General features: G+C 39.8%; 2 protein-coding genes and 1 pseudogene across 3 annotated transcripts; 2 read left to right on the top strand and 1 right to left on the bottom strand.

Annotated features, from left to right (window-relative positions):
• Positions 1-11,874: 11,874 nt before the first annotated feature.
• On the top strand, positions 11,875-12,443 carry LOC138079126 (programmed cell death protein 6 pseudogene; annotated as a pseudogene).
• An 18,381-nt stretch (positions 12,444-30,824) lies between these two features.
• On the top strand, positions 30,825-41,190 carry ETFBKMT (electron transfer flavoprotein subunit beta lysine methyltransferase). Its single transcript, XM_068971796.1, has 4 exons — positions 30,825-30,952; positions 33,047-33,481; positions 35,580-35,710; positions 40,456-41,190. The coding sequence occupies exons 2-4, from the start codon at positions 33,156-33,158 to the stop codon at positions 40,797-40,799; spliced, it is 801 nt and encodes a 266-aa protein (XP_068827897.1). The 5' UTR covers positions 30,825-30,952; positions 33,047-33,155; the 3' UTR covers positions 40,800-41,190.
• An 8,180-nt stretch (positions 41,191-49,370) lies between these two features.
• On the bottom strand, positions 49,371-126,365 carry AMN1 (antagonist of mitotic exit network 1 homolog). 2 transcript variants are annotated; one of them, XM_068971221.1, is made up of 7 exons: positions 126,244-126,365; positions 89,663-89,795; positions 88,042-88,186; positions 85,345-85,562; positions 84,977-85,033; positions 73,578-73,689; positions 49,371-50,880 (listed from the first exon to the last, which is right to left on the bottom strand). In XM_068971221.1, the coding sequence occupies exons 1-7, from the start codon at positions 126,279-126,281 to the stop codon at positions 50,807-50,809; spliced, it is 777 nt and encodes a 258-aa protein (XP_068827322.1). In that variant the 5' UTR covers positions 126,282-126,365; the 3' UTR covers positions 49,371-50,806. The 2 variants fall into 2 exon arrangements, with proteins under 2 accessions (XP_068827322.1, XP_068827323.1); XM_068971222.1 differs by having other exon boundaries at positions 126,264-126,335.
• Positions 126,366-144,179: the final 17,814 nt, after the last annotated feature.

Raw genomic sequence — 144,179 nt, 5'->3', positions numbered from 1 at the left:
GACCAAAAGAAAGCAGGAGTAGCAATACTCATATCAGATAAAATAGACTTTGAAATAAAGACCACGCTAAGAGACAAAGAAGGACATTACATAATGATCAAAGGACCAATCAGAGAAGATATAACAATTGTAAATATACATGCACCCAACACAGGAGCACTTCAATACATAAGGCAAATGCTAGCAAGTATGAAAGGGGAAATTAACAGTAACACAATAGTAGTGGGGGACTTTAATACCCCATTCACACCAATGGTTAGAGCAACCAAACAGAAAATTAGCAAGGAAACACAAGCTTTAAATGATGCAATAGACCAGTTAGACCTAATTGATATCTATAGGCATTTCACTCCAAAACAATGGATTTCACCTTTTTCTCAAGTGCACATGGAACACTCTCCAGGATAGATTACATCCTGGGCCATAAATCTAGCCTTGGGAAGTTAAAAAAAATTGAATCATTTCAAGCATCTTTTCTGATCACAGTGAAGTAAGATTAGATGTCAACTACAGGGAAAAAAACTATTAAAAATTAAAACATATGGAGGCTAAGCCACACGCTTCTGAATAACCAACAGATCACAGAAGAAATAAAAAAGGAAACCAAAGGAAACCATAGAAGCAAATGAAAATGAAAACATGAAAACCCAAAAACTATGGGATTCAGTAAAAGCAGTGCTAAGAGGGAAGTTCATAGCAAAACAAGCCTACTTCAAGAATCAAGAGAAACAACAAATAAACAACCTAACTTTACACCTAAAACAACTAGAAACAGAAAAAAAGAAGAACCCCAAAGTTAGTAAAAGGAAATAAATCATAAAAATCAGAGCAGAAATAAATAAAAAAGAAATGAAGGAGACTATAGCAAAAATCAACACAACTAAGAGCTGGTTCTTTGAGAAGATAAATAAAATAGGCCAACCATTAGCCAGACTTATCAAGAAAAAAAGAGAGAAGAATCAATGAAATTAGAAATGAAAATGGAGAAATCACAACAGACAACACAGAAATAAAAAAGATCACAAGAGATTGCTATGAGCAATTATATGCCAATAAAGTGAACAACTTGGAAGAAATGGACAAATTCTTAGAAAAGAATAGCCTTCCAAAACTGAACCAGGAAGAAATATAAAATATAAAATCTTAACAGAGACATCACAAGCACAGAAATCGAAACCGTAATAAAAAAAAAATCTTCCAACAAACAAATGCTCAGCACCAGATGGCTTCACAGGTGAATTCTACCAAAAATTCAGAGAAGAGCTAACACCTTTCCTACTCAGACTCTTGAAAATTGCAGAAAATTGCAGAAGGTAAACTCCTTCCTCTTATACACCCAACTCATTCTGTGAGGCCACCAGCACCCTAATACCAAAACCAGAAAAAGATGCCACAAAAAGTGCAAAATATAGGACAACATCACTGATGAACATAAATGCAAAAATCCTCAACAAAATTCTAGCAAACAGACTCCAACAACATATTAAAAAGATCATACATCATGACCAAGTGTGCTTTATCCCAGGGATGCAAGGATCCTTCAATATTTGCAAATCAATCAATGTGATGCACAATGTTAACAAACTGAAAGATAAAAACCATATGATTATCTCAATAGATGCAGAGAAAGTGTTTGAGAAAATTCAACACCCAGTTATAATCAAAACTCTCCAGAAAGCAGGCATAGAAGGAACATACCTCAACATAATTAAAGTCATATATGAGAAACTCACAGCAAACAATCCTTAATGGTGAAAAATTGAAAGCATTTCCTCTAAAATCAGGAACAAGACAAGGGTGCCCACTCTCACCACTACTATCCAACATAGTTTTCGAATTCCTAGCCAAAGCAATCAGAGAAGAAAAAGATATAAAAGGAATCCAGACTGGAAAAGAAGTAAAACCCTCACTGTTTGCAGATGACATGATCCTCTACATAGAAAACCCTAAAAACACCACCAGAAAATTACTAGAGCTAATCAACGAATATAGTAAAGTTGTGGGATATAAAATTAATGCACAGAAATCTCTTGCATTCCTATTCACTAACAATGAGAAAACAGAAAGAGAAATTAAGGAAACAATCACATTCACCTTTGCAACGAAAAGAATAAAATGCCTAGGAATAAATTTACCTAAAGAAACAAAAGAGCTCTATATAGAAAAGAATAAATCACTGATGAAAGAAATCAAAGATGACACAATTAGATGAAGAAATATACCATGTTCATGGGTTGGAAGAATCAATATAGTGAAAATGAGTAGCAATCTATAGATTCAATGAAATCCCTATCAAGCTACCAACAGTATTTTTCACAGAAATAGAGCAAATAATTTCACAATTTGTTTGGAAATACAAAAAACCTCGAATAGCCAAAGCAATTTTGAGAAAGAAGAATGGAACTGGAGGAATCAACCTGCCTGACTTCAGACAATACTACAACGGTACAGTCATCAATACAGCATGGCCCTGGCACAAAGACAGAAATATAGATCAATGGAACAAAATACAAAGCCCAGAGATAAATTCATGCACCTATGGGCACATTATCTTTGACAAAGAAGGAAAAAAATATACAATGGAGAAAAGACAATCTCTTTATCAAGTGATGCTGGGAAAACTGGTCAACCACTTGTAAAAGAATGAAACTAGAACACTTTCTAACACCATACACAAAAGTAAACTCAAAATGGATTAAAGATCTAAATGTAAGAGCAGAAACTATAAAACTCTTAGAGGAAAACATAGGCAGAACACACTCTGACATAAATCATAGCAAGATCCTCTATGATCCACCTCCCAGAGTAATGGAAATAAAAACAAAAATAAACAAATGGGACCTAATTAAACTTAAAAGCTTTTACACAGTGAAGGAAACTATAAGTAAGGTGAAAAGAATGGCAGCCTACAGAACAGGAGAAAATAATAACAGATGAAACAATTGACAAAGAATTAATCTCCAAAATATACAAGGAGTTCATGCAGCTCCATACCAGAAAAATAAATGACCCAATCAAAAAGTGGGTTAAAGAACTAAACAGGCATTTCCCCAAAGAAGACAAACAGATGGCTAACAAACACATGAAAAGATGCTCAACATCACTAATTATCAGAGAAATGCAAATCAAAACCACAATGAGGTACTATCTCGCGTAGTTCAGAATGGCTGCCATCAAAATGTCTGTAAACAATATATGCTGGAAAGGGTGTGGAGAAAAGGGAACACTCTTACACTGTTGGTGGGAATGCAAACTAGTACAGACACTTTTGAGAACAGTGTGGAGATTCCTTAAAAACCTGGAACTAGAACTGCCATATGACCCAGCAACCCCAATGCTGAGCATACACGCTGAGAAAACCAGAATTGAAAGAGACACATGTATCCCAGTGTTTATTGCAGCTCTGTTTACAACAGCTAGGACATGGAAGCGACCTAGATGTCCATTGGCAGATGAATGGATAAGAAAGTTTGGTACATAAACCCAATGGAATATTACTCAGCTATAAAAAGGAACACTTTTGAGTAAGTTTTAATGAGGTGGATGAAACTGGTGCCTATTACACAGAGTGAAGTAAGTCAGAAATAGAAACACCAATACAGTATGTTAATGCATATATTGGCTTCCCTGGTGGCTCAGAGGTTAAATGTCTGCCTCCAGTGTGGGAGACCCGGGTTCAATCCCTGGGTTGGGAAGATCCCCTGGAGAAGGAAATGGTAACCCACTCCAGTATTCTTGCCTGGAGAATCCCATGGATGGAGAAGCCTGGTAGGCTACAGTCTATGGGGTTGCAAAGAGCCGGACACGACTGAGAGACTTCACACACTCCTACTCACACAATGCATATATATGGAATTTAGAAAGACAGTAACAATGACCCTATATGCATGACAGCAAAAGAGACTCTGACATAAAGAACAGACTTTTGGACTCTGTGGGAGAAGGCAAGGGTGGGATGATTTGAGAGAATAGCATTGAAACATGTATTTTGCCATATGTAAAACAGATGACCAGTGCAAATCTGATGCATGAAGCACGGCACTCAAAGCCAGTGCTCTGGGACAACCAGAAGGATGGGGTGGGGAGGGAGGATGGAGGGGGGTTCACGATGAGGGGACATATGTACACCCATGGCTGATTCATGTTGATGTATGGTGAAAACCACTACAATATTGTAAAGTAATTAGCCTCCAATTAAAAAAAAGAAAAAGTTGCTCTTTGGAAGAAAAGCTATGACAGATTAGACAATGTATCCAAAAGCAGAGATGTCACTTTGCCAATAAAGGTCCGTATAGTTAAAGCTATGGTTTTTCCAGTAGTCATATATAGATGTGAGAGTTGGAGCATAAAGAAGGCTGAGCACCAAGGAATTGATGCTTTCGAACTGTGGTGGTGGAGAAGACTCTTGAAAGTTCCTTGGACAGCAAGGAGATCAATCAAGTCAATCCTAAAGGAAATTAAACCCTGAATATTCATTGGAAGGACTGGTGCTGAAGCTGAAGCACCAATATTTTGGTCACCTGATGCAAAGAACTGACTCTCTGGAAAACACCCTGATGCTGGGAAAGACTGAGGGCAAAAGGAGAAGAGGCTGGCAGAGGATGAGATGGTGGGATGGCATCACAAACTCAATGGACATGAGCTTGAGCAAACTCTGGGAGACAGTGAAGGACAGGGAGGCCCAGTGTGCTGCAGTTCATGGGGTCACAAAGAGTTGGATAGACTTAGCTACTTAACAGCAATAGACACTACAGACAATAACAGTAGAATATATATCCTTCTCAAGTACACATGGAAAGTTCTCCAGGATGGACGATATGCTGGGTGAAAAATGATATCAGTGAGTCTCAATGATATCAAAAGTATTGAAATCGTACAAAGTGTGCTCTCTAATTCCAATGGAATGAAATAAGAATCAGTGACAGATGAATCTTGGGATATTCTGACACCATCCATTTGTAGTTAGCATCAAATTCCACAGGTCCAAGGGCTCATTCCCACAAGACTGCCCTCACTGCAAACACCAGTCACCAGGATCAAGTCCTCAGGTTACCAACACTTCTGTCCAACTTGACTACAAAGTCAGAGCTTCCCACAATCCCTTTTTCAGTTTCAGTAAATCACTACAACCCACAGAACTCAAGAAAGTGATTTACCTTGTCGGGATTCCCAGGTGGCTCAGTGGTAAAGAATTTGCCTGCAAGTGCAGGAGATGTGCAATCTATCCCTGGATTGGAAAGTTTCCCTGGAGGAGGAAATGACACCCCACTTCAGTATTCTTGCCTGAAAAATCCCATGGACAGAGAAGCCTGATGGGCTACAGTCCATGGGGTCGCAAAGGGTCATACACAACTGAGCACAGCACAACACTAGTTACAACTGAGGAACAGTCAAATGGAAAAATATATAGTAGAAGGTACTGAAGAGGGAAGGAGGGCAGAGCTTTCGTGCCCTCTCCAGGAGTACAATCCTTCCACAATCTAGATGTGTCTCCCAACCCAGAAGTTCTCTGAAACCCCTTCATTTATGGGCTTTTATGGAGGTTCCATTAGGTAGACAAGATCAATTAAATTATTGGCTATTGGTAATTAGCTCCATCTCCAGTCTGTCTCTGCTCCCCTGAGTTCTGGGATTGGGGTTGAATGTTCCAGCCCTCCAGTCATAAGACTTGTTCCTCTGATGAACAGCCCTCATCCTGAAGCTGTCTAAAGGTTTACCAAGAGTCAGTTCATCAACTTAAACTCAGGGTTGGTTGAAAGGGGCTTGTTATGAGTAATAAAAGATGTTCCTATAACAGGAAATTCCAAGGGTTTTAGAAGCTTTGTGCCAGGAACTGGGGACAAAGATCAAATACATATTTTTAAATATGCCACAGGTCTGAGGATCCTAACAGTTAAGAGATGTGGCACACGACTAGAACCGACTCAGTCGTTAATAATTATTCTGGACTGGAATCCTTACTGTACAAAAATGTCTCCAAGGAAATATTTCTCCAGGGAAAGTAACTCAGGTTTGCAAACTTCCATTTCATCTTGTCAGGTTCTAAAAGCAGGAGTACTGCCAGCAGTACCTGGCTTCATCCTTTCAGGCATCTGATAAATTGAGCTAAGAGACAATGTCATCTTTTGCTCTGAATCTCTTTTGAGTATTAATGTAATATTGGGATTCCCTTATTTAACAACTCATTTATTCATTCCTATACTGCTATTCCTCCTCTCTACTTATACCCAAACTTTTCCACCTTTGGAAGGACATTGGGTTTGGCTACACTGGTGGTTTAGTCTGCAGGCAGCAAAACCAGTCTAGCAGGAATCTCCCTTCAGTTCACCCTGATTCATATAGGAAAGGGTTATAAGATTAGTGAGCTGTTTCTATCACTAGGTAATATAGCTGTCTCACTGTTAACCCAAATTTTGTCAGATAGGGTGAAGGTACAACCTGTACCAGGAACAACGACCAAATATATATATCTTATGATATCACAGTCTTTTATAAGCTTTTAGGAAATCTTCCATAAGATTTCAGAGGATATCTCTGGAATACGATCCATCCATCCAAACCATATTCCTAGGAAACCTTTTAAAGAAGGAACATTTAAGTGAGCCAAAACCCTTTATGTCCTTTAAACTTCTACAGATGGATTTAACTCAGCTTCGTTCTCATGGAATTCTATATGTGTTCTTACTACTCTGTCTCTGTTTTCTGGTTGGGTAGAAGCCTTCTCTTGTAAAGCAACTGCCCTGATGGTAGTACAAATTTTTTAGTTCTTATGTTCCCACTTGGAGAAAATCCACCTAATTTGTCTAGTGATGGAGGAACACAATTCACTGAAATAGTTAAGGAACTCTCTAGGGCTCCGTTACACATAAGCTTTGCTGCCTTATCACCATTAGTTCTCAGAAAAAATTGAATAAATGGTAATTTATTAAACTACCAAAGGAACTCCAGTTACTGCAGTCAAAGGCTCTCCTGGCCTTTAGGGTCACTCCAAAAAGAATTCATAGACAATCCCCATGTAAGCTACTCACTGAACTCTTCAGTATCTGTGGATCTCACCCTTACCCTTGAGGCTGCTCTTGTACAGTCCAATATTGCAAAAGGTGAGGGTGAATGCAGAATTTCCCAGTTTATAAAATGGGTTCAGCAACTTTTCTAAAAGGTAAACCTCTGCATGACCTTCATCCAAGAGAGTTTGGCTTATTGAAAATCATAACAGTGTAAGACTGTCTTGAGCATCACTGGGAGGAAATTTATCAGAAACAGAAGCATCATGAAGGAAACCATTTTCCCAAGAGCCTCAGACTATACAGCAGGTGGATAGCTGTGGATATCTTCTACCCAAGACCTGGGAATCAGGATCCAGGTGTACCTGAAGTCAGTGACTGCCACACTCTTCTTTGTCTCTTTCTTTTCTTTTGCTTGGCTGTCTCTTCTCTCTGTGTTAATTTAAAGCTCTTATTGCTAAAATGAAATTTTTAAAGTTTCTTCCCTTGATGTTTGTTACTTTGGGAAAATGAGAAGGATGAGCAAAGAGAGTGTTACAGAAACACATTAATATAGAATCTTATTTCTCTATAGATTCAGGGGCCAGCAGGTTGGGCTCTTGATGAGGACCCTTTTCCCATTTCCACACAGCCACCTTCTAGCTACATCTCCACATAGTGCTGAGCAGAAAGAACAAGCTCTCTCCTGTCTCTTCTTATAAGGGCACTAATTCCATCATGATTGCCCTACCCATATGACATAATCACTTCCCAAAGGTCCCATCTCTAAATTCCATCACACTGGGGATTATGGTTTCAAATCTGAATTTGGGTGGTGGTGGTGGGGAGACGTAAATGGGCAGTCCATGACAGCTGACAGTCATTTACTATTTTCTCCTTTAGGCAACCACTCATTCGTCAGGTGACTGGAGTTACAAAGGCAAAAGTCATGGGAATCCTGAATGTCTGTGTTTCACCAAGTCTTCAGGGGCAACATAGATCTAGTGAATTGAACAAGCCAAGATGTAGTAAGACCTAGATATGAGACTCAGTATCCCCATCAACCAAAACGAGGGACTGCAAGACTAGAAACTTTCCACTGAGAACCTGGCAGGTGTTTGTCCCAACAGTTCTTCTGCCCAAACTTCGGGCACAGGACTTATATCTGTTCTTTCCCAGCACTGCATGCAAACTGCAGATTACTAAAGATATGGCTGCTCAAGAATGATTTTTCTCTATTTTCAGAACAATCTGAACTTTGATACACTCTGCTTGCTAAAGTCCTATAAAACATTCTACTCTTTCCCCTAAATTGACTGCTCCTCTTGAGATTTATCATGCCAGATATTCTAAAAAAAAAATGTTTAGATTCTGCAGTTCACTTTTTCCTCCATAGATAATAATTAAAATTTTTCAAATGCCTGGGAGATGCCTACAGTCCTTTCAAAATCATTATCCGAAAGTCTGATTATAGTGAAGATGAAGAAATAGAGTTTATCAAACCCTGGAAAAGCTAATTCAGAAGTTAACATGAAACTATCACCAGGAAGAGACACACACCTATACAAAACTAACCTACTTTCTCTTTTCCCACCACAATCCATTGATCTATGCCCACATCTGTGCTCACTTAACAGAAACTGAGGCAGATGCTGCTGCTGCTAAATTGTTTCAGTCGTGTCCGACTCTGTGTGACCCCATAGACAGCAGCCCACCAGGCTCCTCAGTCCCTGGGATTCTCCAGGCAAGAACACCGGAGTGAGTTGCCATTTCCTTCTCCAATGCATGAAAGTGAAAAGTGAAAGTGAAGTCGCTCAGTCATGTCCAACTCCTAGCGACCCCATGGACTGCAGCCTACCAGGCTCCTCTGTCCATGGGATTTTCCAGGCAAGAGTACTGGAGTGGGGTGCCATTGCCTTCTCCAAAAGCAAATGCTAATGCCTATTAAAGGGGAAATTGACAATAACACAACGATAGTGGGAGACTTTAATACCCCACTCACAGCAATGGACAGATCATCCACACTGAAAATTAACAGGAAAACATAGGCTTTGAATGATACATAGGACCAGTTGGACCTGATTGAGATCTACATGGCATTTCATCCAAAAACAATAGATTTCACGTTTTTTTCTCAAGTGCACATGGAACCAGAATAGATCACATCTTGGGCCACAAATTAAGACTTGGTAAGTTTTAAAAAATTGAAATCATTTCAAGCATCTTCTCTGACCACAATACTGCAAGATTAGACATCAACTACAGAAAAAAAAAAAAAACTATAAAAAACACAAAAACATGGAAGCTTTGTTTCTTACCAACCAACAGATCACTGAATAAATCAAACAGGAAATCAAATTATGCCTAGAAACAAATGATGATAAAAACACAATTCAAAACCTATAGGTTGCAGTAAAAGCAATGCTAAGAGGGAATTTTATAGCAATGCAAACCTACCTTGAAACAACAGACATCAAATAAACAACGTAAGCTTACGACTAAAGCAGCTAGAAAAAAAGAACAAAAAACCCCACCAAAATAGGTAGAATGGATGAAATTGTAAGGATCAGATTAGAAATAAATGAAAAAAAAAAAAGGAAGGAGGCAATAACAAAGATGAACAAAACTAAAAGTTGATTCTTTGAGAAAATAAACAAAGTTGACAAATTCATCAAAAAATAAAAGAAGACTCAGATCAATAAAATTAGAAATGAAAAAGGAGACACAGCAAACAACACAGAAATACGAAGGATCATAAGAGGGTACTATGAGCAACTCTATGCCAATAAAATGGGCAATCTGGAAGAAATGGACAGATTCTTAAAAAAGTAAAACCTTCCCAAACTGAACCAGGAAGAAATAGAAAACATGAACAGAACAACCACAAACATGGAAATCAAAACTGTAATAAAAAATCTTCCAACAAACAAAAGCCCAAGGCCAGGTGGCTTCACAGGCTATTTCTACCAAAAGTTTAGAGACTAGCTAAAACCTTTTGTGCTTAAACTCTTTCAGAAAATTGCAGAGGAAGGAAAACTCCCAAACTCATTCTACAAGATCACCATTACCCTGATACCAAACCAGACAAAGATACCACCCACACACAAAAGTATAGGCCAATATCACTGATGAACACAGATGCAGAAATCCTCAACAAAATTCTAGCAAACAGAATCCAGTAACACATTACAAAGGTCATACATCATGATCAAATGGGCTTTATCCTAGGGATGCAAGGATTCTTCAATATACACAAGTCAATCAATGTGACATACCATATCAACAAATTGAAAGATAAATACCATATGATCATCTCAATAGATTCAGAAAAGCTTTTGATAAAATTCAATACCCATTTATTATAAAAACTCTCCAGAGAGTAGGTATAGAAAGAACATACCTCAACATAATAAAGGCCATATACAACAAACCCAGGCTTCCCAGGTGGCACTAGTGGTAAAGAATCCACGTGCCAATACAGGAGATATAAGAGATGTGGTTTCGATCCCTGGGTCGGGAAGATGCCCTGGAGGAGGAAATGGCAACCCACTCCAATATTCTTGCCTGGAGAATCCCATGAACAGAGGAGCCTGGCAGGCTACAGTCCTTAGGATCAGAGTCAGCAAAGAGTCAGACACAACTGAAGCAACTTAGCATGCACAGCACAACAAACCCACATCTAACATTATTCTCAATGGTAAGAAAATTGAAAGCATTTCATTTAAGAGCAGGAACAAGGCAAGGGTGCCCACTCTTGCCACTATCATTCAACATAATTTTTGAAGTCTTAGCCACAGTAATCAGGGAAGAAAAAGAAATAAAAGTAATCCAGATTGGAAAAGAAGTAAAACTCACACTGTTTGCACATGATATGCTTCTCTATATAGAAACCCTAAAGATTCCACCAGAAAATTACTAGTGCTAACCAATGAAAATAGTAAAGTCACAGGATCTAAAATCAATACACAGAACTCCTTTGTATTCCTATACACTAACAATGAAAAATTAGAAAGAGAAATTAAGGAAACAATCCCATTCACCATTGCAGCAAAATGAATAAAATACTTAGGAGTAACTTATCTAAAGAGACAAAAGACCTGTTTGCAGAAAACTGTAAGATGCTTATGAAAGAAATTAATTAACAGATGGAGAGATATAAATTGTTCTTGGATTGGAAGAATCAATATTGTGAAAATGATTATACTACTCAAAGCAATCTATAGATTCAGTGCAATCCCTATCAAACTACCAATGGTATTTTTCGAAGAAGTAGAACAAATAATTCCACAATTTGTATGGAAACACAAAAGACCCTGAATAGCCAAAGCAATCTTGAGAAGGAAGAATGGAGCTGGAAGAATCAACCTCCCTGACTTCAGGCTTTACTGTAAAGCTATAGTCATCAAGACAGTATGGTACTGGCACAAAAATGCTGTTGCTGCTGCTAAGTTGCTTCAGTCGTGTCCAACTCTGTGCAACCCCATAGACGGCAGCCCACCAGGGTCCCCCATCCCTGGGATTCTCCAGGCAAGAACACTGGAGTGAGTTGCCATTTCCTTCTCCAATGTGTGAAAGTGAAAAGTGAAAGTGAAGTCACTCAGTCGTGTCCGACTCTTCGTGACCCCATGGACTGCAGCCTACCAGGCTCCTCAGTCCATGGGATTTTCCAGGCAAGAGTACTGGAGTGGGGTGTCATTGCCTTCTCCAGGCACAAAAATAGAAACATAGAAAAACGGAACAAAATAGAAAGCCTGGAGACAAATCCACCCACATATGGGCAATTTATCTTTGACAAAGTAGGCAAAAATGTACAATGGAAAAAAGACAGTCTCTTCAAGAAGTGGTGCTGGGGGCCCCTCAGCTGCACCTCAACCCCGCTGCGCCTCGGCCCATGGCCGCCTACCCGTACCGCCCGGGCCTGGCAACTGCCCTGCCGCGGGTGCCATGCTGCCGGACCAGAGCTTCCTGTGGAACATCTACCAGAGGGTTGATAAGGACAGGAGCAGTGTGATATCTGACAACAAGCTTCAGCAAGCACTGTCCAATGGCACCTGGACTCCGTTTAACCCAGTGACTGTCCGATCGATCATATTCATATTTGACAGAGAGAACAAGGCCGGCGTGAACTTCAGTGAGTTCACTGGCGTCTGGAAATACATCATGGACTGGCAGAACGTCTTACGCACATACGCCAAGGACAACTCAGGCATGATCGACAAGAACGAGCTCAAGCAAGCCCTCTCAGGTTTCGGGTACCGGCTCTCTGATCAGTTTCACGACATCCTCATTCGGAAGTTCAACCGACAAGGCCGGGGGCAGATCGCCTTCCACGACTTCATCCAGGGCAGCATCTTGCTGCAGAGGTTGACAGATGTATTCAGACGCTACGATACAGACCAGGACGGCTGGATCCAAGTGTCATATGAACAGTATCTGTCCATGGTCGTCAGCATCGTATGACCCTGCCTTTCTGCAAATACCAGCATGACTTAACGGAAAAAAAAGACTGAAAATGCCAAATCTCTTACCTTTAATGAAACAAGCACCAGTGCAGTTAGACACTGCTCTTTCTTTAGATTTTGTATAACTACTATTTGGGGACCCAACTGTATATACATGGATAAGCTGGTTAACGTTTCCCAGTTGTAACAATAGTTATATCTTTCCTTAGATAAAGACATTTGATACGAGGCTGTTTAATTGTGCCATGAGGTAACATATACTAATGTTTCAGGTATTCTGCTTGCAAAAAACTTACGTGCTTTTTCAGATAGCTCTAGTTCTGGAGTGGAAATACTTCATTAGCCAATAGGAACTTTAAATAATATGGAACTTGCACAGAAGGCCACTCACGTGCCTTACTTTTTAAAGGGGGTTTACTGTATTCACTTGAACGTGCAGCGTAAGCAATAAAGCACACATATCCTTGTGCCAACAACAGCAAAAAAAAGAAGTGGTGCTGGGAAAACTGGGCAGATCCAGTTCTAGTTCAGTAGCTCAGTTGTGTCCGACTCTTTGTGACCCCATGAATTGCAGCACACCAGGCCACCCTGTCCATCACCAACTCTCGGAGTTTAAGCAAACTCATCTACATCGAGTCGGTGATGCCATCCAGCCATTTCATCCTCTGTCGTCCCCTTCTCCTCCTACCCCCAATCCCCACCAGCATCACAGTCTTTTCCAATGAGCCAGCTCTTCGCATGAGGTGGCCAAAGTATTGGAGTTTCAGCTTTAGCATCAGTCCTTCCAAAGAACACCCAGGGCTGATCTCCTTTAGAATGGACTGGTTGGATCTCCTTGCAGTCCAAAGGACTCTCAAGAGTCTTCTCCAACACCACAGTTCAAAAGCATCAATTCTTCGGTGCTCAGCCTTCTTCACAGTCCAACTCTCACATCCATACATGACCACTGGAAAAACCATAGCCTTGACTAGACTGATCTTAGTTGGCAAAGTAATGTCTCTGCTTTTGAATATGCTATCTAGGTTGGTCATAACTTTCCTTTCAAGGAGTAAGCATCTTTTAATTTCATGGCAGCAAACACCATCTGCAGTGATTTGGAAGCCCAGAAATAAAGTCTGACCCTGTTTCCACTGTTTCCCCATCTATTTGCCATGAAGTGATGGGATCAGATGCCATGATCTTCGTTTTCTGAACGGTAAGCTTTAAGCCAACTTTTTCACTCTCCTCTTTCACTTTCATCAAGAGGCTTTTTAGTTCCTCTTCACTTTCTGCCATAAGGTGGTGTCATCTACATATCTGAGGTGATTGATATTTCTCCTGGCAATCTTGATTCCAGCTTGTGATTCATCCAGCCCAGAATTTCGAATGATGTACTCTGCATATAAGTTAAGTAAGCAAGGTGACGATATACAGCCTTGATGTACTCCTTTCCCAATTTGGAACCAGTCTGTTGTTCCATGTCCAGTTCTAACGGTTGCTTCTTGACCTGCATACAGGTTTCTCAGAAGGCAGGTCAGGTGGTCTGGTATTCCGATCTCTTTAAGAATTTTCCACAGTTTGTTTTGATCCACACAGTCACAGGCTTTGGTGTAGTCAATAAGGAAGAAGTAGATGTTTTTCTGGAATTCTCTTGCTTTTCTGATGGTCCAGTGGATGTTGGCAGTTTGATCTCTGGTTCCTCTGACTTTTCTAAATCCAGCTTGAACATCTGGAAGTTCATGGTTCAAGTACTGTTGAAGCCTGGCTTGGAAAATTTTGAGCATTACTTTGCTAGTGTGTGAGATGAGTACAATTGTGCAGTAGTTTGAACATTCTTTGGTATTACCTTTCTTTGGGATTACAATGAAAACTGATTTATTCCAGTCCTTTGGCCACTGCTGAGTTTTCCAAATTTGCTGGCATCTTGAGTGCAGCACTTTCACAGCATCATCTTTAAGGATTTGAAATAGCTCAACTGGAATTTCATCACCTCCACTAGCTTTGTTCGTAGAATTGCTTCCAAGGCCCACTTGACTTCATACTCCAGGATGTCTGGCTCTAGGTGAGTGATCACACCATTGTGGTTTCTTGGGTCATTAAGATTTTTTCATATAGTTCTTCTGTGTATTCTTGCCACCTCTTCTTAACATCTTCTTTTCTGTTAGGTCCATACCATTCTGTCCTTTATTGAGCCCATCTTTGCATGAAATATTACCTTGGTATCTCTAATTTTCTCTTAGAGATCTCTAGCCTTTCCCATTCTATTGTTTTCCTCTATTTCTTTGCACTGATCACTGAGAATGGCTTTCTCATCTCTCCTTGCTATTCTTTGGAACTCTGCATTCAAATGGATATATCTTCATTTTCTCCTTTGCCTTTTGCTTCTCTTGTTTTCTCAGTTATTTGTAAGTCCTCCTCAAACAACCATTTTCCTTTTTGCATTTATTTTTCTTGGGAATGGTTTTGATCACGGCCTCTAGTCCAGTGTTACAAACCTCTGCCCATAGTTCTTCAGGCACTCTATCAGATCGAATCCCTTTAATCTATTTGCCACTTCCACTGTATAATCATAAGGGATTTGATTTAGGTCATACCTGAATGATCTAGTGGTTTTCCCTACTTCAATTTAAGTCTGAATTTTGCAATAAGGAATTAATGATCAGAGCCACAGTCGGCTCCCAGTCTTGTTTTTGCTGATTGTATAGAGCTTCTCCATCTTCAGCTTCAAAGAATATGATCAATCTGATTTTGGTGTTTACTATCACTAGGACCACAGCCTTGTCTAACTCAATGAAACCAAGTCATGCCCAGGTGGCAACCCAAGATGGGCGGCTCATGGTGGAGAGGTCTGACAGAATGTGGTCCACTGGAGAAGGGAATGGCAAACCACTTCAGTATTCTTGCCTTGAGAACCCCATGAACAGTATGAAAAGGCAAAATGATAGGATACTGAAAGAGGAACTCCTCAGGTCAGTAGGTGCCCAATATGCTACTGGAGGTCAGTGGAGAAATAACTCCAGAAAGAATGAAGGGATGAAGCCAAAGCAAAAACAATACCCAGCTGTGGATGTGACTGGTGATAGAAGCAAGGTCTGATGCTGTAAAGAGCAATATTGCCTAGGAACCTGGAATGTCAGGTCCATGAATCAAGGCAAATTGGAAGTGGTCAAACAAGAGATGGCAAGGATGAACGTTGACATCCTAGGAATCAGTGAACTAAAATGGACTGGAATGGGTGAATTTAACTCAGATGACCATTATATCTACTACTGTGGGCAGGAATCCCTCAGAAGAAATGGAGTAGCCATCATGGTCAACAAAAGAGTCTGAAATGCAGTACTTGGATGCAATCTCAAAAATGACAGAATGATCTCTGTTCGTCTCCAAGGCAAACCATTCAATATCACAGTTATCCAAGTCTATGCCCCAACAAGTAATGCTGAAGAAGTTGAAGTTGAATGGTTCTATGAAGACCTACAAGACCTTTTAGAACTAACACTCAAAAAAGGTGTCCTTTTCATTATAGGGGACTGGAATGCAAAAGTAGGAAGTCAAGAAACAGGCAAATTACTCCTGGAGTAACAGGCAAATTTGGCCTTGGAATGTGGAATGAAGCAGGGCAAAGAAAATAGAGTTTTGCCAAGAAAATGCACTGGTTATAGCAAACACCCTCTTCCAACAACACAAGAGAAGACTCTACACATGGACATCACCAGATGGTCAACACCAAAATCATATTGATTATATTCTTTGCAGTCAATGATGGAGAAGCTCTATACAGTCAACAAAAACAAGACCAGGAGCTGCCTGTGGCTCAGTTCATTAACTTCTTATTACCAAATTCAGACTCAAATTGAAGAAAGTATGGAAAAACGCTAGACCAATCAGGTATGACCTAAATCAAATCCCTTATGATTATACAGTGGAAGAGAGAAATAGATTTAAGGGCCTAAATCTGATAGATAGAGTGCCTGATGAACTATGGAATGAGGTTCGTGACATTGTACAGGAGATAGGGATCAAGACCATCCCCATGGAAAAGAAATGCAAAAAAGCAAAATGGCTGTCTGGGGAGGCCTTACAAATAGCTGTGAAAAGAAGAGAAGCTAAAAGCAAAAGAGAAAAGGAAAGATATAAGCTTCTGAATGCAGAGTTCCAGAGAATAGCAAGAAGAGAAAGAAAGCCTTCTTCAGCAATCAATTAAAGAAATAGAGGAAAAGAACAGAATGGGAAAGACTAGAGATCTCTAAGAGAAAATTAGAGATACCAAGGGAACATTTCATGCAAAGATGGGCTCGATAAAGGACAGAAATGGTCTGGACCTAACAGAAGCAGAAGATATTAAGAAGAGGTGGCAAGAATACACAGAAGAACTGTACAAAAAAAAATCTTCATGGCCCAGATAATCATGATGGTGTGATCACTCACCTAGAGTCAGACATCCTGGAATGTGAAGTCAAGTGGGCCTTGGAAAGCATTGCTACCAACAAAGCTAGTGGAGGTGATGGAATTCCAGTTGAGCTGTTTCAAATCCTGAAAGATGATGCTGTGAAAGTGCTGCACTCAAGATGCCAGCAAATTTGGAAAACTCACCAGTGGCCACAAGACTGGAAAAGGTCAGTTTTCACTGCAATCCCAAAGAAAGGCAATGCCAAAAAATGCTTAAACTACCGGACAATTGCACTCATCTCACATGCTAGTAAAGTAATGCTCAAAATTCTCCAAGCCAGGCTTCAGCAATATGTGAACCGTGAACTTCCTGATGTTCAAGCTGGTTTTAGAAAAGGCAGAGGAACCAGAGATCAAATTGCCAACATCCACTGGATCATGGAAAAAGCAAGAGAGTTCCAGAAAAACATCTATTTCTGCTTTATTGACTATGCCAAAGCCTTTGACTGTGTAGATCACAATAAACTGTGGAAAATTCTGAAAGCAATGGGAATACCAGACCACCTGACCTGTCTCTCGAGAAATCTGTATGCAGGTCAGGAGGCAACTGTTAGAACTGGACATGGAACAACAGACTGGTGCCAAATAGGAAAAGGAGTACATCAAGGCTGTATATTGTCACCCTGCTTATTTAACTTATATGCGTAGTGCATCATGAGAATTGCTGGACTGGAAGAAGCACAATCTGGAATCAAGATTGCCGGCAGAAATATCAATCACCTCAGATATGCAGATGACACTACCCTCATGGCAGAAAGTGAAGAGGAACTAAAAAGCCTCTTGATGAAAGTGAAAGAGGAGTGAAAAAGTTGGCTTAAAGCTCAACATTCAGAAAACGAAGATTATGGCATCTGGTCCCATCACTTCATGGGAGATAGATGGGGAAACAGTGGAAACAATGTCACACTTTATTTTTGGAGGCTCCAAAATCACTGCAGATGGTGAGTGCAGCCATGAAATTAAAAGACGCTTACTCCTTGGAAGAAAAGTTATGACCAACCTAGATAGTATATTCAAAAGCAGAGACATTTCTTTGCCAGCTAAGGTCCGTCTAGTCAAGGCTGTGGTTTTTCCTGTGGTCATGTATGGATGTGAGAGTTGGACTGTGAAGAAGGCTGAGCACCGAAGAATTGATGCTTTTGAACTATGGTGTTGGAGAAGACTCTTGAGAGTCCCTTGGACTGCAAGGAGATCCAACCAGTCCATTCTGAAGGAGATCAGCCCTGGGATTTCTTTGGAAGGACTGATGCTAAAGCTGAAACACCAGTACTTAGGCCACCTCATGCAAAGAGTTGACTCATTGGGAAAGACTTTGATGCTGGGAGGGATTGGGGACAGGAGGAGAAGGGGACGACAGAGGATGAGATGGCTGGATGGCATCACTGACTCGATGGACGTGAGTCTGAGTGAACTCCGGGAGATGGTGATGGACAGGGAGGCCTGATGTGCTGCGATTCATGGGGTCGTAAAGAGTAGGACACAACTGAGCGACTGAACTGAACTGAACTCTTGTCCCTGTGTAGAGTTGTCTCTTGGGTTGTTGGAAGAGGATGTTTGCTATGACCAGCATGTTCTCTTGGCAAAACTCTGTTAGCCTTTGCCCTGCTTCATTTTTCACTGCAATTTTGCATTTCAGTCCCCTAGGATGAAAAGGACATACTAATACCATACACAGAAAAATCTCAAAATGAACTAAAGATGTACATGTAAGACCAAGAACTATAAAACTCTTAGAGGGAAACATAGAACACTCTTTGGCATAAACTATTGCTTGATCCTCTCTGACCCACCTCCTCAAGTAATGGAAATAAAAACAAAAATAAACAAATGGATCTAATTAAACTTAAAAGTTTATGCACAGCAAAGGAAACAATAAATAAGAATAAAAGACAACCTTCAGGGAGAGGACATATGTATACCTATTGCTGATTCATGTTGATGTTTGGCAGAAACCCACAAATACTGTAAAGCAATTATTCTTCAATTAAAAATAAATAAATAAAAAAGAGACAGCCCTCAGAATTGGAGGAAATAATAGCATAAGAAACATCCCTATAATATACAACCAGTTTGTTCAGGTCAATACCAGAAAAACAAACATCCCTATCAAAAAGTGGGGAGAAGATTTAAGCAGACATTTCTCCAAGGATGAGACATTTCTCCATACAGATGGTTAATAAACATACGAAAAGATACTCAACATCAATCATTATTAGAGAAATGCAAGTCAAAATTACAATGAGGTATCATCTCACACTGGTCAGAATGGCCATCATCAAAAAGTCTACAAATAATAAATGCTGACAAGGATGTGGAGAAAAGGGAAACCTCTTCCACTGTTGGTGGGAATGCAAATTGATACACCCACTACGGAGAACAGTATGGAGAGTCCTTATAAAAAAACTAGGAATAAACCTACTATATGAGCCAGAAATCCCACTACTGGGCAAACACTCTGAGGAAATCATAACTGAAAAAGACACATGTACCCAAGTGTTCATTGCAGAACTATTTACAATAGCCAGGACATGGAAGAAACTTAGATGTCCATCGACAGATGAATGGATAAGAAGTTGTGGTACATACACACAATGGAATATTACTCAGCTATTAAAAGGATTCAAAAAGGTTCTAATGAAGTGGACAAATATAAAGTCTATTATACAAAATGAATTAAGTCAGAAAGAGAAAGACAAATATCATATATTAATGCATATACATGGAATCTAGAAAGATGGTACTAATGAATCTATCTATAGGGCAGCAATAGAGATGCAGACATAGAGAACAGATTTTTGGACACAGTGGGGGAGAGAGAAGGTGGGATTATTTGAAAGAGTAGCAATGAAATAAATATATTATCATATGTAAATTAGATAGCCAATAGGAATTTGGTGTATGACACAGGGAACCCAAAACTGGTGCTCCATGACAACCTAGAGGGGTGGGCTGGGGAGGGAGTTGTGAGGGAGGTTTAAGAGGGAGGGGACATATGTATACCTGTGGCTCATTCAGGTTGATGTATGGCAGAAACCATCATATATTGTAAAGTAATTATCCTCCAATTAAAGATAAAATTTAAAAAAAATTTAAAAAGGATTGCTTTCTTCAAAAGCTCTAAGTATAGCAAAGCATATTTTAATCATTTCAAGGTTACATTATTGATTACAACATTATGAATTAATGATTCAGTGATACTATTTTTTTGGCTATAATCCATTTTTATAGTTGGATTTTGAGAAGTTAAAAATGTAATCAATGAAAACATAGTAAAAACAAGCTATAGATGGAATACTATTGGTTAGAGGACTTTCCTCAAATCTTAAAAAAAAATCTGGCTTACAATTCTATATTAACGACGATTGAGGCCATCACTTCATGGCAAGAAGAAGGGGAAGCAGTGGAAGCAGACACAGATTTTACTTTCTTGAGCTCCAAAATACTGCCGATGATGACTGCAGCTATGAAATTAAAAGACACTTGCTCCTTGGAAGGAAAGCTATGACAAACCTAGAGAGCATATTAAAAAACAAAGACATCACTTTACCAACAAAGGTCAGGATAATCAAAGCTACGGTTTTTCTAGTAACCATGTACAGATACGAGAGTTGGACCAAAAAGAAGACTGAGCGCTGAAGAATTGATGCTTTCTAACTGTGATGCTGGAGAAGACTCTGGAGAGTCCCTTGGACAGTAAGATCAAACCAGTCAGTCCTAAAGGAAATCATCCCTGAATATGCATTGGAAGGGCTGATACTAAAGCTGAAGCTCCAATACTTTGGTCACCTGATGTCAAGAGCTGACTCATTGGAAAAGACCCTGATGCTGAGAAGATTGAAAGTAAAAGGAGAAGGGATGGCAGAGGATGAGATGGTTTGATGGCATCATCTATTCAATGGACATGAATCTGAGCAAACTCTGGGAGACAGTGAAGGACAGGTAATCCTGGCATGCTGTAGTCCATGGGGTTGCAGAGTGTAGGGCATGACTTAGCAACTGAAGAACAACGCTTTAAGAATTCTGAGCATATCAGTTAAAAATCCAAGGATAATTTTCAATCAGTTGTGTGTGTGTGCTCAGCTGCTTCAGTCATGTCCAACACTTTGTGACTCATTGGGCTGTAGCCCACTAGGCTCTTCTGTTCATGAGATTCTCCAGGAGAGAATACTAGAGTGGGTTGCCATGCCCTCCTCCAGGGGATCTTTCTCAACCCAGGGATCAAGCCCAGGTCTCCTACATCTCCTACACTGCAGGTGAATTCTTCACCACTGAGCCATGGGGGAAGCCCTTTCAGTTACCTAAATTTTATTAATAGTTCTCACATTTCCCACCACCATAGGCATAAAATAATTTTTTTAAATTTAAACAACCTTTTAGGGAACTAAAGCACTGTGATAGATATTCATTTATCTCCTAATGTGAGTTCCACCTTGCACTAATGCTGCTACTGTTGCTGCTGCTAAGTTGCTTCAGTTGTGTCTGACTCTGTGCGACCCCAGAGACGGCAGCCCACCAGGCTTCCCCGTCCCTGGGATTCTCCAGGCAAGAACATTGGAGTGGGTGCCATTTCCTTCTCCAATGCATGAAAGTGAAAATTGAAACTGAAGTCACTCAGTCGTGTCCAACTCTTGGTGACCCCATGGACTGTAGCCCACTAGGCTTCTCCATCCATGGGATTTTCCAGGCAAGGGTACTGGAGTGGGGTGTCATTGCCTTCTCTGCTTGCACTAATGGTCAGATAATAAAGCAATAAATAAAATGGACAAAATCCCAGCCTTCAATAAGCATGTGGAAATTCAGTTACAGAAAAACACAAGTTAAAAACCACAATGAAATACTACCCTACTGCGAGTAGAATGGCTAAAATTGAAATGGACCACAGTCCATGATGTAGACCTCTTACAGCTGGTGAGAATCTTAAAATGTTATAACCATTTTGGAAAACTGGTAGTTTCTTATAAAGTTAAACATATACCTATCCTATAGTCCAGTAATTCCCCTTCTAGATATTTACCCAAGAGAAATGAAAACATATGACCACAAGAAGAATTCTAGAAGAATATTCATAGATACTTTATTAACAATGGTCTCAAACTGGAAATGATACAATTGTCAATAATCGGAAAAAGAAACAAACTGAAGTATGTTCACATAGTGGAATGCTACTGAACAAGAAAGAGGAGTGAAGGATCAACAATACAAACAACAGTGTAGCTGAATCTCAAAAACATTATGCCGAGCAAAAGAAGCCCAGATACAAAAAACTGTGTAATTTCATTTATGTAAAACTCTAGAACAGGTAAAGTTAATCTAGACTTCCCTGGTGGTCCAGTAGTTAAGAATTCGCTTGCCAAGGCAGGGAACACAGGGTCGATCCCTGGTCTGGGAAGATTCCACATGCTTTGGGGCAACTAAGCCCATGTGCCGCGACTATTGAGCCCTTGCTCTAGAGCCCGGATGACACAACTACTGAAGCCTGAGAGCTCTAGAGTGCATGCTGTGGTACAAGAGAAGCCATAGGAAAGAGAAGTCCGCACACCACAACCAGAAAAAAGCCCGCCTGCAGCAATGAACACCCAGCATAGCCAAAACCAAAACAAAACACTTAAGCAATTGTTGAAGGAACTCCCTGACCATCCAGTGGTTAGGATTACACCCTTTCACTGCCAAGGGACAGGGTTCAATCCCTGGTTGGGGAACTAAGATCTTACAAGCCGGGCTTCCTTGGTGGCTCAGTAGTAAGGACTCTGCCTGCCAATGCAGGAGACATGGGTTCACTCTGGGAAGATCCCACATGCCGTGGAGCAACTAAGCCCCTGTGCCACATCAGCGGAGCCTGTGCTTTAGAGTAGGGGAGCCACAACTACTGAAGCCCACGTGCCCTAGAGCCCATGCTCCGCAACAAGAGAAGTTACTGCAATGAGAGGCCAGTGCGCCACAACTCAAGAGGAGCTCATACAGCAACGAAGACTCAGGATAGCCAAAAACACATTTAAAAAGTAATTAAAAAAAGAGATATCACAAGCCACACACCACGGCCAAACAAAAAACAAAACAGTAGAAGTTGGTCGAGTGTGTATGAAAGGTCGTCAAAACGGGGGAAAGCAGTCGGAGTGGAAGTCAGAGAAGGAGCTGGGCTGGACATGCCAGGAAGGAAAAATAGGACATTGTCAGAGGGCTCCAGTGAAGTGCTGATAACTTCACTTCCTTCTCAAAGGATCACTTTAGCTTTTTTGTTGTTAATAGACCACTGGGAGAAGAAGGGCAGAAATCTAGGGGTTGGTTCAGAGACCATCACGATAATCACCTGCCAGTGGCTATACTGGTGGAAGCACTGCAGGTGGTGAAGAGAGCTCAGATTCTAGTAAATTTTGAAGGTAAAACCTACGGATTTCCTGGTGGATTAGTTGTGGAGTGTGTGTGCGTGTGTTTGTGTGAGACAGAGATAGAATCATGAGTGATACCAATTCTTTCATAAATTTTAGGCCTTCACTTTAAGCAGTGGTAAGTATTTCTGCTGCATCTTACAACTAAACACATATACCAGTGTGTGGTCAAATTGTGGGTGAGAATCTTGTGTATCATTTTTAAGTTTTTACCGTTTTTGCTCAGAGACACCTAAATTACCACCAGATGGCACTATGGATTTAGTTGGTTGAGGATTTCACATCTCTGTGGGCCCACAATCTTTTTTTTTTATAACAGACTGGTCTTAAAGGGCCAGATGTCAGGATTTTTAGGCAAGATTTAGTGACAGGTGTTCAAAGTTTGTCTAGAGATTGCCCTGGTGGTCCAGTGGTTAAGACTCTGTGCCTCTACTGCAAGGGGTGTGGGTCTGATCCCTGATCAAGGAAATAAGATCTCATGCACTGTGAGGTGCAGCCAAAAATAAATAAATAAATAAAATAAATAAAATAAAAGCTTGCCAAGTGACCAACTGAAGACTGCAAATGCAGATAAGGAACTGAGAAAAGGAAGCCTAAAAATGACATGGTGCTATGGACTTTTTGCAAGGGCAGTTTGAGGGAGAAAAGAGGAAGCCAAAGCTCTAGAAAATCCAAAACCTCAAACTTCATTTAAAAGTATGCCAAGAAACACATTCTGGGATGGCAGAGGCAAATCACACTTTCCTGAGTACAATTTATCTGTTGTTCACATCTCAAGGCCGATTGAAGTAAATATTTTATTAGAAATATATTTACAAGCATTTACCTGATGGTCCACTGGTTAAGAATCTACCTGCCAATACAGGGGACACAGCTTTGATCCCTGGTCAGGGAAGATCCCACACACTGGGGAATAACTAAATACTGAGCCTGCACACAAGAGCCTGTGCTACACAACAAGAGAAGCCACAGCAATGAGAAGCCCGTGCACTGCAAACCCCACCTCACAACAACTAGAGAAAGCCTACGCACAGCAACAAAGACCAAATGCAGCCAAAAATAAATAAATAAAAATACTAATTTTAAAATAGCTATATTTACAAATTTATTTAGAATTAGTATTTATAAACATCTGCCAATTGTGTTATATTTATAAATAAATTCTCTAAAAAAGGTTATTTTTCTCTCTTAATTCCAGATAATTCCACTAGCTTTATTGAACTATTCTTCCAGCACTGAGGAAAAACATAGATAAAAAACGCCTATTTTTAACGTGTCCAAATTATGAAAGATCAGAAAAATAAAGCAACAATTTGGATGCTGAGACATTGTTAGTCTTTGAGGAAATGCAAATTAAAACCATGATGAACTAGCACTTCATGCCTCCTAGGACGTCTATAATCAGAAGGAAAGAAGTGTGGATGAGGACGTGGAATGTGTTGAGAAGCCAGAGTTTGTGTACTGAGTTAAGTATATGTAGAGGGCTTCCCTGTTGGACCAGTAGTAAAGAACCTGGTGCCAATATAGGAGACACAGGTTCTGTCCCTGGTCCAGGAAGATTTCACACGCTACAGAGCAACTGGGTCTGTGCACCACAATTATTAAGCATGTACACTATTGCTGGGAGCCACAGTTACTGAGCCTGTTTGCCCTAGAGCCCGTACTCTGCAAGAAGAGAAGCCACCACTATGAGAAGCCTGTGCACCAAAACTAGAGAATAGTGCCCACTTGTAGCAAACAGAGAAAAGTCCATGCAGCAACAAAGGCCAAGTGCAGCTAAAAATAAATTATATGTATGTTTAAGAATGGGCTTCTGTGATGGCTCAGTCAGTAAAGAATCCACCTGCAATGCGTGAGACCTAGGCTTGATCCCTGGGTTGGGAAGATCCCCTGGAGGAGGGCATGGCAACCCACTGCAGTATTCTTGCCTGGAGAATCCCCATGGACAGAGGAGCCTCGTGGGCTGCAGTCCATTGGGTCACAAAGAGTTGGACATGAGTGAGTGACTAAGCACACATGCACATATATAAGAATATGCAGATTATGACCTGAATAATGAAGGGGCAAAAGTCACTCAGGGTCAGCATGTAACTCCCTCAGCAAATAAGCTCCCACTTTGGGGAAGTGAAGCCCATGGGTCATGTTAAGTGAAGATGTAGTTTCAATATACACACACAAAGGAAGCAGAATCACAAGATTTATTATTACTTACAGATCCCAAAAGCAAGGGGGGTACACTGAGCTGTAGGAAAGGAGAGTTAGGTAAACAGGAAGTGGAAAGCAGGGTAGCAAGCACCTGTTACTCAAGGTGGTTGGGCAGAGGTTGCTAACTTTCATCAGGCTTTCCCCTAAGTTGTTATTTTAAAAGGTGCCCTGCAGAAAGCAAAGCAGGAACTTACTGTGGATATTATCAACTCAAGTTTTTTCTAAATGTTCAGACTCTTGGTGTGAGTGGTATTTTCATATTGTAAAACGAATAGGTAGCAACACTTTGGCTACCTGATGTGAAGAGCTGACTCATTTGAAAAGACCCTGATGCTGGGAAAGATTGAAGGCAAGAGGAGAAGGGGACAACAGAGGATGAGATGGTTGGATGGTATCACTGACTCAATGGACATGAGTTTGAGTAAACTCCGCGAATTGGTGATGGACAGGGAGGCCTGGAGTGCTGCAGTCCATGGGGTCACGAAGAGTCGGATATGACTGAGCGACTGAACTGAAGCAACCCAGAAAAACGAAATTATTTTTCTCATCTCTTTGAAAGACTGGGGTTTTCATTCACTGAATGATTGAAATGTAAAATGACAACCCTTTTGGAAAAGGCTTGCAGCTAATCACACCACCGTGTGACTTAGCCATTTCACTCCTAAGTATTTGCCCAGTGAAAAAAAGAGCATATGTCTATAAAAGACTTGGGGCTCTGAAGGTGATGCTAGTGGTAAAGAACCTGGCTGCCAGTGCAGAAGATGTAAGAGACGCAAGTTCAATCCCTGGGTCAGAAAGATCCCCTGGAGAAGGAAATGGCAACCCACTCCAGTATTCTTGCCTGGAGAATCCCATGGATTCTATGGGGTTGCATGAAGTCAGACATGACTGAAATGATTGAGCACATACAAAGACTAGTGCACAAGAGTTAGCAGCAGTTTTGTTTGTAATAGTAAACAAACAAAACCCCCCAGATATTCATCAACAGATAAAGGAATAAACACATATAATACATACATACTGGCTTTTCCAGTAGTCATGTAAGATATGAGAGTTGGACCATAAAGAATGCTGAGCACTGAAGTATTGATGCTTTGAATTGTGCTGGAGAAGACTCTTGAGAATTCCTTGAATTTAGTCAATCCTAAAGGAAATCAACCCTGAATCTTCATTAGAAGGATGGATGCTGAAGCTGAAGCTCCAATACTTTGGCCACCTGATGGGAATAACTGACTCATTGGAAAAGACCCTGATGTTGGGAAAGATTGAAGGCAGGAGGATAAGGGGGAGACAGAGGATGAGATGGTTGAATGGCATCACCGACTCAATGGATATGAGTCTGAGCAAACTCTGGGAAATAGTCAAGGACAGGGAAGCTCGGTGTGCTGTAGTCCATGGGGTTGAAAAGAGTTGAATACAACTTAGCAACTGAACAACACAGCAACAACAATACATACATGCAATGGAAAATTACTTTGCAGTGAAAAGGAATGAATAACTGATGCATGAAATAGCATAGATGAATCTCAAAATAATTATGATGAGTGGAAAAAAAAGACCAAAAAAAAGAATACATACTGTAAAACTGCATTTATATAAATATCTAGAAAATGCAAACTAATCTATACTGACAGAAAGCAGATCAGAGTCTACCTGGGGATAGAGAGGATATAGGGAAGGGCAAGAGGGAGGGATAACAGAGGGCACTGAAGAAGTTCAGTCTCTTAATTTTGGGGAAAATTTCATAGCAACACATCAAAGTGTACACTTGAAATTTGTGAAATTTATTGTATGTCAGTTCTACCTCAAAAAAGCTGTTAAAAATAAAATTTGGAAATGAGATACTGACATGTAATATTTGTTAATTTCCTCCTTTATTTGGTTTTTCTTTCACTTAACCGCATTTATTGAGTGTTTTAACTGTGGCAGAAGATAAAAGAGGAATGAAATGGTCTACCTCTAAGTCCAGTAGAGGAGCCAGACAATGATAGTTTTCATGGTATTCTTGCTGGACATGCCCATAGGAAGCTAATGAAATGTCAAGATCAGTGTGTGTGTTGTAGATGGTTTCTGAGGGCTTTAACTCTGAGCTGCATTCTGAAAAATGAGGAGGTGGTTAGGGACAGTGAGGAGGGGATGTATGTGTGGTGGGCCCGGTAACTTTGTTGGAAGCAAGGCATGAAGTGAGAGGACAAGGGCTTGCTACAAGAAAACAAACTGTAGGAGAGAAAGGGTTTTCTAAAGAAAAGATGGGTAAGCAGGGACTGATTACTAAGAGCTTAGGAAGCTGTGATCAGCAATTTGGCTCTGATATTGACTGGGAAGTCAGACAGGATTTCAAGCAGGGAAGAATGAGATCAGATAGCATGGTGATTAAGAGCCCAGGTCAAGCTGATAAAGAAAAAAATGACATCTTGTCCTTGGATTGTCTATCATTATGGTTAAGCATAGCTAGCTTAACCATAGTGGCTCAGATGGTAAAGAATCTGCCTGCAATGAGGGAGGCCTGGGTTTGATCCCAGGGTTGGGAAGATCCCCTGGAGAAGGGAATGGCAACCCACTTAAGTATCTTTTCTGGAGAATCCCACTGACAGAGAAGTCTGGCAGAGTGCAGTCCATGGGGTCACAAAGTTGTACACCACTAAGTGACTAAGCACACACACGCACATGGTTAAGCAAGCATATTTAATTGGTCTCCAAGTCCTGCCAATGGCTTTTGCTGAGTCACACTCAGATGTGTCCATTTCTTCCCATGCCTTCGTTAATTCTTGCTTGGGTTACCACCAGGTTCTTCTACTGATGTCTCCTTCAGTCCAACCTTTTTGTTTGATACCCACAGTTTAAAACTGTTTTCTAAAACTCAAATCTGATCCCGTCATTCTTCACTGAAAACTTGATCTTCATCTTCCAGTTTTGTGTCTTATTAATACCAACACTAACTCCATAGTTTCAGTAATGATAATCACACTGTTCAGATATGTCAGGAACTATGCCAAGCACTTTACTTTCTATCTCATTAAATCTTCTCAATACATTGTTATTATCATCATCATTATTTTACAGATGAGAACACTGATACTTAGTGTAGGGAAGGTAAAGCATTTCTTTACCTTCTTATGTTCACTGTCTGGGATCTGTAAATTAAACTCACAAAAGACAGATTAACAGGTGAAAAAAAACCCAAGTTTACATATGCAACACATACCATACACACAGGAGAATTCAGTGATGAGCAGCTCATAGGGAGTGGCTAAATTTTTGTGTTTATATATCTAACTCAGTTGGTGTTGATGAAAAATTAATCAATAGTGGATCTAAAGAAGATATAGAGGTTTTTTTTTTTTTTTTTCTAGCCAACCTGAAGGCTATAACAGTAGAGACAGTCAGATAACTCTGCAGATTGTTCCCCTTGGTTAGAAGTCAAAAGCACATTTATATATTTTTGAGACAAAGGATCATTCATCAAACCGGTACACTGACATTTTACAGTTCAGCAGAGACATGAAGTCCAGACCTACATGTAGGAAGGGAGCAGCAGGTCACCATGACCCCTTACAGGATTAGGAAAGGAATGTTATCTTCTAAGGAGTCACATTGCTGGCGTCAGAAGAAGGGAAAAAAGAACTTTATGGTTGAGCAGACATTTCTGTGTTTGAAGAGGTCTGGTTAATGTATAATGAAGAAGCACATTGCACATTGGGGAGAGCCCTGTCTGGGAGGGCATGTGTTATGCTTAAATTTTCTTGTCCTGCCTTAAAAAACATACATTTTATTCTATCATAGGTGATCGGGAAAGAGCTTATAGGAATGACATTTCGGAAAGATCAGTGTTTTTCTAGGAGAATAGATAAGAGATATGATAATCTTGAGACAATGTCTGTTTGGGTGTGGTGTCCACTTTTCAAGTCCAAGAAGATTAAGAGTGTTCTCAAGGAGGGGTTTTATGACAATTGAGTTCTTTGGGGAGAGTCTGCTTTAGGCAGATAAGAGATTTCAGAAACTCAAATCTCTTTCACTCAAAACAATTCCTGTGCTACAGGGGCATATCCTGATCCCCATTCATTAGGAAAGTTTAATAATGTGCCCAAGGTCACACAGCTAATAAGTATACTTAAATAACTTGTTCAAAAAAACCTTGAAAGACAAATTTGAGTATGAAATATATTTTTTTTAACTTGCAAGAGTGTCCAGTTATTAGGGAATTGGAACGTGTACAAAGATGCAGGCAGATATTTAAAGGCAAAAATCACAAGGTCAGATGATAGCTCAGTTGTTACCAAACAATTGACAGGTCTGCTTGGTTGCATTTGGGTCAATGTTGATAAAAGAGAGACAATTCTTTCTCTCAGTTAAAAAGAACAAAAGAGACTTCCCTGGCTGTCCTGCGGTAAAGACTCCAGGCTTCCACTGCAGGGAGCACAGGTTCAATCCCTGATCAAGGAACTAAGATTTTGCCCCTTGACAAAAATAAATACATAAATAAAAATAAAAAATCAACAGCAAACAATAGAGAAGAAAGTCCAGGTTTGCTTCTCACGGCTTACAGTCTGTTTCTCTTGGCTTATCTGCTTAGCTTATTTTGTAGGAATCCTTTTATTTTGGACTATGGAATGAAAGTTTCAGGAAAAAAAACATTTAAATTGCACAATAGTGAATGGGATAGAAAAGGCAGGATTGCAGAGAGACCAGTTGCTGGAATTCAGGCGAGCAATCACAAGGCAGAACTAAGGGCAAGGCAAGAGGAATGGAAAGATCAATTTGAAAACTGTCTCTGTGATAGAATACATTAGCTGGTTAAAAACTAAAATCCTGAGACAAACCGATCTGGATTTTTTTTTTTTTTTTTTTTTGCCACGCAGTGTGGCATGTGGGATCTTAGTTTTCAGACAAGGGATCATGCCCCCTGCATTGGGATAATGAGAGTCTTAACCACTAGACTGCCAGGGAAGTCTCTAGATCTTGAACATCTATTAGGAATTATGACTAACAATAGAATCAGTGAGCATTAATTGAAATGACAAGTTACAATTAAAGAAACAAAAAAGATTGTACGTGCATGAAAATTATTATAATAGGGAGGACATATTATGATTTAATCTCAGTTGAATGTGTCATTAAGGGTTTCTACTGTGTCTATTTGCCTCACCACCCTATGCCCAGTACCTAGAAGTGTGATTAGCACAAAGCAGATGCTCCACGGCTTCAGAGCATATTTTTTAGAAACCAGTATTTGACATTCCCTTATTTTCCAAGCGAGGTCAGGGCACCCTCTGGTTTCACATTCTGTCCCTTTAAGAAGCCCGGGTGAAGGGAGAGAGCGCTGCCGGGAAGGAAGGCGGAGCAGGAGGTCAGGGCAGGGGCGGGGACAGGGGTGTTGGTAGCTCTGGATCCCGAGTGCAGTTGTAAAGAAAGCGCCAAAAGAGGCGCAAAGGCAAAGTGACTGACTTGCCCTGTGCTTTGCTCCCCAGGGTGGTGTTAGCACAGACAGGTAAGGAGAAAAGGAAGACTGTGCCTGCCCCTTTAAGGCTGACTCCCGTCCTCCTCGGAGGAAAATAACGTGCTAACGCTTTTGGAGCTTGCACTTTTAAACCTGTCTTCTTACTAATTAATCCAAATACCCAGTGTCCCCCGCTTAATCACATATTCATAACAGATGCTTCACTGGTGCTTGGCGTGGGAGGGAGCGGCATCGGTTTGGATGGCACTATGTCCAAAATCGTCTCGTATTTGCTCTGCTTTCTTTTTAAACCTTAGACTCAAGGGCTGACCCAATCCTTCCTACACAATTAGCCCAGTGAGGTCAGGCTGTTAAGAGAGCATGTGATTACAAGGGCATAAATGTGGGCTGACACCCACTTAAAATCTATCCCGAGTTCACAGACTAGTGGCCTGACAGGCATTTTGACCCCCCTTCTGTCTTGACATTTTAATTAATTTCCCGCGTTTAAAAGTGGGAATTTTATTGTTATTTTTCGGGTGGGGACTTGCAGCAGATGGGATCTTAGTTCCAGGAGCGGGGATTGTGCCCCCTTCGTTGGGAGTCTTAGCCACTGGACTGCCGGGGAAGTCTGTGGATTATCTCGAAAAATGGAAAGATCTGGCCATATGTCCCAGGACAGGCTACAGCTTGCTGGCTCCGTTGGACTGTTTTGAAACACTTTCTAGTTTGCCACAGCCTCTCTGTTATCAGCAACCAGCCTGCATCCCTCATTTATCACCAGTCTGGCCCCAGGTAGGCATTTGAGTTTGGGGCCCCTACCCTTGGACAGCAAGGAGATCAAACCAGTCAATCCTGAAGGAAATCAAACCTGAATATTCATTGGAAGGACTCATGCTGATGCTGAAGCTAAAGTTTCAGTACTTTGGCCACCTGATGGGGAGAGCTGACTTATTGGAAAAAACCCTGATGCTGGGAAAGATTGAGGGCAGGAGGAGAAGGGGGTGACAGAGGATGAGATTGTTGGATGGCATCACTGACTCAAGGGTCATGAGTTTGAGCAAACTCTGGAGGACAGGGAAGCCTGGAAGCGCTGCAGTTCATGGTGTTGCAAGAGTCGGACTTGACTTAGCAACTGAACAACTCTAAATATTTGAGTGAATTTAAGACTATTTAAAATATTTATGCAGAACAGACCAAAAGTTCCAAACAACTTGGTGTATAATTTGTGTTTAAACTTCTCTTCCTCATTCCTACTTATTCTTAATCAAAATGTCTATTAAGTCTAGGTTTCATGAATATGACTCATCAGAGGTATTTACAGAAAGTGATTTGATATCCTTTAATTACAATTAAATCCATAGTATTTTTTGTTTGTTTTAGGAAAAAAAACAATCTTAATTACATTGCTGTTTTATGCTAGGGCTATTTTTGTTTTTGGTTGGGCTGGGTCTTTGTTGCAGTGGACAGGCTTCTCTAGCTGTGGTGCACTGACTGTAGAACATGAGGACTCAGTAGTTGTGACAAGCGGTCTTAGTTCCAGACCAGGGATTGAATCTGTTGCATTGAAAGGTGGATTCTTAACCACTGAACCACCAGGAAAGTCCCCATATGCTAGGGTTATCTTTATTGACCGGTCCGTATAATTTATATATCTCTAACCACAGCTACAGTTTGATAATCTGCATGACTCTTGGCTAGACTCCATAAAGGCAAGAACTGTGTTTGCCCTGATTACCTGCTCTATTCTATCACTAGAATCTAAGTTTCCTGAAGATGGGGACTTTTGTTTATTTTGTTCACAGTTATCAAGCACAGTGTCTGCTTAAAGGAGAATGATTTATTAAATGAATGAAAGAATGTTAAGTGTATACCTTATTTTATGTAACAGGGATGTTCCTGAGGATTCTATAAAAATCAAATGCTTGTATATTTGGTTTTCTAAATTATTAAAAGGATTCTGTTGTTCACAACGAATGAAAACGCATGTTTTAGAAGATTGGATTTTCCTAAATTAACACACAAAAACTTTTCATCTAAAGTGAACTTGCACTTGTGCATCATCTGCTACAGAGGTAACACTAATATTTTCTTACTATGTGATAGGATTTGGAAATGTTAGAGTTTTCATTATTATGTTTTTAGAGGTCCAGTGACTCCAGCTGAGATCAGTTTGGCAACCAGACTCTTTCCCCAGGAGAAGCAGCTCTTATCAAGAGCAACACCAGCATACCTGTGCTTTGGGACCAGACTGATGGCTTTGAGCCCAGGCTGGAGAGTGTTTGCATCATTTCCCATGAACCACTATGTTGTCCTCTGGAAGGCTGTGAGAAGTAGTGGCTTCCTCTTGTTTCCTTGGGGTCACTGCCCCTGGAGAGGAACTGGAAGCCTTTTGGACCCTAAGATGAAAGCTTTCCTGGAAGAGAACACTGAAGTCACCAGCAGTGGCAGCCTCACCCCTGAAATCCAGTTGCGGCTTTTGACCCCCAGATGCAAGTTCTGGTGGGAGAGAGCTGACCTGTGGCCCCTCAGGGATCCTTACTGGGCAATCTACTGGCCAGGGGGCCAAGCCCTATCTAGGTACGTATGGCCTTACGTGAAGCAGGAACCTTTATGGCTCCTCACCACCTCTCTCTTTTCTGTCCCTTCCAACTCCACATTCTCCCTGCTCCTCAGAAAAACCCCAAATCCTTTTATTAGAGTTTAGGAACAGAGAAATCCTAGGTCAGCTGTCAAGACCCTAGGGAACTGGTAATGATCCAGAAATCTCACACTATTATCAGGTTCATGGTTTGTGATGCCCATGCAGATCCTTGGTGGAACTCACAGCCCCCCACTCCTTCTCCTGGTTTAATTCTGTAAATGTTGCTCCCTCTACCACTGCCTTTTCCCAAGCGCCCAAAGAATGAGGGATATGAGTGATTGGGACATCACTCAGGTGGACTTGAATCTGCATTTTTAAGGTCCCCCCTTTCAACTCCCCATACTGCAAAGGTCTTCTTTAGGACATTTTCTCACATATACACACAAAGCTTTTTATTAAAACAGTCGCTGAAACAAATGCAAGAACTTTCAGCATTTTACTCTAATCTTTGCTCTTAGATTGGTAAATAATTTAATTTTTTAATGCCTTGATGTTACAAAACTGTGAAAGGAAATGTATAAGAACTTCTCTTTCACAGGAATGGTGTGGTCTAGTAGAACTCAGATTGTATTTAGTTTTTTAAATTTATTTCTTTGGCCACACTGTGGTGTGTGGGGTCTTAGTTCCCTGACCAGGGATCGAACCTGCATCCCCTGTATTGGAAGCATGGAGTTTTAACCACTGGACTGCCAGTGAAGTCCAGTTTGTACATAGTTTTAAATGCAAAATAAATAAATGCAAACATAGAGCTTTTTGGAAAACCCTGAGTTCTGGAAAACTTTCCAGGTGGTATCAATTCCAATTTTCTGGCTGTTGTGTTGCCAAATTTTCCTATATTTACTTGTATCATTAAAAAAAAATAAGTGATATCTTTGCAAGTGATACCTATGTGAATTGTTATGTATCAACTCCAAATATAAGGGCAATCAGATTCCTTAGGAGACTGAATCAGAGGTCACAAATTGGTGATCCCCAGATGTGTTTTCTGTTTTAAAAAAATGGATATGTTTTTGTAAACTTTTAAACTTGTTTTACTTATAAACTTTAAAACAATCAGTTGCTATCATTTAAAACTTGAAGCATGTAAAAATTTACTTCAATTGAAAAATAAGAATCTCTGGGGAGTTACTTGGCACTTTCACTGCCTTGTCCAATTTCAGTCCCTATTCAGGGAACTAAGATCCTGCAAGCCAAAACACATGGCAAAAAAAAAAAAAAAAGTCTCTGCTAACATCAGATTTAAATCTCTGCTTACACCTAATTTCTGTTGTGGCAACTGTTACCTCAAGATGGGTAACAGCTGTCCCTTTAGATGGGGCACTACACCCCTGCCTTGCCATTGTTCCTTAGTCTGTCTTTGGATTGCAGAATCTCAGGGATAGGCCCTTGGCAGTGAAAATGTGGAGTCCTAACCACTGGACCACCAGGGAATTTCCTCTGCTCTTTATTTTTCCAGTACTGAGGTCAAGTGTCAGTTGACATTTATTATTTCAGTGTTTGCCCATTCATCTTCACTTGTTTGGTAACTGCTTAACCCAGGTCCACATTCTTTGGTTGAACTGGACTTTGATGGTACTTTTCTAGAGAGGTCATTTTTATACCATTCAAGCTGTAGGTAAAACCACTTTCTGATGAACAATGAAAAGGAGAGAGTGAATTTTGGATCTAACTTACTGAGTCCTGATTATAACAGTATTTTGTCAGTCTGTATTTTTGGTGGTTGGTACTTTCTGATTCATAGTAAATGGTCAATACTTTAAAAAGTTGACTTTAAAAGCATGATTAGTCAGTTGTATGGAATTGCTCTTCACATTTGGTAAAGTAACAGACTAAAATGACTAGGTCCTCTCTCTGCCCGGCTCTTAAAACTGACATTTTTTTCTCACTCTATTCAGGCCAAACTTGCTAATGTCAGACTGAATTCTTCTCTAAGTTTCACTATTTCCTTGTCCAATCAATCCAAAGGAAAAATACTGGACACCTCTTACTGACCTCCCATCTGTCTTAGATTGTATTTTCCCTTTTCTAATTTAGGTATCTTCTGGATAATCCTGATGTTGTCAGAGGAAAATCTGTGTTAGATATTGGGAGTGGATGTGGAGCTACAGCCATCGCTGCTAAGATGAGTGGAGCCTTCAGGATCTTGGCCAATGACATAGACCCTAGTAAGACTGTCATATTTTTTAATATTTTGAACTCATCTATTTTTTTCCTCCAGGATAAATATCTACGGTTGTTCCAACACCATAAGCCATTTCCATGTTGTATTTCATAATCTAATATGGTGAACTCAGTGTGACATTGTCTGTGGGAACCCTGTAAGGCCTGAGTTGATGGTGCATTTTTGACAGGAGGACTTTTATTTGTGTCTGGCAGATATCCCAAAGTGATACCAACCTGGGAAAAGTTATTGTTGGTCATCTCTGGGCTAGGGATTTCCTGAAATATGTAGGTAGTGTTTATTTGACCAAAACTCAAGTGAAGATAGACCTGGGTGTTTGAGGGAGGTTTTATTCCATTCGAACCCAAGCTGAGACAGGTAAATGTTAATTTTACCTGATTTTCTCTAGTCTTCCCTTTCGTTGAGGATCTAGCCCTTGAGCCTTATTATAAATAGGACTCTCAGTTCCAAGTTGTCATCCTGCTCAAACATAAGCCTTGTTTCCCTGTCTCTTGTACAGCCGTGACAAACCAAAAGTCTTCATTGTTATCCAACTCTTTGTGACCCAATGGACTGCAGCCCACCAGACTCCCCTGTCCTTCACTGTCTCCCAGAGTTTGCTCAAATTTATGGCTGTTGAGTCAGTGATGCTGTCTAACCATCTCATCCTCTGCTGCCCCTTCTCCTTTTGCCTTCAATCTTTCCCAGCACCAGGGTCTTTTCCAATGAGTTGGCTCTTCCTATCAGGTGGCCAAAATATTGGGGCTTCAGCATCAGTCCTTCCAATGAATATTCAGGGTTGATTTCCTTTTGGATTGACTGGTTTGATCTTCTTGCAGTCCAAGGGACTCTAAAGAGTCTTCTCCAACACCACAGTTCAAAATCATCAATTGTTCAGTGCTCAGCCTTCTTTAAAGTCCAACTCTCACATTCATACATGACTACTGGAAAAACCATAGCTTTGACTATATGGACCTTTGTTGGCTTTGTGATATCTCTGCTTTTTAATACACTGTCTAGGTTTGATATAGCTTTCCTTCCAAGGAGTAAGCATTTTTAAAAATTTCATGGCTGCAGTCTCCATCAGCAGTGACCTTGGAGCCCAGGAAAATAAAACCTGTCACCACTTCCACTTTCACCCTCTGTTTGACATGAAGTGATGGGACCAGATGCTATGATCTTAGTTTTTTGAATGTTGAGTTTTAAGCCGGTATTTTTAACTGTCTTCTTTCAACCTTATCAGGAGGCTCTTCAGTTCTTTACTTTCTGCCATGGGAGTGGTCAGTCAGTCAGTTCAGTTGTGCAGTCATGTCCGAACTTTGCGATCTCATGAATTGCAGCACGCCAGGCCTCCCTGTCCATCACCGACTCCCAGAGTTTACTCAAACTCATGTCCATCGAGTCGGTGATGCCATCCAACCATCTCATCCACTGTCGTCCCCTTCTCCTCCTGCCCTCAATCCCTCTCAGCATCAGAGTCTTTTCGAATGAGTCAACTCTTTGCATCAGGTGGCCAAAGTATCGGAGTTTCAGCTTTAGCACCAGTCCTTCCGGTGAACACCCAGGACTGATCTCCTTCAGAATGGACTGGCTGGATCTCCTTGCAGTCCAAGGGACTCTCAAGAGTCTTCTCCAACACCACAGCTCAAAAACATCAATTCTTCGGTGCTCAGCTTTCTTCACAGTCCAACTCTCACATCCATACATGACCGCAGGAAAAACCACAGCCTTGACTAGACGGATCTTTGTTGGCAAAGTAATGTCTCTGCTTTTTAATATGTTATCTAGGTTGGTCATAACTTTCCTTCCAAGGAGTAACCGTCTTTTAATTTCATGGCTGCAATCACCATCTGCAGTGATTTTGGAGCCCCCCAAAATAAAGTGTGACATTGTTTCCACTGTTTCCCCATCTATTTCCCATGAAGTGATGGGACCAGATGCCATGATCTTCGTTTTCTGAATGTTGAGCTTTAAGCCAACTTTTTCACTCTCCACTTTCACATTCATCAAGAGGCTTTTTAGTTAAGCTTTAAGCCAACTTTTTCACTCTCCTCTTTCACTTTCATCAAGAGGCTTTTTAGTTCCTCTTCACTTTCTGCCACAAGGGTGGTGTCATCTGCATATCTGAGGTTATTGATACTTCTCCCAGCAGTCTTGATTCCAGTCTGTGCTTCTTCCAGCCCAGCGTTTCTCATGATGTACTCTGCATATAAGTTAAATAAGCAGGGTGACAATATACAGCCTCGACTACTCCTTTTCCTATTTGGAACCAGTCTGTTGTTCCATGTCCAGTTCTAACTGTTGCTTCCTGACCTGCATATAGGTTTCTCAAGAGGCAGGTCAGGTGGTCTGCTATTCCCATCTCTTTCAGAATTTTCCACAGTTTATTGTGATCCATACAGTCAAAGGCTTTGGCATAGTCAATAAAGCAGAAATAGATGTTTTCCTGGAACTCTCTTACTTTTTCCATGATCCAGTGGATGTTGGCAATTTGATCTCTGGTTCCTCTGCCTTTTCTAAAACCAGCTTGAACATCTGGAAGTTCACGGTTCACGTATTGCTGAAGCCTGGCTTGGAGAATTTTGAGCATTACTTTACTAGCATGTGAGATGAGTGCAATTGTGAGGTAGTTTGAACATTCTTTGGCATTGCCTTTCTTTGGGATTGGAATGAAAACTGACCTTTTCCAGGTCACTGCTGAGTTTTCCAAATTTGCAGGCATATTGAGTGCAGCACTTTCATAGCCTTATCTTTCAGGATTTGAAATAGCTCAACTGGAATTCCATCACCTCCACTAGCTTTGTTCTGAGGTTATTGATATTTCCCCCAGTAATCTTGATTCCAGCTTGTGCTTCATCCAGCCCAGCATTTCACAGGATGTATCCTACAGAGAAGTTAAATAAGCAAGGTGATAATATACAGCTTTGGTGTACTCCTTTCCCAATTTTGAACCAGTCCATTGTTCCATGTCCAGTTCTAACTACTGCTTCTTGACCCACATACAGGTTTCTCAGGAGACAGGGAAGATGGTTTGGTATTCCTGTTTCTTTAAGAATTTTTCACAGTTTTTTGTGATTCACAGAGTTTAAAGCTTTAGCGTAGTCAATAAAGCAGAAGTAAATGTTTTTCTGGAATTCCCTTGCTTTTTCTATGACCCAACGGATGTTGGAAATTTGATCTCTGGTTCCTCTGCCTTTTCTAAATCCAGCTTGTTCATCTATAATTTTTCCATTCAGTGACTCCTGAAGCCTAGCTTGAAGGATTTTGAGCATAATCTTATTAGCATGTGAAATGAGTTCAACTGTACAGTAGTTTGAACGTTCTTTGCCATTGCCCTTCTTTGGGATTGGAATGAAAATTGACCCTTTCCAGTCCTGTGACTACTGCTGAGTTTTCGAAATTTGCTGACACACTGAATGCAGCACTTTAACCACATCATCTTTTAGGATTTGAAATAGCTCAGCTGGAATTGTATCACCTCTACTAGCTTTGTTCATAGTGATGTTTCCTAAGGCCCACTTGACTTCACACTCTTAAGATGTCTGGCTCTAGGTGAGTGACCACACCATTGTCATTGTCTGAGTCATTCGGGCCTTTTTTGTATAGTTCTTTGGTGTATTCTTGCCACCTCTTCTTAATCTCTTCTGCTTTTGTTAGGTCCTTACCATTTCTGTCCTTTATCACGCCCATCCTTGCATGAAATGTTCCCTTAATGTCTCAAATTTTTCTCGAGATCTCCAGTCTTTCTATTCTGTTGTTTTCCTCTATTTACATTGTTCATTTAAGAAGACCTTCCTATCTCTCTTGGCTATTCTCTGGAACTCGGTGTTCAGTTGGTTTATCATTCCCTTCCTCCCTTGCCTTTTGCTTTTCTTCTTTCCTCAATCTTTTGTAAGACCTTCTCAGACAACCACTTTGCTTTCTTGCATTTCTTTTGTTTTTCCTCACTACCTCCTGTACAATGTTTCAAACTTGTGTCTATAGTTCTTCAGGCACTCTGTCTACCAGATCTAATCTCTTGAATCTATTCATCAACTCCACTATATATTTATAAGGGATTTGACTTAGGTCATACCTGAATGACCCAGTGGTTTTCCCTACTTTCTTCAATTTAAGCCTGAATTTTGCAATAAGGAGCTCATGATCTGAGCCACAGTCAGATCCAGGTCTTGATTTTACTGACTGTATAGAGCTTCTCAGTCTTCAGCTGCAAAGAATATAATCAATCTGATTTTGATGTTGGTGATGATGATGATGATCTGGTGATATCCATGTGTAGAGTTGTCTCTTGTGTTGTTGGAAAAGGGTGTTTGTTATGACCAGTGTGTTCTCTTGACAAAACTCTGTTAGCCATTGCCTTGCTTCATTTTGTACTCCAAGGCCATACTTGCCTGTTACTCCAGGTATCTCTTCACTTCTAGTTATACATTCCACCCCACTAGGTTGACAAGGACATCTTTTTTTGGTGTTAGTTCTAAATGGTCTTGTTGAGATAAGCAAATATTCCTTAAAACTTCTGCTTTTCCAGGTGTGTGGTATTGTTTGCTTTGTTTTCAGAATAGTCATATATTTGAACATTGGAGGAAATAGCTTATATTGGCATATAGCTTAGGCTTCTTTACCTAAAAAAACAGCTTTCAACAGAAAGGGGAAAAAAACCTTTTGGAGATTCTCTAAATTATTTAAATTAATCAGTACGAAATTAAAATAACCTAGCATATACCAATTCACCATGTCCTCTTTTTAAAGTTGCAGGAATGGCTATTACACTAAATTGTGAGTTGAACCAACTGAATCCTTTTCCCATTTTAATCAAAAACATTTTGGATTTGGAACAAGATAAGTGGGACCTTGTTGTGCTTGGAGATATGTTTTATGATGAAGACCTTGCAGACAGTCTGCTTCAATGGCTGAAGAACTGCTTTGAGACCCACAGAACTCAAGTACTGATTGGTGACCCTGGGCGACCCCAATTCAGTGGACATAGCATTCAGCATCAACTGCACAAAGTAGCAGAATATTCACTTCCAGAGCCTACAAGGCAGGATAACAATGGACTGACAACAAGCACAGTGTGGCAGTTTCAGCCTTGAGCTGTTGAAGTTCCTCTAATAGGGGATATAGCTATGTTTGGGTTTAACCTGAAAAGACTGTCTGGTTCAAAGAAGGTGATTTGTGTTAAACGGTAAATCTTGCTTCGAAAATATGAAGGTTAAAATTTTGTCAGCCTTTGTCATATAACTTGTTCTACAGTAAGCCAAATGCAGAAATCTCTATCTGTAATTTTTTTTTTTTCTAGTTTTACTGCTATGCTTAGTTGTTCTGTTATGTCAAACTCTTTGCAGTCCATGGACTGTAGCCCAACAGGCTCTTCTGTCCATAGGGATTCTCCAGGCAAGAATATTGGAGCAGGTTGCCATACCTTCATCCTGCTATAGAAATATAATTATACAAGGCAGTATCCAATAGTAACCACATGTAATTTAAGTAGCAGAGAGGAATTCGATTTTTTTAAAGTTTTTTGGAATTAGATGTTTTCACAGAGTCTGTTTCTATAGTTGAGAACAACTACATTGTATCTTTGAATTAAAATAAAAAATACAGAAGAATACTATATTAAAATTACCTGTAAATATCAGAGATGCAGTTAGTAGGGGATTAAGTACATGGGCTCATGTTAATAGTAATAAATTTGTACTGTACTTCAAAAGGTTATTGTATTAAATGAAAGTATAAAGTGCCTAGTATAGGTTAGTACATAATAGGGCATCAATTAAGAAACATAGATAAAAATAAAGAGTTTAGAAGGTTTGTAACATTGTACAAGAGACAGTGATCAAAACCATCCCCAAGAAAAAGAAATGCAAAAAGGCAAAATGGTTGTCTGAGGAGGCCTGACAAATAGCCGAGAAAAGAAGAGAATCAGAAGGCAAAGGAGAAAAGGAAATATATACCCATTTGAAAGCAGAGTTCTCAAGAATAGCAAAGAGATGAGAAAACCTTCCTAAGTGAACAATGTAAAGTAAAAGAGGAAAACAATAGAATGGGAAAGACTAGAGATCTCTTCAAGAAAATTAGAGATACCAAGGGAACATTTAATGCAAAGAGGGGCACAATAAAGGACAGAAACAGTATGGATGTAACAGAAGCAGAAAATATTAAGAAGAGGTGGCAAGAATACACAGAAGAACTATACAAAAAAGATCTTCATGATCCAGATAACTACTATGGTGTAGTTATAGGCATCAACAGTATGTGAACCAAGAACTTCCAGATGTACCAGATGGATTCAGAAAAGACAGAGGAACCAGAGATCAAATTGCCAACATTCACCTACAGCCAGACATCCTGGAGTGTGAAGTCAAGTGGGCCTTAGGAAGCATTACTATGAACAAAGCTGGTGGAGGTGATGAAATTCCAGCTGAGCTATTTGAAATCATAAAAGATGATGCTGTTAAAGTGCTGCACTCAAATTTAGAAAATTTGCTGCCAGCAAATTTAGAAAACTCAGCAGTGGCCAGAGGACTGGAAAAGGTCAATTTTCATTCCAATCCCAAAGAAGGGCAAGCCAAAGAATGTTCAGACTACCACAAAACTGTACACATTTCACATGCTAGGCAGCTAATGCTCAAATTCCTCCAAGCTAGGCATCAACAGTACGTGAACCAAGAACTTCCAGATATACAAGCTGGATTTAGAAAAGACAGAGGAACCAGAGATCAAATTGCCAACATCCACTGAATAATAGAAAAAGTAAGAGAATTCCAGAAAACCATCTGCTTCTGCTTTATTGACTATGCTAAAGCCTTTGACTGTGTGTATCACAATGAACTGAAAAATTCTTCAAAAGATGGGAATACCAGACCACCTGACCTGCCTCCTGAGAAACCTGTATGCAGGTCAAAAAGCAAGTTACAACCAGACATGAAACAATGGACTGGATAAAAATTGGGAAAGGAGTACACCAAAGCTGTATATTATCACCATGCTTATTTTAATTTCTATGCAGGGTACATCATGGGAAATGCTGGGCTGGAAGAATCAGAAGCTGGAATCAAGATTTCTGGGAGAAATATCAATAACCTCAGATATGCAGATGACACCACCCTAATGGCAGAAAGCAAAGAGGAACTAAAGAGCCTCTTGATGAAGGTGTAAGAGGAGAGTGAAAAAACTGGCTTAAAACTCAACATTCAAAAATGAATATCATGGCATCTGGTCCCATCACTTCATGGCAAATAGATGGAGAAACAATGGATACAGTGTCAGACTTTATTTTCTTGGGCTCCAAAATCACTGCAGATGATGACTGCAGCCATGAAGTTAAAAGACAGTTGCTCCTGCAAGAAAAGTTATGACCAACCTAGACAGCATATTCAAAAGCTGAGACATTACTCTGCCAACAAAGGTCCATGTAGTCAAAGCTATGGTTTTTCCAGTAGTAATTTACAGATGTTTTGAGAGTTGGAGCGTAAAGAAAGCTGAGCGCTGAAGAACTGATGCTTTTGAGTTGTGTTGGAGAAGACACTTGAGAGCCCCTTTGACTGCAAGGAGATCAAACCAGTCAATCCTAAAGAAATCCACCCTGAATATTCATTGGAAGGGCCGATATGTCACCTGGTGGGAAGAAGTGAGTCATTAGAAAAGACCGCGATGCTGGGAAAGATTGAGGGCAGGAGGCGAAGGGAACAACAGAGGATAAGATGGTTGGATAGCATCACCGACTCAGTGGACATGAGCTTGAGCAAGCTCTGGGAATTGGTGAAGGACAGGGAAGCCTGATGTGCTGCAGTCCATGGGGTCTCAAGAAGAGTTGGACAGGACTGAGTGACTCAACAACAACAACAACATACTCAGTACTGTGATACCTTATGATGCATTTTTATGGTTTATTAAGGTCAGTGACAGTTTGTTATACCACCAGTGCCCCAGGTTGTCAGGATCTTATATATCAATAAGAATGTTAGGACATAAATGAGAAACAATGTGAAGGATTATATGTACAGTATACTACTATTTATGAAAAAAAAAGATGTGTATATACCTACATATGAATGTATGTGTAAAGGATATATATTTACTTGCAGTAGACATGTCTTCGGAAAGGTAAGTAAGAAACTGGTCAGAGTGGTTGTGTTCAGAAAGGGTACCAGATGGCTGATGGATGAGGGTGGGAGGGAGACCTAGTTTTTACTTTGGGGTCTTATAATTTTGTACTGGTTTTATGTACTATATTTCCTATTCTTCAATTTAAAACAAAACATGACCACAATACATATTGCATGTGAAGTATAAAACGCAACTTTGTACACACGTAGGGGTTAGGGTGCTGACAATCGCCAACCACCCCCTTAGAATTGAAAATCTACGTATAACTTTACATTACAAATCCAAGTTTCTGCATCCAAGGATGGATTGCATAATACTGTAGTATTTATTGAAAACCAACCAAACAAAAACACATAAAGTGCAGTTCACACCCATGTTGTTCAAGGGTCAACTGTACTCTCTTGTTCTTACATACTACTTAGGAATTGGTTACGACACTTGCATTATGTGCTTTCTAATAATACACACATGCCAATGGGATTAGGATACCAGGGAGATGTGATCATAGTTACAGTCATTCAACAGAAATGTAGAGAAAGCAGTTAGGAGCAAGTTGTTGCTTAGATAGGAAAACAGGATCATTACACGGGAGTTTTGGAGCTGGGGTCAACAGAGGACCTTCTGATTCCTGAATTTAGCAGAGATTATTATAACCCAATAAATCAATTCTTATACCCAATTTCCATTGATCTACTGGGGACAAATTATAAACTCAAAAGTTTGATTCTGCATTGGTAAACATTAATGGAAATTATAGGCTACAGTGGTATTGGATGGTATTTGGGGAGAAAGAGTTTTGACGACACATTCTTTGGAAATTCAGGATATTCTGCTGGGTAGTGTCTTTCTCAGCAGGATAAGAAGGAGAAAATTAAAGGGAATTATACTCTGGAGCACTGTTGGACATTGACTTGAAGAGGCCAAGAGTAGATTTAATTTTAAATATCTACAACCCTGTTTCTGTTATCTTAATTATTTATGAGGTGGGTACAAGAAGGTGTTTGAGATATTCAGATATTACTTAAAATATTTTAAATCTCCCATATATATATAACAGTGATCCTTGAAATGACTTAATAGCTAACAAACAGGCTGTATTAAGATGGTTCACATATGAACTTCCCTGGTGGTGCACTGGTTGAGAATCTGAGAGTCAATTCCTAGGAAGGCTGATGAGAAGTCCAGGGTCCCCGAGAAGAAGATAGGAGTCTGGAGTTCTCAAGGAGGATAAAAGGACAAATGTTTTTTTCTTTAAATCAAGAGCTGATGATTGCACAACAAAACAACTCATCTTGCTAAAGGATATGTTTTTCCTTAAACTCTGTACCAGTGACTATATAAACAATGTATCCTGCTCAAGAACATATTTCTCCTCCCTAAGAACCTTCTGAATAATCCTTAGAAGAAATGGAGTAGCTCATAGTCAACAAAAGAGTCTGAAATGCAGTACTTAGTTGCAATCTCAAAAACGACAGAATTATCTCTGTTTGTTTCCAAGGCAAACCATTCAGTATCACAGTAATAGAAGTCTATGCCCTGACCAGTAATGCTGAAGAAGCTGAAGTTGAATGGTTCTATGAAGACCTACAAGACCTTCTAGAACTAACACCCCAAAAGATGTCCTTTTCATTATAGGGGACTGGAATGCAAAAGCAGGAAGTCAAGAAACACCTGGAGTAACAGGCAAATTTGGTCTTGGAGTACAGAGTGAAGCAGGGCAAAGGCTAATAGAATTTTGCCAAAAGAACGCACTGGTCATAGCAAACACCCTCTTCCAACAACATAAGAGAAGACTCTACACGTGGACATCACCAGATGGTCAATACCGAAATCAGACTGATTATATTCTTTGCAGCCAAAGATGGAGAAGTTCCATATAGTCAGCAAAAAAAAGACCGGGAGCTGACTGTGGCTCAGATCATGAACTCCTTATTGCCAAATTCAGGCTTAAATTGAAGAAAGTGGGGAAAACCACTAGACCATTCAGGTATGACCTAAATCAAGTCCCTTATGGTTATACAGTGGAAGTGAGAAATAGATTTAAGGGATTAGATCTGACAGAGTGCCTGATGAACTATGGATGGAGGTTCATGACACTGTACAGGAAACAGAGATCAAGACCATCCCCAAGAAAAAAAAATGCAAAAAAGCAAAATGGCTGTCTGAGTAGGCTTTACAAATAGCTGTGAAACAAAGAGAAGTGAAAAACAAAGGAGAAAAGGAAAGATATACCAATTTGAGTGCAGAGTTCCAAAGAATAGCAAGGAGAGATAAGAAAGCCTTCCTCAGATATCACTGCAAAGAAATAGAGGAAAACAATACAATGGAAAGACTAGAGATCTCTTCAAGAAAATCAGAGATACCAAGGGAACATTCCATGCAAAGATGGGCTCAATAAAGGACAGAAATGGTATGAACCTAACAGAAGCAGAAGGTATTAAGAGGTGGCAAGAATACACAGAAGAACTATACAAAAAAGATCTTCATGACCCAGATAATCACAATGGTATGATCACTCACCTAGAGCTAGATATCCTGGAATGTGAAGTCAAGTGGGCCTTAGGAAGCATCACTATGAACAAAGCTAGTGGAGGTGATAGAATTCCAGTTGAGCTTTTTCAAATCCTGAAAGATGATGCTGTGAAAATGCTGCACTCAAGATGCCAGCAAATTTGGGAAACTCAGCAATGGCCACAAGACTGGAAAAGGTCAGTTTTCATTCCAATCCCAAAGAAAGGCAATGCCAAAGAATGCTCAAACTACCGCATAATTGTATTCATCTCACATGCTAGTACAATAATGCTCAAAATTCTCCAAGCCAGGCTTCAACAGTACGTGAACCATGAACTTCCAAATGTTCAAGCTGGTTTTAGAAAAGGCAGAGGAACCAGAGATCAAATTGCCAACATCTGCTGGATCATGGAAAAAGCAAGAGAGTTCCAGGAAAAACATCTATTTCTGCTTTATTGACTATGCCAAAGCCTTTGACTGTGTGGATCACAATAAACTGTGGAAAATTCTGAAAGAGATGGGAATACTAGACCACCTGACCTGCCTTTTCCTGTGTGCAAGTCAGGAAGCAACAGTTAGAACTGGACATGGAACAACAGACTGGTTCCAAATAGGAAAAGGAGTACGTCAAGGCTGTATATTGTCACCCTGCTTATTTAACTTATATGCATCATGAGAAACACTGGGCTGGAAGAAGCACAAGCTGGAGTCAAGACTGCCAGGAGAAATATCAATAACCTCAGATATGCAGATGACACCACCTTATGGCAGAAAGTGAAGAAGAATTAAAGAGCCTCTTGATGAAAGTGAAAGAGGAGAGTGAAGAAGTTGGCTTAAAGCTCAACATTCAGAAAATGAAGATAATGGCATCCGGTCCCATCATCTCATGGCAAATAGATGGGGAAACAGTGGAAACAGTGTCAGACTTTATTTTTTTGGGCTCCAAAATCACTGCAGATGGTGACTGCAGCCATGAAATTAAAAGATGCTTATTCCTTGGAAGGAAAGTTATGACCAACCTAGACAGCATATTAAAAAACAGAGACATTACTTTGCCAACAAAGGTCCATCTAGTCAAAGCTATGGTAGTCATACATCCAGTTGTCATGTATGACTGTGAGAGTTGGGACTATAAAGAAAGCTGAGCACCAAAGAATTGATGCTTTTGAACCGTGTTAGGGAAGACTCTTGAGAGTCCCCTGGACTGCAAGGAGATCCAACCAGTCTATTCTAAAGGAGATCAGTCTGGGTGTTCATTGGAAGGACTGATGTTAAAGCTGAAACTCCAGTACTTGTGTCACCTGATGTGAGAGCAGACTCATTTGAAAAGACCCTGATGCTGGGAAAGATTGAGGGCAGGAGAAGGGGACGACAGAGGATGAGATGGTTGGATGGCATCACCGACTCAATGGACATGAGTTTGGGTGAACTCTGGGAGTTGGTGATGGACAGGGAGGCCTGGTGTGCTGCAGTGCATGGGGCTGCAAAGAGTTGGACACGACTGAGCAACTGAACTGAAATGTCATCTGAAAATGTAAATTGTGGGAGTGGATCTAGTAAGATCTTTGTAACCGTGAGACATTCTTTTGATTTGTTGTTATACCCAATTAAAAAGTATATAGCTCCCTTGCTAAGAGTAGCAAGTGGGGTGCTGTCCATTCCCCTTGTGATGTCTATGTTAGAAGTTTTCTTTGTCCCCTCTTATACTTTAACAAAACTGCTACACAAAAGCTCTTGAGTGATCAAGCCTGGTTCCTGGCCCTGAAGCTAAACCTTCTTCAGAGATCCTGCCAATGCAGGAGAAACTGGCTCGATCCGTGCTCTGGGAATAACGCACATGCCGCAGAGCAACTAAATTTGTGTGATGCAACAACACTAAGCCTGAGCTCTAGAGTGCACTTGCTGAAACTACTGAAGCTCAAGTGATAGAGCCTGTGCTCTGCAACAAGAGTAGCCTGAACACTGTATCAGAGTAGCCCACACTCATCACAGCTAGAGAAAAGCCTGCATGCAGCAACAAAGACCCACCACAGCCAAAACCTTAAATAAATAAAAAACCTTTTAACAAATAAATTGTTCACATTTAAACATTTAAAGACATTATTGATATAGTTGGATTAATTTCTACCATCCTTTTAGCTGTTTCCTATTCCTTGCCTTTGCTCTTTCTTTTTTTGTGTTCTACTTTTTCTTCCTTTTCTGATTTTATCTTTTTTGCAGGGTGGGGGCGGGGGGTGGGGCTGCAATGCAAGTCTTGTGGGATCTTAGTTCCTGGACCAGGAATAGAACCCAGGCTCTTGTCAGTGAAAGTGCAGAGTCCTTAGCCACTGGACCACTGGGGAATTCTCCTTTATCTTTTTTTGTTTTTTGGCTGTGCTGGGTCTTTGTTGCTGCTTAGGCTTTCTGAAGTTGTGGTGTGTGGGCTCCTCATTGCCATGACTTCTCTTCTTGTGGAGCATGGGCTCAAGGGTGCATCAGCTTCCATAGTTGCAGCTCTTGGACTCCTGAGCACAGAATCAATAGCTGACGCGCACTGGCTTGTGAGATCTTCCCAGACCAGAGATCAAGCTCGTGTCTCCTGCATGGGCAGGCGGATTCTTTACCACTGAGCCACCAGGGAAGCCCCCTTTTCTGGTGTAACTGAGCATTTTATATGGTTTCATCTCCCCTCCCTTAGGACATCAGTCATATTTATTAAGATTTATTTTACTGGTTGCCCTAGAGTTTGCAGTTTGCAGTGTACATCTACAACTAATACAACTCTACTTTCAAACAATGCTGTACTGCTTCATGATTTTCAGTTTGTTCAGCTTTTATCTTGTGGGGACAGGAGTGATAACTTCCAATCTCTGTACATGTCACAGACCAGAAACTTGAAGTATGGGTATTACTTTTATTTATTTTCTTGTCTATTTATTCAACAAATATTTGGGTGCTTATTATATACCAGACACTGTTCTAGGTACTGGAGATACAGCAGTGAAAAAAGAGAAATAATGTCTGTCTTCATGAAGCTTATATACTAGGGTGGACAGACAGATAATAAATAAAAAATAAGATGTCAGATGGTGAAAGATGGATAGGGGAAAAATAGAGTTCAGAATGACAGGTAAGGGTGACAGTTATAGGTAGGATAGGGATGGGAGACCAGACTTTTAAGCAGGGTGCTGAAAAATAGCTGATACAACCAGGGATATAAAAAAGATCAAGCCACAAGCTGCTTTAGGATGATAAGTCCTTTATAGACCCCAAAAATCTGACACTTTAGATCTTGAAACTAGTTTCTTTAAAAGGGGAAAAGGGTAGTGACTTGGTTAGGTGTTCAATGTTAAATCTTACTGTATTTGTCTTTAGAGAAATTTCATAGATGGAAGAGGCCTTACCCATTTTATACATACACATATGTGTACCACCTTTGCAGTGGCAATACACTATAATGTACACTATACACTACAAACATAGCACATTTATAAAGTAGTTAATAGTAAGGAGAAGAAGTAGAGTTGAATATGTAGACCTGTCCCTCTATGTATGTCCAAGTAATCTACCATACCATTCTTTCCCTGTTATTCACTGTATCACAGTTAAAATAGGAAGACTTTAAGAAGGTCCCACTGACAAAGGCTTTTGGCACAGGGAATATGGTGAATTTGGGGGTAGTTTAAGCATGGTATACTTCAGAGAATTTTGTGATTATAGATAGTAATACATTTCATTTGAAAACTAAGACCTCTGCTGTTTATTTTACAATGTGAAACCAGTAGAGCTTCAGGATACAGCCTCTGTGATGCTATTTCATATTTACTCATTCTTACACATTCTTGAATGCAGTTTTTAAGGAAGAAAGTTTGTGGATGAATAGCATGTATTGGGGGAAAGTAGCCATAAAAATCAATGTAATAAGTGGCTGGGCAAAGGCCTCAGTATCACTCATATGCTAAATGTCTAAGGTATGATATCTGAGATTATGACATTAAACTATTACATTTCTTTGTTTCATTGAAATAATAATTTTTTGTGAAGAATATACAGGCCTGATATTCAGGCTTTGCTTTTTGGCCAGTGGACATTTAAATACTTTGGAAGGCAGTAGCCAGAAAACAGCTGGGAAGGTAACTATGCTTTTACAAATAACTTAGAATTCTCCTATTTATCCACAGTGATAAATATCTCTTATAGCAGCTCAAATATCTAGTTAGGAGAAGGAAATTTCCAGGGTAAACAGGTAACTTAAAACATTCTTATTTAAGAAAAAAAACAATACCCTCCCCCAATATATCAGAGGGCATGCTATAACTGCCATTTCAAGAACACTCACTCACCAATGAACTTATATATAGAAATAAAAGCACTGTTAAAATGTATAAAAGCCAGGTTAACTTCAAAGCATAAATCATACTGTTGGAAAGCCAATCTCTGAGACCATTGTTTCCAGGGAAAGTAGTATGAAGATCATAGATTTGATAAGCTTCAGTGAGCTTCAATACACAGTCCATGTCACTTGCTTTAGTTTGTTCGGGCCTACTAATTGCTCCAAGACTTCTCGTGAATGATCTACAAAAGAAAACAATGACAATATATTAATACACAGTAGTCAACGATATTGAATGTATCCTCATGTGTAAACTGGGGATGATGATTATTACACCTCATAGGGTTAAAAGACTTAGATGATATACAAAGCATAGTATAAACTAAAAATACATTTAATTAATGGTAGCCATCACTGTTATTGGACTTCCCTGCTGGTAGTTCAGATGGCAAAGAATATGGCTGCAATGTAGGAGACCCGGGTTTGATCCCTGGGCTCGGAAGATCTCCTAGAGGAGGGCATGGCAATCTACTCCAGTATTGCTTGAAAAATTCCATGGACAGAGAAGCCTGGTGGGTTACAGTCCGTGGGGTTGCAAAGAGTCAGACGTGACCGAGAGACTAACACAGCTGCAGTAAACATAGTAATACTTTGAAAAAACAGGCATTTCTTATTTTCTCGGTAATCTCATCTTTTTTTTTTTTTTGGCTGTGCTGGGTCTTTATTGTTGCTCAGAGGCTTTCTCTCATTGTGGTGAGTGGGGGCTACTCGTCTTTGCAGTGAGTGAGCTTCTCCTTGTGGTAGCTTCTCACAGGCTCTAGGCACAAGAGCTCAGTAGTTGCAGCTCACAGGGCCTAGAGCATGGGCTCGGTAGTTGTAGTACATGGGCTTAGTTGCTCTGCAGCATCTGGGATCTTCCCTGACCAGGGTTTGAACCATGTCCCCTGCTTTGGCAGCTAGATTCTTATCCACTAGACTGCCAAGGAAGTCCTGTAATTTTATCTTAATTACACCAGAGAGTAACAGGGTTAAACTTTCTCAGGGTCCTGCCAGGAATTAGATGACACACTAAAGTAGCATGTTTGAACAGCGGTTAATGAAGTGACTATTTACAAAGGAGTGATTAAAGAAAGTATGATTAAAGGAAGCCAGCAGGTATGGTAAAACACCTTGGGAACCTGCAAAATGCTGAAAAAAGTTAGGGGAGAGGGTAGTAACTGCTAAGTCACTTCAGTTGTGTCCGACTCTGCGATCTCATAGATGGGAGCTCACCAGGCTCCACCATCCCTAGGATTCTCCAGGCAAGAACACTGGAGTGGGTTGCCATTTCCTTCTCCAATGCATGAAGGTGAAAAGTGAAAGTGAAGTCACTGAGTCGTGCCCAACCCTCAGCGACCCCATGGACTGCAGCCCACCAGGCTCCTCCGTCCATGGGATTTTCCAGGCAAGAGTATTGGAGTGGGGTGCCATTACCTTCTCCAGAGTAGTTACCAGAACAGGACAACTTAACCAACTGTTGAACATGTTCCATGTCATATACTTACAAAACATGATTTTAAATAGATAACTATTATATGAATTCCTTGTAATTTAACCAATGTATATGATAGACATTTAGATGGTTTTCAGTTATCACAATATATAGGAGTGATTTTACAAAGTCAGTTTTATAATATCTTCTAATGTAGAAATACTGCTACAATTTTATCACTTTAAAACTTATTCAGGATAAATGCTGGAGAGGATGTGGAGAAAAGGGAACCTTCTTACACTGTTGGTGGGAATGCAAACTAGTACAGCTACTATGGAGAACAGTGTGGAGATTCCTTATAAAACTGGAAATAGAACTGCCATACGACCCAGCAATCACACAGCTGGGCATACACAATGAGGAAATCAGAATTGAAAGAGACACATTGGGGTCTCCCCAAGAGAACACTGGGGTCAATGTTCATCGCACTACTGTTTAAGAAGTACATCAAGGCTGTATATTGTCACCCTGCTTATTTAACTTATATGCAGAGTACATCATGAGCAACACTGGGCTGGAAGAAGCACAGACTGGAATCAAGATTGCCGGGAGAAATATCAATAACCTCAGATATGCAGATGACACCACCCTTGTGGCAGAAAGTGAAGAGGAGCTAAAAAGCCTCTTGATGAAAGTGAAAGAGGAGAGTGAAAAAGTTGGCTTAAAGCTCAACTAAAAAGCCTCTTGATGAAAGAGAAACAGGAGAGTAAAAAACTTGGCTTAAAGCTCAACATTCAGAAAACGAAGATCATGGCATCCGGTCCCATCACTTCATGGGAAATAGATGGGGAAACAGTGGAAACAGTGTCAGACTTTATTTTTCTGGGCTCCAAAATCACTGCAGATGGTGACTGCAGCCATGAAATTAAGAAAAGTTATGACCAACCTAGATAGCATATTCAAAAGCCCAGACATTACTTTGCCAACTAAGATCCGTCTAGTCAAGGCTATGGTTTTTCCTGTGGTCATGTATGGATGTGAGAGTTGTACTGTGAAGAGGGCTGAGTGCCGAAGAATTGATGCTTTTGAACTGTGGTGTTGGAGAAGACTCTTGAGAGTCCCTTGGATTGCAAGGAGATCCAACCAGTCTATTCTGAAGGAGATCAGCCCTGGGATTTTTTGGAAGGAATGATGCTAAAGCTGAAACTCTAGTACTTTAGCCACCCCATGCGAAGAGGTGACTCATTGGAAAAGACTCTGATGCTGGGAGGGATCAGGGGCAGGAGGAGAAGGGGACGACAGAGGATGAGATGGCTGGATGGCATCACCGACTCGATCGACGTGAGTTTGAGTGAACTCTGGGAGTTGGTGATGGACAGGGAGGCCTGGTGTGCTGCAGTTCATGGGGTCGCAGAGTTGGACACGACTGAGCGACTGAACTGAACTGAACTGAACTACTGTTTACAGTATCTAGGACATGGAAGCAACCTAGATGTCTATTGGCAGACGAATGGATAAGAAAGCTGTGGTATATATACACAATGGAGTATTACTCAGCTATTAAAAAGAACACATTTGAATCAGTTCTAATGAGATGGATGAAACTGGAGCCTATTATACAATGAAGTAAGTCAGAAAGGAAAAGACCAATACAGTATATTAATGCATATATATGGATTTTAGAAAGATGGTAATGATGACCCCATAAGCAAGATAGCAAAAGATACACTGATATAAAGAACAAACTTTTGGACTCTGTGGGAGAAGGCAAGGGTGTGATAATTTGAGATAATAGCATTGAAACATAAATATTACCATATGTGAAATAGATGACCAGTAAGTTCGATGCATGAAATGGCACTCAAAGCCAGTGCACTGGGACAACCCTGAGGGATGGGATTGGGAGGAAGGTGGGAGAGGGGTTCAGGATGGGGGACACATATACACCCATGGCTGATTCATGTCAATGTATGGCAAAAACCACTATCACATTATAGTTAGCCTCCAATTAAAATAAATTAGTTAAGTTATTCAGGAGTTTCGGCCATAAAAAGGAACGAATTTGGTTGGTTCTAGTGAGGTCGATGAACCTAGAGTCTGTAAGTAAGTCAGAAAAACAAATATTGTATATTATCACATATATATGGAATCTAGAAAAATGATACTGATGAACCTATTTGCAGGGCAGCAATAGAGACACGGACATAGAGAACAGACTTGTGGACACAGCAGGGGAAGGAGAAGGTGGGACAAATTGAGAGAGTAGCATTGAAACATACATTGCCATAGCCAGTGGGAATTTGCTGTATGACATAGGTAGTTCAAGCAGTGCTCTGTGACAACCCAGAGGAGTGGGATAGGCTGGGAGGTGTGAGGGAGGCTTAAGAGGGAGGGGACATATGTAAACCTATGGCTGGTTATTGGATGTTTGGCAGAAACCAACAAAACATTGTAAAGCAATTAACAATCTATGTTGTATGTATAACATATCTCTAACCTAGTCTTCTGGAGAAGGAAATGGCAGCCCACTCCAGGACTATTGCCTGGAAAATCTCATGGACAGCAGAGCCTGGTAGGCTACAGTCCATGGGGTCGCAGAGAGTCGGACACGACTGAGCGACTTCACTTTTGCTTTCAACCTAGTCTTAGTGGTTCTCAGACTTAAAGAGACTATGCTAAATCCTTTGAGTGTGTGGATCACAGCAAGCTGTGGAAAATTCTTAAAGAGATGGGAATACCAGACCACCTTACCTGCCTCCTGGGAAACCTGTATGTGGGTCAAGAAGCAGCAGTTAGAATCAGACATGGACCGGTTCAAAATTGGTAAAGGAGTACATCAAGGCTGTATATTGTCACCATGGTTATTTAACTGGGCTGGATGAAGCACAAGCTGGAATCAAGATTGCTGGGAGAAATATCAATAACCTCAGATATGCAGATGACACCACCCTAATGGCAGAAAGCAAAGAGGAACTAAAGAGCCTCTTGATTAAGGTGAAAGAGGAGAGTGAAAAAGCTGGTTTGAAACTTAACACTGGAAAAACTAAGACTATAGTATCTGGTCCCATCACTTCATGGCAAACAGAAGGGGGAAAAATGGAAACAGTGGCTGACTTTATTTTTGGGGGGCTCCAAAATCATTGCAGAAGATGACTACAGCCATGAAATGAAAAGACACTTGCTCCTTGGAAGAAAAGCTGACAAACCTAGACAGCATATTAAAAAGCAGAGACATCACTTTGCTGACAAAGGTCTGTATAGTCAAAGCTATGGTTTTTCCAGTAGTCACGTATGGATGTGAGAGTTGGATCATAAAGAAGAAGGCTGAGTGCTGAAGAACTGATGCTTTTGAACTGTGGTGTTGGAGAAGACTCTTGTGAGTCCCTTAGACTGCAAGGAGATCAAACCAGTCAATCCTAAAGGAAAGCAACCCTGAATACTCATTGGAAGGACACATACTGAAGCTGAAGCTCCAATACTTTGGTCATTTGATGCAAAGAGCCGACTCACTGGAAAAGACCTTGATGCTGTGAAAGATTGAGGGCAGGAGGAGAAGTGGGTAACAGGATGAGATGGTTGGATGGCATCACTGACTCAGTGGACATGAGTTTGAGCAAATTCTTGGAGATAGTGAAGGACAGGGAAGACTGGCATGGTGCAGTCCATGGGGTCGCTGAGTCAGACATGACTAAACAACAGCAACAACAAGGAAAAAAAGAAGGCCCAACATGGTTACTAGATTTTATTTTAAGTAAAACAAAAATAAGTCAAACATTAAGATTTAGTACAAGAAAGAGAACCACAGAGTGTCTGGAAACAAGAAATTATAGTTGTGAAATCAAGGTTTACATTGGCAGCTAATTTTGTTAAGTGCCTAAAAATACAACAAATGGAGTTTTCATTGTTTTAAAAGTATCATTAGTTATTATAGAGGAGGTCTATTATTACAGGAAATTTAGATTAATGGCAGATTTCAAATAGGTTGAAAGTAAAAGGATGGATAAAGACAGCAACTATAACAAAACTATGTATAGAAGTTTATACCTTATCTATAATATGAGAGGGAGGAACACCTTCTAATTTATTCTATGAGGACAGTATTACCTTTACACAAAAGCCAGACAAAGACATTACACACACAGAGAAAAAGAACAACAGGTCAATATTTTTTATGAACATATATTCAAAGATCCTCAATAAGACAAGAGCAAACCAAATCTAGCAACACAGAAAAAGGATTATATGACATGATCAGCTGGGATTTATCTTAGGAATGTAAGGTTAGCGTAACATTTGGGAATTAAATAATGTAGCACACTATTTTCCCCTTCATGGACAGTCTTGTTGTGGTGACAGGACACATTAATTGTCACATTAAAAAATCTGATTAAAATGGCAAATTCATAAAGACAGAAGATAGAACAGAGGTTGCCAGAGGCTGGGGGAAAGGATAATGTGGAGATATTGTTTAAAGGGTAAAGAGTTTCTGTTTGGGATGAGGAAGAAGTTCTGGGGATAGTTAATGGTGATGGCTGCACAATAATATGAATGTACTTAAATCCATTGAGTTCTATCCTAAAAATGGTTAAAATAGTAAATTTTATGTATATTTGCCAATATCAATTTTTTTAAAAAGTAAGATTCATCTAATAATTGATATGTATACCTATGGTAGTAGTTTTCTATCGAAAAGTTGATATTATGTTGGTGTACATATTATTATAATTGATCATATCTTAAAGGAAACTTGAATATATTGAAAATTCATGAAAACTGAGGTGAAAACACATCATATATCTTAGATTGGACAAGGCATCCTATGATATGAATTGGCAAGGTGACAGACAATAAACTCCTTCATGCATCACAGCCTTGTTGTGGGGCAGGGGCTTGCATAACTCACTGAATCTATGAGCCATGCCATGCAGGGCCACCCAAGACAGACGGGTCATACTGAAGATTTCTGACAAAACGTGGTCCACAGAAGGAGGGGTTGGCAACTCACTCCAATATTCTTGCCTGGAGAACCCAATGGACAGTATGAAAAGGCAAAAAGATATGACACCAGAAGATGAGCCCCCCCTAGGTAGGAAGGTGTCCAGTATGCTACTGGGGAAGAGTAGAGGGCAATTACGAATAGCTCCAGAAAGAATGAAGTGGCTGGGTCAAAACAGGAGCAGCACTCACCTGTGGCTGTATCTGGTGGTGAAAGTAAAGTGTGACGATGTAAAAAACAATATTGCATAAGAACCTGGAATGTAAGGTCTATGAATCAAGGTAAATTAGATGTGGACACGAAGGAGATGGCAAGAGTGAACACTGACATCTTAGGAATCAGTGAACTAAAATGGATGGGAATGGGCAAATTTAATTCAGATAACTGTAATGTCTACTACTGTGGGCAAGACTCCCTTAGAAGAAGTGGAGTAGCTCTCACAGTCAATAAAAGAGTCCACAATGCAGTACTTGGGTGTGTCCTCAAAAATGACAGAAAGATCTTGGTTCATTTCCAAGGCAAACCATTCAACATCAAAGTAATCCAAGTCTATGCCCAAACACTGATGCTGAAGAAACCGAAGCTGACTGGTTCTATGAAGACCTACAACACCTTCTAGAACGCCAAGAAAGATGTCTTTTTTATCCTTGGGGACTGAAATACAAAAGTAGGAAGTCAAGAGATACTTGGAGTAACAGGCAAGTTTGGCTTTGGAGTACAAAATGAAGCAGGACAGAAGCTAACAGAGTTTTGTCAAGAAAACACACTGATCATAGCAAACACCCTTTTCCAACAACACAAGATATGACTCTATACATGGACATCACCAGGTGGTCAATACTGAAATCAAATTGATTATGTTCTTTGCAGCCACAGATGGAGAAGCTCTATATAGTCAGTAAAACGAAGACCTGGAGCTGATTGTGGCTCATATCATGAGCTCCTTATTGAAAAATTCAGGCTTAAATTGAAGAAAGTAGGGAAAACCAATAGGCCATTCAGGTATGACCCAAATTGAATCCCTTGTACAGTGAGGTGACAGATAGATTCAAGGGGTTAGATCTGATAGACAGAGTGCCTCAAGAACTATGGACAGAAGTTTGTAAAACTGAACAGGAGGCAGTGACCAAAACCATCCCAAAGGAAAAGAAATCCAAGAAAGCAAAGTGGTTGTTTGAGGAGGCTTTACAAATAGCTGAGGAAAGAAGAGAAGTGAAAGGTAAGGAAGAAAGGGGAAAATATACCCAACTGAATGCAGAATTCCAGAGAATAGCAAGGAAGAATTAAGAAGGCGTTCTTAAATGAATAATGCAAAGAAACAGAGGAAAACAACACAATGAGAAAGACTAGAGATCTCTTCAAGAAAATTGGAGATATTAAGGGAATATTTCATGCAAGGATGGACACAATAAAGGACAGAAATGGTAAGGACCTAACAGAAGAAGAAGAGATTAAGAAGAGGTGGCAAGAATACACAGAAGAACTGTACAAGAAAGGTCTTAAAGACCCAGATAACCACAATGGTGGGGGTACTCAGCTAGAGCCAGACATTCTGGAGCGTGAAGTCAAGTGGGCATTAGGAAGCATTGGAAGTGCCACCCATGGAGCAGATGTGCTGCCTGGGACCCTTTCCCAACTGGGACTCCAGATGTGCTGTGACACGGGACTTTCTAGCACTGTTTAAGTCCGGATGTTGGTCAAAACCCAATTTGGTGATGTACTCACTGCTCTTTCTATTTCTCTTTTCTTTTAATGTTATTATATTGAAAGTAAGGTAGATATTTCTCTAATAAATACCTATTATTTATTTGTATATAATGAGTGGCTTATTTTGTTAACAAATCCTTTGAAACTGAGATGAAAGTGAAAACTTTAGGCAAAACACTAATTGGTGCTGTGAGCAGGATTTGTGAGACAAAATGCCACTCTTTAAGAAAGAAAGAGATTAAGGTTGATGAAGTTTTTATTCCTAGGTGGGAAGATTCATCCTATTGCTCGTTAGCTAGTGAATGGGATGTATTCACTGGATTATGTGAGAATTGGAACCTTAAATTAAAAGCAGGCCAAACCTTCAGAGGGCTTCGCTGGTAGCTCAGCTGGTAAAGAATCCACCTGCAATGCAGGAAACCCTGGTTCAATTCCTGGGTTGGGACAATTGGCTGGAGAAGGGATAGGCTACCCATTCCAGTATTCTTGGGCTTCCCTGTAGCTCAGCTGGTAAAGAATCCACCTGCAATGTGGGAAACCTGCCTTCAATCTCTGGGTTGGGAAGACTCCCTGGAGAAGGGAAAGGCTGCCCACTCCAGTATTCTGGCCTGGAGAATTCCATGGGGTCACAATGAGTTAGACACGACTGAGCAACTTTCACTAGAAAGCATTACTGTTAATATGAACAAAGATAGTGGAAGTGATGGAATTCCAGCTGAATTATTTAAAATCCTAAAAGATGATGCTGTTAAAGAATGCACTCAATATGTCAGCAAGTTTGGAAAAATCAGCAGGGGCCACAGAAACTGGAACAGGTCAGTTTTCATTCCAATATCAAAGAAGGGCAATGCCAAAGAATGTTCAAACTACCATACAATTGCAATCATTTCACATCCTAGCAAGGTTATGCTCTAAATCTGTCAAGCTAGGCTTCAGCACTACATGAACTGAGAATTGTTAGATATACAAGCTGGGTTTAGAAAAGGCAGAGGAACCAGAGATCAAATTGGCAACATTCGTTGGATCATGGAGAAAACAAGGGAATTCCAGAAAAGACATCTACTTCTGCTTCATTGACTATGTTAAAGTCTTTGGTTGTGTGGATCACAACAAACTGTGGAAAATTCTTAAAGACACTGGAATACCAACTCACCTTACCTGCCTCCTTTGAAACCGTATGAGTCAAGAAGCCACAGTTAGAACTGACGTCGAATAATTGGTTAAAAATTGGGAAAGTGGTATGCCAAAGTTGTATATTGTCTCCTTGCTTATTTAACTTCTATGCAAAGTATCTCATGTAAAATGCTGGAATCAAGCTTGCTGGGGGAAATATCAATAACCTCAGATATGCAGATGATACCACTTTAATGTCAGAAAATAAAGAGGAACTATGGTGCCTCTTGATGAACATGAAAGAGGAGAATGAAAAAGTTGGCTTGAAACTCAACACTGAAAAAAACTAAGATCATGGCATCTGATCCTACCACTTCATAGCAAATAGAAGGGGAAAAGTGGAAGCAGTGGCAGATTTTACTTTCTCGAGCTCCAAAATCATTGTGGACAGTGACTGCAGCCATGACATTAAAAGACACTTGCTCTGTGGAAGGAAAGCGATGACAAACCTAGACAGCATATTAAAAACCAGAGACTTCACTTTGCCAACAAAGGTCCATACAGTCAAAGCTATGGTTTTTCCAGGAGTCATGTACAGATGTGAGAGGTGGACCATAAAAAAGGCTGATCTCCAAAGAATTGATGCTTTCGAACTGTGGCTCTGGAGAAGACTCTTGAGAGTCTCTTGGACTGCAAGGAGATCAAACCAGTCATTCCTGAACAAAATCAACCTTGAATGGGAAGGACTGATGCTAAAGCTGAAGCTCCAATACTTTGGCCACCTGATGGGAAAAGCCAACTCACTAGAAAAAACCCTGATGCTGGGAAAGATTGAAGGCAGGAGTAGAAGAGGGTGAGAGAGGATGAGATGGTTGGATGGCATCACCAACTCAATGGACATGAATCTGAGCAAACTCTGGGAGACAGTGAAAGACAGGGAAGCCTGGCATGCTACAGTCCATGGGGTTGCAAAGAGTTGGACATGACTGAGTGACTGAAAAACAACAACATGTATGGTTGTGAGAGTTGGACCATAAAGAGAGCTGATTGCCGAAGATTTGTTGCTTTCAAATTGTGGTGCTAGAGAAGACTCCTGAGAGTCCCTTGGACAGCAAGAGAGATCAAACCAGTCAATCCTATAGGAAATCAATCCTGAATATTCATTGGAAGGATTGAGGCTGAAGCCAAAGCTCCAATACTCTGGCCACATGATAGGAGGAGCTGACCCACTGGAAAAGATCCTGATGTTGGGACAGATTGAGGGTGAGAGGACAAGGGGATGACAGAGGACCAGATGGTTTGATGTCATCACCAACTCAATGGACATGAATTTGAGTAAACTCCGGGAGATAGTGAAGGACAGGGAATTTGGTGTGCTGCAGTCCATGGCATGGCAAAGAGTTGGACATGACTTAGCAACTGAACAACAATGATTGCATTGGGCTGACCTGGGTAACTCAGGATCATCTTCCTATTGTAAGGTCAGTATATTTGTAGGTTCTAACCATCAGAACATGGACGTTTTTGGGTGGGGACATTATTTTGCTTATGGCTATACCATCTTAATAGAATAAAGGATAAAAACGACATGATCATTATAAAAGACACAGAAAAGACATTTGATAAAATCCAACATTCATGATAAAAAACATTTAGCATATTAGAAACAGAAAGGAACTTCTTCAACCTGATAAAGGGCATCTATGAAAAAGCTGCCACTAATGTCATCCTTCCTGGTGAGAGACTAACTACTTTCCCCCTAAGATCAGGAACAAATACAAGGATTTCTGCTTTTGTCATTTCTATACTACTGTGCACTGGAGGTTCTAACCATGGAAATTATGGAAGAAAAAGAAAAACCATTCATGTTGGAAAGGAAAAAGTAAAACTTTTTTTTTAAAACTGTAGTTACATAATACAGTTTATAGAATTTTCTAAGGAATCTACTAAAAATTAGAATTAATAAATCAGTTCAGAAACGTTGCAGTGCATAAGATCAATATACAAAAATAAATTTATTTCTATGCAATGAACAATCCAAAAATTGAAAGTAGCTCTTTGTTCCTTTCATGTTTGACCATTTCTGTTCCCCTCTAATCGTAAAAGAACTAATTATAGAAATGAAATCAGTAAGCAATTGAAATGAACACCTGACTTATGTTCTCCTGAGTGCCACTGTGGTTTGTCTAACCTGTTGATTCTTTTGCTGGATAGAAAAGAATAACAGGCAAATTTGGTCTTGGAGTACAGAATGAAGCAGGGGAAAGGCTACTAGAGTTCTGCCAAGAGAACGTACTGGTTGTAGCAAATACCCTCTTCCAACAACACAAGAGAAGACTCTCCTTCATTATTATTATATTATTTTGGCCATACCAGGCGGCTTGCAGGATCTTAGTTCTCTCAGCAGGGATCAAACCCAGGCCCTCAGCAGTGAAAGCATGGAGTCCTAACCTCTGGAATGCCAGGGAATTTCTCCAAGCTCTCTGATTAAAGCACTTTCTTTTCTAATGACACTTGTCTCTTGAATTACTGGCATGTGAGAGGCAAGCAGCCAAATCTGGGTTTGGTTAAAAAACGAAATTAAGAAAATATTTCATTTATATTACCATCAAAAAGAATACTTAGGAATAAGTTTAACAAAATAAGTGAAAACTTACACTCTGAAAACTACAAAAGACTGTTGAAAGAAATGAAAGTAGGTCTAATAAATGGGAAGATGTCCATTTATTCAAAGATCAGAATAAATGATTCATGGATCATTATCCATTTTTTCATAGATCAGAAGTTTTCGTTAAGATGGCAGTACTCCCCAAACTGATCTACAGATTCAATACCATCCTTAGCAAAATGCCACCTAATTTTTAAAAAAGAAATTGACAAAACAATCCTAGTATTTACACAGGAATTTAAGGGAATCAGAACAGTCAATACGGTTTTGAAAAAGAACCGTATTTGGGAAACATATACTTACTGATATACTTTAGTTGGTGTTTCTAAGACTATTTTGGCATTTTTACTAATTATGAATTTATTATCAAATATATGTAAATATTTAACTTCTGATTATATATGTGTGCCATTCTTCTGTAGGAATCTATTATTACACACACACATATATATATATATATATATAGGAAAACACTTTTCCCTCTAGCTCTGAGTATACAGTGTATATTAATGTAATTACAAATTCTGATGCTAGAGGGCAGTTGTCTCGTTGTGTCTGACTCTTTGCAACCCTATGGACTATAGCATGCCAGACTTCCCTGTCCCTCACCATCTCCTGGAGTCTGCCCAAGTTCATGTCCATTGCATTGTGATGACATCCAGCCATCTCATCCTCTGATTCCCCCATCTCTTTCTGCCCTCTGTCTTTTCCAGATTTACATTACTCAGTCTAATCAGGCAGCTTTTCCTCATAAATATATAGAGTACTTAGGGCAGGGAGTCAATAGTAGGAATATTTAATGCCTGTAAGTTTCTTATGCTATAGGGAGAAACTGTGGCATCTCTAAGTATTTCATGATCTCTTGCCAGAATATTTTGTAGAAACTGTGGAAGAGGAAAAAAATTCTTTACCCTTCTGAGCTCTTGGCTGAGATCCCCTTGTAACCAAAGATGAATTAACAAAAGAAAAACAAACAGAAGTTTATCAACAAGAATACTTCATGTATATATGGGAGATAATCAGGAAAAATGAGTAAATTCCTTGAGATGGCCCAAGTTACCACCATTTTTAGCTAAAGACAATTGAGAGATGTTGGGATTGTTGGGAAACTGGTTATGGAAAGTTACCAGTAAAAGTACAATTAACAAGGGTAATGAAACCAAACTCTGCCAGGCCCTCCTAGGTGTAAGCGCCTCCATGTCTCCCACTTCTTATTTATAGAAAAGCCTTGTGGCTACTAGGCCTTCACTGAGTTCCAAAGAACAGACTTAAACAGTTAATGATTAGAGAAATAGAAAATGCAGAAACAAAGAAAGCAATCAAGCAAGAAAAGTAATAATAGCTTGAACAATAGAGTCACAGGACTCCTAGTTCCTCCTGAAGGGATACAGATAACAATCTGATGTATATCTTTGAGTTTTTCTGCAGAAACTAACACCCCTTTCACCAAGTGGAAGATGTTGACTACGTGATGACCACCAGCATTCTGGCTGACCCCAGACTGGCTGAAACCAGATTGAGATTCCCAAAACATCAACCTGCTATTTCACTACCAGCCAATCAGGAAAACATGCATGAGTTGATCATGCACCCTGTGACCCTCATCACTTATGTCGCCTTTAAAAACCCCTTGGCTGAAAGCCATCAGGGAGTTCCCGCCTTTTGAGAATCAGCTGCCCATGCTGCTTGCTTGGCACCCTGCACTTTCCCTCACCACAACTTGGTGTCAGAAGATTGGCTTTGCTGAACATGAGGTGAAGAGACCCGATTTCAGTTTGGTAACAGTAAGATTCACTGTGAAGATTTAAAGTGCCTTATCCACTGAATATGATTCTGATTTAGAGTCACCCTCTCTTCTCACTTTCACTCTCCTCTTGGCACAGAGAGGGAGACACAGAGGGAGACATTTTACAAATGAAGATTTTCTTTAAAAATGTAAACTCTCTTCACAAAAGGGTAACTTCTACTCTTTTCAGAGCTCCTCCAGTGCCTGCTGATTCTCAGGAAAAATAGCTTAAAATAATCCTTATGCCAAAGAGGCATATTTGGGGTGGCTTATTCTGCTACTTGGGCTTCTCTGGTGGCTCAAGAACCCACCTGCCAATTCAGAAGACCTGGGTTCGATCCCTGGGTCTGAAAGATCCTCTGGAGAAGAAAACAGCAACCCACTGCAGTATTCTTGCCAGGAAATCCCACGGATAGAGGAGCCTGGCAGTCAGACATGACTAAGCAACTAAATAACAACAATTCTGCTACTCATCAAAAGCAGACTTGGGACTGAAAAAGACTCTAAAGGTCATTTATACCAATCACATTACTGATGCTTGATGTCACTCTCCTACTTCCTTCCCTTCTCTACTAGTAGTTAAGCCACTTGACACCAAAGGCTTAGGAAATTCCTCTATTGGAAAAAGAAGTAGAAACTGTAGATTAGGTGATTTAGGTTTTTTACTTCCAGTTCTATTAGTACCTATTTCTAATATCTGGGATAAGCCACCTAAATTCACTGTATTTCTGTTCCCTTATCTTTCAAACAAAGAAACTGTGTAGATGACTTCTGAGGAATCTTTTACTTTACCATCTTTTTAAAAATCTATGACTAATGTAGATGCAGACCACTGTTTGAAAGAGATTCACTATGGGAGCTGTTGAAGCCCCTTGAAAAAGAAGAAACTATGGGAATATAAATTAACAAACTAAGTTTTTCAAATGATCAAGGGGAATGTAATTAACGCATTTAAAAAAAATACACAGGTAAATAAGTGAGGCTGTGCACATTTTTTCTAATACGACATTACAGTATATGGCATAAAGAAGTTTTGTCATGCTGGATTAGCAGCAGATAACTAAAGAACGATGAAGAAACAGAATAATATAGGATACAGAAAATGAAATATACGAAATTTAAAAAGTAGTTGTCCTTGAAGCAAGGAATCAGCTTTAATTACAGGAAACTCTGAAACAAACCACTTGGCTCAATGTGGTAAATCTTGACATATTTATTATCCAGGAATCTAAAGAACTTGCTTGTTAAGTAATGAAGCTGAAACAAATCCTCAGATATCACTAAAATTTGAGTCAAGTCAACCCAAAGTGCCAGATTTCCTGCTGGGTTTTCCTGCCTTTCAATATAAACATTAGGATGTTTGTGCTAATTGCTTTATTGCCCTTCTAAAATCTAAACCTAGATGGCTGTGAATACTGTGAAACATGTTTAGATAATGGTTAGAAATAGAAATGCATGTCCAATTAAGGAGATTAACAAAACTGTGAGTTGATATTACTGAAAATCATAGCAGACATAACTGAATTTAAAATAATACATTTTAAAATTATTTTCCTGTTTTCTGTAATGTCTATGATTTACAATATTTTAAACAGCAGCTTAATTTTTTGTCTCTTCTGCAGATATAAAATCAGAGTGCTTCTAATAGTTTCAATACCTAATTTATAATGTGTAGTTTTCCTTACAGTCTGATTGTAATGTTAAGAAATTTTATAAAAACTTAGAAACACAGAGAAGATAAACTTATTAATTCAGGGAATCAGATGAGTAACTGCCAATCTGGGGGTCAGGTTGCTTTGAGAATAACATAATACTAGAATTGCACAAACATATGTATATACATAAATTCTTTTTTTAAAGTGGACCATTTTTAAAGTCTTTATTGAATTTGTTACAAGATTGCTTCTGTTTCATGTTTTGGTTTTTTGTCCTAGAGGCATGTGGGATCTTAGCTCTCTGAGGAGGAAGAGGTTTAGTCACTAAGTCGTGTCTGACTCTTGCGACCCCATGGACTGTAGCCTGCCGGGCTTCTCTGTCTATGGGATTTTCCAGGCAAGAGTCCTGGAGTGGGTTGCCATTTCCTTCTCCAGGGGATCTTACTGACCCAGGAACTGAACCCAGGTCTCCTGCATTGCAGGCAGATTCTTTACCAACTGAGCTACAAGGAAACCCTCACCAGGGATCAAACCCACACCCCTCCATTGGAAGGTGAAGTCTTAACCACTGGACTGCCAGGGAAGTCCTTCTTTTTACAGAATATAAACCATATTGTTTTATCTAGTCAGATGTGACAAATCACATGAATATAAAAGAGGAAGCATATAAAGTGTTAGGATAGGAACGAAGAAAGAACTTTCATTTATCAGGTTTAAAAAAAAAGCATTCAAAAAAAAGCATTCGTCTTCTTTGGAGAAAAGAGAAATTAATAAACATAAGGTGAATATATTAACTCATTTTATTTTTATTGAACTGTGGTGTTGGAGAAGACTCTTGAGAGTCCCTTGGACTGCAAGGAGATCAAGCAGTCCATCCTAAAGGAAATCAGTCCTGAATATTCACTGGAGGGACTGATGCTGAAGCTGAAACTCCAATACTTTGGCCACCTGATGCAAAGAACTGACTCACTAGAAAAGACCCTGATGCTGGGGAAGGTTGAAGGCAGGAGAAGGGGACAACAGAGGATGAGATGGTTGGATGGCATCACCAACTCAATGGACATGAGTTTGAGTAAACTCTAGGAGTTGGTGATGGACAGGGAGGCCTGGCGTGCTTCAGTCCATGGGGTCGCAAAGAGCTGGACATGATGAGCAACTGAATTGATTTATTTTTATTCAATGATGGTAGCAAAAATATACAATGGTGCAGTGCTGACAGGAAAGAGTGAAGAGTAGACGATCTGGGTAGTTGAAAAACTTCAGCTTTTTTCTCTTTAAGAAATTTTAATGATACAAACCATTGTATAGGAACTCCTGTATTATTATCAGATCACCCAATTTTATGACTGACAGTTATACATAAGGGAAAGTTGAGGTCCATAAAGTTAAGTTATTCAGTGTTTTGGAGAGAAGAGAGTTCTAGAAAAACATCTACTTCTGCTTTATTGACTATGCCAAAGCCTTTGACTGTGTGGATCACCACAAACTGGAAAATTCTTAAAGAGATAGGAATACCAGACCACCTGACCTGACTCTTGAGAAATTTGTATGCAGGTCAGGAAGCAACAGTTAGAACTGGACATGGAACAACAAGACTGGTTCCAAATCGAGAAAGGAGTACGTCAAAACTGTATATTGTCATCCTGTTTATTTAACTTACATGCAGAGTACATCATGAGAAACTCTGGGCTGGAAGAAGCACAAGCTGGAATCAAGATTGCTGGGAGAAATATCAATAACCTCAGATATGCAGATATACCACTCTTATGGCTGAAAATGAACTAAAGAGCTTCTTGATGAAAGTGAAGGAGGAGAGTGAAAAAGTTGGCTTAAAGCTCAACATTCAGAAAACTAAGATCATGGCATCTGGTCCCATCACTTCATGGGAAATAGATGGGCAAACAGTGGAAACAGTGAGAGACTTTATATTTTTGGGCTCCAAAATCACTGCAGATGGTGATTGCAGCCATGAAATTAAAAGATGCTTACTCCTTGGAAGAAAAGTTATGACCAACTTAGATGGCATATTAAAAAGCAGAGACCTTTGTCAACAAAGGTCCCTCTGGTCAAGGCTATGGTTTTTCCAGTGGTCATGTATGGATGTGAGAGTTGGACTGTGAAGTAAGCTGAGCACTGAAGAATTGAAGGTTTTGAACTGTGGTGCTGGAGAAGACTCTTGAGAGTCCCTTGGACTGCAAGGAGATCCAACCAGTCCATCCCAAAGTAAATCAGTCCTGAGTATTCATTGGAAGGACTAATGTTGAAGTTGAAATTCCAATACTTTGGCCACCTGATGCGAAGAATTGATTCACTGGAAAAGACCCTGATGCAGGGAAAGATTGAAGGCAGAAGGAGAAGGGGACGACAGAGGATGAGATGGTTGGATGGCATTGCTGACTCAATGGACACGGGTGTGGGTGGACTCTGGGAGTTGGTGATGGACAGGGAGGCCTGGTGTGCTGCAGTCCATGGGGTCGCAAAGAGTTGGACATGACTGAGTGACTGAACTCAACTGAACTGAGAAGACCAATGTTGACTTAAAAAAAATGCATAATGTGAGAGTTACGAGATAAATTTTATTTGGGGGCAAAATGAGGACTGCAGCCCAGGAGAAAGCACCTCAGAGAAACTGCTCCAAAGATGTAGGGGGAAAGGTCAGGATACATGTGATTTTGAGGAAGGGAGAGTATATGCAATCAAGCACACATTTTCCCAGAAAGTTGCCTCAAGCCTCGTGAAGCTTTCTGCTGGTCACGAGAAACAATCATCTCCATGAAGGATTTTAGCACTTTTCTACAGATGAGGAGATACAAGAATTGGGGGTATAAAATTTTATATCCAACTATCTGAAGACCTGACCTGCCAGTTTCCCCCTCCCCACCAGCACAGAGTGCCTCATTTCTCCACCCTGAACTCCTTTCAGGGGGTGTTGAAGGTCAGCAACTACAGCAGCACAAGATTAAATCCCTGTAGAGGTAGACGGCAGGCTCCCATGGCAAGTGCCTATGTGTGGCCTACACTGAGGATTGGTGCTCATTTCACTTCATCTTGAGATTTTTGTTTAATCTTAGCACTATTATTAAAAACTCTGTCACAATGGTAAGTACCATTTCAGTTTCTCACTTTCCTATTCTGGGAAAGCAGGGATAAAAAAAAAAAAACCACATAAATTATCCTGTGTTAAAAAAATTTGAGAAACGCTTGTTTAGGGGAGCAAAGCTTTGTAGCCATCCCAAAGTGTCTGGCATCAGGATTATTTCAAGCCAAAAACAATCAAGGCCCAAAAGACTCCAGAAGAAACTTTGCCCTTTCCCCTTACTGCCTAAAGGAAGTACAGATAAGTCCTCCTATCCCCATCAGAGATTATCTGCCAAGAATCTGGGCTAGGTATGGTGGGGGAAACTCAGTGAGGGGGCTAGAGTTCAGAGAACCTTTATGTTCCACGGTCTCTGCATGGCCCAACAAATATTTGTTTACCAAGCATTTGCTTTTTTATCTCCATGTGAATTGCCTTCATCTCCTATGAAGTTCCAAATGTCTACCCCTGCATGTCCTCTTTAGCTGCTGAAGATGTTTCAGACACTTTGGCTAGTTACTCAGTTCTCTTGGGTCTCTCCCATGTATGTAAATTCTGATTTTCTCCTCTTTACCTGCCTTCTGTCAATTTAATTCTTAGATAAGCCAGAAGAATCTAAAAGGGTAGAGGAAAATTTCTAACTCCTTGACATTCGGATAAAAAAAAGTTTCTTAGCTATAGTATTTCTTAGAGCCTTTGAAAAATGAATATTCATTACAGTGATATATTTCCTAAACTTTTTGGACATAATAAACATATTTTGTTTTATGCTGCATACCTTGAGCAAGGGATTGTGTGGTAGAACAAGAAAAAAGATATGACCACAAGGTAGCAGTAGCATACAAAGAGATTTACTTGGGCAGCCCTTTTCTAGGTTTGCAGGGAAGGGGAGTCCCACACAACAGAAAAACTTCCAAAGGGGTGTGTGTATGAGTCTCGGAAAGGAAGTAAGGTAAGGGGACTCCCAGGAGACTGAGGAGGGAGGTTATTTGTCATTCCATTCTAGGTCACATGAGAGTTGGTAAATTCAGTATTTTGAGTCATGATATGGATGGGAAAAGAGTCTACAGTCAGGGGCTTCCCCAGTGGTGCAGCAGTAAAGAATCTGCCTACAATTCAGGAGACGTGGGTTTGATCCCTGGGTCAAGGAGATCTCCTGGAGAAGGAAACAGCAATACACTCCAGTAGTCTATATCCAGTGTTATATAATCATACCAGATAGGCATTTCTCTTTAATTCACCAGCTGATAACATATCTTTAGTTTCCAGTGATCTCAGTAATTATATAATTTATCTCAAAACTGTCTTTTTGCTTTAAAAATCAGACAAATCACAAAACATATTTTCAATTCATATTCATTAGCCATGTCTAAATTAATACAGGCACATTTAAGCATTTTAATATTGGTCTTGTACTCAAATTTTCAGTTTTTGGTTGTATCTTCTAAATATTTCATTACCTATAAGGTCTTTGATAATTGTTTTAAGCAGTTTGCCTAAGGAGAAGCTTTTCTGGTTGACTGTGTATAGTCTGTTTTCATTTCTATTAAAAGTGAGACGAAATGCCAAATTAACTATTTCCAAATTGTAACCAGAAAGATGATCAAGGTAAAATTAACAAGTGTTGAGTTTATAACATGTTAGGTAGTCAAGCTGATCTGAGACAAATAGAACATTAAACCAGAATTATTCCAGCTAAGGTTCTAGGACTAGAGGTATCAGCTACTCTCTCATTCCAAAATGAGATACCAGACCACTTGTACATGACTTGCAAATGCTTGGCTGAAAACTGATTTTGGAATCTTTGGTGCCTTATCCATTCAAAGATATAAAAGTGTAAAAATGGGAAGTGATGGAAAATTGGAAATTAAAGAAAGGATTTCTTTGAAGACAGTTGTGATCTGAGTTCTAGAAAGAGGGCTGCAGGTGCTTGCTCTTCCCTTCAAGCCTAGTGAGAGAGGGCTCCAAGGGGATCAGCTGGAGAATCTGATACATCCCTTGGAGCCTGGGGAACACAATACACATCACAAACAGTACACATCAGACCTAAGAAAACTGAAAAGCAGGCTATGTTAAGAGTCCATGCAGCCAAAGAGAAGACTGAAGTGGGGAAATACCTGCACTCTCACCATCTAAAGTATTGTGTTCCCTGTGGACAGACGTGGGCTAGCATGGGTTGCCTTGTATTTTGCTCATGAAAGCAACCTAGATGGTCAAGTCAACCTCAACAGAAAGAAACTGAAGGTATGCTGCTAAAGGCATGAGGGCAGAGGAAGAAAATGCTTGCTACTAGCCACGAGACACATTTGCTTGAATCAAGAGAACTGTAGATAGGAGACACATGCAGTGAGGAGGGGAATGGCAGAAAGTGGACTCTGAAGAAGGTCAACAGTGCCCCACTTTTGTGAGAGTATGGATCAGGATCAGCTCACCCACTGAGCCCATGGTGCTGCCACTAGATCACAGAGGCAGTGCTCAGGTAAGACTTTTCTTTCCCTTACCTGCCCTCCTGCTCATCGCAGTCCTACCCTGCACTAACACTGCTGAGGTCAGAAACTATGGTGGGTGAGTTAGGAAAGGAGGAGGAGAATCAGGAGGGAAAACAGGGAAACGAACAATGTTCCCTTAACACAGCAGCCTTTCCACCTACAGCAAACCTGAGCTAACTGGAGGAGTGAAAATCTTTAATTTGAACTCATTTGGAGTATTACATGGGAATGATAAGAAAAGTCAGTGGCACATGTTTGAGATTTTCATTTGGGTTTGGGAAAAATTAACTCCTGTAGAGCAAATTTGTAATTAATATAGTGAGAGGAAAATGGAGTCACTTTATGAATACCACTTTCTTGTTCAGTGTATTGATTAAACACACATATACCTCACTGAGTAGATTTACACACTTATAGTTGGTATTCTGAAAAGACCTATTATCAAAAATGGCTGCAATTACATTTCACATATTGTGGACTCTTCCACCTTACAATAATAGCCTTCTTGTTAAAATATAATTTTCTGCCTTGTTTGATGACTAGAGAGCCTCTGCTTGCCTCTCACAACCCTCAGAATAGTGTTCACATTAACTGATTCCCTGTACTCAGTCACAGGAATTTTTCTGGTTCTAAATTATTTTCTTAAAATTATGATTATTAATTTTTAACAGGCAAAATCATTCACATGGTACAAAATTCAAAAGGACAAAAGAGTATATGATGAAGGCTTTTTCCTACTCTTGTCTCTCCACAACCTTCCCCAGAGGTACCCACTGGTAATAGCTTCCAACTAAAGTTTTGGCGTTAGCGTTCTGAAAAATGTCTACCTAAAATAAGATTTTAATCTTCATTACATATGTCTTCGATAACCAAATATAACCCATTACAGGCTTAGTTTAGATTGGCAGTTCAAACAGAAAAAGTGGAAGTTGTCAAAAGGACAGTAACCATTAAACTATAATTAGGAAAATAAGCTGGAAGGGCAGGGCATTAAGTACTGACTTACAAGTGAGAACCAGGTTATATTGTGGTAGGGACCCATGTGTAGGAATAATGTGAAAGAGGTGTCATGGCTCTTATACAAGCCAAAGGCTGTGACTAATTAAGTGAAGTGCCAAGTTAGCCGAATGATTCTGAATCTCAATGGCTACAGCTTGGTGTGATTACAGTTAACAGGTCATTTAGCATATTTGATAGATGTAATAATATGAACGACTACATAAGGCATCATGTTTAATATCATGACCACTACTACTGCCACCATCATCCTTATCAGCACAGTTAGCATTTATTGAGCCTTGGCCATCACCACCATCACCATCACCATCATCATCACGATTAACATTTACTGAGCCTTCAGTATGTGCTAGGCACCAAAAAATGTTTGTAGTGATCAAGTTTATAAGGTAGGTACCGTGATTATACTCACCTTCAGATGAGGAAACTGAATAATGGAATGGGTTAAGTAATTTACTCAAGTTACACAGTTATTAAAAGATGAAACCAAGATTTGAACCCAAGCAGCCTCATACTTACCCTGGTGGATCAGATGGTATAAAGAATCTGCCTGCAATGCAGGAGATCTGGGTTCAATCCCTGGGTTGGGAAGATCCCCTGAAGAAGGAGGGGCTTCCCTGGTGGCTCAGTAGTTAAGAATCCACCCGCAATGCAGGAACTTCACGAGACACGAGTTCGATCCCTGGGTTGGGAAGATCCCCTGGAGGAGGGCATGGCAACCCACTCCAGTATTCTGGCCTGGAGAATCCAAATGGACAGAGGACCCTGACAAGCTACAGTCCATAGGGTTGCAAAGAGTCAGACACAACTGAAGCAACTTAGCCCACACACACACCTGGAGAAGGGAATGGCAACCCACTCCAGTATTCTTGCCTGGAGAATTCCACAGACAGTCCATGGGGTCGCAAAGAGTCAGACATGATTGCTCAACTAACATACACACACACAGCCTTATACTAACCTGTTATTAGAGGGCATCCATGGAAGAGTAATATACATATCTGAGGACAGCAAGTAAGGACAGCTTCTACAGCCTCATCAGTCAGATTCACACAATGCCCCATATGAATCTCCTGTTTAAAAATAAAGAAAGTATAATCAAAAGAAAAAACAGGACAATAAGAACAGTGTGAAATGCTTGGGAAATACTGTACTCTGATAACAAAACCCTCAATACCTACAAAAAACTATAGGAAGGACCAATGAAAGTCTATAGTAATTTGGAAGGTATAGCAGCTTTAAAAGTTAAATGCCCAACCACTTTATAAGGCAATTTGGCAGTATCTTTTAAAACTGACAATAAGTATCCTCCAGAACCCAGCAATTAATTCAAACAGCAGATGTCCACTATATATAGAGAAATGCTTGTACATATGTGTAAGGAAACAACTTATAAATATGTCAACTGAAATATTACTTGTAATAGTAGATAAATGGAGATTGGGTAAGTAAATGGTGGTTCATTAATATATTGTAATAAGATAAAACAGTTACAAAGAAAAATATTTACTTGTATAATAGACATAAATCTTAAACATAATGTTAGTTCAGACACTTTGCAAAACAGTGTGGCAGCATTTTATAAAGCTAAACATGTACTTACTGTATGACACAGCAGTTCCATTCTAGTCATTACCCCCCAAAATGAAATCATATGTCTACACAAAGACTTGTATGCAAATGTCCACAGCAGTATTTATAATAGTCTAAAATTGGAACAACCGAAAGGTGAATATATGAGCATGCTGTGTTATACCCAGACTATGGAATACTACTCGGCCAAAAAAAGAGATGAAATATTAACATGTTTAACAACATGGATGAATCTCAAAAATATTATGCCAAATGAAAGAAGTAAAGAAAATAGTAAAAAGCCAAAAGATGATATACTGCATGATTTCATTCATATAAAATATTATAGAAAAAGCAAAACTATATTGACAAATGAGTGATTGCTTGGGGGAAGGCTACAGCAGAGCATTGACTGAAAAGATGGGAGAAAACCTCCTGGGGTGATGGAAATATTCTGTACCTAATTGTGGTAGTGGTTATAAGATTGTAAAACAATTACTAACATTCATCAAACTGTACACTTAAAATAGGTGAATTTTATTGTATGTAAATAAAACTCCAATAAAGCTTGAAAAAAATTTTAAAACATGATTTTGAATAAAAAATCAAATTGTAAAACAACACATATGATATGAAACTATTATGCACTATTTAAAAACACATGACTCATTTGAAAAGACCCTGATGCTGGAAAAGATTGAAGGCAGGAGAAGGGGACGACAGAGTATGAGATGGTTGGATGGCATCACCAACTCAATGGACATGAGTCTGAGTAAACTCCAGGAGTTGGTGATGGTCAGGGAGGCCTGGTGTGCTGCAGTCCATGGGGTTGCAAAAAGTCAGACATGACTGAGTGACTGAATTGAACTGAAAAACACATAATATAATGTCTTGTTTATGAATATATCACAATGAAGGCAGTGGAGAAGGGGATGACAGAGATGAGATGGTTGGATGGTATCACCATCTCAATGGACATGAGTCTGAATAAATTCCGGGAGTTGGTGATGGACAGGGAGGCCTGGCGTGCTGCAGTCCATCAGGTCGCAAAGAGTTGGACACGACTGAGCGACTGAACTGATCACAAATGATGAAGCACAAGCTGAAATCAAGATTGCTGGGAGAAATATTAATAACCTCAGATATGCAGATGACACTACCTTTAGGGCAGAAAGCAAAGAGGAACTAAAAAGCCTCGTAATGAAGGTGAAAGAGGACAGTTAAAAAGCTGGCTTAAACCTCAACATTCAAAAAAGAAGATCATGGCATCCGGTCCCATCACTTTATAGCAAGTAGATGGGGAAACAACAGAAAAAATGAGAGACTTTATTTTCTTGGGCTCCAAAATCACTGCAGATGGTGACTTCAGCCACAAAATTAAAGGACACTTGCTCCTTGGAAGAAAAACTAGCATATTAAAGACCAGATACATTACTTTGCCAACAAAGGTCTGTATAGTCAAAGCTATGGTTTTTCCAGTAGTCACGTATGGATGTGAGAGTTGGAGCATAAAGAAGGCTGAACGCCAAAGAATTGATGCTTTTGAACTATGGTGTTGGAGAAGACTCTTGAGAGTCCCTTGGACTGCAAGGAGATCAAACCAGTTGATTCTAAAGGGAATCAGTCCTGAATATTCATTAGAAGGACTTATGTTGAAGCTGAAGCTCCAATACTTTGGCCACCAGATGTGAAGGGCTGACTCGTTAGATAAGACCCTGATGCTGGGAAAGATTGAGGGCAGGAGGAGAAGGGGACAACAAAGGATGAGATGGTTGGATGGCATCACTGACTCAATGGACATGAGTTTGATCAAGTTCTGGGAGATGGTGAAGGACAGGGAAGCCTGGCGTGCTACAGTCCCATGGGATTGCAGGGTCAGATATAACTGAGTAACTGAACAACAACAGTCACAGATATACACACACATATGTAGAAAGACCAGATGAAATAGTCAAACATGGAAGGAAAGATATACAGGCATCTTCAGAAGAGTGGTTACCTCTGACGGAAGAAGGGGAATAAATGAGGGAAGGGAGCTTTAGATATCACATTTAATAATTTTTTAAAAATATAACTGGCTGGAATAAATGCAGACAATTCAAGTGCTTGGCTCACAGGTCTCTGTTATAAAAATTTCCATACATTTTCATATATTTGAAATATTATCTATCTTTTGTTTAATGTTCTAATTTGAAATACTTTCTCATTGCTAGTGAAAATGTAAAAGGGTATGGTTGCTATGGAAACAGTATGGCAGTTCCTCAAAAAATTATATATAGAATTAGAATATTATCTAGCTATTTCACTTCTAGGGATCTACTCCAAAGAACTGCATGCAGGGATGTAAATAGATGTCTATACAGCTATGTTCATAGTAGAGATATTCACAGAAGGCAAAAGGTGGAACCATATCAGTGGATGAATGGTTTTTAAAAATGTCACTATAATGGTAAATTCATAAAGACAGAAGATAGAACAGAGGTTGTCAGAGGCTGGGGGAAAGGATAATGGGGAGTTATTGTTTAAAGGGTAAAGAATTTCTATTTGCTGAACAATGATGTGAATGTACTTAAATCCACTGAATTGTACCCTAAAAATGGTTAAAATAGTAAATTTTATGTATATTTGCCAACATCAAGAACTTTTTAACAATTCTGAAAGTAAGATTCAACTAATAATTGATATGTATACTTATGGTAGTAGTTTTTCTTTTCTATTGAAAAGCTGATATTATGTTGGTGTACATATTATTATAATTAATCATGTCTTAAAATAAAGGAAATGAATATATTGAAAATTCTTGAAAACTGAGGAGAAAGCATCATATTCTACATGGAAAAGGCATCCTATGATATGAATTGGCAAGGTGACAGACAATGAACCCTTTCATGGATCACAGCCTTGTTGTGGGGCAGGGGCTTGCATAACTCACTGAATCTATGAGCCATGCCATGCAGGGCCACCCAAGACAGACGGGTCATACTGAAGAGTTCTGATAAAACGTGGTCCACAGGAGGAAGGGTTGGCAACTCACTCCAATATTCTTGCCTGGAGAACCCAATGGACAGTATGAAAAGGCAAAAAGATATGACACCAGAAGATGAGGCCCCCCTAGGTAGGAAGGTGTCCAGTATGCTACTGGGGAAGAGTGGAGGGCAGTTACGAATAGCTCCAGAAACAATGAAGCGGCTGGGTCAACGGGAGAACAACACTCACCTGTGGATGAATTATCTGATGGTGAAAGTAAAGTCTGATGATGTAAAAAACAATGTTGCCTAAGAACCTGGAATGTAAAGTCCATGAATCAAGGTAAATTAGATGTGGACACGAAGGAGATGGCAAGAGTGAACATTGACAGGAATCAGTGAACTAAAATGGATGGGAATGGGCAAATTTAATTCAGATAACTGTAATATCTACTACTGTGGGCAAGACTCCCTTAGAAGAAGTAGAGTAGCTCTCACAGTCGATGAAAGAGTCCACAATGCAGTACTTGGGTGCGTCCTCAAAAATGACAGAAAGATCTTGGTTCATTTCCAAGGCAAACCATTCAACATCAGAGTAATCCAAGTCTATGCCCAAACACTGATGCTGAAGAAACTGAAGCTGACCGATTTTATGAAGACCTACAACACCTTCTGGAGCTAACACCAAAAAAGATGTCCTTTTCATCCTTGGGGATTGGAATACAAAAGTAGATAAGTCAAGAGATTCCAGGAATAACAGGCAAGTTTGGCCTTGGTGTACCAAATAAAGTAGGGCAAAGGCTAGCAGAGTTTTGTCAAGAGAACACACTGGTCATAGCAAACACCCTTTTCCAAAAACACAAGAGATGACTCTATACATGGACATAACCAGATGGTCAATACCAAAGTCAGACTGATTATATTCTTTAAGCTGAGGATGGAGAAGCTCTATACCTAGAGCCAGAGCTGAGTGTGGCTCAGATCATGAGCTCCTTATTGCAAAATTCAGGCTTAAACTGAAAGAAACAGAGAAATCAACTAGGCCGTTCTGGTATGACCTAAATAAAATACCTTATGGTTATACTGTAGAGGTGATGAATAGATTCAAGAGATTAGATCTGATAGAGTGCCTCAAGAACTATGGACATTTATATGAGATTATTATTAAATGAGGTTTATAACACTGTACAGGAGGCAGTGACCAAAATCCATCCCAAAGGAAAAGAAATGCAAGAAAGCAAAGTGGTTATTTGAAGAGGCTTTACAAATAGCTGAGGACAGAAGAGGAATAAAAGGCAAGGGAGAAGATACATGCACTGGATGCAGAGTTCCAGAGAATAGCAAAGAGAGATAAGAAAGCTTTCTTAAATGAACAATACAGAGAAACAGAGGAACACAATGGAATGAGAAAGGCTAGAGATCGCTTCAAGAAAACGGGAGATATCAAGGGAACATTTCAGTCAAGGATGGGCATGATAAAGGACAGAAATGGTAAGGACCTAACAGAAGCAGAAGATATTAAGAAGAGGTGCAAAAATACACAGAACTATACAAGAAAGGGCTTAATGACCCAGATAGCAATGATGGTGCGGTCACTCACCTAGTGTTGGACATCCTGGAGTGAGAAGTCAAGTGGGCCTTAGGAAGCATATTATGAACAAAGCAAGTTGAAGTGATGGAATTCTAGCTGAGCTATTTCAAAGTCTAAAAGATGATGCTGTGAAAGTGCTGCACTCAATATGCCAGCAAATTTGGAAAACTCAGTAGTGGCCACAGGCCTGGAAAAGTTCAGTTTTCATTTCAATCCCACAGAAGGGCAATGCTAAAGAATATTCCAACTACCATACAATTGTACTCATTTCACATACTATCAAGGCAGTGTTCAAAATTCTTCAAGCTAGGCTTCAGCAGTACGTGAACAAAGAAACTTCAGATGTACAGGCTGGGTTTAGAAAAGGCAGAGGAACCAGAGATCAAATTGGCAACATTCTTTGGCTCATGGGGAAGGCAAGGGAGTTCCAAAAAAAATCTACTTCTGCCTCATCACCTGTGCTAAAGCCTTTGACTGTGTGGATCACAACAAACTGTGGAAAAATATTAAAGAGATGAGAGTAGCAGACCACCTTACCTGTATCCTGAGAAACCTGTGTGCAGGCCAGAAACAACAGTTAGAAACGGACATGGAATAATGGGTTCGTCCAAATTAGGAAAGGAGTACAACAAGGCTGTATATTGTCACCTTGCTTATTTCACTTATATGCAGGGTACATTATGCAAAGTGCCAGGCTAGTTGAAGCACAAGCTGGAATACAAGACTGCTGGGAGAAATATCAACAACCTCAGATATGCAGATGATAACACTCTAATGGCAGAAAGTGAAGAGGAACTGAAGAGCCTCTTGATGAAGGTCAAAGAGAGTGAAAAAGCTGCCTTGAAACTCAACATTCAAAAAACACAAGATCATGGCATTTGGTGCCATCACTTAATGGCAAAAAGTGGAAGCAGTGACAGGAGGCAAAAAATGGGAGAAGTGACAGGTTATATTTTCTTGGGCTCCAAAATCACTGAATTTTGGTGAATGGTGACTGCAGCCATGTAATGAAAAGATGCTTGCTGCTTGGAAGGAAAGGGATGACAAACCTAGACAGTGTATTAAAAAGCAGAGACTTCACTTTGCTTACAAAGGTTCTTATAGTCAAAGCTATGGTTTTTCCAGTAGTCATGTATAGATGTGAGAGTTTTTTAAAAGGTCCTAAATTCACATTGCTATATTGTTTCCCATGAAGTTTATATTGTGAATTTGAAATTTTTGCTAGGACCTGTATTTGCCAGAATTGAATATTTTCTTTTTTTAAATGCCTTTCAAGTGAAAGTGAAGTCGCTCAGTTGTGTCCGACTCTTTGCGACCCTGTGGACTGTAGCCTACCAGGCTACTCTGTCCATGGGATTCTCCAGGCAAGAATACTGGAGTGGGTTGCCATTCCCTTCTCCAAGGGATCTTCCTGACCCAGGGATCAAACCCAGGTCTCCTGCATTGGAGGCAGATGCTTTAACCTCTGAGCCACCAGGGAAGCCCTTAATATACTTTAAATGAAACCTGAGCTGAACACTGTTCCTTCCATCTGTTGTTCTCATTGTATGTTATTGTTGTTCAGTTGCTAAGTCGTGTCCAACACTTTGCGACCCCATTCTGTAGCACACCAGGCTTCTCTGTCCTCACAAGAAAGGCTGAGTGCTGAAGAATTGATGCTTTCAAATTGTGGTGTTGGAGAAGACTCGTGACAGTCCCTTGCAATGCAAGATCAAACCAGTTGTTCCTAAAGGAAATCAACCCTGAATATTCTTTGGAAGGACAAATGCTGAAGCTGAAGCCCCAGTACTTTGGCCACCTGATATGAAGAGTTGACTCATTGGAAAAGACTTTGGTGCTGGGAAAGATTGAAGGCAAAAGGAGAAGGGGCTAGCAGAGGACAAGATGGTTAGATAGCATCACCAACCCAGTTCAGTTCAGTTCAGTCGCTCAGTCGTGTCCAACTCTTTGCGACCCCATGAATCGCAGCACGCCAGGCCTCCCTGTTCATCACCAGCTCCCAGAGTTCACTCAGACTCACGTCCATCGAGTCTGTGATGCCATCCAGCCATCTCATCCTCGGTCGTCCCCTTCTCCTCCTGCCCCCAATCCCTCCCAGCATCAGAGTTTTTTCCAATGAGTCAACTCTTCTCATGAGGTGGCCAAAGTACTGGAGCTTCAGCTTTAGCATCATTCCTTCCAAACAAATCCCAGGGTTGATCTCCTTCAGAATGGACTGGTTGGATCTCCTTGCAGTCCAAGGGACTCTCAAGAGTCTTCTCCAGCACCACACTTCAAAAGGATCAATTCTTCGGCGCTCAGCCTTCTTCACAGTCCAACTCTCACATCCATACATGACCACAGGAAAAACAATAGCCTTGACTAGATGGACCTTAGTCGGCAAAGTAATGTCTCTGCTTTTGAATATACTATCTAGGTTGGTCATAACTTTTCTTCCAAGGAGTAAGCGTCTTTTAATTTCATGGCTGCAGTCACCATCTGCAGTGATTCTGGAGCCCAAAAAAATAAAGTCTGACACTGTTTCCACTATTTCCCCATCTATTTGCCATGAAGTGATGGGACCGGATGCCATGATCTTCGTTTTCTGAATGTTGAGCTTTAAGCCAACTTTTTCATTCTCCTCTTTCACTTTCATCAAGAGGCTTTTTAGCTCCTCTTCACTTTCTGCCATAAGAGTGGTGTCATCTGCATATCTGAGGTTATTGATATTTCTCCCAGCAATCTTGATTCCAGCTTGTGTTTCTTCCAGTCCAGCGTTTCTCTTAACGTACTCTGCATAGAAGTGAAATAAACCGGGTGACAATATACAGCCTTGATGTACTCCTTTTCCTATTTGGAACCAGTCTGTTGTTCCATGTCCAGTTCTAGCTGCTGCTTCCTGACCTGCATACAGATTTCTCAAGAGGCAGGTCAGGTGGTCTGGTATTCCCATCTCTTTCAGAATTTTCCATAGCTTATTGTGATCCACACAGTCAAAGGCTTTGGCATAGTCAATAAAGCAGAATGGACATGAATCTGAACAAACTGTAGGAGGTGGTGGAGGACAGAGGAGCCTGCTGTGCTATGGTATGGGGTCACAAAGAATGGGACATGACTTAAGAGACTGAAGAACAACAATGACGTAGAATTGATCCACTTGTGTTGTTTTAGGGACTTAATTATAGTAAAAGAAGAAAAAGTGATATGTCCCAACACATGATTATTTCCAATAGATAATAGCTGTAAATAAGCTGAAGTACCAACATCAGAAAAACCATTAAGGAAAAGTGATACATAACAAGGACAGATTTTGTTCTCTGATATGACAGTGCCTAGAACTTAGCAGATACTCAATAAATATTTGTTTAATAAATGAATAATTCTTTCACAGCAAATTAAAGTTTAACCATTAAGATTGTAGAAAGCTATAAAATGACTGTGATATAAAGTTTAAAATATGACAGCATTTATTGAGGTACTACTGTGTGACTGGAACTGTAGTAAAACCTAGGTATAGAATGATGACCGAGTAATGAACAAAATGATCTGCTCTCACTGAGAACTCAGACCAATAAAGATTTCAGAGTCAATACTGACATTCAATTAATGCTGTGTGTGTGTGAAAGGTGCTTAGTTGTGTCCAACTGTTTGCGACACCATGGGCTGTAGACTGCCAGGCTCCTCTGTCCATGGAATTCTCCAGGAAAGAATACTGGAGTGGGTAGCCGTTTCCTTTGCCCGGGGATCCTCCCAACCCAGGGATCAAACCCAGGTCTCCCACATTGCAGGCAGATTCTTTGTTATCTGAGCCACCAGGGAAGCCCATAAATGCTGTAACATATGTTTTTACTAAATGGCAATCTTTAGGAGAGGTTCTTAGACTTTTAATCAAATATATTTTCAAATTATAAACTATTTAGCAACCTTGATATTTAACTTCCCAGAAAATGAAAGTGAAAGTCACTCAGTCGTGTTCAACATTTTGAGACCCCATGGACTATGCAGTCCGTGGAATTCTCCAGGCCAGAATGCTGGAGTGGGTAACCTTTTCCTTCTCCAGGGGATCTTCCTAACCCAGGGACCAAACCCAGGTCTCTGGCATTGCAGGTGGATTCTTAACCAGCTGAGCCACAAGAGAAGCCCAAGAATATTGGAGTGGGTGCCTATTGCTTCTCCAGGGGATCTTCCTGACCCAAGAATTGAACCTAGGTCTCCTGCATTGCAGGTGGATTCTTTACCACTTGAGCTATGAGGGAAGCCCCTAACTCTCAGGAACTGAACAAATTAAAAGCAACAGGTTAAAAATGGGGTATCTGAAAATGTAGGTATATATATTACCCAAAAGAGAAGAATCAGTTAATAAAAATGAAGGTGTTTGCATTTCTATTTGTCAGAAACTGTGGTCACAAAGATGCAATGAGTCAAATGTTAAAATATGTTCCTTTGTTTAAGGAAGGAATTAAGTTCTAACAAATTTTAGAAAGATTTTCATTAAAATATTTTGATATTTACAGAAATAAGCTTTGGAAAACTGAAAAAATGACAAATTCAATAACATTACAGTGACCAGTGCACTGGTGGTTGGATTTTTTCCTCAGTCTGCCTAGGTACTCTTTATTTTATAAAGCTAAAGTAAATATGTAGGTATATTCCCTACCACTGCACAGCAACTAATTTCTTGGTGGTTTTATTAGGAAGTGATAAACTAGGTTAAATGTTGGATAGCTTTGATAAAATTGATGGTGATTATAGGATAATGCTGTAAAAATAAAATAACCTAATGAATATAAGGCAGTAACATGGAGGATAGCATATTAAGTGCTCAACAAATGTTTGTATTTAAAACAGTAAAAGTTTTGGCAGTTTATTGCACCTACAGTTAGAATGCAATTTGGAATTTGAAACTTCATTAAAAACAAAATTTCTTAATGAAAAAATTCATAAAAATATATATGCTATTTTATATATGCAAACACATATATATACATATAAGCAGGATGCAGATATATAAACATCACAAAAAAAATTCTTTGGGCAATAAATCAAGCAGAAATATTTTGGCAAAAACATGGTATCACCATTCTAATAGTGGTTACTAACATGTATAATTCATTTACAGGCTGCTTACTTCCAAAAAGGATTTGATGTGACTTTTTGTTGAAAAGCACAGCTTTTAATTAAGAGTAAAAACAAACTAAAACACTGTAAACTGGGAAAGGAAAAAAATAAAAATCTTGGGACAAAAGGCTTCTTAATATTTAGAAAAAGGTTATAGGTGCCACATTTGTCATTGAATACAAAGGAGGAACACTAAGATCTTTTTAAACAGCTGCACAATGTGGCTTCTGGGGGAGGAAAAACCTTTTCTCTATCTGCTTATATTTGTCTTTGGAAGCCTTTAAATTAAACTGACAATAAGATTAACAAGAGGAAAGGCAAAATTTATTCACAAGCTCACAAAGGTCGTGGTTCAAAGAAATGGCTAGAATTTAGTTTATATACCATCTTAATAGGGGAAGAGGAGGAGGAGAAAGGATACTTAACAGTCATACAAATGACTTTTAGGAAAAACAAAATGGACCTTTAGGAAAATAGATGGGAATTATGATAATCTTTTGACAATGCCTGTTTAATGCAATTTCTCATCTGAAAATCTTCCTTAAAAAGGATTTGAGGCATTTGAATTCTTTTGGAAGTGTCTGCTTTTAGGCAGAGAGGGGGGATGGGAGGCGGTTCAGACAGTCTTTTTTTTAACCTCTGTGGTTTCTTAAACATCTTCAGCTCAAAATAATCTTTATGCCACAGTGGTATACTCTGGATGCCTTCATAGATTCAGAAAAAGATGATCAAGAGAGAATAAATATGATGTCAAGAAAAATACACTGGCAAGAGCATAAGTAGTCCTGGTAAAAATATCAGTCAGACATGAAAATTCTAAAGGATGTCATTTTACATTGATAAATTTTCATTATCTTTATCCATAGTAAGACTATCCTTAAATGTATTAGAAGTTAAAACCTCTGGAAAATAAAAACATTTATTGGAAGTAAAATGGGTTTTTATAAAGCATACTTTATCTCCTAACTTTACCAGTTTTTTTTTTCACTCTGGAATAAAGAGGTGGAGGGGAAAAAAGTCCTTGGAAATACCTAACTGAGAATAAGGCACTGGTTGTCTTCTAGGTTTAATAAAGAATTTCTGAGGATAATATAAATTCAGTTATCATCATCTTTATAGATATTTTTAAATTACCTCTAATTTCTTGGCACAAGGTCCACTAACAAGCGCAACCACACCATGGTCAGATACCTAAGCAAAGGGAAAAAGAACACAGCACATAAATGGAGATGATGGAAGCATATTTTTCTAAAAATTATTATTTAGATATTGTTTTATTTCCTCCCATTTAGCAAACATGTGTTTTAGCCACCACATACCTTCTACCCTTACTTAAAACAATTGAGGAGAGGGTGCCAAATTATATTGCAATTATTTAACTATCAAAATATGAAGTCAATGATTTCAGCAACAACAAAAAAATTGTGTTCTGATGAGTTATGGAAATATACTGGGCAAGGAAATACATACAGTCTCTACATTTCAAGTTTTATTTCATTTACCTGAGTAGCTGAAAAATCAACACACTGCAAAAATGCGCAGTTTTCTCCTAATGCCTGCAAGGACACATCAGTAATACCTAAGCAGCCTCCTAAATCAATGATCTTTAACAGCCGGCAATTGAGTGCAAGAGCAAGGACTCCTTCATCAGTGAGATTGCAGCATCTTTTCAAAGAAGCTTCATGCAGGTAAGAACAAGATGAAGCCACAGCTTTTATTCCTGAGGGAAAATATAATTCCATATCAATGAGCTATAGATGTTTATATATGAGAAATGTGACTGATTTTTATTTTAGCAATCACCAGTACTGATACACCCAATTAGCCTTTTCCGAAGTAGTTCATATGGGGAACATACTATTTTTCCAGTGATGCTGTCATTATTTAAAACTCTTTTAGAATGTTTCAAGAATTCTCTATATTCTCTGTAGTACAGTGTTCAGAATATCTGCAATTAATGACATGCGTTTTATGATTAGATTTGCTTTTAAGAAATGACCAAATATCATTCAGAACCAAATTAGGTAATTAAATAGTAATGAATCTCCTTTTTGTTAAAAGTTTTAAAGTAATAAAGTTAATTTTCTTGTAGACTCTGAAAAGAAATCAAAAGTTAAATGCCACAAATGTCTTAAGTAATAGCTTTCATGCTTATCCTTAGAAATCATACCCATGTTTCTGTGTTTTCCCCTCCCTCTTTGATTCTACCCTTTCCTACCACCATGCTCCTTCTGTTAGCCTGGATGAATCTTAAATTTTACCGAGGGTCAAGAAAAGAGAGGCCCTTAAATCCAAATAAACTGATGTAAAAGCTCTTTGGTGACAGGTATGTGATGATGTGCCATATAAATAAAAAGAGTACTGAAGGAATCCTGGGCCCTTCAATCATGGACAAACATTATAGCACCGTTAAAAGACACCTTTATGGGCAAAATACAGAAAATGGAAGATGGTAAATTCGTGTGTAGGTCATTTTTATTGTTTACTATGTCTTGCTGAGATTCACGGGGTCGCAAAGAGTCAGACACGACTGAGCGACTGAACTGAACTGAACTGAACTGAAAGAACTCTTACTTTATTCATTAGTGTTCAGCATGAAAGTTCTTTTTAGAGAGTCAGTATTTGTGTAAACATTTTAAAACTTATGCTTCCTTGCAATATTATGAATATTCTAACTTGCTAACCAAGCTAATTGTAAAATAGAGCCAACTACCTACAAAATTTTCCAGAAACCTGGGTAGCCAAATAACTCCCTCTTTCTTAAATTGAAAAGAGTAAAAATTTTACATTTTTAAAAAATGGTAAAAATCCATTAATTCATGTAACAGTCACACTGATACATGCAGTCTGCCTGGTTATAAAACACTGTAACTGGACAAGGTCGGTACCAAACCCAGTTTCGGCTTCCTGCCACTCGGAAGGTCAATACTCAAGAGACAAGAGTTGGTGGAAATCTTAAAGTTGCTTTAGTTAGGAAGCCGGCAAACTGGGAAGATGGTAGACTGACGTCCTTAAGAGCATCTCAAAGTTGCCAGTTGGGAGATAAAGGTTCTAAAGCATATGTGAGGGAGGGGGCTGCAAGGTACACAAGCAGTTCATACACAGTTCTCAGATTGGTTGGAATCAAGGTGAAGTTTCAAACATCACCAGTCTTCTGGTTTCAACTGGTCTGGGGTCTACATGCTTGCAGTCAGCAGTTTTCATCTGGTCTGCTTCCTGTGAAAACAACTTAGGAGTGTGTGTTAGATCCTTATAGCTTTCAGAGAACTGGGCGTTTGGTGATTTTGCTATGTGACTTGGCTTATAGTCTAAATTATTTCAGCTTCCCTGCCAATGTCCTTGAAGTTGGTATCTGGAATTAAGCAAGCAAGATTAGTTCTTTCTTAGTCAATTAGTCATTGTCTAAAACTGTTTTGAGGCATGCTTAGGTTAGCAGGAGTGGAAAATACATGTTTCAAGTTTTGTGCAGCTCAAAATGGGGCAACTTGAAAATACACATTTCAAGTTTGTGCAGTTCAAAATGAGGCAGTTCTGGCTACAAAACTATGTGTTATACAGGCTGATAGGAGAGAACCTAGTAAATATTTGCTAATGATTTAACTTTCTGTTGTAATATTACAACAAAAAATTCTTAACAAAGTTATGAACTGGTCATTTCTTATTTCACTATACTAGGCAAATATTTAAAATATTTATCTAGCCATGTTTATTTTAAATATGTTTAAAATTTAAATAGTAACAACGTATTTCCTAACTTTCAGCACTGATTATAAGCAAGAATTCTAATTAGGATTCTCTAGCTTATTTTGAATATTTTTATTGATAAATATAGTTTCTATTTCTTTGACACCTTCATACTGTTCATGCGGTTCTCAGAACTAACTCATTGGAAAAGACCCTGATGCTGGGAAAGATTGAAGGCGGGAAGAGAAGGGGATGACCAAGGATGGGATGGTTGGATGGCATCACCGACTCAATGGACATGAGTTTGAGCAAGCTCTGGGAATTGGTGATGGACAGGGAAGCCTGGAGTGCTGTAGTCCACGGGGTAGCAAAGAGTTGGACACGACTGAGCGACTGAACTGACTGACTGACATCTTCATACTATCTTTTAACATATCTTCCCCTTCTCTGCTCCAAAACTATGGTGAATAGTTTTCTACCAATTTGTTCGTAATTGGTAGTGTTAATAAACATACCTTTTGAAGTTATGGAAATTCTGTTTTCTTTTGAGGAATTTAAATTTAATTTCTTCAGTTTTCTGCAGTTACATAGGTGCAGGAGAGCAGTATCTGAAATATCACAGCTTCGTAGATCTAGAGTTTGGACTTCAGGATGTAAAATCTATAATACATACATTATTTTGAAAAATTAAAATTTCCTACAGACATAAATATTTATTCCATATTCAGTGTTTTGATGGTCATAACAGAGAAATGGCAGGTGAAAACTATAGCAAAGAATACAGAAATGCATTTGTGTGAAGACAGATACAAAAAGCAGAAAAAACCAAGTCTACTTCTAACTGAGGGTGCAGCTTATAGTGTCCTCAAAGTCTTGTTGGGACACAGAGCTCTACTGAGACAGTTGGTACAGAATAAGAACCCATTAGATATGAAAGCAGAACCAAGGTAGTGGGGTGCTTATCCTCTTCCAGTAGTTTCTGACTATCATGAGGGAGTCTAGCTATGTGCCTCTTTGCTCAGCAGGTACAAGTCTTTAATCTCTGTAGGCAGTGAGTGATGATAGTTGCAAACCCATTTTACAATTAAGAGAACTGAGGTTCAGTGTCAGAAAGAGTGGCAAGGCTGGTATTTTTATTCAGGCCAGAAGCTTTACTATACATTCTCCCTTACAGAATTGTTAATTTTAGCTTAATTAGGGAAAAGGGCTTCCTAGGAAGCTCAGTTGGTAAAGATCTGCCTATAATGTGGGAGACCTGGGTTCAGTCCCTGGATACGGAAGATCCCCTAGAGAAGGGCATGGCAACCCACTCAGTATTCTTGCCTGGAGAATCCCATGGACAGAGGAGTCTAGTGGGCTACAGTCCATGGGGGTCGCAAAGAGTCAGACATGACTGAGCAACTAACATATATAAAGGGAAAGGGAGTAAGTATAAGTTAGATGGAGTGAGGTGGCCAGAAGAATGAAAAGAGTTTAGAAGAATGATTTTTAACTGATTGTTATCTTTGAATGGATAAAATCAATCTAGTAGGCTATGATCAACATTTTTTAACTGACATAAGACATACTAGAATAAAATAGAAAATATCCAAGTGTACTGCACACTGTACAGTTACACGTAGGTGTGGTTTGTGTCCTAGAGTCACAATGTAACATTCATATTTCTTCTTGTGGGTCTTTTTTTTCCATTCATTTTTTTGCTCTGCATTTTAATTTTTTCCAGATTTATTAAGGTATACTTAACCAAAACGTTTAACATTTCTTGAAAACAGGTAGTTCATGGATGTTGGTACCATGAAGACAAGAGGAATAACTGCAACAGTGGGAGAAGATTTTTAATTTTTATTTTGTTTTTTGGCTGCTCAGCATGTGGGATCTTAGTTCCCCAACCAGGAATGAAATCTGCACCCCCTGCATCAGAAGCATTGAGTCTTAACCTCTGGGCCCCCAGGGAAGTCAATGGGAGATTATTTTAGAAGCTATTACACAAGGACATTATGGTTATCTGGAGAAAAAAAGAACTTTAGTATATTCTAAAATTACTCATCGTAATATAAAACATTGTTCCAAAAATCTGAGACCATAGCTCAACAGTAAAATATAATAAGCTTGCTTTACAGTTGTATATTTTCTTACCTCACTTATGTTTGAGTCTGTTATCTGCCCCTGCACGCTCATAATTTTGATGAGTCTATCTTTTATGTTGGGTGGCAAAGGCTTAATGTCTGTGATATATCTAGAAATATTCTTCATGAAGCACCAAAGGCATCTGAAATACAAATACAATATGGTAAATTACACTATACAGGTATTGACTCCTAATATTTGTTTAATGCATTTGTTAGCACTTAGTTCTTTCATAAACAAGAAAGAAAAAAATGGGTGCACATTTTATATGAATATTTACAACTTAAGCTTGGTAAGATTCAAAAGCCTCAGTTATGAACAAGTTGCCCTTTTCCTCTACAACTTTTTCTCAGCATCCATCACTTACTAAAATGCATTCTGAATGACACAGAATCTTTCTTAAGTCAGTCTCTCCAATTCCTAAGATAAACAGTTACTACCAAGCTTTTAGTCACGGACATTCCTAAGTAAACATTAAACTAGGGCCTATCCAACAAACTTGCTTTCACTATTTTTCCTAAAAATTGTACAGGTATAAGAACCAAGACAAAACTGTAACCACAAAGATTCCACAAATAGTACAAATCAGAGATAATAAACTTAGTGCCAGTATTATATATCACAGTCATTAAGGCAGGCAACAACCAAGACCCATACAACCAACATGCTTCATATTAATATGTGGCCTGAAATACTTGTATGTTAAATAAATACAAATCTTTCTTAGTTTCTGCCTACAAATACTTTCACATATACACATTTGAATTTTTTTAGTGCGGTCTTTTTCTTTTTCTTTTCTTCTTTTGGTTGCCTCTGCCTTTCTTTCTCCTATCTTCCCCCTTCCATTAGTTTAGTTCCTCATGCTATTCCTTGTATATTCTTATTTTTCCTCTGTGCTTGTATACACACACACACACACACACACACACACACACACACATTCACTCACACATGTATCTATGTTCTCACACATACTTTTAAAAGTTAGGGTGGGGGTGGGGAGAGATTACTGTTTCTTAGAATGGCATCAGTGTATACTCACTTTTCTACAAACTCTTTCATTTAATAATAATTCTTTAAAGCATCAAGTATAGTTTTAATTCTCCTTTAGTGGCTAAATATTGTATTTCATAGTGTAGATGACTTAGTCATCCCCTATTGAGGAGCACTCTACTGTTTCTAGGATATAACATATGTTGTCAGATTATTTTCTTCATATTTCCATCAGCAGTGTTGGAGAGTTCCTTTTCCTCTACATCGCTAAGCAATATATGTTATTGTTCATTTTATTTATTTATTTTTCCATTTATTTTCATTATGTCCATTTCCCAACCTCATCCCCCGGCTCTAGGAAATCATTCTAATGTCTAATGTGTATCCTTTTGTTGTATGTATCCTTTTAACATGATTGTTCTATGGATGTATTTCTAATTTGTGTGTGTGGTATTTGTCATAGATTTGTTTAGTTGCTCACTGAGCACTATTTTTCTTACTCTTAAATGTTGACAGATATCATAGGCGAAAACTAGTATCTCATTACTAATTTAATTCTTATTTCTCTAACTGCTAGTAAGTTTAACATCTTTTTATAAAGTTGCTGGCTATCTAGATATTCTTTCCTCAAAATAATCTATTCATATCTTTTATTTATTTTGCTATGTTTTTTACTTAAATTTATGAGCTATTTTTGTGGTCAAATACATGACTGATTTTGTATGTGCTCTATAAATATTCAGAAAATGTGCATTTTCTATCTGAGAGTTGTAATGTTCTCTTTCCATGTTTTATATATGCGTGTCTAAATATCTCTCTCCATGTATGTACATGTATGTGCACATAAATATATTATGTGTGTTAGTGTTAATCTCTCAGTTGTGCCCAACACTTTGCAACCCCATGGACTGTAGCCTACCAGACTCTTCTGTCCATGGGATTTTTCAGGCAAGAATACATTTCCTTCTCCAGGGGATCTTCCCAACCCGTGGATTGAACCCAGGCCTCCGGTATTGCAGACAGGTTCTTTACCATCTGAGCCACTGTGTATGTGATTATTCATTGATTAGTATCATTTAATTCTTCTATGTTCTTATTCTTTCTACTAAATCTGTAGAAGTCTTAGTTTGCAATACTTGTACTTTTTAAAAAATAGTTATTTATTTGGCTGTGCTGGGTCTTAGTTGCATCATGTGGGATCTTAGTTCCCTGACCAGGGATGGAACCCATGCCGCTTACAGTAAGAATATGGAGTCTTAATCACTGGACCACAGGGAAGTCCCTTACCTTTCATTTTTTACTTAAAAATTCTCTTGTAATTGATTTTTATAACTGTCAAGAGTTGTGCAGAATCTGAGAGTTGATCCTACTTACCAGTTTATGAGTTAGCTTTATTATCATTTTATGAATGCTGGCAGAAGAATGCTGGGTCAGTGAAAAACAACTTTATTACTCAGGATAAGAGCAGTAGCCAGGGAACTTCCCAGGATTCTTCCATGGTTAAGAATCTGCCTGCCAATGCAGGGGACTGGGGTTTGAACCCTGGTCCAGGAATTAAGAACCCACATGCTGCTAAGCAACTTAACCCCATACTTCACAACCACGAGCCTGTGCACCCTAGAGCTTGTGCTCCATAGCAAGAGAAGCCACAGCAATGAGCAGAGGAACCCCTGGTCGCTGCAACTAGAGAAACCCCATGGGCAGCAACAAAGACCCAGCTCAGTCAAAAATAAATAAATTTTAAAAAAGAAAAAGAGTAGTAGCTGGAGCTTCATGTTTGTGTTGGTTATCCATGCCCCAGGTCCTACAGTATAATGTAGGAAAGTCAGTCCAGATAGATGTTTACTCATGTAGTGGGTTGTATTACAAGACAGAAACACTGAGCTTGAGGGGGTTCACCATTTTTATAGCAACCGGAAGCAAGACTGCTCTTTTTGGAAGGAGAAAATACTTCATCTCTCAAGGCTGTTTACTACAAATGCAACCTTGAGAAATGGCCTAGGTAATCAAGGCCCTGCATTCTTGGTATACCCAGCAAGAATGTGCAGGTCCATGGTGTTGCCTCTTCCAACAATCCACCCCAGTAAGTTCTTGGCTTAATTCAAATATTCATGGAAGTATGCCACTCTATCAGCTACTTTAATTTGACCAACAGAGGCTAAAACCTAATCTGTTCAATTTGTCTCTTAAAGCACTTAATTAAAGCTATTATCAATAGCCAACTCATTGGAAAAGATCCTGATCCAAGGAAATACTGAAAGCAAAGGAGAAAGGGATGGCAGAGGATGAGGTAGTTAGATAGCATCACTGACTCAATGGACATGAAACTGAGCAAACTGTCAGAGATAGTGGAGGACAGAGGAGCCTGGTGTGCTACAGTCCACAGGGTCACAAAGAGTTGGATATATGCCTTAGTGAGTGAACAACTATCAATGTCATGGTCTTTATAGACTGGGACCTGGGGACTGGAGACCACAAAAAGAGGGACGCAGGGGACCCAAGTCTCGAGTGAAACAAGGGTGCTTTCTTTGTGGCAGAGTGTGCTTATATATCTCCATACAAGGAAGCTTTAGGCAGCAAAAATAAAGTTGAGCAAAAACAGAACCAGGTGAATAATAATCGTCACAGGGCCAAAAGACAATCCATATCTGAGTAATAGGGATGTGACTGAATAGTTTAAAGTAAAAGGTCACTGAAGGGAATCCATGTATGTGCTCTGTCTCATGACCTCAGTCCTAAGAACTGAGTGCAGCTCTGTTTTGTTTTCCAGGAACTGATAAGGAACAGAGGGCCCTTGAGAAACAGCACACAAAGGAAGAAAACAATTCCTTTAAGTTGATTCCTTAAAGTTGAATGTCCCCTGACATATCAGTAGTATTCCAAGTAGCAGGATAAGGCCAACCTGCAGTAACGACCTCAAAAGTAACCGCTGGGCCCCAGATTCAGCTAACTGTGAAAAAGTGTGGCGTGGGGGAAGGTAACCAGTAGGTGTTATTTTCAACACACAGGATGTGGTCAAAGTCCAGTCTATCACCTCTTATGAAAGATACAAGGGAATCTAGGTGGTTATTTCAATGACTACATTTTTCTTTCTTAGGGCTTTTAATTTTTTAAAATTTATCTGTTATTTTATCTATATTCATCTCTTAAGAATAACTGTTCCTTTGTTTTTGAACATTTCCAATATATTTGTTTTAAAATATCTTTCAAGTTATTCTACTGTCCGAAGTTAATAAAGTGTCAATTGTCCTATTTTCTGTTGAGTCTCTTTCATGCTATTTTGTTCTTTAAGTACTTTGTAAATTTTGACTGTTAACGCTTCTTTGGCAGAAGTAGTTTTGTGTGAGAATCCTGTGTTCTTGGTGTTGTGAAAGCAAACCTCATGGTGAAAGTCTGAGTTTTCCTCCACTTAAGCACACTGTCTTTGTCTGGTTGAATTGCAATAACAAAATGCCATAGATTGGATAGATCTGTTAAACAAAAGAACTTTAATTTTCACAGTTCTGGATGCTAGAAGGCTAAGATCAAAGTGCCAGCATGGTTGAGTTAGGGCTCTCTTCCTGACTCACAGCTGGCACCTTCTCTATGTGTCCTCTTATGGTAGAAGGGGCTAGGGATTTCTCTGGAGCTTCTTTGTAAAGACACTAATCCAATTTGTAAGATTTTGAAATGGAGCAGGACCCTATCATCCTTACCCCTACCCCATGTCCTCTGTCTGCCTTTTATCTGTGGAAAACTTTAGTCAAAGAGAAAGTTTAATCAGAGAAGTGAGAAAAGTGGAAAACAAAGAAAAACAGTCAAAAGAGACCAAATAATAATGTAGGCATTAAGCATAGTCAAGGACCTTTAGTTCTTTATCAAGGCTACAGACAATATTCTGAGCCATATCCTGTGAACTGTTTTATAGATATTAAAACATAGGGGTGAAGAAGTTAACTACATAATGACCAGACTGTACCCATGAAATGAGCTGTCACAGTTCCTAGAACTGGCCTCAAAGAAACGGTAACAAATGGATTTTGGAACTGAAGATTAACTGTACATAAAACAACCAATTAAAACCAATTAAAAGACTCTTGCTCCTTGGAAGAAAAGCTATGACAAACCTGCTGCTGCTGCTGCTAAGTCGCTTCAGTCATGTCTGACTCTGCGACCCCATAGACGGCAGCCCACCAGGCTCTCCCGTCCCTGGGATTCTCCAGGCAAGAACACTGGAGTGGGTTGCCATTTCCTTCTCCAATGCATGAAAGTGAAAAGTGAAAGTGAAGTCGCTCAGTCGTGTCCAACTCTTAGCAGCCCCATGGACTACAACCTACCAGGCTCCTCTGTCCATGGGATTTTCCAGGCAAGAGTACTGGAGTGGGATGCCATTGCCTTCTCCAATGACAAACCTAGACAACATATTAAAAAGCAGAGATATTACTTTGCCAACTAAGGTCCATATATTCAAAGCTATGTTTTTTCAGGAGTCACGTATGGATGTGAGAATTGGACCATAAAGAAAGTTGAGTGCCAAAGAATTGATGCTTTTGAACTGTGGTGCTGGAGAAGACTCTTGAGAGTCCCTTGGGCTACAAGGAGATCCAACCAGTCTATCCAAAAGGAAATCAGTCCTGAATATTCATTGGAAGGACTGATGCTGAAGCTGAAACTCTGATACTTTGACCACCTGATGTAAAGAATTGACTTATTAGAGAAGACCCTGATGCTGGGAAAGATTGAAGGCAGGAGGAGAAGGGGACAACAGAGAATGAGATGATTAGATGGCATCATTGACTCTATGGACGTGAATTTGAGCAAGCTTCAGGAGTTGGTGATGGACAGGGAAGCCTGGCATGCTGCAGTCCATGGGGTCACAAAGTCAGACATGACTGAGCGACTGGACTGAACTGAACTGAAAACAACCAAGATGACACTGGTCAGACCACTAATGACCAATTTGAGGATGACTGTCAGAGATGACTTCTGTTTCTCCGTGTAGCATCCCCCACTCCTGACTCTGTGTATAAAAGCTCTTACTCTCTGCTTCTTGGGGTGGGGAGTTGGCCTTTGGACATATGTTCAACCTCCCAATCAGTCACCAGCATCTGAAATAAAGCAAATGTTTTTTTCCACCAACCCAGCCTGCTTACTGGATTTTGGGTGGTGAGCAGCCAGACCCCACACTTTTTGGTAACAGCTCCACCCTCATGATTTAAACACCTCCCAAAGGCTCCAGTTACTAAAGGCATCACCTTTATGGGTAGGATTGCAACATATGATACAAAAACATTTAGACCATAATAGGGCCTAATGAATATTCACAAATTCCAAAGCATAGTTAAATGGTATTTTTCCATCTGAGGATATTAATAGTGAAAATTCAGACCATATACCTGTGCATAATAAAGGCATGAGACACTAGGTTTTAAACAGGAATTCTAGTTTTGACTGGGATTTTATATCCTTGCCATCGATGTGGGCTGCTCTTGGAAGAGTGTGACTTGAAGTGAGGTGACTGCAGAGTCAGCAGAGGTAGATTCTGAAGGTGGGCAGAAAGTCCTTCCTTGAAGGGTGATCTGGGTAACACATCTCCATGGATATCACTCTCACTTACCAAAACTATGCATCATTATGTTTGCACATTTTAAGTAATTCATATTTAATAGACTGCAAGGAATAAGACTCATTGGAAAAGACTGATGCTGGGAGGGGCTGGGGGCAGGAGGAGAAGGGGACGACAGGATGAGATGGCTCGGATGGCATCACCGACTTGATGGACGTGAGTTTGAGTGAACTCCAGGAGTTGGTGATGGACAGGGAGGCCTGGCGTACTGCGATTCATGGGGTCGCAAAGAGTCGGACATGACTGAGCGACTGAATTGAACTGAAGGAATAAGAAGGGTGACAAGTTTAGACATTCTCAGCTCTCATTCTCTTCAACTCTGTTATGCTGTTGAAATCAGATGCTCTACCATTAACAGAAATTTATGTCATTTATTCTAAAAGTTAAAAGCTTAGGAAAAAAGGATCATTTGTGGAGTAACTGCTTTATTAAGATATAACTGACATAACAGTGGGTTTTAGTGATTCTACAGAGTTGTGCATCTATCTACTGCTGCTGCTAAGTCGCTTCAGTCCTGTCCGACTCTGTAAGACCCCATATGGCAGCCCATCAGGCTGGAAAAGACCCTGATGCCGGAAAAGACTGAAATCAGGAGGAGAAGGGGACGACAGAGGATGAGATGGTTGGATGGCATCACTGTCTCGATGGATATGAGTTTGAGCAAGCTCTGGGAGTTGGTGATGGACAGGGAAGCCTGGTGTGCTGCAGTCCATGGGGTCGCAGAGTCAAACACGACTGACTGAACTGAACTGACACAAAGAAAATGAAAATAATAATTTGAAAAGGTATTTTCACTACCATGTTCACTGCTACTTTATTTACAATATTAAGATATGGAAATAACCTAAGTGTCCATCAATGAATAAATGTATAAAGAAATATGTGGCATATATACAATAGAATATCACTCAGCCATAAAAAAGAATTATATCCTGTCATTTGCAGCAACATGGATAGACCTAGAGAGCATTATGGTAAGTGAGATGTCAGACAGAGAAAGTCAGATACCATATGACTTCTCTTATTTGTGGAGTATGAAAACAAAACAAAACAGAAAACCTAAACAAAAGTTCACAGATGCAGAAAACAGACTGGTGGTTCTTGGAGGTGGAGGCTGGGGGTAGGGGTTGGGGAGAAATAGCTGAACTGTTTGGCTTTTTTTAGTATAAATAAATTGAATTAAAATTTTTAAAAATTATATTTCTAACTGCTATTTGTTATTTCAACTGGATGTTCTGATTAATTTTCCTGATAAGACACTCCTTCATAATTATCTAATGATATCACAATATTCCTGGTCAACAAAGTTAAAAACTTCAGAGTAATTTTTAACTTCTGTCTTTCTTTGTTCCCTTTATTCAAAACTGTTCACCGTATCTCAGAGCCAGAGGCAGTGCTATTAAAATGCTGGCCCAGTGAAGATATTATGAACTTAGGCAAGGATGTAAACCAAGCAGTTTACATCATGGAGAAGTCCCATTCCTCTGGACTAAACAGAGCACTTAGTAACAGCTGACTGCTATTCTGGATCAAGTTCCTTACCTTGTTAGAAGGTAACAAAAACCAAGGTAACTCCAGAAATAGCTTGCTGAACAACTAGTCTGAACATATTTTGACTCCAAAAGGTTAGAAAGTATTATCTGAAAATATGGGCCTTAACATGGGAAACAATACTCCAATATGACAATGAAGGTCATGTAGTCAGTCTTTTTGTTTTAATTCAAAGTTTTGGATAATTTTTCTTCATATGTTCTCTTTTCATCTTTTTTCGCTAAGCTCTATGTTTTCAAGTTCCATCCAAGTGAACACATACACATCTATTCTTTACTCTCCTAGCAACTGCATACTGGCACCTCTACCAGTGATGGACATTCCAACTCTCTTTTACCAGAATGAATTTTGCAATGACCACCATCATATATGTCTCTCGGTTTGGGCTCTTTCTACCCCTTTCCAAAGTTTTAAAACAGTTTCCTGTCCCCTTATTCTTAGCTGCTCCCTAATTCAACTCTCTCTCTGCTCCCAGCATAGTTCCAAAACCTTCAATAACTTCCCACTGCTACATAAATTAAACACTCATTTCATTCTCGTGGCCAACATTGTGCTCCTAATTACCTGGCTTTATGTCTTACTATTCCACTATTGTATTTTCCAGCCAGACAGAAATACTACGTACTGTCTTCTCACATATTTCTAACTTTCCTGTTTGTCAGACTTTGTTCTTTTTACTTCCTCTTGAATGTACTTCCATTTGTTAATTCCTCTTTTTGTCATTACTCCACCTATATTATAGTTATCTATATACTTGTGCTAGTCCCATAAGACTATACCTCTTTCATGCTAGTTATTTCCAACCATCATTGGCATAGTGGTTCATATGCCACGTGTGTTTTTTAAATGCATACTTAACTGAATCTGTTGCTGTTCAGTCATTCAGTTGTGTCTGATTCTTTGCTATCCCATGAACTGCAGCATGCCAGGCCTCCCTGTCCTTCACTATCTCCACTGAATACTTAGGGTTGATTTCCTTTAGGAGTGACTGGTTTGATGACCTTTTTGTCAAAGGCACTCTCAAGGGTCTTCCCCAGCACCATAGTTCTAAAGCATCAATTCTCTGGTGCTCAGCCTTCTTTATGGTCCAACTCTCACATCCATATATGAACATGGGAAAAACCATAGCTTTGACTATACGGACATTTGTCAGCAAAGTGGTATCTCTGCTTTTTAATATGCTGTCTATATTTGTCATAGCTTTTCTTCCAAGGAGCAAGCATCTTTTAATTTCATGGCTGCAGTCACTGTCCACAGTGATTTTGGAACCCAAGAAAGTATAGTCTGTCACTGCTTCCACTGTTTTCCCATCTACCTGCCATGAAGTGATGTGACTGGGGGCTTCCCTGGTGGCTCAGCAGTAAAGAATCCATTTGCAATGCAGGAGCTGCAAGAGATATGGGTTCGATCCTTGGCTGGGTTCAATCCCCTGGAGGAGGGTACAGCAACCTACTCCAGTATTCTTGCCTGGAGAATCCGGTGGACAAAAGACCCTGAGAGGCTACAGTCCATAGGGTCACAAAGAGTCAGACATGACTGAAGCAACTTAGCTGTATGCACAATGGGACTGGATGCCATGACCTTAGTTTTTTGAATGTTGAGTTTTAAGCCAGCTTTTTCACTCTCCTCTTTCACCTTCAAGAGATTCTTTAGTTCTTCACTTTCTGCCATTAGGATGGTGTCATCTGCATATCTGAGGTTACTGATATTTCTTCCCATAATCGTGATTCCAGCTTGTGCTTCATCCAGCTTGGCATTTCAATGATGTACTCTCCACATCAGTTAAATGAGCACAGTGACTACAGCCCTGACATACTCATTTGGCAATTTTGAAACAGTCCGTTGTTCCATGTCCAGTTCTAGCTGTTGCTTCTTGTCCTGCATACAAGTTTCTTGGAGGCAGGTAAGGTGATCTGGTATTTCTATCTCTTTAAGAATTTTCCACAGTTTGTTGTGATCCACAGAGTCAAAGGTTTTGGTGTAGTTCAGTGAAGCAGAAGTAAATGTTTTTCTGGAACCCTCTTGCTTTTTCTATGATCCAAAAGATGTTTGGCAATTTGATCTCTGGTTCCTCTGCCTTTTCTAAATATAACTTGTACATCTGGAAGTTCTCAGTGCACATGCTGTTGAAGCCTAGTTTGAAGGATTTTGAGCATTACCTTACTAGCATGTGAAATGAGTGTAACTGTGGCGTAGTTTGAACATTCTTTGGCGTTGCCTTGCTTTGAGATTGGAATGAAAACTGAACTATTCCATTCCTGTGGTGACTTCTGAGTTTTTCCCAAATTTGCTGGCATATTGAGTGCAGCACTTTCACAGCATCATCTTTTAGGAACTGAAATATCTCAGCTGGAATTCCATCATCCCCACTAGCTTTGTTTACAGTAACGCTTCCTAAAGCCCACTTGACTTCTTACTCCAGGATGTCTGACTGTAGGTAGTGACCACACCATTGTGGTTATCCATGTCATTAAGACCTTTTTTGTATAGTTCTTCTGTGTATTCTTGCACCTCTTTTTAATCTTTTCTGCTTCTGTGAGGTCATTGCTGTTTCTCTCCTTTATTGTGCCCATCTTTGCATGAAAGTTTCCCTTGGTATCTCTGGTTTTCTTGAAGAGATCTCTAGTCTTTCCCATTATAGTGTTTTCCTCTATTTCTTTGCACTCACTGTTCACTTAAGAAGGCTTTCTTATCTATCCTTGCTATTCTCTGGAACTCTGCATTCAGTTGGGTTTATCTTTCCCTTTTTCCTTTGCCTTTCACTTCTCTTCTTTTCTCAGCTATTTCTAAGGCCTCCTCAGACAACCACTTTGCCTTCTTGCATTTCCTTTTTTTTGGGGGGGGGTGGTTCTGGTACCCACCTCCTGTACAATGTTAGGAACCTCCATCTATTGTTCTTCAGGCACTCTGTCTATCAGATTTAATCCCTTGAATCTGTTAGTCACTTCCACTGTATAATCTTAAGGGATTTATTTAGGTCATACCTGAATGGTCTAGTGGTTTTCCCTACTTTCTTCAATTTAAGTCTGAATTTTGTAATAAGGAGTTCATGATCTCATCCATAGTCAGCTCCTGGTCTTGTTTTTGCTAACTGTATATAGCTTCTCCATCTTTGACTACAAAGAATATAATCAATCTGATTTTGGTATTGATCATCTGGTGACCATCTACACATTGGTCATGTGTAGAGTCATCTCTTGTGTTGTTGGAAGAGGGTGCTTACCTGAATAGTAACTCCTAAAAATAAAAAACGATGGGTACAAAGAGATGGAAGACTTGAATCTGCCCACAGAGGTTCAGAGGATCATTTGCATGGAACCCTCAAGGGACCTTAGAATAGAGTTCAGAACTAAGAGATAGGAATTAAGTCACATCTTAGGAGAAAAAGGTCAGGCCTTAGGTAACAAAGCCCTTGTTACACTGCTTTCCATGGTAGGTATGAAATAAGATTAATAACTAATATAAATGAATACTTACTATGTGCCAACCACTATTTCATGGAATTTACAAGTACTGGCTTTTAATCTTCATAGCAGTTCAATAAGGCAGGTAATATTACCATGATCTTTCATTTACAGATGAGAAAACTGAAATACAGACAAGTTATATCATTTGCATAAGACTGTATAACTAGTAAATGTTAAGTGTATGTATAGAAGCCAGGTAGTCTGTTTTCCTAACTTCTACTCTTAACCTACTGTGCCTTTCAGTTCAGTTCAGTTCAGTCACTAAGTTGTATCCAACTATTAATGACCCTGTAGACTGCAGCATGCCAGGCTTCCCTGTCCTTCACCAACTCCCGGAGCTTGCTCAAACTCACGTCCATCAAGTCAGTGATGCCATCCAATCATCACATCCTCTCTCGTCCTGCCTTTAATCGTTCTGAGCACCAGGGTCTTTTCCAATGAAGGCTCACTGTTCTTTGAATCAGGTGGCCAAAGTATTGGAGTTTCAGCTCCAGCACAAATCCTTCCAATGAATATTCAGGCCTGATTTCCTTTAGGATTGACTGGTTTGATCTCTTTGTTGTCCAAGGGACTCTCAAGAGTCTTCTCCAACACCACAGTTCAAAAGCATCAATTCTTCAGCACTCAGCTTTCTTTATAGTCCAAGTTTCACATCCATACATGACTACTGGAAAAACCACAGTTTAGAGTACACTGACCTTTGTCAGTAAAGGAATATCTCCACTTTTTAATATGCTGTCTAGGTTGGCCACAGCTTTTCTTCCAAGGAGCAAGCGTCTTTTCATTTCATGGCTGTAGTCACCATCTGCAGTGATTTTGGAGCCCCTCAAAATAAAGTTTGTCATTGTTTCCATTGTTTCCCTGTCTATTAGCCATAAAGTGATAGGACCAGATGCCATGATCTTAGTTCTATGAATGTTGTTTTAAGCCAGCTTTTTCACTCTCCTCTTTCACTTTCATCAAAAGGCTTTTAAGTTCCTCTTTGCTTTCTGCCATAAGGGTGATATCATCTGCATATCTGAGGTTACTGATATTTCTCCCAACAATCCTGATTTTAGCTTGTGTTTCATCCAGTCCAGCATTTCACATGATACACTCTGCACAGAAGTTAAATAAGCAGAGTGAAAATATACAGCCTTGATGTACTCCTTTCCCAACTGGAAACAGTCCATTGTTCCATGTCTGGTGCTAATTGTTGCTTCTTGACCTGCATACAGATTTCTCAGGAGGCAGATAAAGTGGTCTGATATTCCTATCACTTGAAGAATTTTCCAGTTTGCTGTGATCCAAACAGTCAAAGGCTTTAGTGTAGTCAATGAAGCAGAAGTAGATGTTCTAGAATTCTCTTGTTCATAGAATTTCTATGATGCAATGGATGTTGGCAATTTGATCTCTGGTTCCTCTGACTTTCCCAAATCCAGCTTGAACATCTGGAAGTTCTCAGTTCACATACTGCTGAAGCCTAGCATGGAGAATTTTGAGCATTACCTAGCTAGTGTGTGAGATGAGTACAATTGTGCAGTAGTTTGAACATTCTTTGGCATTGCCTTCCTTTGGGATTAGAATGAAAACTGACCTTTTCCAGTCCTATGGCCATTGCTGAGTTATCCATATTTGCTTGCATATTAAGTGTAGCACTTTCACAGTATCATCTTTTAGGATTTGAAATAGTTCAGCTGGAATTTCACCACCTCCACTAGCTTTGTTCATAGTAATGCTTCCTAAGGCCCTTTTGACTTTGCACTCCAGGATGTCTGGCTCTAGGTTAGCGACCACACCATCGTGGTTATCTTAGTCATGAAGATCTTTTTTTGTATAGTTCTTCTGTGTATTTTTGCCACCTCTTTTTAATATGTTCTGCTTCTGTTACGTCCTTGCTCTTTCTCTCCTTCATTGAGCCCATCTTTGCATGCAATGTTCCCTTGTTATCTCTAATTTTCTTGAAGAGATTTCTAGTCTTTCCCAATCTATTGTTTTCCTCTATTTCTTCGTATTGATCACTTAAGAAGGCTTTCTTAATCTTCTTGCTATTCTTTGAAATTCTGCATTCAGATGGATATATCTTTCCTCTTCTCCTTTGTCTTTCGATTCTCTTCTTTTCCCAGCTATTTGTAAGGCCTTCTCAGACTACCATTTTGCCTTTTTGCATTTCTTTTTCTTGGGGATGATTTTGATCATAGCCTCTGGTACAAGCATACAAACCTTCATCCATAGTTCTTTAGGCACTCTATCTACCAGATCTAATCTCTTGAATCTATTTGCCACTTCCACATATAATTATAATTGTATAAACTGGGCATTGTTTTCACTTTGCCTCAGCCTGTTCGTTCTTTCTGGAGCTATTTCTCCACTCTTCTCCAGTAGAATATTGGGCACCTACTGACCTGGGGAGCTCATCTTTCCATGTCATATCTTTTTACCTTTTCATACTGTTCATGGGGTTCTCAAGGCAAGAATACTGAAGTAGTTTGCCATTCCCTTCTCGAGTGGACCACGTCTTGTCAGAATTCTCCCCCATGACCCATCTGTCTTGGGTGGCCCTACACATCATGGCTCACTTTCACTGAGTTAGACAGGATTATGATCCAAGTGATCAGTTTGGTTAGTTTTCTGTAATTGTGGTTTCCATTTTGTCTGCCCTCTGAAGGATAAAGGTAAGAGGGTTGTGAAGCTTCCTGATGGGAGGGCCTGGCTGTGGGGGAATGTGGGTCTTGCTCTGATGGGCTATGCTCAATAAATCTTTAATCCAATTTTCTATTGATGGGTGGGGCTGTGTTTCCTCCCTGTAGTTTGGTCTTAGGCCAAACTATGGTATGGATATGGTGACCTTCTTCAAAAGGGCTTATGCCAGGACTGTTGTATTTAGTGCTCCTTACCCCATGGCCGGCCACTGTCGATCCACGTCTCCCCCAGAGACTCCTGGACACTCACAGGCAAGTTTGGCTCAGTCTCTATTTGGGTCACTGCTCCTTTCTTCTGGGTCCTGGTGCACACTAGGTTTTGTTTGTGCCCTCCAAGAGTGTTGCCCCAGTCCTGTGGAAGTTCTGTAATCAAATCCCACTGGCCTTCAAAGTCAAATTCCCAGGGGGTTCTCAGTCCCTTTACTGGATCCCCAGTTGGTAAATATGTTGTGGCCCTAGAACTTTTGCAACAGTGTGAGAAATTCTTTGGTGTAACTGTTCTCCTGTTTGTGGGTTATCTGCTCAGTGGTTCTATGGTGGGGCTCACACGCCATCCCTCCCAGGTCTGCTGCAGCCAGAGTCCCTGTCCTCGCAGGAGGCCACTGCTGACCCATGCCCCCACAGGAGACAAACACTCAAAGGCAGGTCTGGCTCAGTCTCTTGTGGGGTCCCTGAGTCCTGGTGCGAATGTTTTGTTTGAGCCCTCTGAGCTCTCTGGTGGGTATGGGGTGTGATTCAAAACATGATTTCACCCCTCCTACTGTCTTGTTGGGGCTTATCCTTTGCCCCTGGACATGCAGTATCTTTTTTTGGTGGGATCCAACATTCTTCTGTCAATGGTTGTTCAGCTATTAGTTGCAACTTTGGAGTTCTCGTAGGAGAAGATGAGTGCATGTCCTTTTACTCTGCCATCTTTCTGGTAGCTTTTGCTTATCAAGTTCTTTGCTTTCCTTGAACTTGACTGTAGCTGTTTTGACTTGTGGATTTATTTGTACTGGTTTTGTCTTACTCCTGGCTTGTTTTTACTTTTGTGAAGCCTGAGGCTGATGCCATGGATGAAGGCTGAGGCATTGGTGGGTGGAGGAGACCTCTGCCACCTCCATGGGCCTTGGGAAACCTCTGAAGTGCCCCAAGAACCCTTTGATGGGCCATGGCTGCTCGGCTTTGTCAGATGCCGAACCACTCTGTCTTTACTGACAGAAAAGATATTCTGTTTGGATGAAGTATAAAAACTATGCCAAGAACTAAACCAAGATACTTTATTCAGGACTCTATGCAAGTCTGAGTCTACATAAAGGAGAATCAATAGATTTTTCTTTTATGAAAAGTGACTGTGGACTGAGGGCCAGAAGTTTATGAGATATAACATAAATGTCAAATCCTACTCTTTTAGAAGGCATTTGGTAGATTAAAGCAATTGTTCTTCTCAATCTTTACTTTTTTTGTGGCAATATTAATAGACTGAAAGCTCCTGGAGATAAACAATTTCCTTTATAACTGCAATTTCCAGCACAATTTCTGGTGTAAAATAATTAATAGTAACAATAACTAGCATTTAGTATATATTATTTGCTGCTGCTACTGCTGCTTAAGTCGCTTCAGTCGTGTCCGACTCTGTGCGACCCCATAGACGGCAGCCCACCAGGCTCCCCCATCCCTGGGATTCTCCAGGCAAGAACACTGGAGTGGATTGTCATTTCCTTCTCCAATGCATGAAAGTGAAAAGTGAAAGTGAAGTCGCTCAGTCCTGTCCGATTCTTAGAGACCCCATGGACTGCAGCCTACCAGGCTCCTCTGTCCATGGGATTTTCCAGGCAAGAGTACTGGAGTGGGGTGCCATCACCTTCTCCGATATATTACTTGCTAGTGTTAAAATAAAATGGAAACTAAGCTTGAAAATCCTCCAAGAAAACAAAACCAGCTAGGTTACATAAGTGAAACTCTAGATTATTTCATGAACTTAAGCAAAAGTTAACTTAGACTATTTCTTATATATGCTTCTGATAACAATAGGTAAAAACTTAAATCATCTTCCAAAATAGTATAAGATAAACATTTTAAACCAAATTCCTGTCATCTGTAAACTTCCACTGTAATAGCCAATCATTGTAAATGTTAAATGACTTCCTCATTCTCACTTTATAAACCATCCTGTAACTACTAACTCTGAACTTCTAACCACTTTCAGTTGAAGTCTCTGTTCATGAATAGCTTCTTCCTCATTCAAAAAAATATTCATAACAAATAAATCTCTCTTTATTTTCTTCTGACAGTTTTTGGTGTCAGAAGTGGGACCTATAGACAACCCCTAATTAGTCAAGGGCGTGGTGAGTAAACAAGTACCAGTACGAATAGAGTTCATTATGCTCACTATTTTCTCACTGACCATGGAGTTTCATGGTAAATCTCTCTTGGATCCAAGCATCGCTACCTTTTGTGTTGAGCTCTCCAATTTTACTAAGAACTGTTACTGAAACTTTTTGGTAAGTACCCAACCCTGTTCAAAAAGTGGGGGGTTGGGAGGAGTAATCCCCTAGTTTCAGAACAGCTGTTCAAAAACCGTACCCTTCAGAGTTAAGATGTCCTAGAGAATCTAAGGTGAAGATGGGTTCTACCTGGTCCAAATCACAGACCAAGATCTTGAGACTTTTTGAAAAAATAGGTGAACTTTATGAAGGATAACTGGATTTGCAGTAGCCACTTTGGGGAATCTTTAATTTAGATATGATAGTCCATCTTAGTGACACCCTTAAAAAAAGAATATCCCAAACTTCTCAGAGACAATGGTAGGCAAAAACTTCTGAAAGACAAAATGACCCCAAAAATAGCTTCCCTAAAAGAATCATTACAGCACACAGACAGAAAAATTTTGGTAAAACTCTGGCCATAAGCAGGTAACCTTAATTTATTCCATCTGTCAGAAACAATTTGGATTCAGCTATTTTTTTTTTAAGCTTTATATTATTGTACCTGATGCATGGCTAAATTTTTAAAATGAAAGTTATATGATCTGTGTCTATTTATGCATATAGATGCATGTATACACAAATTCATGTATGTTATGTGAAAATTTTTAAAGAGCTCTATTTAATCTACTTAAAGGAAAATAAGCACTTATGTAAATTATAGAGACTAACCCACATGTTTTTCAAGTTTGTATTATCTGGAATAAACTTTGCTAAATAAAAGCCAACTTAAATGTGTCAGTTTAATAAAACAGGCTTGTCCTCAGGGTTGTCAATATTAAATATAATGTGAACACACAAGCATTTCTACCAAGGTAACAGTCAAAGAAGTTGTGCTATTTCTATGCTACAAAATTTGTCAGCAAGAAAAACAATATAAGATGATTATTAGCTGTTTAATGTTTAGGCCAAGCATACTTATTAAAAACAAGTAGATTAAATAGATGTAAGATAAAAGTTTATACTAAGTTAAATTAAATAATGGATATTCATTACCTATCATAGCTTTTCTAGACCAATTCTAAATATGATAATATACTGAAACATTAATTTTTACCTACTTTTGGCTTTTTAATTTTTACAATTGCTTTATTTTTTAATTAAAAAAAATATTTATTATTATTTTATTTTTAGTTATGTTGGATCTTAGTTGCAATACTTGGGATCTTGCTGGTGGCACAAAGGCTCTTCATTGCAGTGTGAGGGCTTCTCTCTAGTTGTGGTGTGCAAGATTAATTTCCCTGCAGCACGTGGAATCTTAGTTTCCCAACGAGGGATTGAACTCAACTCCCCTGAATTGGGAGGCAGATTCTTAACCACTGCACAACTGGAGAAGTCTCTACTGAGGTTGAGTAATAAACTTGCCTCTTGCAGATTAAAAAAATTACACAATAGAAAATATGAACAGGCCAGTTATGAATCTGAATTAAATTGAATTAGCAATTTAAAAATCTCCCAGCAAACAAAACTTCAGGACCAGATGGCTTTATAAGTGAATTCTACCAGAAATTTAGGAAAAAAGTTAACAAGTTTATTTGTTCCTCCCAAATAAATCCAAAAAATTGCAGACCAAGGAACACTTCCAAACTCATTCTGTGAGTGAATATCATCAATCTGATACCCAAACCAGACAAAAATATCACAAAAAAGAAAATTACAGGCCAACATCACTGATGAACATAAATGTGAAAATCCTCATCAAAATATTAGCAAGCTGAATTCAATAGTACATTAAAAGAGTCATCAGGGATGGGATGAATCAATCTCATCCTTGAATAGTTCAATATCCACAAAGAAATCAATGAGTTATACCACATTAACATACTGAAGAAAAATATCATCATCTCAATAAATGTATAAAAACTTTTGACAAAATTCAACATCTATTTATGATAAAAACTCTCAACAAAGTTGGTATAGAAGTAATGTACCATGACATAATAAAGGCCATATATGACAAGCCCACATCTAACATCATATTCAACAGTGAAAAGTTGAAGGCAATTCCTCTAGGACAAGGAACAAGACAAGGATACCACTCTCACCAATTCTATTCAATGTAGTATTGTAAGTCCGAGCCACAGCAATCAGAAAAGAAAAAGAAATAAAAGGAATCAACATAAGAAGGGAAGAATTAAAACCATCACTGTTTGCAGATGACATGGTACTACACATAGAAAATCCCAAAGCCACCATCTAAAACACCATATTTGATCAGATTTGAAATCTGTTGCATTTCTGTATATTAACAATGAACTATCAGACAGAGGAATTTAAAAAAAAATCCCATGTTCAACTACATCAAAAAGAATAAAATACCTAGGAATAAATATAACTAAGGAGGTAAAAGATCTGTACTTAGAAAACTATAAAGCACTGATGAAAGAAATTGAAGATGATACAAATAGATGAAAAGATATACTGTTTTCATGAACTGAAAGAATTAATATTGTTGCAATGATCATACTACTCAAGGCCATCTACAGATTCTATGCAATTCCTATCAAAACACCACTGGCATTTTACAGAGAACTAGAAAAAATAATCTGACAATCTGTATGGAAACACAAAAGACCCCTCAACAGCCAAAACAACCTTGAGTAAGAAGGACACAGATGGAACCATCATGCTTCCTGATTTCATACTGTACTACAAAGCTACAGAAATCAAAACAGTATTGTACTGGCACAAAAGCAGACACATTAGGTTAAATGGAGCAGAATACATAGTCCAGAAATAAACATTTTTGGTCAGTTAAACTATGACATAGGGGCAAGAACATACAATGAGGAAAAGACTGTCTCTTCAATAAGCATTCCTGGGAAAATTGAACAGTTACATTTAAAGAAATAAAATTAGAACATTTCTCATACCATATGTAAAAATAAACTCAAACTGGGTTAAAGACTTCAATGAAAGGCCTGAAACCATAAAAATCCTAGAATAAAACATAGGTAGTTAAGCTCTCTGACACTGGTCCTAGCAATACTTGTAGGGTTATTTCTCCTCAGGCAAGGGAAACAAAAGCAAACATAAACAAATGAGACTAAATTAAACTAAAAAGGTTTTGCAGAGTGAAGGAAACTATCAACAAAACAAAAGGCCACCTAGTGAATATAAAGATATTTGCAAACAATATAACTGATAAGGGGTTAATATCCAAAATATACAAAGAATTCATACATCTCAACATTAAAAAACAAACAACTTAAAAAATGAGCAGAGGAAAAAAAAAAAAAATGAGCAGAGGACCGGAATAGATGCATTTCCAAAGAAGACACACACAGATGGCCAAGAGGCACCTGAAGAGATGATCATTTCACTAATCATCAAGGAAATACGAATCAAAACCATGAGATATCAACTCACACCTGTTACAATGGACATTATCAAAAAGAGAAGTAACAAGTGTTGACAAGGATGTGAAGAAAAGGGAAGCCCTGTGCACTGCTGGTGAGAATGTAAATTGGTGCAGCCACTGTAGAAAACAGTATGGAGATTCCTCAAAATGTTAAAAACAGAACCACCATGTGATCCAGCAATCCCACTCTTAAATATTTATCTTTAGAAAACAAAAACTAAAAAGATATATACTACACTATGTTCAATGCAGCATTACTTATAATAAAGATATGGATGCAACCTAAGCACTTATCAAGAGATGAATGGATAAAAATGTGATATATATTACAAAATGGACTATCACTCAGCCATTAAAAAGAATGAAATATAGCCATTTGCGACAATATGAATGGGCCTAGAAGGCATGATGCTTAAGTGAGATAAGTCAGACAAAGACAAATACTATGTAATTTCACTTATATGTGAAATCTAAAAAACAAAACAACATAACAAAACAGATATAGCTACAGATATACAGAACAAACAGATGGCTGCCAGAGGGGAGGGGATGGGGTGAGGAAGAAATAGATGAGGGGGATTAAGAGGTATAAACTTCTAGTTTAAAAATAAATGAGTCATGGGTATGAAATACATAGTATATAGAATATAATCAGTAACTATAAAATATCTTTATATGGTGAGATATTATAACTAGATTTATTGTGGTTATTACTTTGAAATGTGTAGAAATACTGAATCACTGTTTTGTGTAACAGGAACTAATACAGTGCTGTAGGACAAGTATACTTTAAAAACAAAAAACAAATTTATAGAAAGATATCAGATTTGTGATTACCAGAAGCAGGGGGAATTGAATGAAGGCATTAATCTTTAAGGTACAAACTTGCAGTTATAGGACAAATAGGTGCTAGGGATGGAATGTACAACATGGCAAATACAATTAACACTGTATGTCACACATAAAAGTTGTTATGAGAATAATTCCTAAGAGTTCTCATCATGAGAAAAATCTTTTTTTTTCTATTTTATTTTGTATCTATATAAGATGACAGATAATTCACTGAACTTACTGTATATGTCAGTCAAGTCATTATGCAGTATATTTCAAACTTACACAGTGCTGCATGTCAATTATTTCTCAATGAAACTGTGAGAAAAAGTTGTACTGTAAAAAAAAATGTCTCTAAAAATATGTTTTGTAATTATGTATTCATGAATTTGCTAATCTACTACAGGATGCTGCTATATGATAGACAGTTCAACAACTGCATGCTTCTGAGTTTCCACTGGAAAATAAATGTTAATAAAAGTTAAATTTAATAATCATATATAAAAATAAATACTAGAAACAAAAATGAAAGAAAACAACTTTGTATACAAGGTATGAGAGAGAAATGGGATGTATTTCTATATGAAAGTGAAGTCGATCAGTTGTGTCCAACTTTTTGAGACCCCACCGATGGTGGCCTGCCAGGCTCCTCCGTCCATGGAATTCTCCAGGCCAGACTGGAGTGGGTAGCTGCTTCCTTCTCCAGGGGATCTTCCTGACCAAGAAATCAAACCCAGGTCTCCTGTACTGCAGGCAGATTCTTTACCAATGGAGCCACCAGGGAAGCCCCAAAAGACTGGAGTAGGTAGCCTATCCCTTCTCCAGGGCATCTTCCTGACCCAGGAATTGAACTGGGGTCTCCCCATCACAGGTGGATTCCTTACAAACTGAGCTATCAGGGAAGAATATGTAAAGAATACAGGTTGTGTTTTTGTTATGGAAAGAAAGGGAGTAATTTTATATAGTAACTTTGTAAAGTAAAATTACTGATTACTCCAAAATGAGCAAAAGGACTAATACAAAGTCTAAATGAATATAGAAAGTTGCTTGTTTATAAATTTTATGTTGAAAGGTGGAATTTAGCTAAACTTAAATAGATTTACTTATAAGAGTTTTAAAAATGAACTCAGTAATAAACTGATACAAATTGGAGGTAACCTGCCCCCTGTGTTAAAAAGTAGATTACTGATCTACTCTTAATATTATAAAAGGTTTTTCTTTACCTTTTGTGTAATCTATCTAGAAACTAAAGATTCTGGGGGGCAGTCCTAAGATGGTGGAGGAACAGGATGGGGAGACCACTTTCTCCCCAACAAATTCATCAAAAGAATATTTAAACGCTGAGTAAATTCCACAAAACAACTTCTGAATGCCGGCAGAGGATATCAGGCACCTACTGTCTTTGAAAGAAGGTAGGAAAAAATATAAAAGACAAAAAGAGAGACAAAAGAGGTAGGGATGGGAGCTCCGTCCCGGGAAGGGAGTCTTAAAAAGAGAGAAGTTTCCAAACACCAGGAAACACTCTCACTGCCGAGTCTGTGGCGAACCTTGGAACCACAGAGGGCAACATAACTGGGAGGAAAAATAAATAATTAATTAAAACCCACACACACAAAAAAAACACAGATCACGTGCCCAACGGTAACTCCCCCAGTAGAGAAGAAGCGCAGATGCCTGCACCCACCACTAGCAAGCGGGGGCTGGGCAGGGAGGTGCGGGCTGCATTGCTTAGAGTAAGGACCAGGCCTGAATGCCCTGAGGGCAATCTGAGGGAACTAACTTGGGCTAGCAAACCAGACTGTGGGATACCTACCATGCGAAAGCCCTAATGTAACACACTGTCAGGCCCACTCACAGAACAAAGGACTGAACAGAGACAGCTGGCTGCAGACCACCCCTCTTTGGTGACCAGCAGCCAGAGCTGGAAGGGGGCAATCGCAGCCCCAGAGAGACATTATCTACAAAACTGCAAGCAGGCTTCTTTGCTAACTAAGACTTCTTGGGGTTCTGGATTTCAACATCCACCTGAGAAGCTGTGCCGGTTGTACCTCTGGAAAACCCAGCGGCAGGGATGGGGGAGGTGATAAGTCACAGCGACCTCGCTCGCCAAACACCTCATCACCTGAGCTGCTCGGACCTGGGAAGGGCACAAAACGCAAGCCCAACCAAGTCTGTGCCTCTGAGGACTACCCCAGCGCGTGAACCTGAGCAGCTTAGACCTGGGAGGTGCATGCAGCCCAGGGCTGGCCTTGGATGGTTCCCAGTGGAGCAACCTAGAGCCTGAACAGTGTGGGCAGGGAGGGCACACGCGCCATGAGCGGGGGCAGGCCCAGTGTGGCTGAGACATTGCGAGCACACGCCAGTGTTATTTGTTTGCAGCGTCCCTCCCTCCCCACAGTGTGACCAAACAAGTGAGCCTAAAAAAAGTGTCCACCATAGCCCCCTGTGTCAGGGAGGAAATCAGACACTGAAGAGACCAGCAAACAGAAGAAGCTAAAACAGAGGGAACTGTCTTGGAAGTGACAGGTGCAATAGATTACAACCTTGTAGTTAGTACCGACTACATAGGGCCTATAGATCTTGAGAAATATAAGCTGGATCAAGGAACTAGCTAAAAATGAACTGACCCCACACTGCCCACAATACCACCAGAGAAAGTCCTAGATATATTTTTACTATTTTTCATTTTTATACCCTACTATTGCTTCGCAAAAAAAAAAAAAAAAGAGAGAGATCCTATTTTTTAAAGCAAACTTCATATATATATATATTTTTTATAATTTTTGTGACTTTTTTTCTTTTTTTCTTTCCTTTAATATTGTATCTTTGAAAATCCAACCTCTACTCTAGATTTTTAATCTTTGCTTTTTGGTATTTGTTATCAATTTTGTACCTTTAAGAACCCAATCTTCAGTACCCATTTTTACTTGGGAGTGAGATTACTGGCTTGACTGCTCTCTCCCCCTTTGGACTCTCCTTTTTCTCCACCAGGTCACCTCTATCTCCTCCCTCCCCCTTCTCTTCTCTACCCAACTCTGTGAATCTCTGTGTGTGTTCCAGACAGTGGAGAACACTTAGGGAACTGATTACTGGCTGGATCTGTCTCTCTTCTTTTGATTCTTTCTTTATCCTCCTGGCCATCTCTGTCTCCTTCCTCCCTCTTCTCTTCTCTGTATAACTCCATGAACATCTCTGAGTGGTCCAGACTGTGGAGCACACATAAGGAAGTGATTACTGGCTAGCTTGCTCTCTCATCTTTGGATTCCACCTTATCTCATCCTGGTCACCTCTATCTCCCTCCTCCTTCTTCTCTTCTCCATGTAACTCTGGGAAGCTCTCTGGGGTGTCCCTCACTGTGGAGAAACTTTTCATCTTTAACCTAGATGTCTTATCAAGGGTGCTGTATAGATGGAGAAGTCTTGAGGTTACTGTAAAAATAAGACTGAAAACCAGAAGCAGGAGGCTTAAGTCCAAACCCTGAGAACACCAGAGAACTCCTGACTGCAGGGAACATAAATTGACAGGAGCTCATCAAATGCCTCCACACCTACACTGAAACCAAGTACCACCCAAGGGCCAACAAGTTCCAGAGCAAGACATACCATGCAAATTCTCCAGCAACACAGGAACACAGCCCTGAGCTTCAATATACAGGCTGCCCAAAGTCACTCCAAACCCATTGACATCTCATAATTCATTACTGGACACTTCATTGCACTCCAGAGAGAAGAAATCCAGCTCCACCCACCAGAACACCGACACAAGCTTCCCTAACCAGGAAACCTTGACAAGCCACATGTACAACCCCACCCACAGTGAGGAAACTCCACAATAAAGAGAACTCCACACACTGCCAGAATACAGAAAGGCCACCCCACAAACAGCAATATAAACAGGATGAAGAGACAAAGGAATACCAAGCAGGTAAAGGAGCAGGATAAATGCCCACCAAACCAAACAAAAGAGGAAAAGATAGGGAATCTACCTGATAAATAATTCCAAATAATGATAGTGAAAATGATCCAAAATCTTGAAACCAAAATAGAATCACAGATAAATAGTCTGGAAACAAGGATTGAGAAGATGCAAGAAAGGTTTAACAAGGACCTAGAAGAAATAAAAAAGAGTCAATATATAATGAATAATGCAATAAATGAGATCAAAAACACTCTGGCGGGAACAAACAGTAGAATAACGGAGGCAGAAGATAGGATTAGTGAAGGAGAAGATAGAATAGTAGAAATAAATGAATCAGAAAGGAAAAAAGAAAACCAAATTAAAAGAAATGAGGACAATCTCAGAGACCTCCAGGACAGTGTTAAATGCCCCAACATTCGAATCATAGGAGTCCCAGAAGAAGACAAAAAGAAAGACCATGAGAAAATACTTGAGGAGATTATAGTTGAAAACTTCCCTAAAATGGGAAAGGAAATAATCACCCAAGTCCAGGAAACCCAGAGAGTCCCAAACAGGATAAACCCAAGGCGAAACACCCCAAGACACATATTAATCAAATTAACAAAGATCAAACACAAAGAACAAATATTAAAAGCAGCGAGGGAAAAACAACAAAAAACACACAGGGGATTCCCATAAGGATAAGAGCTGATCTTTCAATAGAAACTCTTCAGGCCAGGAGGCAATGGCAGGACATACTTAAAGTGATGAAAGAAAATAAACTACCGCCCAGATTACTGTACCCAGCAAGGATCTCATTCAAATATGAAGGAGAAACCAAAAGCTTTACAGACAAGCAAAAACTGAGAGAATTCATCAGCACCACCAAACCAGCTCTCCAACAAATGCTAAAGGATCTTCTCTAGACAGGAAACACAAAAAGCATGTATAAACTCAAACCCAAAACAATAAAGTAAATGGCAACGGGATCATACTTATCAATAATTACCTTAAACTTAAATGGGTTGAGCCCCAACCAAAAGACAAAGACTGGCTGAATGGACACAAAAACAAGACCCCTATATATGTTGTCTACAAGAGACCCACCTCAAAACAAGGGACACATACAGACTGCAAGTGAAGGGCTGGAAAAAGATATTCCATGCAAATAGAGACGAAAAGAAAACAGGAGTAGCAATACTCATATCAGAGAAAATAGACTTTAAAACAAAGGCTGTGAAAAGAGACAAAGAAGGACACTACATAATGATCAAAGGATCAATCCAAAAATAAGATATAACAATTATAAATATATATGCACTCAACACAGGAGCACCACAATATGTAAGACAAATGCTAACAAGTATGAAAGGGGAAATTAACAATAACACAATAATAGTGGGAGACTTTAATAACCCCACTCACACCTATGGATAGATCAATTAAACAGAAAATTAACAAGGAAACACAAACTTTAAATGATACAATTGATATCTATAGGCCATTTCACCTGAAAACAATGAATTTCACCTTTTTCTCAAGCACACACAGAACCTTCACCAGGATAGATCACATCCTGGGCCATAATCTAGCCTTGGTAAATTCAAAAAAACTGAAATCATTCCAAGCATCTTTTCTGACCATGATGCAGTAAGATTAGATCTCAATTACAGGAGAAAAACTATTAAAAATTCCAATATATGGAGGCTGAACAACATGCTACTGAATAACCAACAAATCACAGAAGAAATCAAAAAAGAAATCAAAATATGCATAGAAATGAATGAAAATGAAAACACAACAACCCAAAACCTGTGGGACACTGTAAAAGCAGTGCTAAGGGGAAGGTTCATAGCAATACAGGCATACATCAAGAAACAAGAAAAAAGTCAAATAAATAACCTAATTCTACACCTAAAGCAACTAGAAAAAAAAAGAAATGGAGAACCCCAGAGTTAGTAGAAGGAAAGAAATCTTAAAAATTAGTGCAGAAATAAATGCAAAAGAAACAAAAAAGACCATAGCAAAACTCAACAAAGCCAAAAGCTGGTTCTTTGAAAGGATAAATAAAATTGACAAACCATTAGACAGACTCATCAAGAAACAAAGGGAGAAAAATCAAATCAATAAAATTAGAAATGAAAATGGAGAGATCACAAAAGACAACACAGAAATAGAAAGGATTGTAAGAGACTAATATCAGCAATTATATGCCAATAAAATGGACAACTTGGAAGAAAGGGACAAATTCTTAGAAAAGTACAACTTTCCAAAACTGAACCAGGAAGAAATAGAAAATCTTAACAGACCCATCACAAGCACGGAAATTGAAACTGTAATCAGAAATCTTCCAGCAAACAAAAGCCCAGGTCCAGACGGCTTCACAGCTGAATTCTACCAAAAATTTCGAGAAGAGCTAACACCTATCCTACTCAAACTCTTCCAGAAAATTGCAGAGGAAGGTAAACTTCCAAACACATTCTATGAGGCCACCATCACCCTAATACCAAAATCTGACAAAGATGTCACAAAAATAGAAAACTACAGGCCAATATCACTGATGAACATAGATGCAAAAATCCTTAACAAAATTCTAGCAATCAGAATCCAACAACACATTATAAAGATCATATACCATGACCAAGTGGGCTTTATCCCAGGGATGCAAGGATTCTTCAATATCCGCAAATCAATCAGTGTAATACACCACATTAACAAACTGAAAAATGAAAGCCATATGATTATCTCAATAGATGCAGAGAAAGCCTTTGACAAAATTCAACATCCATTCATGATAAAAACTCTCCAGAAAGCAGGAATAGAAGGAACATACCTCAACATAATAAAAGCTATATATGACAAACCCACAGCAAACATTATCCTCAAGGGTGAAAAATTGAAAGCATTTCCCCTAAAGTCAGGAACAAGACAAGGGTGCCCACTTTCACCACTCCTATTCAACATAGTTTTGGAAGTTTTGGCCATAGCAATCAGAGCAGAAAAAGAAATAAAAGGAATCCAAATTGGAAAAGAAGAAGTAAAACTCTCACTGTTTGCAGATGACATGATCCTCTACATAGAAAACCCTAAAGACTCCATCAGAAAATTACTAGAGCTAATCAATGAATATAGTAAAGTTGCAGGATATAAAATCAACACACAGAAATCCCTTGCATTCCTATACACTAATAATGAGAAAATAGAAAGAGAAATTAAGGAAACAATTCCATTCACCATTGCAATGAAAAGAATACTTAGGAATATATCGACCTAAAGAAACTAAAGACCTATATATAGAAAACTATAAAACACTGGTGAAAGAAATCAAAGAGGACACTAATAGATGAAGAAATATACCATGTTCATGGATCGGAAGAATCAATATAGTGAAAATGAGTATACTACCCAAAGCAATCTATAGATTCAATGCAATCCCTATCAAGCTACCAACGGTATTTTTCACAGAGCTAGGACAAATAACTCCACAATTTGTATGGAAATAAAAAAGAACCTCGAATAGCCAAAGCAATCTTGAGAAAGAAGAATAGAACTGGAGGAATCAACCTGCCTGACTTCCGGCTCTACACAAAGCCACAGTCATCAAGACAGTATGGTACTGGCACAAAGACAGAAATATAGATCAATGGAACAAAATAGAAAGCCCAGAGATAAATCCATGCACCTATGGACATCTTATCTTTGACAAAGGAGGCAAGAATATACAATAGAGAAAAGATAATCTCTTTAACAAGTGGTGCTGGGAAAACTGGTCAACCACTTGTAAAAGAATGAAACTAGAACACTTTCTAATACCATACACAAAAATAAACTCAAAATGGATTAAAGATCTAAATGTAAGAGCAGAAACTATAAAACTCCTAGAGGAGAACATAGGCAAAACACTCTCCGACATAAACCACAGCAGGATCCTCTGACCCACCTCCAAGAATATTGGAAATAAAAGCAAAAATAAACAAATGGAACCTCATTGAAATTAAAAGCTTCTGCACAACAAAGGAAACTATAAGCAAGGTGAAAAGACAGCCTTCAGGATGGGAGAAAATAATAGCAAATGAAGCAACTGATAAACAACTAATTTCAAAAATATACAAGCAACTCCTTCAGCTCAATTACAAAAAAATAAACGACCCAGTCAAAAAATGAGCCAATGAACTAAACAGACATTTCTCCAAAGAAGACAAACAGATGGCTAACAAACACATGAAAAGATGCTCAACATCACTCATTATCAGAGAAATGCAAATCAAAACCACAATGAGGTACCATTTCACACCAGTCAGAATGGCTGTGATCCAAAAGTCTACAAGCAATAAATGCTGGAAAGGGTGTGGAGAAAAGGGAACCCTATTACACTGTTGGTGGGAATGCAAACTAGTACAGCCACTATGGAGAACAGTGTGGAGATTCCTTAAAAAACTGCAAATAGAACTGCATTATGACCCAGCAATCCCACTGCTGGGCATACACACTGAGGAAACCAGAATTGAAAGAGACATGCGTACCCCAATGTTCATCGCAGCACTGTTTATAATAGCCAGGACATGGAAGCAACCTAGATGTCTATCAGCAGATGAATGGATAAGAAAGCTGTGGTACATATACACAATGTAGTATTACTCAGCCATTAAAAAGAATACATTTGAATCAGTTCTAACGAGGTGGATGAAACTGGAGCCTATTATACAGAGTGAAGTAAGCCAGAAAGAAAAACACCAATATAGTATACTAACACATATATATGGAATTTAGAAAGATGGTAACGATAACCCTGTATGCAAGACAGCAAAAGAGACACAGATGTATAGAACAGTCTTTTGGATTCTGTGGGAGAGGACAAGGGTGGGATGATTCGGGAGAATGGCATTGAAACATGTATAATATCATATGTGAAACGAATCACCAGTCCAGGTTCAATGCATGATACAGGATGCTTGGGGCTGGTGCATTGGGATGACCCAAAAGGATGGTACGGGGAGGGAGGTGGGAGAGGGATTCAGGATGGGGAAGACATGTATACCTGTGGTGGATTCATGTTGATGTATGGCAAAACCAATGCAATATTGTAAAGTAATTAGCCTCCAATTAAAATAAATAAATTTATAATAAAAAAATAAAGATTCTGTGTCTTAGCAAAATAATTTCCTATGCTTCATGTTATCTTTATCAGGTCTGTAATTAGTTAGGAAAACTGAACCTTTGCAACATTACAAAAGTTAAGGCTTTTTGGTTTTACAAAGAAAAAAATTATTTATTTTACACTAATTTTTGTCTGAATTTTCATACTGTTCATGGGGTTCATGGGGTTCTCTAAAGAGCCTCTTGATGAAAATAAAAGAGGAGAGTGAAAAACTTGGCTTAAAACTCAACATTCAAAAAACTAAAATCATGGTATCTGATCCCATCACTTCATGGCAAGTAGATGGGGAAACAATGGAAACAGTGAGACTTTATTTTTTTGGGATCCAAAATCACTGCACATGATGACTCCCACCATAAAATTAAAAGACACTTGCTCCTTGGAAGAAAAGGTATGACCAACCTAAACAGCATACTCAAAAGCAGAGACATTACTTTGCTGACAAAGGTCCGTCTAATCAAAGCTATGGTTTTTCCAGTAGTCATGTATGGGATGTGAGAGTTGGACCATAAAGAAGGCTGAGCACAGAAGAATTGATGCTTTTGAACTGTGGGGTTGGAGAAGACTCTTGAGAATCCCTTGGACTGCAAGGAGATCAAACCAGTCAATCCTAAAGGAAACCAATCCTGATTATTCATTGTAAGGACTGATGCTGAAGCTGTAGCTCCAATAGTTTGGCCACCTGATGCAGAGTCAACTCATTGGAAAAGACCCTGATGCTGGGAAAGATTGAAGGTGGGAGGAGAAGGGGACAACAGAGGATGAGATGGTTGGATGCCATCACCGACTCGATGGACAAGAGTTTGAGCAAGCTCCAGGAATGGCTGATGGACAGGGAAGCCTGGTGTGCTACAGACCATGGGTTGCAAAGAGTCAGACACAACTGAGTGACTGAACAACAGCAAAATGTTATTAATATGTGTTCCAGAAATTACATGTAATTCTTAGAAATCTGACCCATCCTAGTATAATGTTATCAGTCATCTTAAAATATTGTATGTCATAGAAATAACTGAATTTATCTGACAATTTTATCATTTTTTTAAATAGGGAACTCTCATCAGGTCTTTAACCATGGCTATTTTTAAGTCTTTTGTCATTCACAGAGAGTTATTGTTCTACTCTTAATTCTTCTTGGAAAGCATTTACAATCAACTATAGGCCAGAACAACAGACTGGTTCCAAATAGGAAAAGGAGTACGTCAAGGCTGTATATTGTCACCCTGCTTATTTAACTTATATGCAGAATACATCATGAGAAACATTGGGTCGGATGAAGCACAAGCTGGAATCAAGATTTCCAGGAGAAATATCAATAACCTGTTATGCAGATGACACAAACCTTATGGCAGAAAGTAAAGAGGAACTAAAAAGCCTCTTGATGAAAGTGAAAGAGGAGAGTGAAAAAGCTGGCTTAAAGCTCAACATTCAGAAAACGAAGATCATGGCATCTGGTCCTATTGCTTCATGAGAAATAGATGGGGAAACAGTGGAAAGAGTGTCACACTTTATTTTGGGGGGCTCCAAAATCACTGCAGATGGTGACTGCAGCCATGAAATTAAAAGACACTTACTCCTTGGAAGGAAAGTTATGACCAACCTAGATAGCATATTCAAAAGCAGAGATATTACTTTGCCAACAAAGGTCCGTCTAGTCAAGGCTATGGTTTTTCCAGTGGTCATGTATGGATGTGAGAGTTGGTCATATATGGATGTGAAGAAAGCTGAGCACCGAAGAATTGATGCTTTTGAACTGTGTTGGAGAAGATTCTGGAGAGTCCCTTGGACTGCAAGGAAGTCCAACCAGTCCATTCTAAAGGAGATCAGTTGTGGGTATTCCTTGGAAGGACTGATGCTGAGGCTGAAACTCCAGTACTCTGGCCACCTCATGGAAAGAGTTGACTCACTGGAAAAGACCCTGATGCTGGGAGGGATTGGGGGCAGGAGGAGAGGGGAATGACAGAGGATGAGATGGCTGGATGGCATCACCGACTCGATGCACATGAGTCTGGGTGAACTCCAGGAGTTGGTGATGGACAGGGAGGCCTGGCGTGCTGCAATTCATCGGGTCGCAGAGTCGGACACGACTGAGTGACTGAACTGAACTGATAGGCCAGAAGCTTTGTCTTTGTGGAGAGTCACAGAAAGGACCCTGACAAGTCCTCTAGAATATAGCTTTCTGATAACTTTATGATCATATCAGTAAACTGAGTAAGAATTTCTAGAACTCTAATGGAGAAACTGCTTAATTCATAAAACTGCTAACCCAAGATTAGGGAAAATAAAGATTAATGCCAAGGGCCCAAATGAACTGATGAAAATAACTAACTTTTATGACATTTCTTGAAACATTGTTGGTATTTAATGCTTGTTTTCCAGATTTAAAAATCTTTTTTTCCCTCTCCTAAATTATCTAAACCTACAATTTGGTATACTTCTATAAACAAAAATGAAACGTTTTTCTTTCTCTCCTTATCTGATTCCTTCAGAATTAAAACAAATTTTAAAAACCCTGTTATTGACTATTCCTATTTTCATGGCAATAGATATTTGCATAAATTCAATAAGAATTTGTTTTCCCTGTAATAGGACATAACTGCTAAGTCCTTCACTTGGCTTCTTAGCAAAAAGAGGCTTTTAAAGATGTAACCTGAGTTTCCTTGTTAAGTCAGATTTAAGTATCTAAAGTTGACTTTAATACATACATATATATATATATATATATATATATATGTTTGTTTGTTTTTGGCTGTGACGGGTCTTAGTTGTCGCACGAAGGATCTTTTGTTGGCATGAGGGATCTTTTGTTGCCACACAGGCTCCAAATATAGCAGGCTCCACAGTGGTGGTACATGGGGGCTTATTTGCCCTAGGGCCTGTGGGATCTTACTTCCTTACCAGGGATTGGATCTGGGTCCACTGTATTGGAAGGTGGATTTTTAACCACTGGACCACCAGAGAAGTTCCTAAAGTTAACTCTATAGAGTCAATAAAAGCCCTTGGATATTACCAAAGCTTTGATTGGAATATCATATTTGAGAATGCACATAAAATCTATTCTTGCTGTACTTATGTAAATAACAAGTCAGGTTTAAAGAGACTAGACTTATTTTACAAACAAATTACTTTGGTAAAAGTGACTATAGAAAGAAAAATCATGTTTAAACAGAAAACTTTGGCATACCCATAATCAAATTCTAGTCCTGCTTATTTTCTTTGGGTTTTTGTTTCTAACTGTAAACTGGACTGGATCCTGAACTCTTGCGGTTTTCTCTAAAATCTGACTACAACTCTCCAAACTAATATTTTCAACTCTCTCCCACCCTTCTGACTTGAAATTAAAACTAAAACTGTTCTTTTCCTCAAACCCTACAAGATAAGGCTATAGGTCTTGATATAGACTTCAGAGAATTCACCACAGTGGATCATGCATAGACAAAAAAACAACCTTCATACTTACTTCAGAACACCTGATGACATCATCACTGACATTCAAACTGCAAACCAGGAAAATCTATCAGTTTAAAACTGCCATCTTCATTCCACCATCTAAAAATCTAAGCTCAGCTCCAAAAATTTTCTTGACTGGCTGCTCACTAGACTCAACAACTACACTTATACTTTGTTCCAACTAATCTTTAATCTTTGCCTTTCGTTTGTTTCCACAGTAATACTTTTTAACTAACTGATTGCTTATACCATATAGAAGCTTACTTACATGGAAGCTTACCTATCATCTTCATGTTAATCCCTTCCTAAGTAACCATGACATAGTTCAGTACTATAAGACACTAATGTAATACTAAAAGGCTTATTTCCACCAGGTCCATAAAGCTTTCTGTGGTCTGCTTCTTAAACAAGACAATGCCTCATATATTAAAATCTAGAGACTCAGTTTATTGGAAAAGACACCAACAAAAAATTGCACTTAAATCTCACTAAGAGAGACCTTATCCTCTGAAAAACTCTATAATCACAGCAAGAATCTAGAAATTCTTTAGCCAGAGTTGTTTTAGACAACTGCATAGCCTTAGACACCCTAACTACCCAAGATGGAGGTACATGTACTATTGTAAGAGAGCAAGATGAGCACAGCCCTTAGCAGGCAGCCATTGCTGTGCCTCACTATTCTGCACTCTTTTACTAGGCAACAGGTCTTGCTCAGTCATTGCTCAGTGCCCCAGTGGGCCCTGTCCACAAGTAACTGTCAATGAGGGACCATTAGGGAAGTGATTTACCCAAAGGTCATTGGTGTGGTGGTCATTAGGTGAATAGTGAGGTAAGAGGCAGATTCAGGCCTTCTCCTGAAAGGAGGCCCTCCAGCTCACTTAGCCTTGGGCCAGCAGGTGAGCTGGAGCACCCAGGGAACACACTAAGAACTGTATTCTTCTATAGGGCTCCAGAGCCCTTACTAAGGCCCTCCACTAGCCTTGGCCCAGGCCTTGAACCTGGTCTCCCCATCTAGGTGGCTTGAGGAGACTGAGGGTCAGTGGGGTTGAGTGCCTGGCTCCCTCAGAGATGACATCTGGGCAAGATGTGGGAACCTGGCCCTGAGAGAACTGCCAACTGAGATCTGCCTCCTGGGCTCTTGGAAGGTGAAAGCTGTGCTTTGGGATCCTGCCCTTTCTTGTCAAGACACAGAATAACATTCATTTGGTGGAGATTTACAGGAATGTTACATGACCATCACCTGACCTCAAGAGCAAAGGATCTTACACAAAATGTTTGTAACAACTAACCACACCCCCGCCCCCCCTCACCTTTTACTTTTAAAGGGGCTTGCTGAGAGCTTTCAGTAACTTTGGGGTTCTTAGGGCATGAACCACCCATCTCCTTGTATGAATCTGTAATAAATCTCTGTTTCAAACTCTAATGTTTTAGTATTGATGGCCCTCACTGGGCACATGGACTTGTGATTCGTTAACAGCATAACTGGTTTAAAAAAAAAAAAGTTTCTGTCAATATCCCAAAAAGATATGAAAGACTAGATGCCAATCTTTCAACAAATTGGCAACACTTCTGAAATACGGGTTCAATCCCTGGATCAGGAAGATCTCCTGAAAAAGGAAACGCCAACCCACTCCAGTATTCTTGCCTGGAGAATTCCATGTACAGTGGACCCTGGCAGGCTACAGTCCATAGGGTCGCAAAGAGTCAGACATGACTTAGGTGACTTAACACACACACACTTCTCTTGATTATTTAGTTGGAAATCTCTGCTCTGGAGAATCCTTTTCAATACCTGGCTATCATCTTAGCCTCCTTAATGCATTGTATCCTCTCTAGAGTTCTAAATGTCTTCAGTGGCTACTCACACATCAAATGTTATCCATTAGTGTTAGACAACTGGAAGAACACAAAGATCCTACTGCCAGTGTCCAGGGTGACTATGCAACTGCCGGTAAGGGCAATTACAAAACCATCCATCCCAAAGCCTACATTGAAGGAGTAGTGAGAGTAACACTATATTGGTTCACTCTTAGCTTGCTGAGAGAATGACTGAAAGTTGGGGATTTTTTTAAATAAAATAAATCGAGATGAGGCTTGAAAAATCCCTCAAGGTGACCAAACCAGTTAAGTCACATAAGCAAAACCAAATCTAGTTTATATCATGAACATAAGTGAAACTTATTTCTTGTAAATGCCTCTGACAATCAACTTAAATCGTCTTCTTAAAATAGCCTAAAGTAATCACTTTAAACCAATCTCCTACCATCTGTAAACTCCTAATGTCATAAACCATTGCAAAGGTTAAAGAACTTCCTTATGCTCACTTTATAAGCCATCCTATAATGACATGCCTATAAAATATTCATATCAAGTTAAGCTCTCTGAGATTTCTTTTAATACTAGGCAGTTACAGGCCATAGCGTTACAGGGAGGAGTAAATTTAAACCTAAATCCTTAGAAGACTGCCCAGTAGTAAAAGAAATTTCAGAGACCTTAACTTGATACGAATATTTTACAGGCATAGAAAATCCCCATGGACAGAGGAGCCTGGCTGGCTACAGTCCATGTGGTCGTAGAGTCAGACACGACTGAGCGACTAAGCACAGCATAACACCATGAGACAGGTAGCTGTTATTATATTAACTTTGTAAGGTTAAGCTACTCTCCCATAGTCATACAGCTGGAGAATGGTAGACCCGGGTGCTGAACGCAGCAAGCGCAATCAGGGATTCAAGCGCTGCGTCAAAGAATCAATAATTATCCCCATTACAGCAACTGGGTGTAACTCTGCTGAAGGCTTTTGAGAGCCCCATCCAGTGTTTTGTTTTGTTTTACTAAGGCTTTTAGCTCCCGCCAGAGACAGGCCACTGCCAGGAATCGCCTGGGCGAGGAGCTGTCAAGGCTGAGTTCGGACACCTATCGGGGGACAGAAGGGCAAGCCTGCCGGGCAGCCCACTTGGCACGATTTTTCTCAGCCAGGATAGGACAAATCACGGACCCAGGAGCAGAAACAGCCTGTGGACCTCCTCGATGGGAGGCAGGAAGGGGGCGGGGATGGGGTGCCGTGACGGGTGGCGGGCGCGGGCTGTGCCGGGGCGGGGCGAGAGGAAGGCAGGCCGGGGCGGACTCACAGATCCAGGAGCTGACTGACCCGCTGGGGGCTGGGCATCGCGGCCGCCCTTCGGAGCCTCTTCCACGGTCCTGGGGCCGCGGAGATTCAGCCAGAGACCGCCTGTCGACTCCCGCCTCCAGCGCAAAGCGTAGTCCCTCGTGACGTCACCCGCCTCTTCCGGTGACAGGCGCCGGCGCGCTCGCGACTACAGAGGGATAGCGTAGCCCCTTCTGGGCGGAACCCTGGACGCTGCGCCGGAGAGACAGTGTGATAAACCAGAGGGAAGTCTTGGGCTCTGAGAAGGACTGCGTGAGCTGTCATTCTGCAGTCCCTCTGGCGCGGCTCGGGCGGTACCCCCTGGTGGGCTAGCCCGGCGCCGGACCTCTCCTAGTACCTCCTGGAACGTCGCGGCTCTACGCGTGGCCGCTGTTACTACAGGGGTGCATTCCATGCTGGGCCCAGCGTTAGTGGATGCACACCGAGACCCTCTTAGATACAGAAACCATGACCGTCAAAGGGCGTGTTTTAGAGGACTGGAGAGTGACGTTTATCGAGCACTTCCTATAAGAAAGTGAGCACTGAACTGCTTGTTTTCAATAGTTAACCATATTCTAGTCTTCCCTGATGGTACCGTGGATAAGAATCAGCCTGCCAATGCAGGGGGCATGGGTTTAATCCTTGGTCGAGGAGGATTCCACAGGCGTCAGAGTAACTAAACCCGTGAGCCACAACTACTGAAGCCTATTTTACTAGAGCCTGTGCTCCAGAAGAAGAGAAGCCACTACAAGGAAGAGTAGCCTCCTACCCACTACTGCAACTAGTGAAAGCCTGCATGCAGCAACAAAGACCCAGCATAACCAAAAATAATAAAAAATTAACCATATTCTTTTAATCCTGTGAAATCGGAATTTGTTGTTGTTAGTCAAGTTGTGTCCAACTCTTTGCGACCCCATGGACTGCAGCTCGCCAGGCTTCCCTGTCCTTCACCATCTCTCGGAGCTTGCTCAAACTCATGTCCGTTGAATCGGTGATGCCATCCAATCATCTCATCCTCTCTCGCCCCCTTCTTCTCCTGCCTTTTATCTTTCCAGCATCAAGGTCTTTTCCAATGAGTTGGCTCTTTGCATCAGGCGGCCAAAGTATTGGAGCTTCAGCTTCAGCATCAGTCCTTCCAATGAATAATCAGGATTGATTTCCTTTAGGATTGACTGGTTTGATCTGCTGCTGTTCAAAGGACTCTCAAGAGTCTTTCCCAACACCACAGGTCGAAAGCATCAACTCCTTGGTGCTCAGCCTTCTTCATGGTCCAACTCTCACATCCATACATGACTACGGGAAAAACCATAGCTTTGACTGTATGGACGTTTGTGGGCAAAGTGATGTCTCTGCTTGTTAATACACTCTCTAGGTATGTCATAGCTTTTCTTCCAAGGAGCAAGTGTCTCTTCATTTCATGGCTGCCAGCACCGTCCACAGTGATTTTGGAGCCCAAGAGAAATCAAACCAGTCAATCCTAAAGGAAATCAGTCCTGAACATTTATTGGAAGGACTGATGCTGAAGCTGAAACTCCAATATTTTGGCCACCTGATGCAAAGAGCCAACTCATTGGAAAAGGCCTTGATGCTGGGAAAGATAAAAGGCAGGAGGAGAAGTGTGCAACAGAGGATGAGATGGTTGGAAGGCATCACTAACTTGATGGACATGAATTTGAGCAAGCTCTGGGAGTTGGTGATGGACAGGGAAGGCTGGTGTACTGCAGTCCATGGGGTCACAAAGAGTCAGATGTGACTGAGCCGCTGAAATGAACTGAACTGAACTGTTTCCATTTTTTCCGCATCTGTTTGCCATGAAGTGATGGGGCTGGATGCCATGATCTTAGTTTTTTGAATGCTGAGTTTAAGTTAGCTTTTTCACTCTCCACTTTCACCTTCATCAAGAGTCTCTTTATTTCCTCTTCCTTTTCTTCCATAAGGGTGGTGTCATTTCCATATCTGAGATTATTCATACTTCTTTCCCGATTTTGAACCAGTTGTTGTTCCATGTCCAGTTCTAACTGTTGCTTCTTGACCTGCATACAGATTTCTCAGGAGACAGGTAAGGTGGTCTGGTATTCCCATCTCTTTAAGAGTTTTCCACAGTTTGTTGTGATCCACAGAGTTAAAGGCTTTAGCATAGTCAGTGAAGCAGAAGGGGATGTTTTCCTGGAATTCTCTTGCTTTTTCTATGATCCAACAAATGTTGGCAATTTGATCTCTGATTCCTCTGCCTTTTCTAAATCTAACTTGTACATCTGGAAGTTCTTGGTTCACATACTGTTGAAGCCTGGCTTGAAGGATTTTGAGCGTGATCTTGCTAGCATTTGAAATGAGTGCAATTGTATAGTAGTTTGCACATTTTTGCCATTGCCCTTCTTTGGGATTGAAATGAAAACTGACCTTTTCCAGTCCTGTGGCCATTGCTGAGTTTTCCAAATTTGCAGGCATATTGAATGCAGCACTCTCACAGCATCATATTTTAGGATTTGAAATAGCTCAACTGGAATTCCATCACCTCCACTAGCTTTGTTCATAGTGATGCTTCTTAAGGCCCACTTGACTTTGCACCCCAGGATGTCTGGCTCTAGCTGAGTGATCACACCATCATGGTTATCTGCATCATGAAGATCTTTTTTGTATAGTTCCGTGTATTCTTGCCACCTCTTCCTAATATGTTCTGCTTCTGTTAGGTTCACACCGTTTCTGTCCTTTATTGTGCCCATCTATGCAGAAATGTTCCCTTGGTAATTGGAATTATTTAGCTTTATTTTACAGATGAGAACACTACATGACTGTAAAAAGCTCAGTAAGAATTTCATCATAGAGGGGGCTTGTGTTCAAATCAGAAAGAATTCTAAAGGGGAAACTTTCACTTGGTGGAATTCTCTCTACTTGGTTATACTGCAGAGTACTTGCTACTTTTCAATTCTTCTTTGTAAATTAATTTGTCATTTATATGTCTTCCTTTTGCAGACTTTTGAAAGTTGGAAGACAGTATTGTTCATTTCTTCAAGATGCTGCTTATTCAATCACCACACTTTTACCAGTGCTGAAGGAGGGCAAGAATTGTGCTGGGTGTTAAGAATTCAGTGGTGAACACTTGAACCAGACAAATAAAAGGGAAATCAAAATAACTGTTAAGTGCTAAAATGGAGTTAGTTTTATTGAAACACCTGGAGGGGTGGGAGAGGAGAGCAGATCAGAGAGAAAAACATAGTCTGTTAGGGACTGCAAACAGTTTGGGGTTGCTACAATGGAGAGTGGTGAGAGGCAAGTATAAAGGAAGAAATAGGCAAACTTTTTCTATGAAGGGTGAGATATTAATAGTATACACATTTTTGTTTTTGTGGGACATACTTTCTCACTGAATCGAACTGGGCTCTTGCTCATCCTACCTGAAGCCAAGCCAATCTACCCACAGTGGACTGTGGTGAGAGAAAGTACAAGGCTCCAAGCAAGGAAAACAGGCAGCTGATTTGCCAAACATCAGAGTTTCCCTCATGGCTTTCAGGCAAGAGTTCTTAAAGACAACCCTGAGGGTGAGGGTGGGCTTCCCAGGTGGCTCAGTGATAAAGAATCTGCCGGCCAATGTCAAAGACATGAATTTGATCCTTGGGTTGAAGAGATCCCCTAGAGAAGGAAATGGCAACCCATTCCAGTATTCTTGCCTGGGAAATCCCATGGACAGAGTAGCCTAGTGGGCTACAGTCCATGGGGTCGCAAAAGAGTCAGACACAACTTGGCAACTAAACAATAGTACAGGATTGCGGGGGACGCTCCGCAGAAAGAGAGAGGCAGTGGAACTTCCCTCACCAAAGCCAAGGGGTCCCGAGGAGACGTGAGCCTGCTGTCCGCCAACCCAGCCCCTCGGCGAGCGAGAGACAATCAGACGCGACAGGCGTTCAATCTAAGCAGTTCTGCTTTATTGCCACAAACTCTTGGTTTATATAGGCAAGCAAGGGGGTTTTTGCGAGGGACTTTCCATAGTTGCACCAATCACATTAAAGGTCAAATCATAATATGCCATAGTTGCACCAATCAAGTTAAAGGTCAAATCGTCATGTGCCTTCATTATAACAGGAGTCTATGGTGCTCACGTGGTCTCCACATGCTCGGAAATCAAGAGAGCCAATCAAAAACTGTAACATAGACCATGCCCCATCTCTTCCGCCAGGCGCCTCCTTAGTTTCCAACCGCAAAGCTAACCCATCTTTTTCAAGGTTTCCTATTTAGGGCCCCACAGAGGATGAGGGCAGCAGGTCTGTGATCAGCTTGAGGAAATTTTTTCTGATTGGTCAGTGGTGAGGTAACAGGATGATTGATGTTTGCTGCTGCTAAGTCGCTTCAGTCATGTCCTACTCTGTGCGACCCCAGAGACGGCATCCCGCCATGCTCCCCCTTCCCTGGGATTCTCCAGGCAAGAATACTGGAGTGGGTTGCCATTTCCTTCTCCAATGCATGAAAGCGAAAAGTGAAAGTGAAGTCGTTCAGTCGTGTCTGACTCTTCAAGATCCCCTGGACTGTGGCCCACCAGGCTCCTCCGCCCACTCTTCCAGGCAAGAGTACTGGAGTGGGTTGCCATTGCCTTCTCTGGACTGATGTTTGGGGAATCTTAATTATCAGCCTTCTGGCTTCTGCCCATTGTAGGGGAGGAATTGATTTTACTTTCTTTAAACAACTTTATAATGTTATTTGTTTAAACTTGTGAGTTATAAAACTTAGACCCTGTGGTGTTGGCCAGACCTCCAGGGACTCAAGAGTTCCCAGACCTACTCCCTTTCTTATCTAAAATGCCTTCTGACTTGCTGAGCTTGCAGGCAGGCACAGAATCCCAGCAGTGTCCAGACAGGTCAGAGGCCTGCTCTCCTACTTCTGATGCCTGAACACAACTTCCTCCATGTTAATTTCCTAACAGTCAGCCTCAAGATTGTTTAGGCTGTAGAGCACAGGAATGAAGCAAAATAAAATGAGCAGTCTTCTTAATTCTATAAATCAAATATTAATAGCAGTTCTAGATAGTCAATAGAAACAGTGATCAAAGAAACATGTATGGGTTAAACAATGCAGAAAACAATTTTTGAGCAATAGGGGATTTAGTAAAGAAAAAATCCCATGAAAGAGAAATTTGTTTTTGTATATCAGCTCCTACATCTATTAAAGTATTTGCAGCAATAGTAGTAATAACAGAATGTTCTATCAAGGTACAATTATGTTTATCAATAAATTTTGCGACTCTTTGATTCCCTACAAAATCTTACTTAAGGAGAACCTAATATTGGGAACAGAAAGAGTAGGGAATAACATTTGAGTTCACAATACCAGAGTTCTCATTGGGGAATAAGAAAAAATAAATAGGTGATACCCTTCCAATATCAGGGCTTCCCTGGTAGCTCAGATGGTAAAGAATCTGCTGCAATGCAGGAGACCTGGGTTTGATCCCTAACTCAGGAAGATTCCCTGGAGAAGGGAATGGCTACCCCTCCAGTATTCTTACCTGAGAAATTTCAGACAGAGGAGTGTGGAGAGCTATGGTCCATGAGGGGTCATGAAGAGTTGGACATGAATGAGCGACTAACACTTTCACACTACTATCACTTCCAATATAAATGATCAATGTGTGTTAGGCATCTGAGAAAAGGGGTTTCTAAAATAACAGGATGATCTCTGTTTATTTGCAAGGCAAACCATTCAATATCACAGTAATCCAAGTCTATGCCCCAACCAGTAATGCTGAAGAAGCTGAAGTTGAAGGGTTCTATGAAGACCTACAAGGCCTTTTAGAACTAAAACCCAAAAAGATGTCCTTTTCATTATAGAGGACTGGAATGCAAAAGTAGGAAGTCAAGAAACATCTGGAGTAACAGGCAAATTTGGACTTGGAATGTGGAATGAAGCAGGGCAAAGACTAATAGAGTTTTGCCAAGAAAATGCACTGGTCATAGCAAACACCCTCTTCCAATAACACAAGAGAAGACATCATCAGATGGTCAACACCGAAATCAGATTGATTCTATTCTTTGCAGCCAAAGATGGAGAAGCTCTATACTGTTAACGAAAACAAAACCGGGAGCTAACTGTGACTCAGATCATGAACTCCTTAATGCCAAATTCAGACTTAAATTGAAGAAAGTAGGGAAAACTGCTAGACAATTCAGGTATGGCCTAAATCAAACCCCTTATGATTATACAGTGGAAGTGAGAAATAGATTTAATGGACTAGATATGATAGAGTACCTGACGAACTATGGACAGAGGTTCATGACATTGTACAGGAGACAGGGATCAAGACCATCCCCGTGGAAAAGAAAGGCAAAAAGCAAAATCGCTGTCTCAGTAGGTCTTACAAATAGTTGTGAAAAGAAGAGAAGCAAAAAGCAAAGGAGAAAAGGAAAAATATAAGCATCTGAATGCAGAGTTCCAAAAAATAGCAAGGAGAGATAAGAAAGCCTTCCTCAGTGATCAATGCAAAGAAATAGATGAAAACAACAGAATGGGAAAGACTAGAGATCTCTTCAAGAAAATTAGAGATACCAAGGGAATATTTCATGCAAAGATGGGCTCGATAAAGGACAGAAATGGTATGGACCCAACAGAAGCAGAAGATATTAAAAAGGGGTGGCAAGAATACAAGAAGAACTGTACAAAAAAAATCTTCATGACCGATATAATCATGACGGTGTGATCACTCACCTATAGCGAGACATCCTGGAATGTGAAGTCAAGTGGGCCTTAGAAAGCATCACAACGAACAAAGGGAGTAGCGGTGATGGAATTCCAGTTGAGCTATTTTAAATCCTGAAAGCGGATGCTATGAAAGTGCTGCACTCAACATGCCAGCAAGTTTGGAAAACTCAGCAGTGGCCACAGGACTGGATAAGGTCAGTTTTCATTCCAATGCCTAAGAAAGGAAATGCCAAAGAATGTTCAAACTACCGCACAATAGCACTCATCTCACATGCTAGTAAAGTAATGCTCAAAATTCTCCAAGCCAGGCTTCAGCAATACATGACCGTGAACTTCCTGATGTTCCAGCTGGTTTTAGAAAAGGCAGAGGAACCAGAGACAAATTGCCAACATCCGCTGGATCATGGAAATAGGAAGAGAGTTCCAGAAAAACATCTACTTCTGCTTTATTGACTATGCCAAAGCCTTTGACTGTGTGGATCACAATAAACTGTGGAAATTCTGAGAGAGATGGAAATACCAGATCACCCGACCTGCCTCTTGAGAAACCTATATGCAGATCAGGAAGCAACAGTTAGAACAGGACATGGAACAACAGACTGGTTCCAAATAGGAAAAGGAGTACGTCAAGGCTGTATATTGTCACCCTGCTTATTTAACTTATATGCAGAGTACATCATGAGAAACGCTGGGCCGGAAGAAGCACAGCTGGAATCAAGATTGCCAGGAGAAATATCAATAACCTCAGATATGCAGATGACACCACCCTTATGGCAGAAAGTGAAGAGGAACTAAAAAGCCTCTTGATGAAAGTGAAAGAGGAGAGTGAAAAGGTTGGCTTAAAGCTCAACATTCAGAAAACGAAGATCATGGCATCTGGTCCCATCACTTCATGGGAAATAGATGGGGAAACAGTGGAAACAGTGTCAGACTTTATTTTGGGAGGGGCTCCAAAATCACTGCAGATGGTGACCACAGCCATGAAATTAAAAGACGCTTACTCCTTGGAAGAAAAGTTATGACCAACCTAGATAGTATATTCAAAACCAGAGACGTTACTTTGGCAATTAAGGTCCGTCTAGTCAAGGCAATGGTTTTTCCAGTAGTCATGTATGGATATGAAAGTTGGACCGTGAAGAAAGCTGAGCACCGAAGAATTGATGCTTTTGAACTGTGGTGTTGGAGAAGACTCTTGAGAGTCTCTTGGACTGCACGGAGATCCAACCAGTCCATTCTAAAGGAGATCAGTCCTGGGTGTTCTTTGAAAGGGCTGATGCTGAGGCTGAAACTCCAGTACTCTGGCCACCTCATGCGAAGCGTTGACTCATTGGAAAAGACTTTGATGCTGGGAGGGATTGGGGGCAAGAGGAGAAGGGAATGACAGAGGATGAGATGGCTGGATGGCATCACCAACTCGATAGAGATGAGTTTGGGTGAACTCCGGGAGTTGGTGATGGACAGGGAGGCCTGGTGTGCTGCAGTTTATGGGGTCACAAAGAGTCAGACACGACTGAGTGACTGAACTGAACTAATATGTAAAAGTAATTTCTACGTCATTGGTTACAATACACACAAATTGAGGGGTTATTTCAAAAACAGGATTTAGGGAAGATAGCCCATTCACAGTAGTTGATCGAGTTCTCCAATAAGCAGGGATCCCAAACGTGAAAAGTTGGTCCACATAAGAGTCCCTCAGTAGCCTTGTTACAGTCTATCAGTAAGTGAGTGCAATTGCTACTGCTACTGCTGAGTCGCTTCAGTCGTGTGCGACTCTGTGTGACCCCACAGACGGCAGCCCACCAGGCTCCCCCGTCCCTGGGATTCTCCAGGGAAGAACACTGGAGTAGGTTGCCATTTCCTTCTCCAATGCATGAAAGTGAAAAGTGAAAGTGAAGTCGTTCAGTCGTGTCTGACTCTTCGCGACCCCGTGGACTGTGGCCCACCAGGCTCCTCCATCCATGGGATTTTCCAGGCAAGAGTGCTGGAGTGGGGTGCCACTGCCTTCTCTGAATTATTAACATCCAAATAATTTCCAGTGAATGAGGTAGCCAGTATTCTCAAAAACAATAGGTAAAATAGGCACATTAAACTCATATCAACTATACCATAATGTTATAGAGTTCCTTGGCACCAGGTGTCAGTGCACTTGGTAATGCTTCAGAAATAAATACCCAGTGTTTTTTAGGAAACATTCTCTTAATAATTTTTCCACTCATATGCATTCAGTTCAGTTCAGTTCAGTTGCTCAGTCGTGTCTGACTCTTTGTAACCCCATTAATCGCAGCACACCAGGCCACTCTGTCCACCACCAACTCCTGGAGTTCACTCAGACTCACGTCCATCGAGTCCATGGTGCCATCCAGCCATCTCATCCTCTGTCGTCCCCTTCTCTTCCTGCCCCCAATCCCTCCCAGCATCAAAGTCTTTTCCAATGAGTCAACTCTTCGCATGAGGTGTCCAAAGTACTGGAGCTTCAGCTTTAGCATCATTCTTTCCAAAGAAATCCCAGGGCTGATCTTCAGAATGGACTGGCTGGATCTCCTTGCAGTCCAAGGGACTCTCAAGAGTCTTCTCCAACACCACAGTTCAAAAGCATCAATTCTTCGGTGCTCAGCCTTGTCACAGTCCAACTCTCACATCCATACATGACTACTGGAAAAACCATAGCCTTGACTAGATGGACCTTAGTTGGCAAAGTAATGTCTCTGCTTTTGAATATGCTATCTAGGTTGGTCATAACTTTTCTTCCAAGGAGTAAGCGTCTTTTAATTTCATGGCTGTGGTCACCATCTGCAGTGATTTTGGAGCCCCCAAAAATAAAGTCTGACACTGTTTCCACTGTTTCCCCATCTATTTGCCATGAAGTGATGGGACCAGATGCCATGATCTTCATTTTCTGAATGTTGAGCTTTAAGCCAACTTTTTCACTCTCCTCTTTCGCTTTCATCAAGAGGCTTTTTAGTTCCTCTTCACTTTCTGCCATAAGGGTGCTGTCATCTGCATATCTGAGGTTATTGATATTTCTCCCGACAATCTTGATTCCAGCTTGTGCTTCTTCCAGCCCAGCATTTCTCATGGTGTACTCTGCATATAAGTTAAATAAGCAGGGTGACAAAATACAGCCTTGACATACTCCTTTTCCTATTTGGAACCAGTCTATTGTTCCATGTCCAGTTCTAACTGTTGCTTCCTGACCTGCATACAGATTTCTCAAGAGGCAGGTCAGGTGGTCTGGTATTTCCTTCTCTCTCAGAATTTCCACAGTTTATTGTGATCCACACAGTCAAAGGCTTTGGCATAGTCAATAAAGGAGAAATAGATGTTTTTCTGGAACTCTCTTGCTTTTTCGATGACGCAGCAAATGTGCATTAGTAGACATTAAAATTCCTTATGCCTTATCCTTTTGAACAAGGTAATATAACAGCTGCATAGAACAATGCAATCAAACATGTCAGTTAAGGATTTAGTTTGGTATAGCTGAAATATTACTGAGTCATTAAAACAACTGTAAAAAGTCTTTGAAGTGAAGTTGCTCAGTCGTCTCCGAATCTTTGTGACCCCATGGACTGTAGCCTACCAGGCTCCTCCCTCCATGGGATTCTCCAGGCAAGAATACTGGAGTGGGTTGCCATTTCCTTCTCCAGGGGATCTTCACGACCCAGGGATCGAACCCAGGTCTCCCACATTCCAGGCAGACGCTTTAACCTCTGAGCCACCAGGGAAGCCCATAAAAAGTCTTTATGGTACGTTAAAACTAAGTTCTTGGGGTTTTAATGTTGTAGGCATCCACTTAGCATTAATGGTCAAGGCTTGAGCTATGTCTTTACCAATGCTGTGTAATCTAGCAAACAGATAAATTTTTTCCTTAGAAAGTCAAAGTTAAGAAAAGACAATCTTATTTCCTGGGCAGGAAGAATTATCTTGAGTTCAGGTCCAGCTCATGTTTCTCCAGCTAAAGATCCTTGAAGGTTGAGGCTTGAATGACAATCTGCATTACAGTCAGGCTTCTAAGAATAATCTATTTGTGAGAATTAACAGTGGGTTAATGTCCCATATTTCCATTTTTCCTGTCCAGGGATCATCACTAATACAGTGTTATCCTTTCCCTGTGTAATCACATCAGCAGGTATGGGAGGACTGTCAGGCTGCTTCACCCAGACTTTAGCTCCAATTGCATATATTTCTTTTGTGGACCCAAACCCTTTATCATCTCTGTTAGTACGATGGGAGAGTCTCCTTTTTGTACTTTTCCAATTACATTAAAAAAATCAGCAATTGGGCAATTTGATTATGTTTATTAACAGACAGATCATCTTTTCCTTCATTTTGTAAAATTACTAAGATTTCTCCTTGGTAGTCTGGATCTGTAACTCCCCCATAGACACAGATCCCTCTTAATGCTACACTGGAACATTCTTTGATTAATCCAAAGTGTCTGAGAGGCATTTTAATTACAAGACCAGTTGAAATAGCACATGCCAATCTTTCAGTAAGTATGTGTTCAGATATGGAGTACAAATCCTGTCCAGTGGCCTCAGGAGTAGCTTGGAAAGGAGCTAATGCTCTTGGGCTAATTTTCCAATTTGTTATTGTTTAGTCTCTCAGCTTTAGTGTCTGGCTCCTCTGCAACCCTGTGGACTGTAGCCTGCTAGGTTCCTCTGTTCATAGGATTTCTCAGACAAGAATACTGAAGTGTGTTGCCATTTCCTTTTCCAGATTTCCCAATATTTAGTTGTTCCAGGAAAGAAGTGTATTTTATGAATTTGTAAATTTGGAATAATCATCCTCATCAAAGGAGTTTCTGATTCTCCTCATGCTCATGCTCAAATGCTAAGTCATGTCTGACTCTTTTGCAACCTCATGGACTGTAGCCTTCCAGGCTCCTCCTGTCCATGGGATTTCTGGAGTGGGCAAGAATACTGGAGTGGGCTGCCATTTCCTTCTCCAGGGTATCTTCTCGACCCAGGGACTGAACTCGTGTCTTCTGCATTAGTAGGGAGGTTCTTTACCAATGAGCCACCTGTCCTCCAGTTTTTACAAAAGCCCTCTCCAAGTTTAATTAAAAGATGTTCAAGCAGACCATTCCTTCTTTAAATCAAATCAGGAGATAGTAAGGAATATAAAAAATCCATTGTATGTTATGTTCCTGGGCAAACTCTTGCATTAACTTACCTTTAAAATGTTACCCATTGTCACTCTCAGTTTGAAATGGAACACCGTGATATAAATTATCTCCAATGTTTTAATAGTTTTAGCCTAATTGGCTTTCCTGAAGAGAATGACCACTAAATATCCAGTATAGGTGTCCACAGCAGTACACATGTGTTGACATCCTTTATCTCAAATTAATGGATCCAATATAATCAATTTGCCATATTTGCCCACAAGCCAATTGTCCTTTGACTAGGTGTGGCAAGCCTCTATGCTTAATACGTTGACAAATTGGACATTGTAAATCGGACAATTGGACATTTAAATCTGCATTGTAAAATGCAGATTAAAAGAGATTGATAGTTAAAGAAATATCTTGATCCTGCGCCCACCTGTATCTTGCTTTTCTCCCCCCAGATGGCCACATTTTTTGGCGTGCCCATAAAGTCAAACCTTTTAAGTCGCCAGAGTTTGAGTCAACTTCTACTGTTTGGATTTGGGTTTATTAATTTATAATAGAGTTATACCATTGTTCCATAGATTTGGAATACTGTGAGCTTCTACAATGAAGACTGAAACATCAGCGATTTGAACAGGTTCCCAAATGTCAGACCTTAATTCCTTTCCCCATAATTCCTTGAAATGAATTTACATTATTCTTTACCCACATGGAAAGCTAAGTGGCCAATCCATTGGCTACTGAATAAGAATCTGTATAAATTTGACATTCTGTTAAATTTTTTTGTTTTAGAACCTGATATATTACATATAATTCAGCAAATTGACTCCTCTTAGTATAACTCTTTCCAGCTCTGGAAATTTCCCTGTCCCAGAGATGCAAGGGCTCTCTTTTGCCTTGTTTTTGCCATAAGTTCCAATTAGCATATAATTTATTGATAGATACATATAATTTTATGTCCCTTGGTTGTAGTTCATGGGGTATCTGATTTCCATCCAAAGATAGGTTACTGAGTTAAGCTTTAGAATAGTTCAGTTAAACTTTTTAGCAATAAAACATAACAGCAAGTAACTATCAGTTAGTGAGTCTTGGTCAACATAGATCTCAATGAACAAAACTAGAAATTACTATTCAATAAAACAAAAATTTTTGGTGAGGGCATTAACCCGTCAGCCAGGGAAGGTTTTATCCCATCAAATTAAAAAAAAAAAAAAATGAGGTTTGTCAGAGAGCCAGAAAAAGCTAAGCGGCCATCTTAGATTTCCCACAGCCCTGACTGTTGATCTATAGCTATTGCTTATCCATTTTAAATTCCTTGTTTTAGGAGTAGACTGTTGCCATGTCCTAAGGGCATGAAACCGAAAGTGAAAATGTTAGTTGTTCAGTCATGTCCGACTCTTTGCAACCCCATGGACTGTAGCCTGCCAGGCTCCTCTGTCCATAGAATTCTCTAGGCAAGAATTCTGAGTGGGTAGGCATTCCCTTCTCCAGGGGATCTTTCTGACCCAGGGGTCAAACTCAGGTCTTCTGCATTGCAGGGGGATTCTTTACCATCTGAGCCACCAGGGAAAGTCTGACAATGAGGTGTTAATTTTTTGTAGAAATACAATGAGCTTTATTTATGTGTGCTACAAACTTCATAGATAATTGTGAAATAATATTTAAGAAAATAACAAATGCTTTTAAAAACACATAAAAATTATTTAAAGACAAAGAAATTCATCTAATGTGTTATCAAATGCCGCATGCCAAGAAAACTTTGTTGCCTTAACAGAGAAAACCAAATTCCAGTCTGATAGCAGCTTACTGATAATACCAAAATTTGTTTATCTGGTTAATTTTAATTTAATCTTAGAAAGTCCTTTCTATAAATCTTGAAGAGGCAGTATTTTTGCAAGGCATCAGGGTGAAATCATAACTCTCTATAATAACAAAAAGCTTAAAAAGGCACATTTAAAATCTGATTAGAATACAATTTACAAAGTAACTTGGTTACTACTATGACATGTAACACTTTAATATAGTAACTAGAATTATGACAGATAAAATTTTACCGGGTTATATAAAACCTTTATGATTTCTATATACTTTCTAGAATATCTATATTAGTAACATTTACCATATGATACAACCTGAGAAAATTTATTAGTTATTTGATAATACTTCCCATATACTTTAACATACCAAATAAAACTAATTGTTTAGTATCTTTCTTTGGGATGCCTCAGGAACACTCTGAAGCACCCCAAAGTGGTTAGAAGTCAAAATAATTTCATTACAATTTGATTTTAGGAAGGTCTGTCAAAAATATCAAAGGGTTAAGAACACTCAGTCAGATAAGATCACAAATCACTATGAAACAATAGTTATTCACTCAGCCAAAGTAACAATAAAAGTTTTCAAAGCAAATACAGAACAGACCACTTAAGAGGTAAAGAAACAGAATCTGTTATCAAAGGAAGCTCAACATCCCAAGAAAACTTGCACCATGAATAAAACTCTTTTCCCAGGTCCACTTTCCACAAACCTTTCTTTTACTTTCTGTATCTGTAACTTTATCTTCCCACTGAAAAACGGACACCTGTAAGTCAGACCTACTTCGGTTTCCCTTAACATAATGCAGTTCCATTCATCATAACTTCTTTTCTAAAAACACATATCCTATTTTCCTTAAGTAACCATAAACTATCCTTTAGATTAGCACTCAGAAGATTGGTGAACATAAATGTCGGTAATAATTTCTAAAAATATTTACTTTCTTATAGAGAACAACGCAGGATGATCCCAAACATACTCATTATTAGTTCTAAACTATTTGTTTCTCCATAAAAGGAAGCCAGTGTTTATTAATTAATGTTTTAGCATCTTATTTTATTTGCAAGTGGCCTAATTATTTAATAAGCTTGCATCATTTAACTTAATTTACCACAACCCTAGAATTTCAATTTACCAAAATCTGGAAAAACAATTTTAGGTAGATATTCCTAAAGCTTAATTATTCTTAGTAGAGTTTAATCTAAAAGCTCTTATCTCATTTACATTTTCTTTCCTTAAAAGTTTCTTCACGTTGAGTTGCTTTCCTTTCTGACAAATTTGTAACTGATATAACAATATTTTATTTAAGTTATATTAAACATAGACACAATGAAAGTATTATACTTAATATCAGTGACTACGAAGACATGTCAAAAGCAGAGACATTACTTTGCCAACTAAGGTCCATCTAGTCAAGGCTATGGTTTTTCCTGTGGTCATGTGTGGATGTGAGAGTTGGACTGTGAAGAAGGCTGAGTGCCAAAGAATTGATGCTTTTGAACTGTGGTGTTGGAGAAGACTGTTGAGTGTCCCTTGGACTGCAAGGAGATCCAACTAGTCCATTCTGAAGGAGATCAGCCCTGGGATTCCTTTGGAAGGAATGATGCTAAAGCTGAAACTCCAGTACTTTGGCCACCTCATGAGAAGAGTTGAGTCACTGGAAAAGACTGTGATGCTGGGAGGGGCTGGGGGCAGGAGGAGAAGGGGACGACAGAGGATGAGATGGCTGGATGGCATCACTGACTCGATGGATGTGAGTCTGAGTGAACTCCGTGAGTTGGTGATGGACAGGGAGGCCTGGCGTGCTGCGATTCCTGGGGTTGCAAAGAGTCGGACACAACTGAGCGACTGAGCTTAACTGAATGAAGACATGTCTCAATTCAGTTCAGTCACTCAGTCCTGTCTGACTCTTTGCGACCCCACGAACTGCAGCACACCAGGCTTCCCTGTTCATCACCAACTCTCGGAGCTTGCTCAAACTCATGTCCATTGAGTCGGTGATGCCATCCAACCATCTCATCCTCTCTCGTCCTCTTCTCCTCTTGCCTTCAATTTTTCCCATCATCAGGGTCTTTTTCAATGAATCAGTTCTTCGCGTCAGGTGGGCAAAGTGTTGGAGCTGCAGCTACAGAGTCAGTCCTTCCAATGAATACTCAGGACTGATCTCCTTTAGGATTGACTGGTTTGATCTCCTTGCTGTCCCAAGGATTCTCAAGAGTCTTCTTCCATACCACATTTCAAAAGCATCAATTCTTGGGCACTCAGCTTTCTTTATGGTCCAACTCTCACATCCATACATGACTATTGGAAAAACCATAGCTTTGACTACATGGACTTTTGTCAAAAGTAATGTCTCTGCTTTTTAATTTCCTGTCTAGGTCGGTCATAGCTTTTCTTCAAAGGAGCAAGCATCTTTTAATTTCATGGCTGCCGTCACCATCCAGTGATTTTGTAGCCTAAGAAAATGAAGTCTGTCAGTGTCTCCATAGTTTCTCCATCTATTCACCATGCGGTGATGGGACTGGATGCCTTGATCTTAATTTTTTGAATATTGACTTTTAAGCCAACTGTTTCACTCTCCTGTTCACCTCATCAAGAGTTTCTTTAGTTCCTCTTTACTTTCTGCCATAAGCAGGATGTCATCTACATATCTGAGGTTATTGATCTTTCTCCCAGCAATCTTGATTCCAGTTTGTGATTCATCTAGCCTGGCATTTCACATGATGTACTCTGCATAGAAGTTAACTAAGCAGGGTGACAATGTACAGCCTTGACGTACTCCTTTCCCAGTTTGGAACCAGTCCATTGTTCCATCTGTGGTACTAACTATTGCTTCTTGACCTGCATACAAATATCTCAGGAGGCAAGTAAGGTGGTCTGGTCTTCCCATCTCTTGAAGAATTTTCCAGTTTGTTGTGATCCACACAGTCAAAGGTTTTAGCATAGTCAATAAAACAGAAATAGGTGTTTTTCTGGAACTCTCTTGCTTTTTCTATGACCCAACAGATGTTGGCAATTTGATCTCTGATTCCTTTGCCTTTTCTAAATCTAGCTTGAACATCTGGAATTTCTCAGTTCATGTACTGTTGAAGCCTAGCATAGAGAATTTTGAGCATTATTTTTCTGGTGTGTGAGATGAGTGCAATTGTGTGGTAGTTTGAACATTCTTTGGCATTGCCTTTCTTTGGGATTGTGATGAAAACTGATCTTTTCCAGTCCTGTGGCCGCTGCTGAGTTTTCCAAATTTGATGGCATAATGAGTACAACACCTTCACAGCATGTCTATGTTAATTAGATTAACAATCACAATGTCAGCTGTAAATTTAAGACTAAATATTTCCCAGTGAAATTGACATTCATTTAGCTTAGTTCTTTTGTATTTATAATTGTTTGATTTGTAAGCACTTACTTTTATTTAAGGAATTAAATAGTTTATTTACAAATTACCCTTAGCAATATTTCCAAAGACAAAACTACATACTGAGACATGTACATATACATATATCCAGACAAACAGAGATTTCATAGTTTCTGTTTGAGATTTAAAATATCTCTTGGTCTCTTTGCTTTTTCTCCCATCATTTTCCAAGAATGAACTTTCTTTTGTTAACCTTACCACACCACTTTCAACACTTACCTTGTGCAACACTTACAGCAACTTTTTTCAGTTACACACTGAAAAGTGGAGATTTGGTCAGCTAAAATGTAATTTTGACATTCTAAGATAAGCAACCATACCTGCAAACCAAATGACTCTTTCTCCAATTTTAATTTTTCCTCAGCCAATTTTAATCATGTACCTCATGGCAGGCAGGGAGGAGGATCCAGCCTCTCCAATGCAGAATGCTACATTTTTACCCTTTCTCAATTGGCACAAGCTGCAAACATTCAATAACTTCCAAAGATTTAGCCTGCTTTAATTTGGGGTCCTCAGCAGTAAGCAAATCATCCCATCTGGGAGTAAAAACTTAACCTCTTATTTATTTTTTCCTTTTTTTAAAGGGTAGCATTTGGTTTCATGAATCCGGCTCACAACAATTTAGTTTTGCCAAAAGTTTTACTTTATTTTAGGTTTAAAGGGTTCCTTAATAAAGGAAACCACTCATTACACAAAAATAAATGATTTCAAATTTTAATAAAAGATTATTTAACTTAATTTCAATACATGGTCCTTAGAAGAAAAAAAGAAATAGAAACAATAGAGAGAAGTAACAGGTCATGGTGGAAAGGTCTGACAGAATGTGGTCCACTGGAGAAGGGAATGGCAAACCACTTCGGTATTCTTGCCTTGAGAACCCCATGAATAGTAT

The sequence above is a fragment of the Capricornis sumatraensis genome, chromosome 4 (genome assembly GCF_032405125.1).
Source record: "Capricornis sumatraensis isolate serow.1 chromosome 4, serow.2, whole genome shotgun sequence".
Classification (NCBI taxonomy): Eukaryota; Metazoa; Chordata; class Mammalia; order Artiodactyla; family Bovidae; genus Capricornis; species Capricornis sumatraensis.
The sequence above is the reverse complement of the archived record's forward strand: the minus strand, read 5'-3'. Positions and strand labels throughout refer to the sequence as shown.

What these genes read in the sequence shown, in the direction of transcription:
- AMN1 (XM_068971221.1), bottom strand. Translation starts at nt 126,281, where the DNA reads ATGCCCAGCCCCCAGCGGGTCAGTCAGCTCCTGGATCT. An exon ending in CAGACTCAAACATAAGTGAG is followed by an intron (nt 88,187 to 89,662) that starts GTAAGAAAATAT and finishes TATGTATTATAG; the next exon opens with ATTTTACATCCTGAAGTCCA. An exon ending in AATTTCCATAACTTCAAAAG is followed by an intron (nt 85,563 to 88,041) that starts GTATGTTTATTA and finishes ATTTTCCCTCAG; the next exon opens with GAATAAAAGCTGTGGCTTCA.
- ETFBKMT (XM_068971796.1), top strand. Translation starts at nt 33,156, where the DNA reads ATGGCTTTGAGCCCAGGCTGGAGAGTGTTTGCATCATTTCCCATGAAC. An exon ending in GGGGGCCAAGCCCTATCTAG is followed by an intron (nt 33,482 to 35,579) that starts GTACGTATGGCC and finishes TTTCTAATTTAG; the next exon opens with GTATCTTCTGGATAATCCTG. An exon ending in GGCCAATGACATAGACCCTA is followed by an intron (nt 35,711 to 40,455) that starts GTAAGACTGTCA and finishes CTCTTTTTAAAG; the next exon opens with TTGCAGGAATGGCTATTACA.